A 136,343-nucleotide genomic window follows, 5' to 3' on the forward strand; every position below is an offset into this window, starting at 1 on the left:
AACAGCTCATGTCCTTGGTCTCTTGCCTCGGCGCCTGGGTGGCTTGCCACCCACAAGTATTATGTTGGCTGTGGGTTTGTCATAGATGGCTTTTATTACATTAAGGTACTTCCCTTGTATGCCTATTTTGCTGAGAGCTTTAATCATAAAGCAATGCTAGATTTTGTCGAATGCTTTTTCTGCATCTGTTGATATAATCATGTGAGTTTTTTTAATTCTGTTTATTTGGTGTATCACATTTATTGACTTGCATATGTTAAACCATTCCTGTATCACTGGTATGAAACCCACTTGATCATGGTGGATTATCTTTTTGATATGTTGTTGGATTCATTTAGATAGTATTTTGTTAAGGATTTTGGCATCTGCGTTCATCAAGGATATTGGTCTGTAGTTTTCTTTTTTGGTTATGTCCTTTCATGGTTTTGGTATTAGGGTGATGCTGGCTTCATAGAATGAATTAGGGAGGATTTCTTCCTTCTCTGTCTTGTGGAATGGTGCGAAAGGATTGGTATCATTTCTTCTTTGTTTGAAAGAAGACATTCTTTGAATGTCTGGTAGAATTCTGCTGTGAATCTGTCTGGTCCTTGGCTTTTTCTGTTGGTAATTTTAAAATTACCATTTCAATCTTGCTGCTTCTTATTGGTCTGCTTGGGGTATCTAATCCTTCCTGATTTAAGCTAGGAGGGTTATATTTTTCCAGGGATTTATCCAACTCTTCTAGGTTTTCTAGTTTATGTGCCAAAAGGTGTTCATAGTACCCTTGGATAATCTTTAATATTTCAGTGGTATCAGTTCTAATACCCCCTGTTTCATTTCTTAGTGAGGTTATTTGGATTTTCTCTCTTCTTTTCTTGGTTAATCTTGCTAATGGTCTATCAATTTTATTTATCTTTTCAAATAACCAACTTTTTGTTTTATTTATATTTTGTATTTTTTTTTGTTGTTGTTGTGTCAATTTCATTTAGTTCTGCTCTGATCTTGGTTATTTCCTTTGTTTGCTGGGATTGGGTTTGGCTTGTTCCTGCTTCTCTAGTTCCCTGAGATGTGAACTTAGATTGTCTGTCTGTGCTCTTTCAGACTTGTTGACGTAGGTGTTTAGGGCTACAAACTTTCTCTTAGCACTGCCTTTGCCGTATCCCAGAGGTCTTGATAGGTTGTGTCATTCAGTTCGAAGAAATTTTTAAAATTTCCATCTTGATTTCGTTTTTCACCCAATACTCATTCAGGAGCAGATTATTTAATTTCCATGTATTTGCATGGTTTTGAAGATTCCTTTTGGAGTTGATTTTCAGTTTTATTCCGCTGATCTGAGAGAGTGGGTGATACAATTTCAATTTTCTTAAATTTATTGAGACTCATTTTATGGCCTATCGTATGGTCTATCTTGGAGAAAATTCCATGTGCTGTTGAATAGAATGTGTATTCTGTGGTTGTTGGATGAAATGTTCTGTATGTATCTATTAAGTCCATTTGTTCCAAAATGTAGTTTAAATCCATTGTTTCTTTGTTGACTTTCTGTCGACTTGTCTAGTGCTGTCAGTGGAGTATTGAAGTCCCCCACTGTTATTGTGTTGCTGTCTATCTCATTTCTTATGTCTACTAGTAATTGTTTTATAAATTTGAGAGCTCCAGTGTTAGGTTCATGTATGTTTAGGATTGTCATATGTTTCTGTTGGATGAGACATTTTACCATTATATACTGTCTCTCTTTGTCTCTTTTAGCTACTGTGCTTTAAAGTTTGTTTTGTCTCATATGAGAATAGCTACCGCTGCTCGCTTTTGGTGTCCACTTGCATGAAATGCCTTTTTCTACCGCTTTCGTTAAGTTTATGTAAGTCGTTATGTGTTAGGTGAGTCTCCTGAAGGCTGCAGACAGTTAGTCGGTGAGTTCTTATCCATTCTGTCCTTCTGTATCTTGTAAGTGGAGCATTTAGGCCGTTTACAACCAACATTAGTGTTAAAAAGTGAGGTACCATTGCTTTCATCATGCTCTTTGTTGCCTCCGTACTTTGTTTTTGTTTTTTTGTTTTTGCTTTTTAATTTGTATTTTTTTTTATTATACTTTAGGTTTTAGGGTACATGTGCACAATGTGCAGGTTTGTTACATTTGTATCCATGTGCCATGTTGATTTCCTGCACCCATTAACTCGTCATTTAGCATTAGGTATATCTCCTAATGCTGTCCCTCCCCCCTGCCCCCACCCCACAACAGTCCCCGGAGTGTGATGTTCCCCTTCCTGTGTCCATGAGTTCTCATTGTTCAATTCCCACCTATGAGTGAGAACATGCGGTGTTTGGTTTTTTGTCCTTGCGATAGTTTACTGAGAATGATGTTTTCCAGTTTCATCCATGTCCCTACAAAGGACATGAACTCATCATTTTTTATGGCTGCATAGTATTCCATGGTGTATATGTGCCACATTTTCTTAATCCAGTCTATCATTGTTGGACATTTGGGTTGGTTCCAAGTGTTTGCTATTGTGAATAGTGCCGCAATAAACATACGTGTGCATGTGTCTTTATAGCAGCATGATTTATAGTCCTTTGGGTATATACCCAGTAATTGGATGGCTGGTTCAAATGGTATTTCTAGTTCTAGATCCCTGAGGAACTGCCACACTGACTTTCACAATGGTTGAACTAGTTTACAGTCCCACCAACAGTGTAAAAGTGTTCCTATTTCTCCACATCCTCTCCAGCACCTGTTGTTTGCTGACTTTTTAATGATGGCCATTCTAACTGGTGTGAGATGGTATCTCATTGTGGTTTTGATTTGTATTTCTCTGATGGCCAGTGATGATGTGCATTTTTTCATGTGTTTTTTGGCTGCATAAATGTCTTCTTTTGAGAAGTGTCTGTTCATGTTTTTCACCCAAATTTTGATGGGGTTGTTTGTTTTTTTCTTGTAAATTTGTTTGTGTTCATTGTAGATTCTGGATATTAGCCCTTTGTCAGATGAGTAGGTTGTGAAAATTTTCTCCCATTCTGTAGGTTGCCTGTTCACTCTGATGGTAGTTTCTTTTGCTGTGCAGAAGCTCTTTAGTTTAATGAGATCCCATTTGTCAATTTTGGCTTTTGTTGCCATTGCTTTTGGTGTTTTAGACATGAAGTCCTTGCCCACGCCTATGTCCTGAATGGTATTGCCTAGGTTTTCTTCTAGGGTTTTTATGGTTTTAGGTCTAACAGGTAAGTCTTTAATCCATCTTGAATTATTTTTTTTTTTTTTTTGAGACGGAGTCTTGCTCTGTCACCCAGGCTGGAGTGCAGTGGTGCAATCTAAGCTCACTGCAAGCTCCGCCTCCCTGGTTCATGCCATTCTCCTGCCTCAGCCTCTCTGAGTAGCTGGGACTACAGGTGCCTGCCACCATGCCTGGCTAATTATTGTGATATGCCTGCCTCGGCCTCCCAAAGTGCTGGGATTACAAGTGTGAGCCACCGCACCTGGCTGAATTAATTTTTGTATAAGTTGTAAGGAAGGGATCCAGTTTCAGCTTTCTACATATGGCTAGCCAGTTTTCCCAGCACCATTTATTAAATAGTGAGATGAAACCGGTACCTCAAGCAGAAATGCAGAAATCACCCGTCTTCTGTGTTGCTCAGGCTGGGAGCTGGAGACCGGAGCTGTTCCTATTCGGCCATCTTGGCTCCACCACTAAAACAGACTTTAAACCAACAAAGATCAAAAGAGACAAAGAAGGCCATTACATAATGGTAAAGGGATCAATTCAACAAGAAGAGCTAACTATCCTAAATATATATGCACCCAATACAGGAACACCCAGATTCATAAAGCAAGTCCTTAGAGACCTAAAAAGAGACTTAGACTCCCACACAATAATAATGGAAGACTTTAACACCCCACTGTCAAGATTAGAAAGATCAAAGAGACAGAAAGTTAATGAGGATATCTAGGAATTGAACTCAGCTCTGCACTAAGAATACCTAATAGACATCTACAGAACTCTCCACCCCAAATCAACAGAATATACATTCTTTTCAGCACCACACCACACCTATTCCAAAATTGACCACATAGTTGGAAGTAAAGCACTCCTCAGCAAATGTAAAAGAACAGAAATTATAACAAACTGTCTCTCAGACCACAGTGCAATCAAATTAGAACTCAGGATTAAGAAACTCACTCAAAACTGCTCAACTACATGGAAACTGAACAACCTGCTCCTGAATGACTACTGGGTGCATAAGGAAATGAAGGCAGAAATAAAGATATTCTTTGAAACCAATGAGAACAAAGACACAATATACCAGAATCTCTGTGACACATTCAAAGCAGTGTGTAGAGGGAAATTTATAGCACTAAATGCCACAAGAGAAAGCAGGAAAGATCTAAAATTGACACCCTGACATCACAATTAAAAGAACTAGAGAAGCAAGAGCAAACAGATTCAAAGGCTAGCAGAAGGCAAGAAATAACTAAGATCAGAGCAGAACTGAAGGAAATAGAGACAAAAAAACCCTTCAAAAAATCAGTGAATCCGGGAGCTGGTTTTTTGAAAAGATCAATAAAATTGATAGACTGCTAGGAAGACTAATAAGAAGAAAAGGGAGAAGAATCAAATAGATGCAATAAAAAATGATAAAGGGGATATCACCACTGATCCCACACAAATACAAACTACCATCAGAGAATACTATAAACACCTCTATACAAATAAACCAGAAAATCTGGAAGAAATTGATAAATTCCTTGACACATACACTATCCCAAGACTAAATCAGGAAGAAGTTGAATCTCTGAATAGACCAATAACAGGCTCTGAAATTGAGGCAATAATTAAGAGCTTAACAACCAAGAAAAGTCCAGGACCAGACAGATTCACAGCCAAATTCTACCAGTGGTACAAGGAGGAGCTGGTACCATTCCTTCTGAAACTATTCCAACCAATACAAAAAGAAGGAATCCTCCCTAACTCATTTTATGAGGCCAGCATCATCCTGATACCAAAGCCTGGCAGAGACACACACACAAAAAAGAGAATTTTCGACCAATATCCCTGATGACCAATATCCCTGATGAACATCAATACGAAAATCCTCAATAAAATACTGGCAAACCGAATCCAGCAGCACATCAAAAAGCTTATCCACCATGATCAAGTTGGCTTCATCCCCAGGATGCAAGGCTGGTTCAATATATGCAAATCAATAAATGTAATCCAGCATATAAACAGAACCAAAGACAAAAACCACCTGATTATCTCAATAGATGCAGAAAAGGCCTTTGACAAAATTCAGCAATGCTTTATGCTAAAAACTCTCAATAAATTAGTATTGATGGGACGTATCTCAAAATAATAAGAGCTATGTATGACAAACTCACAGCCAATATCACACAGAATGGGCAAAAACTGGAAGCATTCCCTTTGAAAACTGGCACAAAGCAGGGATGCCCTCTCTCACCACTCCTATTCAACATAGTGTTGGAAATTCTGGCCAGGGCAATCAGGCAGGAGAAAGAAACAAACGGTATTCAGTTAGGAAAAGGGGAAATCAAATTGTCCCTGCTTGCAGATGACATGGTTGTATATCCAGTAAACCCCGTTGTCTCAGCCCAAAATCTCCTTAAGCTGATATGCAACTTCAACAAAGTCTCAGGATACAAAATCAACATGAAAAAACACAAGCATTCTTACACACCAATAGCAGACAAACAGAGAGCCAAATCATGAGTGAACTCCCATTCACAATTGCTTCAAAGAGAATAAAACATCTAGGAATCCAACTTACAAGGATGTGAGGGACCTCTTCAAAGAGAACTACAAACCAATGCTCGATGAAATAAAAGAGGATACAAACAAATGGAAGAACATTCCATGCTCATGGGTAGAAAGAATCAATATTGTGAAAATAGCCATACTGCCCAAGGTAATTTATAGATTCAATGCCATCCCGATCAAGCTACCAATGACTTTGTCACCACCAGGCCTGCCCTAAAAGAGCTCCTGAAGGAAGCACTAAACATGGAAAGGAACAACCGGTACCAGCCACAGCAAAAACATGCCAAATTGTCAAGACCATCGAGGCTAGGAAGAAACTGCATCAACTAACAAGCAAAATAACCAACTAACATCATAATGACAGGATCAGATTCACACATAACAATATTAACATTAAATGTAAATGGGCTAAATGCTCCAATTAAAAGACACAGACGGGCAAACTGGATAAGGAGTCAGGACCCATCAGTGTGCTGTATTCAGGAAACCCATCTGATGTGCAGAGACACACATAGACTCAAAATAAAGGGATGGAGGAAGATCTATCAAGCAAATGGGAAACTAAAAAAGGCAGGGGTTGCAATCCTAGTCTCTGATAAAATAGACTTTAAGCCAACAAAGATCAAAAGAGACAAAGAAGGCCATTACATAATGGTAAAGGGATCAATTCAACAAGAAGAGCTAACTATCCTAAATATATATGCACCCAACACAGGAGCACCCAGATTCATAAAGCAAGTCCTGAGTGACCTACAAAGGGACTTAGACTCCCACACAATAATAATTGGAGATTTTAACACCCCACTCTCAACATTAGACAGATCAACGAGACAGAAAGTTAAGAAGGATATCCAGGAATTGAACTCAGCTCTACACAAAGTGGACCTAATAGACATCTACAGAACTCTCCACTCCAAATCAACAGAATATACATTTTTTTCAGCACCACACCACACCTATTCCAAAATTGACCACATAGTTGGAAGTAAAGCACTCCTCAGCAAATGTAAAAGAACAGAAACTATAACAAACTGTCTCTCAGACCACAGTGCAATCAAACTAGAACTCAAGATTAAGAAACTCACTCAAAACCGCTCAACTACATGGAAACTGAACAACCTGCTCCTGAATGACTATTGGGTACATAATGAAATGAAGGCAGAAATAAAGATGTTCTTTGAAACCAATGAGAACAAAGACACAACATACCAGAATCTCTGGGACACATTCAAAGCAGTGTGTAGAGAGAAATTTATAGCACTAAATGCCCACAAGAGAAAGCAGGAAAGATCCAAAATTGACACCCTAACATCACAATTAAAAGAACTAGAAAAGCAAGAGCAAACACATTCAAAAGCTAGCAGAAGGCTAGAAATAACTAAAATCAGAGCAGAACTGAAGGAAATAGAGACACAAAAAACCCTTCAAAAAATTAATGAATCCAGAAGCTGGTTTTTTGAAAAGATCAACAAAATTGATAGACTGCTAGCAAGACTAATAAAGAAGAAAAGAGAGAAGAATCGAATAGATGCAATAAAAAATGAAAAAGGGGATATCACCACCGATCCCACAGAAATACAATCTACCATCAGAGAATACTACAAACACCTCTATGCAAATAAACTAGAAAATCTAGAAGAAATGGATAAATTCCTCGACAAATACACCCTCCCAAGACTAAATCAGGAAGAAGTTGAATCTCTGAATAGACCAATAACAGGTTCTGAAATTGTGGCAATAATCAATAGCTTACCAACCAAAAAGAGTCCAGGACCTGATGGATTCACAGCCGAATTCTACCAGAGGTACAAGGAGGAACTGGTACCATTCCTTCTGAAACTATTCCAATTGATAGAAAAAGAGGGAATCCTCCCTAACACATTTTATGAAGCCAGCATTGTCCTGATACCAAAGCCTGGCAGAGACATAACCAAAAAAGGGAATTTCAGACCAGTATCCTTGATGAACATTGATGCAAAAATCCTCAATAAAATACTGGCAAACCGAATCCAGCAGCACATCAAAAAGCTTATCCACCATAATCAAGTGGGCTTCATCCCTGGGATGCAAGGCTGGTTCAACATACGCAAATCAATAAATGTAATCCAGCATATAAACAGAACCAAAGACAAAAACCACATGATTATCTCAATAGATGGCAGAAAAGAAGGCCTTTGACAAAATTCAACAACGCTTCATGCTAAAAACTCTCAATAAATTAGGTATTGATGGGACGTATCTCAAAATAATAAGAGCTATCTATGACAAACCCACAGCCAATATCATACTGAATGGGCAAAAACTGGAAGCATTCCCTCTGAAAACTGGCACAAGACAGGGATGCCCTCTCTCACTGATCCTATTCAACATAGTGCTGGAAGTTCTGGCCAGAGCAATCAGGCAGGAGAAGGAAATAAAGGGTATTCAATTAGGAAAAGAGGAAGTCAAATTGTCCCTGTTTGCAGATGACATGATTGTATATCTAGAAAACCCCATTGTCTCAGCCCAAAATCTCCTTAAGCTGATTAGCAACTTCAGCAAAGTCTCAGGATACAAAATCAATGTACAAAAATCACAAGCATTCTTGTACACCAATCACAGACAAACAGAGAGCCAAATCATGAGTGAACTCCCATTCACAATTGCTTCAAAGAGAATAAAATACCTAGGAATCCAACTTACAAGGGATGTGAAGGACCTCTTCAAGGAGAACTACAAACCACTGCTCAATGAAATAAAAGAGGATACAAACAAATGGAAGAACATTCCATGCTCATGGGTTGGAAGAATCAATATCATGAAAATGGCCATGCTGCCCAAGGTAATTTATAGATTCAATGCCATCCCCATCAAGCTACCAATGACTTTCTTCACAGAATTGGAAAAAACTACTTTAAAGTTCATATGGAACCAAAAAAGAGCCCGCATCACCAAGTCAATCCTAAGCCAAAGAACAAAGCTGGAGGCATCACGCTACCTGACTTCAAACTATACTACAAGGCTACAGTAACCAAAACAGCATGGTACTGGTACCACAACAGAGACATAGATCAATGGAACAGAACAGAGCCCTCAGAAATAATGCTGCATATCTACAACTATCTGATCTTTGACAAACCTGACAAAAACAAGAAATGGGGAAAGGATTCCCTATTTAATAAATGGTGCTGGGAAAACTGGCTAGGCATAGGTAGAAAGCTGAAACTGGATCCCTTCCTTACACCTTATACAAAAATTAATTCAAGATGGATGAAAGACTTACATGTTAGACCTAAAACCATTAAAATCCTATAAGGAAACCTAGGCAATACCATTCAGGAGATAGGCGTGGGCAAGGACTTCATGTCTAAAACACCAAAAGCAATGGCAACAAAAGCCAAAATTGACAAATGGGATCTAATTAAACTAAAGAGCTTCTGCACAATAAAAGAAGCTACCATCAGAGTGAACAGGCAACCTACAGAATGGGAGAAAATTTTTGAAACCTACTCATCTGACAAAGGGCTAATATCCAGAATTTACAGTGAACTCAAACAAATTTACAAGAAAAAAACAAACAACCCCATCAAAAAGTGGGCAAAGGACATGAACAGACACTTCTCAAAAGAAGACATTTATGCAGCCAAAAAACACATGAAGAAATGCTCATCATCACTGGCCATCAGAGAAATACAAATCAAAACCACAGTGAGATACCATCTCACACCAGTTAGAATGGCCATCATTCAAAAATCAGGAAACAACAGGTGCTGGAGAGGATGTGGAGAAATAGGAACACTTTTACACTGTTGGTGGGACTGTATACTAGTTCAACCATTGTGGAAGTCAGTGTGACGATTCCTCAGGGATCTAGAACTAGAAATACCATTTGACCCAGCCATCCCATTACTGGGTATATACCCAAAGGACTGTAAATCATGCTGCTATAAAGACACATGCACACGTATGTTTATTGCGGCACTATTCACAATTGCAAAGAGTTGGAACCAACCCAAATGTCCAACAACGATAGACTGGATTAAGAAAATGTGGCACATATACACCATGGAATACTATGCAGCCATAAAAAATGATGAGTTCATGTCCTTTGTAGGGACATGGATGAAACTGGAAAACATCATTCTCAGTAAACTATCGCAAGGACAAAAAACCAAACACCGCATGTTCTCACTCATAGGTGGGAATTGAACAATGAGAACTCATGGGCACAGGAAGGGGAACATCACACTCCGGGGACTGTTGTGGGGTTGGGGGAGGGGGGAGGGACAGCATTAGGAGATATACCTAATGCTAAATGACGAGTTAATGTGTGCAGGAAATCAACATGGCACATGTATACATATGTAACAAACCTGCACATTGTGCACATGTACCCTGAAACCCAAAGTATAATAAAAAAAAAAACTATGAGAAAAAAAGAATTACCAAATATTAAGTGTCAGAACCTAACTTAGCTGTGATGGTACTAATGATAATGATGGTTCACCAAAAATGCTTTAGTTGTCTTCCCAACCACCACTGACTCCCTAAAACCAAATGACATTCCTACCACTTATGCGTGAAAAAACAGATTAAATGTCATTTTTTTTTCTGGATCAAATTCTTATATTTGTACAGCTCTAATACATCCTAATTCACTCACCAGCATATTAGTGGCAAGGGAGACTCTCATTTGTGGAAGCATGACATGATATGCTTATTTCCCAAGATAAAGAAATTAAATTAATATTTGTGTTGTTTTAAATTTCAGTCTGTTTACAACTGCTGTGAACATTCACATACAAATATTTTTGTAGATTTAAATTCTCTTTATCTTAGTTAAATACATAGAAGTTTCATTAATGAGTCATACATTGAGTAATCTATTAACATGATAAGAAATTGCCACTGTCTTTCATAGAAACCATACCATTTTGAATTCGCATCAAGCAACTTGTGAGTTTTAGCTGCTCCACATCCTTACATTACAATGCACCTAGTACTGCCACACTCTTTTAACATTACCATTTTAATGAGGCAATATCAGTAGAATAATTTCATTTTAAGTTGCACTTATAAAGGAGTATTAGAATTGAGTGCTGTTTTTCTGTGCATATTTGTCATTTATATTAGTATCCTGGCTCCAGGTTAAAATACTATACACAATTTTATAAGCTTAACTATAGGTAATTGCAAAGCTTTGTCTATCAAGCCTTATGGGGAGAAAGCTGCCCTCCCACATCACACTTGGTGCACAGTCAGTATATTGTAGTTTTCTAGGAAAATTTGCAGTGAAGAACTCGGGCCACTCTAGCTGGCCTTGCACATATGCATATCTACATCTCTAGCTCAGATGCCTCCTTTTGTCTGCATGAGACCTCCTAATTAGGTTGGCTCAGGCATTTTTTGCCACTCTGACTCAGCAGTTTTCCACTCCACACCCTTCCAGTTTCCTTCTGCCTAGCCCCCTCAGGTCCATAAAAAGGCAGGACACTGGCCAGGCAGGGTGGCTCATGCCTGTAATCCCAGCACTTTGGGAGACCAAGGTGGGTGGATCACCTGAGGTCAGGAGTTCAAAAACAGCCTGGCCAACTTGGTGAAACCCCGTCTTGACTAAAAATACAGCAATCAGCAGGGCGTGGTGGTGCACACCTGTAATCCCAGCTACTCGGGAGGCTGAGGCAGGAGAATCGCTTGAACCCGGGAGGCGGAGATTGTCGTAAGCCGAGATCGTACCACTGCACACTCCAGCCTGGTGACAAAGTGAGACTCCATCTCAAAAAAAAAAAAGGCAGGACACTTTTGTTAGGACTTCCTTGGCAAAGGGATGATTCTCTCCCATCTGTCCTGTGTGTCCTTTGACCCTTGCCTGATACCATTCTTTGGGAAAAAATAGAACACACAGACCTGGAACTTTTTCTTTACTTCTGGTATTCATAGTCACAGTAAATACAGGCTTGATTATTACTTTCAGTTTGCCTTGTTATCCTAATTGACAACTGCAAATACTAGGTAAGTCAACAAATATGCATGTTCTCACTCATAGGTGGGCCTCCCTATGCATGGGTTTCACATTCCTGAGTTCAACCAGCCACAGATAGAAAATACTCTGGGGGCCGGGCGTGGTGGCTGACCCCTGTAATCCCAGCACTTCGGGAGGCCGAGGTGGGTGGATCACGAGGTCAGGAGAACGAGGCCATCCTGGCTAACACCGTGAAACCCCATCTGTACTAAAAATACAAAAAAATTAGCCGGTCGTGGTGGCGGGTGCCTGTAGTCTCAGTTACTCAGGAGGCTGAGGCAGGAGAATGGCGTGAAACCCAGGAGGCAGAGCTTGCAGTGAACCGAGATTGCGCCACTGCACTCCAGCCTTGGGGACAGAGTGAGACTCCATCTCAAAAAAAAAAAGAAAATACTCTGGGAAATAATATTGCATCTATACCGAACATGTACACACTTTTTTCCTTGTCATTATTCCCTAAACAATATGGTATAATAACTATTTACATAGCATTTACATTGTACTAGATATTATAAGTAATCTAGAGATGATTTATAGTATACTGGAGATGTTCACAGTGTGAAAGTTGCAGCTCTTAGGATGTCACACTAGTCAGATCCAGGCAAAGTGGGGATGGGAGAGCATGAAGGAGAGGAGCTCATGCTTTCAAGTCTGAAGATAAAAACTGTTTCAAGAACATTTAAAAATAACCCCACAAGAAATAATCTCACATCCTTCACGCATAAATATTTTTTCCATGGCTTATGCATTTTACATGCATGCACATATTTCTATGACAAGGTTCATTACTAAACATTCTTTAAGACTGCAGCAATTCAGATAAGACGCTTTCGAAAGAACACTTACTCAGTGATGACATATTCACCGATGAAATGATGCCAACTCTGGCTTTGAGCCTCCAGAACCAATGAACTCTGTTTCCAAGCAGCTTAGATAGACCTCTCCTTTTTCCAAAAAAAGATTCCCTTTATCCTCGCCTCCTTTGGATGCATATGTGGCTTGCTAAAGTTGTACATCCTAGATAATAATTGTTTCTGCTTGCTCCCAAATAAAATCATTGTATTAGAATATATTGCTCTAATTGTTTCTAATAATTTAGATTGACAGTATGGTATACACAAATATGACATTATTTTACATAAGTGACTTGAACATCCCAGATTTTGGTATCCAGGGCAGATCTTAGAACTAATACCCCACAGATACTGAGGGATATGACAATAGTGTTTTGTGAAGTGTCTTCTCAAATTTTTGTTTCTTTTTTGAGATTGTCTTTTTATTAATAGGTTGAAAATGTTCTTTGTATGTTCTAGATACAGCTCCTCAATCAAATAGACAGATGATAGATAGATATCATATATATTTTAAACATCTCAAATATTTTATCCACTGTGGATTTTGAAAGGCAAAAGTTTTTCCATAAAGTCAAAAGTATCAAAGCCTACTTGTTTATAATTCATGTCTAATTCAAGGTTACAAAGTTGTTCTTTTCTAGGTTTCCTCTAGAAATTTTATAGCTTTAGTTCTTATATTTTGGCCTAAAAGCCATTCTGCGTTAGTTTTTTTTTTCCTAATGGTATGAGGTAAGAATGTAAATTCATTTTGTTCTGTATGGATATTTGTCCCAGCACCATTTGTTTAAAAATCTATCCTTTCCCAGTTGATTTGCCTTGTCACGTTGTTGACATTCATTAGAGCATATATTTGTGGGTCTTTTTCTGGATTCTAAATTTTATTTATCTTTGTTCATTGATATATGTATATTATGTATATTTTCATGCCAATACCATTCTGTCTTTATTCCTGTAACTTTATACTAAATCTTGAAATCAGGTAAGTTGGAGTATGTCCTCCAACTGTCTTTATTTTTCAATATTATTTTGGCTTTTGTAGATGCTTTCATTTCAATATAAATTTAGAATTAGCTTGTCAGTTGCTACAAAAAATTATTCTTGATAGTTTATGATTTTGAGTCTATAGATCAATTTGTTCCAAATTGATGTAGTAATAATATTGAGTATTCTATCTATAAATATAGGATATCTTTCCTTTTTTAGTTCATTTTATTTTCTCTTAGCATGTTTTATTTTGTAGTATACTGGTTTATGTACACATTCATAATATTTATTCCTATGTATTTAGTGTTTTAATATTTTATTGTAATTAGTAATTTTTATTTTCAAAAATCCACTTTAAAACTCTGCCGCTTACAAAATATTTGGAAGGGCTAGATGTACAAGCTTCAGACTGGGGCTCCAGGGTTAACACAGAATAATCAACAGAAAATTTAGCTACTAGTTGACACTATCAGGCATTTGGGACTTTGAGAGGCCCTAGCTATTAGTGATGACTGCAGGGATTCCATCACATCTATGAGATATAGCCACCTCCATAAAATCTATTTTGTGACATTCATGATGAATCATGACCCTACTATGAACACTGCTATTATTGCCAGAAGCAACAGTCAAAACAACAGAAATGTGGATTCTGACTTATTTCTGCATTCCATATCAGACAGGAGGGCATCTGATTGGTAGAATCTAATTTACATAAAAACTCTAGCAGTAATGTATTATAGAAAATAGAATGTTTTTAGTCTCTGAAGTTTGGCAATCAATGCCAACTTAATAAGTTTATCATATGTACAGTGATTGAGGCATAGTTATAAAGTGCTTGATATAGTCCTATATTTATTTATAAAAATTATTATTCTAATTCATACTCATACCACATATCAATTATGTTGCTTGCTTCACTGTATTTTAGCAAATATGTGCTACCTTGAAAAAGAAATGTGGCATTATATTCTTTTAATACATATTTTTAACTAGTGTGATCATTTTTATTCTTGTGTTTTTTCAAAATATGTTTCTCATTTGTTGAAAAGACTATTTGGTCTTTGGATTTCTTCACATTTTTTGTTTAGTTTTTGGATTTTTTTCCTTCTCCTGTGAACTAGTAATTATTACTTTTTCAGCTACACATATTTTTGGATTTGTTTTTGCCTTTGAATTTTTTTCATTGTTCACATCAATTTTTATTTGTTTTTATCATTTGTTATCTATTCCTGCACACCCATTATATTCTAGAGATGATAAGACAATACTTTGGAGATAGAAGATTGAACAAAAATAGGCTCAGGTGGGCATAGACATTGCTTTTATAAAGCTGTCAACAAATAAATCTAAAATTGCAGCTTGGGAAGGCACTATGAAGGAAAAAATACATGTTTTATAGAGTGTGTAATAATTATGTGATGCTAAAGTTTCTATGGAGTTTTTCCGAACAAATAATGGCTTGAAATAAGTAAGAAATAACCAAAGTAGGCAGGACACTTAAATGAGGCTGTCCAAAGAAAATTTAAAGACACTAGTGTGAGATGAAGCTGAAGAGGTAGGGAGAAAAATAATCCTGCAAAACCTTGCAGGCTGCAGCATATAATAAAAATCAAATACACTTTTTTTTTCTGGGGGGAAAGGGTCTCACTCTGTCACCCAGGCTGGAGTGCAGTGGTGTGATCACAGTAGACCACTTATTCTCAACAGAGGCGGTATCACCTCCAAGGAAGCCAAAACTAATTCTCGCAGGGAGGGTGGAAATCTTAGACATTACAAGATTTGTGACCCTCCAAAACTCAATCTTACCCGACAATCTTATTCCTTAGTGTTGAATTTCTCTCTGAGTATCCAAGCAGCACTGATGTGGAGTTCATGGAAGATACATGAAATGTATGCAAGATCAGTGCTACAAAACTATGGCGAATAGATGACTTGGGTCAACAAATGACCCAAGTATCTTTTGAGCATGTCCTACCTGTGGCAACACAAAATCTCTCTCTCATGAGCCAGTCTGTCTCAATTCCACAGCATACACCAGGAAAGAACAACAAAAGCATACCCAGAGGATTAAAGTCTATGCCATGGTAGGTTGACATTTAAAACCTTAACGAGCAGGTAGAAAAATAAGCAAGTGCACTGATAAGTTTCTATTAGGTTGGTGCAAAAGTGATTGCGGTTTTTGCCATTTCATAGGATACTACTTAGCGTCCTATAACACGTCACTTATATACTCTCCTACTGCCTGTCTCAAATCTATTTAAAAGAAAATCTGGCCAGGCACAGTGGCTCACGCCTGTAATCCCAGCACTTTGGGAGGCTGAGGTGGGCTGATCACGAGGTCAGGAGATCGAGACCATTCTGGCTAACAAAGTGAAACCCCATCTCTACTAAAAATACAAAAAATTAGCCAGGTGTGGTGGCAGGTACCTGTAGTCCCAGCTACTCAGGAGGCTGAGGCAGGAGAATGGTGTGAACCCGGGAGGCGGAGCTTGCAGTGAGCCAAGATTGCACCACTGCACTCCAGCCTGGGTGACAGAGCAAGACGACTCCATCTCAAAAAAAAAAAACCCTCAAAGGATCACTAGTGGTCAGCAACTATATGCAAAGAAATAGGAAAACCTACTAAAAATGAATAAATTTCCAGACACATCTAGCCTGCCAAGATTGAACCATGATGAAATCCAAAACCTGAACAGACCAATAACAAATAATGGGATCGAAGCGGTAATAAAAAGTCTCCCAACGAAGAAAAGCCTAGGACCCGATGATTCACTGCTGAATTCTAGCAAACATTTAAAGAAGAACTAATACCAACCTTACCCAAACGATTCCAAAAATAGAGACGGAGGGAATACTTGCAAACTCATTCTACAAGGCTAGTATTACCCTGATACCAAAATCAAAGATACAAACCAAAAAAGAAAACTACAGGCCAATATCACTGATGAATATTGATTCAAAAATCCTCAATAAAATATTAGCTAACAGAATTCCACAACACATTAAAGTTGGGGCGCAGTGTCCCAGGTTCACTCAACACTTCCCATTTTCCTCTCTGTGTGTGTCTACTTTGCCGTGTTCCCTGGTGGCAGCGGTGGTGGCAATGTTGGTGCATGGGCCTCCCAGGACAAGGAGAAAGTGAATATGCCCTTTTCTTGCCTCCTGCCAGGCATCTGCAGCCTGGCACGAGCTCTGGCCAGGTCTCCAAGCAAGGGACATGGAGATGTTCTTTTCCAATTTCTGGATTGGTAACTTGAGGCAAATTCTGGGCACTAGAGTCAGAACTAAGAGGAGGAGACTGAATCAGGGGAGTCTGGGGTCCTGAGAGGCAGAGAGCTGAAACCGTCTAGAGCGTGTGGGGAGCTGGGTGCATGTTCAGGCCAGTTGCTTCTCTCTGTGCCTCAATGTTCCAGGTACCCTTGGAGGGGCTGAGATCCTAGGAATTCCTGGAGCCTGGCTGCATGGCCTGGCCACCTGATGCCCTTGTGCTCTCCATGACAGGACAGCAAAGCCGAGGAGAATGGCTCTGACAGCTTCATGCACTCCATGGACCCACAGCTGGAGCAGCAAGTGAAAACCACCCAGAACCTGGTGGACTCCTACATGGCCATTGTCAACAAGACCGCGTGGGACCTCATGGTTGGTGTCGCGCCCAAGACCATCATGCACGTCATGATCAACAATGTGCATGCACCGCCCCATAGGGGCAGGGGGCTACTGTGGCACTGGGGATGCAGGTAGCCATGTTGGCCTGGGGGAGATGCCAACCAGCCCTATGGGACCAGGTCCAGGGAGGGAGGCACAGTCCAGACCAGAGCTGTCTCATAGAAATATAATGTGGGACTGGGCACAGTGGCCCATGCCTGTAATCCCAGCACTTTGGGAGGCCAAGGCAAGAGGATAGCTTGAGCCCAGGAGTTCGAGACCAGCCTGGGCAACATAGTGAGACCTGGCCTCTACACAAAAATTTTAAAAATAGCTGAGCTTGGTGGTGGCACATGCCTACAGTCCTAGCTACTCGACAGGCTGATACTGGAGGATCACTTTGAGCCCAACAGGTTGAGGCTGCCGTGAGCGGTGATCTTGCCCACTGTACTCCAGCCTAGTGACAGACCAAGATCCTATCTCCAAAAAAAATTTTTTTAAACTGAGTACACAGGTGTCCTGGTGGCATGATAGGTCCTGGGTCCCCTCCCAGATCTGTGACCTTGGACAGGTGTCTTTTCCTGTGGACCTCAGTGTCCCTATCTGAGTGAGAAAAGGGCGGTGGGGAGGCAGATCTTTGAGTCTAAGTGGTGTAGAAGCCGCATCTGAAAAGCCATACTCAGGGCTCCAAGTCCAGCACACAGTCCCAGCAGGGCCGGGCAGGAGGCCAGGGCAGCACAAGCATCAGATCCCAACCTCCTTCCCTCTTTGCCCACTCTCAGACCAAGGAGTTCATCTTCTCAGAGCTGCTGTCCAACTTGTACTCACGTGGGGACCAGAACACACTGAGGGAGGAGTCGACAAAGCAGACACAGCGGCGCAACGAGATGCTGCGCATGCACCACGTGCTGAAGGAGGCGCTCGGCATCATCGGTGACATCAACGTGACCACCGTCAGCACGACCCCCAGGGCCTGTGGACGACTCCTGGCTGCAGGTGCAGAGCGTCTTTGCCGGCTGAAGGAACCAGGGCTGGCCCCCACCCTTCATGGCTGAGCCTGGGGGCTCTTGGAACAGGCTCCATGCCCAAGCTGGCAGACCTGGGTGCTCTCTGGAGCTGTCAGAGAGCTCGTGGTTTATGGTGTAAGGGCTGAGAGCCTGGAGGGGGTTTGTGTGGGGCTGTACTCTGAGGTGGCCAGAGGCCTAGGATAATCATCCTGGGCACACCGTACCTGTTGTGCAGTCTGAGTCATGCTGCCATGGCAGGGCATCCAGCTCCCAGCCTGGGAGTGCTGAAAGCCAAATCCAGTGCAGAGCAGGGGTGATAGTCAGGGTCCCACCTCCTCTATCTGTCAGCAATCCAGTGGTGATCTAGGATAAAATCTTGGGAGTCCCATACACACGGTCAACCCACAACACACCTCACAGGCCAGGCAGGAAACACAGGCCCCTTCCCTCCCTCCAAGGTACCATCATAGCTGCTAGCGTGTGACTGAAGGCAGGGTCCCTGGACCCGGTTGAAGCACTACCGCCAGCCAGCAGGCTCACGCACCTTGGCCTGTTGTTCCTAGAGGTCGCCTCTGCTATTCAGCCAAAGGGACCACAGTGCCTGCTGGCCCAGCTCAGCTCCGCCCAGCAAGCCCACCCACCTCCCCTGCCATGGACTCTCCCTCTTCTGCTTTTCCCAGCAGGAAGGGCCCAGCCTCACCTATGCGACCTGCAACCCCCAACAAGCTGAAGCTCCCCTCTTAGACTTATAAGTCTATAGCCAGTGGCATCCAGCTGCCTGCCCTCCCTGCCTCCCCCAGGGACACTTCAGGGGTTCCTGGACTTTCTGACCACCCAGAGGCCATCCATCCCTTTTAGCTTCATCATCCTCGTTCAAGCAGTGTTCCTTCTCTATCAGGCCTGGTGGCTGTTGCTTTGGGCTCCCCAAGACAAGAGGTGGCCCTGGACAAGTGGGTTGGAAGACAGGGTGACCAAAGAGGGAAGCCCAAAGGGGCTGAGCATCAGTCTTAACAGTGGGTGCACTGAATGCCATGGAAGAGGCCAGCCTGTGTGGGGTGGGGAGGGCCGCCACAGCCCCCAGGCACGTGTGAAGCTCCGGCTCCTCCTGTTTTCCTCCCCTTTCCCTTCCAGCCCCTCTTTTCCAGGAGCCTTGCCACACCCGCACCTGCACCCTCCCCTCCCTGGCCCTCCCACAACTGCTGTGGCAAACCTGTGCTCTGCTCTTGCCTCACCAGCTCTCTGCTCACTTTTCCCCTCCTGTTTTCTCTCTGCTTTCCCTCCAACTGCCAGCCGATCGGGTCAGGGAAGTACATCCCATCCTGAGAGCCCCAAGCCCCCCTTTGACCTCTAAACAGATCCCTCCTCTTCTCGGAGACCTCCCTCTCCAAGCCTGCCTGGGCAGCTGTTCTGTGACTTGGCCGTGGCTCCCCCAGCCCCAAAGCCAGCCCCCTTCAACTGTGACTTAGTCTGTTGTAGTGGTGAGCTGACACATCCATGTGTGACCATTGCTGAAAACTTGTGCCCCCCTCTGTGGTGTGCCCCTGCCCTGTTCTAAAAATATCTATAAATACATATATATAAATATATATACACACACACACACACACACACACCCCTACACGTGGCTGACCGCCTCACCTCTAGCGCTGGGAATCAGTCACCGTGCTGTCCTTTTGGAGTCTTGTGGCCAAACAAGAGAAAGGTATCCCCTGACATTGCTCCTCCAAAGTGTGCCACCTCCAGTGAGCCTCCCTGTCACGCCCGGCCTACGGAGAGCCAGCCCCCCGCCATCCCTCCTGCCTCCCCAGCAAGCACGGGAGTGCTGTGCAGGCAGCTGTGTGGCCTGACAGTCTCTACCAGCCCTGCTGTCCCTTGGCTGAGAATTAAACCCATTTCTGGATGGCGGGGAAGTGTGTCCTCTCCTGACTGTGTTCTCTGTGGAGCTCAGGGGAGGGGAAAGGCCAAGCCATTTCTAGGGTGCTGTTGGGAGCAGTAAAAAGGCCATACCCTTTCCAAGGGATACGTTTCCTGGAAAGCCCCTGGAGCTTAGCTGGCTCTTAACCTGTGAAGCCGGCTCTGGCCACCAGGGGGCAGGGCCATGAACTCAGCCTGGAGGGAGCCTGCAGGGCAGCCGTCACTCTGGAGGGAGAGACAGAACAGGCCACCAGCTGCAGACAGGAGGGAGGCAAGGGGACAGAACGGAAGACACCTGGGGTGGGTGGAAGTCAGTACCCTTAGGTGCTGGTACCTGTCTTCCCGGACACGGCTAGATCAGGCTTCTAGGCCTGTTGGCTGTCAGGGCTGGACTGCCCCCCATAGGTGCCATGGCAGTCCCCGTGGAATCCCCAGGCACCACCAGGCAGCATACAGGTAACATGCCTGGAAGGTCCCCAACAGCCTAGCTGGACATGCTTAAGACACTCTGGGGCTCCTTGTTTGGTTCCACAAACTCCAGGACCCAGTGAGGGAAACGGGAACACACCAGGCCCAGCAGTATGGCTAAATCCGTTTATTCCAAAATAAAAAGCAAAATAAACAGGAGTCGCATCACCAGGGAGCCACGACCCCATCCCCGCCTCCTTCCTCTGTCCTATGCTAGCAATAAATAAGTTTCCCAGCCACAAATAATTATTAGAACCTCCACCCCATGTGCCAGTTCCAACCACCGCTAGGTATGATACAGGGGTGGCCCTATCCTCTGGAATATACAAAATGTTACACAGACACAGTATGTACACTGGGAAAGGGGGGCCACCCCAGGAGCCCATGCCCTTGCCTGGTCCACAGTTAGACCCACTGTCCTGCCTCAGCTACCTCTCTGAATAAGATGGGAGCCCCCTGAGGGAAAAGTTGCTATGGTGAGAGTAACGGGGCCATCAGGCCTCCTCCAAACAAACCAACTCCAACAGCCTCTGGCTCTTAAATAACAATCATCATCATCCAGAAATTTAGGGACTCAGCCCTGGTCAAGGTGGCAAAGGGTCTGTTTTTCTTTCCCCATTAGACAGAGGTCTTGTCCTGCTACCCTAATTGTAAAGGGGTGCCTGGGAAGGGGTGGTAGGGACATGGTGGCAGTGGAGACTCCAGCCCCACTTCTCCAGGCTTTGCTGACAGGGGCCTGCTTTTAATTTTTATTTTTATTCCATGACTTTTAAAAAAAATTCCATAACTTCTTTTTCATAACTTTTTTTGTAACTTTTCATAAAACTTTTTCTACTTTTTTCCCAAAAGTTTTTTTGCCACAACTTTTTACAAGTAAGTTGCTTCTTGGCCTTATAGAATTATAAAGTATAATTCATTTTGACTAAAAAACAGTAATTGTAATTTTGTTTTCATAAATAAAAATTTAAATTGAATATCCACAAGCCGGTCATAGCATATGCTTCTCCAAGCAGAAGAGAGTGTGACACTTGTCAGGCACTAGCTCTGTCTCTGGAATGAGGCATGGATCCCTCCTCGCCAGGTAGCAATTCTCTAAAGCAAAGTCTTGCTAATACCTTGCAGTAGGAGCATCTTCAAGAATAACAATCTATTGGCCGGGCGCGGTGGTTCACGCCTGTAATCCCAGCAATTTGGGAGGCCGAGGCAGGTGGATCACGAGGTCAGGAGATCGAGACCACCGTGAAAGCCCGTCTCTACTAAAAATATAAAAAATTAGCTGGGTGTGGTGGTGGGCACCTGCAGTCCCAGCTACCCGGGAAGCTGAGGCAGGAGAATGGCGTGAACCCGGGAGGCGGAGCTTGCAGTGAGCCGAGATCGCGCCACTGCACTCCAGCCTGGGCGACAGCGAGACTCCGTCTCAAAAAAAAAAAAAAGAATAACAATCTTTCCACGCACTTTTCACGCGGACTTCAGAGTGGGAACTCCTCTTTTCTGAGGACCCCGCCGCCAACCCCTGCTGCAGAGCAGGCAGATACACCAGCGGGCAAAAGGGACGGGTCCCACCCTCATGGTTCTTCAAGCCGTAAGACTCTGCTGATTTCATCAACAGCTGCGATTTCAACAGGAGGAAGGCTGTGTCGTGACCCTCAAGTCCCCCAAGTCAGGATGGCACGTCACCCCCAGGCCACCTGCAGCCTTACCTGCCCTGAGTCCATGACCGCCAGGCAGTGCTGGGCCCCGATGGCCACATGCACGATCTTCTTCCCTTTCAGCCCTTCCACCACCTGTGGTTTCCACACGTGCACGTGAGAGCCATGGCCCAATCTGAAGTAATCGCTCTTTCCCCTGAGAGAAGACCAATGGTGGAGTGTTACAAGACGGTTATGGTCTGATAATGCTATACAAGAAAACACTCATTGTCTCACATCTTTCACAGCCAGCTCAATGACATCACACACAGCACCCAAGGTCTTCGAACTTAGATTCAAAATCATACACCATTAATTCAAATTAACTTATTTAATTTGAATTAAGTCAGCTGGGAAAAACCTGAATACCTTAATACATATTTTACAATATTTAAGTTACTGTTGTAGGTTTTCATATACAGAGACTGAAAATAAGACACACTACTGCAAACACCTATCCAAAGTCCTATCTGGTATACATCTTTCTCAAAGTGGCAATGTTGGCCAGTTGCGGTGGTTCATGCCTGTAATCTCGGCACTTTGGGAGGCCGAGGCAGGTGGATCACGAGGTCAGAGACCGAGACCATCCTGGCTAACACGGTGAAACCCCATCTCTACTAAAAATACAAAAAAAATTAGCCGGGTATGGTGGCAGGTGCCTGTAGTCCCAGCTACTCGGGAGGCTGAGGCAGGAGAACGGCGTGAACCCAGGAGGCGGAGCTTGCAGTGAGCTGAGATTGTGCCACCGCATTCCAGCCTGGGCTATAGAGAGAGACTCCGTCTCAAATAAATAAATAAATAAATAAATAAATAGTACCAATGTTATGACCAGAGGCAGCAAGGCCTGACACACCATCCAAGGCCAGTCCGGACACCTGCTCTTTTGTACATTAATATAATAAGCTTTTACAAGAAATACATGTTAACTTTTTCAGGATCGAAGGATTCAGAAGCCTATTTTGCTCTCATTTTATCCTTAGGCTTCAGCAGAAGAAACCCTTCCTATAAATCTCGCCCAAACAGGAAAGGTAAGTGGCCTAAAATTTTTCTAGTATCTTCAAAATGACCCAGTTACAATAGGAAATTTCTTCTTGTACTATTGTCACTCATCCCAACTCAATATCCTTTAAAGGACAAAGATGCATGCATAAGTAAAAATATGACAGGTCACAATCACGCCGGGGTGGTCCTGGGGCAAGGCCCAGGTTCCCTGCATGCGCCTGCACAAGCACACACGCTGTGACAGGGAGGACGTTTATGTACCATGTCCACACCGCTCCAGACTTGGTGAGCGCCAGTAGGAGCTGAGCTCCACACTCAATCTGGCACACCCCCTGTCCATTTAGCCTCTCAATGTTCTGGGGAATGTTACAGCCTTCACTTCCGCCCCGGCCCAATTTTCCAAAGTCACCATCACCCCAGGAAAATGCCAAACCTAGGTTTAAAAATAGGGAAGGGAAGGGAAGGGAGAGAAGAAAGAAAAGAGAAAGAAAGCCCAACCTCCTTCCAAAATGTCATGAGAATCTTGAGCACATATGGTCCTTGGCATGACCACATGACCTGCAGAGCCCCTGTTATAGAACTCATTTTTATATTTTCCTTAATATAACAGTTAATATAATATGTCATTTTTGTTAATAGTGTCTTTTTGTCATTTTACTTTTTAAAAGATTTTATTGAAATATACATACAGGAAAGTGCATCTATCATAAGTGTGCAAATTGATGAATTCTAAAATCTTTATTGTACCTGTTTAGCACCTAGATTGACGCTGAACATAACTAACAACCAGAAATCTCCTTGTACTCCTTTCCTGTAACTACCCCTGCTCCCGACCAAATCACTCTCTTCTAACAGCATAACTTTGTGTGACTAGCTTTTTTAATGTAAAAGAATGAAATCTACAGCATGTATTCATTTGCATCTGGCTTCTGCCACCCAACATTATATTTGTGGGATTCATTTGTACAGTTGCATATTAGTTTGCAGATCCCTCACTCTTGTTTCTATATGGTATTATATTGCATAAATGTACCACACTTTATCCAACCTACTGTTAAATATTTGTGCATTTTCTACTTCGGGGCGATTTCAAATAGTGCTGCTATGAACATTCTTGTAAATGTCTTTTGGTGAACATATGCAACACAGATATGCGTTGTTGTTGGTTCCCAGGAGCGGCATTCTTGGGTCATAAACAATGCATGTGTTCAGGTTTAGTATCGTATAATGCCAAACAGGTTTCCAAAGTGTCTGTGCCACTTTACATACCCGCCATTATTGAGAAAGTTCTATTTGCTCCACATTGTCACCAATATTTGATATTTTCCCTTTTTTTCTTTTAAACCATACTAGTAGGTGTGCAGTGATATTGCAATGTGGTTTTAATTTGCATCTTCTTTGTGACAAATTAACCTTGATTACTGTAAGCCACTTGGAAATGTGATTAGAATTCATATAAAGATATAGTAGCAAAACGCATACTAGGTTACTTTCATACCTGGAAAGTTTAGATAGAATGATTTCTATGTAAGCTTTTACAGTGTAGTCTGAGTGCATAAATATTGATTACAAAAAACACATCTGTAGGTGAGTTACAATACTTCACTTATAATTCCAAGTTCATGTTGTGTTAGCTCAATATTTTTCAAATATATTTTTGCATGCAATTTTCACCTTCTTTCTGAGTAGTTTCAGATATTTTGTATGGCTCCAGCACAGTCAATTAGGTTGCCATTGTTTGGAAGCACACATCCACATATCTGCACCATGATGATATGACACGCCTATACCCCCCATTTCGCATTTTGTCAGAAGTGCATAGTTATCACTGACTAGCTTTGCCAATAGAAATGTACTCCCAATTTCCCATGGACTTATCTTGAATAATCTCTCAACTGAAGCATAACAGGTTTTGAATTCTGTTAGAATAGTTGTTTTTACTATCTTTTAATTTTATTAAAATTTCAAAGTTACTTAATACATTTATTTAAAAAGTGAAACAAAGCTTTTCCTCTCCCTTACCCACATGATAGCCCAACAGAGGGGGAAAGCATTGGCCCCAGGCCAAAACCATAAACGCTTTCAATTAACTAATAATAATTGCTGGCATGTTGTCATTAAATATCCTTGTCTCATTATCTCTGGTTGCTTTATCAAAGCCATAGGTCACTAAAGCCCACTTTTGAGACAAAGACTATTTCTCCCCCAAAAGTCAAGGGAAATATAAAAAATGAAATTAGTGATTAAGGATAGAAGTCAATTAATACAATCATCGTGTCTTAATTATTTAAAGTTCAGTTTTTTTCCTCCAGCAAACCTGAAAATACACTATCCTCCAGCTATCAGAATTATATTGAGATCTACTCACATTTATGATGATGTTCAGAGATTCATCATTGGGAAGGAAAATGCACACGCTGCGGCGGTCTTGCATGACTCTGTTGTGGAAATTCAACTTGTTCATTGTGTTTTGGGCTCTCTGGGTGGTCAGGTCAGGGCTCTGGGTCCTTGGCAATTCCTCAGGTTCCCAGCACTCCAAAGCCAAGCTCACCTCCTCATCACACGCCCTGCAGGAGAAGCATCAGGGTGTTCGACTACGTGGGTTTCATAGCTGTGGAAAAGCCAAAGGGGAGACTCCTGAAGAAAGGCAGTGAAGCCTGTGAAGAGCGGGTCAGGAAGGTGAGCACAGCACTGCTACTCCTGTGGGCACAGGGACAGCATGTCTCCAGCCAGCGCCACCTTGTCTAATACATGGGAACTCACTGAAATTCATTCCGTATTTTGCCCACAAAGTTTTAAAGCTTTCATCCACAGTCAGGAATTAAACTTATACCAATGAGAGCCCCACACATTCAAGGATGTACTAAGCACTACAGGCCTCACAGAAACAGAGATCCTGTCTTGGAGTTTTCAGTCCCACATGGGAGATAAAGGGTTTTTTTTTTTTTTCTTCTTGAGACGGAGTCTCGCTCTGTCGCCCAGGCTGGAGTGCAGTGGCGCGATCTCGGCTCACTGCAAGCTCCGCCTCCCGGGTTCACGCCATTCTCCCGCCTCAGCCTCTCCGAGTAGCTGGGACTACAGGCGCCCGCCACCACGCCCGGCTAATTTTTTGTATTTTTAGTAGAGACAGAGTTTCACTGTGGTCTGGATCTACTGACCTCGTGATCTGCCCGCCTCGGCCTCCCAAAGTGCTGGGATTACAAGCGTGAGCCACCGCGCCCGGCCTGGAAATAAAGGGTTTTATGGCTCAGGGGGCATCACAGAACCTGCCGACATGTGATGTCTCCCCTGGACACCCAGCTTTAAAATTTCTCTTTTGTACTCTTTCCCTTTATTTTTCAGACCGGCCGACACTTAGGGAAAATAGAAAAGAAACTATGTGAAATATCGGGGGTGAATTTTGCCCGATACACCTCAGCCTCCCAAAGTGCTAGGATTACAGGCGTGAGCCATCATGCCCGGCCAATAACTCCTTTTTTTTAAACATTGAAACAACATAAATATGGAAATGAACTACTCACATATGTTATTATATTGCCCATATCCTTCTGCAGCTTGCCTTTTTCACCCAAAGTTTTCTTTATGAGATTTACCCATGTGAATTCTTTTCAATCTAGTATGTTCAAGTTTAATTGTTGTATAATATTCTACCACATGGATATGAGTTTAATTATCCAATTTCTTGTTGGTTAACTTACATTCTGCATCATCTTATGTTACTGCAAACACTACCATGATAAACAGTTTTTCCAAATTTCTTTGTACACATGTATTTTTTTGCTCAGCTATGTGCATCTTCAACTTCATTAGAGATTATAAAATTGCACTCCACTTTACCTAGCTGAGTTTCCACTGGCCCATATCTCTGCCAGCAATTCTGTCAGACTTACATTTTCACCACTCTGAAGATGACAGAATAGTCATTTTAACTTTCAATTTATCCATTAGTTTCTAGTTCAATTATCTTTTCCCATGTTTACTGACCACTCCAATTTCTTCTTCTATAAAGTAACTCTTCATATCCTATGCCCATTTTGTCTTAAGTTTTCCTTTTCATTATTAGGCTATTTTTCATTTCCTGGATACTAATCATTACAAAAAGTTTCCCTACAACAAGATCACAAAGACGGTTAGGTAAATTTTCTTTGAAATTTTTTCTAGTTTTCCTTTTCATATTTTAGTCTTATAATGTCAGAAAAAAAGACCTAACACTCAAATGTCAAAAAAAACTAACTGAATAAAAATGTGGTACCTCCACACCACAAAGTACTAATTTAAAAAAAAGATGAAGAACATTTCTATAAACAGATATGACATGATCTCTGAGAGAAGTTTAAAAAGGTGCAAAATGGACCAGACGCAGTGGCTCACACCTGTAATTCCTAGCACTTTGAAAACACTCTGGGAGGCTGAGGCAGGTGGATTGCCTGAGCCCAAGAGCTCGATACCAGCCTGGGCAGCATGGCAAAACCCAGTCACTACCAAAAATACAAAAAAAAGCCGGGTGTGGTGGCACACACCTGTGGTTCCAGCTACCCTGGAGGCTGAGGTGGGAAGACAGCTTGAGTCTAGGAGGCAGAGGTTTCAGTGAGCCAAGATCACACCACTGTACTCCAGCCTCAGTGACAGAGTGAGACCCCACCCCAGGTCAAAAAACAAATAAAGTGCACAATGGTGTATGCTATCTTTTATCTAAGGGAGGGAGAAAATATTCCTGTCTCAGCTTCCTGAGTGGCTGGGATTGCAGGCGTGAGCCACCATGCCCGGCTAATTTTTTTTTTTTTTTTTTGGTGGAGATGGGGTTTCTCCATATTCATGGGGCTGGTCTCAAACTCCCAACCTCAGGTTATCTGCCTGCCTCGGCCTCCTGGGTTGCTGGGATGGGAACAGGAATTAAAAGAAATTTAAAAATGTGTAAACAAAAACTCAGTTGTATGTAAAAAACCCAATTCCCCCTGAGAAAGAGAAGAGCTGGAGTCCTTCAAAAAAAACTACTACCTGTTTTTCTATGGCTAGTGAGACTTATCTCTCCTCCCTTCCAAGACATTATAAAAACCCTAATCCCCTAACTGTACAACTGCAAGGTCACTAAACAAACTCAAGTTACAAAACGTATTTTTCCTAAAAAAGGAAAAAATAATATAATGCATGATTCAATTAAACAATTATCTTTGTTTCTCACTTCTATAATATGCTTCACCCTGCACAGATCTACCCCCACCCCTTAAAATGCTTAAAAAATGAGTCTTTGTTCAGAACTCAGTGCTTTAAATGTTAATCCGACTGGGCCGATGCACATAAATAATTAATAATCTCCTAAACCCCATCAGTGTCTCTAATTCCTTAAAAATCCCGCTACAGGTTTACAAGCGTGAGCCACTGGGGTGCTGGGATTGCAGGTGTGAGCCACCGCACCCAGCCCAACTTATTAATCAGAAAAGAATAGATCGGCCTGGTGTGGTGGCTCATGCTTGTGATGCCAAGAATTTGGACAGCCGAGTGTGGTGGATCCCTTGAGCCTAGGAGTTCCAGACCAGCCTGGGCAACATGGTGAAACCGGGTCACTTTTTTTTGTTTTTTGTTTTTGTTTTTTTTTTGAGGCGGAGTTCCGCTCTTGTCGCCCAGGCTGGAGTGCAGTGGCATGGACTCAGCTCGCCGGGCCTCCGCCTCCTGGGTTTGGGTGGTTCTCCTGCCACAGCCTCCCTAGTGGCTGGGATTGCAGGCGTGAGCCATCGTGCTGGACTCTTTTTTTTTTTTGGTAGAGATGGGGTTTCTCCATGTTGGTCAGGCTGGTCTCAAACTCCCCACCTCAGGTTATCTGCCCGCCTCGGCCTCCAGGGGTGCTGGGATTTCAGGCGTGAGCCACCGCGCAAGACCCAATTTATTAATCATAAAGGAACTGATCGGCCTGGCGTGGTGACTCACGATTCTGATCCCAGGACTTTGTATGGCTGAGCATGGGGGATCACTTGAGCCTAGGAGTTCCAGACTGGCCTGGGCAACATGGTGAAACCTGGTCTCTCTCTTTTTTTTTTGAGGAAGAATTTCACTCTTGTTGCCTGGCTGGACTGCAGTGGCATGGTCTCGGCTGCCCGTGGCCTCCGCCTCCGGGTTTGGTTTGTTCTCCTGCCTCAGTCTCCCAAGTGGCTGGGATTGCAGGTGTGGGCCACTATGCCTGGCTTTTTTTTTTTTTTTTTTTTGGTAGAGACGGAGTTTCTCCATGTTTGTCAGGCTGATCTCAAACTCCCGATCTCAGGGGATCCGCCCATCTCGGCCTCCCGGGGTGGCGCGATTCCAGGCGTGAGCTACCGTGACAGGCCCAATTTATTAATCAGAAAGGAATGGATTGGCCTGGCGTGGTGGCTCACGCTTGTGATCCCAGCTGGGACTTTGGACGGTGGAGCTCGGAGGATCGCTTGAGCCTAGGAGTTCCAGACTGGCCTGGGCAACGTGGTGAAACCGGTCTCTTTTTTTTTTTTTTTGAAGCAGAGTTTCGCTCTTATTGCCCAGGCTGGAGTGCAGTGGCCCGGTCTCGGCTCCCCACTGCCTCCACCTCCCTGGTTTGGGTGGTTCTCCTGCCTCAGCCTCCTGAGTGTCTGGGATTGCAGGTGTGAGCCACCATGCCCAGTTAGTTTTTTATTCTTTTATTTTTTGGTAGAGACCGGGTTTCCCCATGTTGGTCGGTCTGGTCTCCAGCTCCTCACCTCAGGTGATGTGCCGGACTCCGCCTTCTGGGGTGCTGGGATTGCAGGCGTGAGTCACTGTGCCTGACCCGACACCAGGTATCTTAACGGAAAAACAAAACAAAAACCATAAAAATTAGCCGGGTCTGGTGGGCCCGGTGGGTAGTCCCAGCTACTCTGAAGGCTGATGTAGGAGGATCGCTTTAGCCAGGGAGTGGAGGTGGCAGTGAGCCATGATGGCGCTGCTGTAGTCCAGACTGGGCGACAGAGTGGGACTGTGTCTCAGGAAAAGGGAAAGGAAAAAAAAATAACGAAAAAGTATATAAAATTGCTAAATCAAGGAACAGCTTGACAGTATATTATTGAGAGAAATAGAGGCAAAGGTTAGCAGACATCAATGTTCACTTAGTGGAACTACAGGTGTTCCCAGACAGGAGGCTGCTACTTTTCCAAAAGAAATCTACTATTGACTAAAAAAAAAAAAAAAAAAAAAGTTGCTTTGTTACTATATACAAATAGCTAAACTTTATATAGCCCCCTCCCTCTTCTAACACTGTTCTAAGCCTTTTCCTGCTCTGAAATAGCTGCTATTGTTACCTCCATTGTAGAGAAAACAGATGCCAGAGGTTGTTGTGGAAGGACCACGGAAACTCTGAAATTTACCTGTAAGTTTCAGACTTAAAGGTTCTTCCTACACTGCTCCTTACGCTGCAACATTTTAGTTAACATATCTCTTAAAATACTGGTCCTTTCTATATTTGGAGGGAATCATCTTGCAGTTTGAAGTTTTTTCTTGCACTAAGCATTTGGTCATAAGCTCATTTGCATTTTATGTCAGGTTTAAGTACCTCTTTAGACATTGTTCAGTTAGGAATGTAAATATGAGCAAACAGGTATCTGATTGAAATAGATAACCTAGAAAAAAATCACTTATGAGAAAGTCAAGAAAATGTGAACTCTGGATTTGTGACTATTTTCAGAATGTATTTTTTTTTTTGGTATTTAATGGCATTGTGAGTATATTTATTTTTAAAAATTTCTTGTCTTCTACAGATACATATAAGGTAATTAAAAAATGATATGATGTATAGGTTTTACTTCAAAACAATTCAGAGGAAGTTTATAAATGAAGTGGGAATACAAATGGAACAAAACAGGATGTGGCCAGGTGCGGTGGCTCACGCCTGTAATCCCAGCACTTTGGGAGGCCGAGGTGGGTGGATCACCTGATGTCAGGAGTTCAAGACCAGCCTGGCCAACGTGGTGAAACCCCATCTCTACTAAAAATACAAAAATTAGCCGGATGTGATGACGGGTGCCTGTAATCCCAGCTACTCAGGAGGCTGAGGCAGGAGAATCACTTGAACCAAGGAGGCAGAAGTTTCAGTAAGCCAAGATCATACCACTGCACTCCAGCCTGGGCAACCACAGCAAAAGCCCACCTTTAAAAAAAAAAAATACAAAACAAAAACTGGCCATGCCATGAATGAAAAATTGTTGATGTTGTATGTATGTAGGGCAATTATATTATTTTTCTCAACTTTTTTTTTTTAAGACAGAGTCTCGCTCTGTTGCCCAAGCTGGAGTGCAGTGGCGCAATCTCGGCTCACTGCAAGCTCCGCCTCCCGGGTTCACGCCATTCTCCCGCCTCAGCCTCCCGAGTAGGTGGGACTACAGGTGCCCACCACCACGCCCGGCTAATTTTTTGTATTTTTAGTAGAGACGGGGTTTCACTGTGTTAGCCAGGATGGTCTCGATCTCATGACCTCGTGATCCGCCCGCCTCGGCCTCCCAAAGTGCTGGGATTACAGGCATGAGCCACCGTGCCCGGCCTTCTCAACATTTTTTAGGTTTGAAACTTTTTATTGAACACATGCACATGTCCCTTGATAACTGGGGCTGCTTCCCCATTATTCTCTTAGTAGCCCTTCTGATTTTCACTTCATCTTCATTCTTAGAGATTCTGGATTTTTTTTTTTTTTTTTTTTGGCAAGTTCAAATATGTCTTTGCAAGGACTAGCCAGCATGTCTATTTTATGAGAGAGGCTTTGCAGAGTACCTACTCAGCCATATTATCAGAAACACAAATATTTTCCAGATTCTTGTCTTGTCCTGTTTAGGTTTTTTAAATTCCAAGAACAGTCACCTTCTTCTACCAGACACTCTGATGTTGGAAGACAATGCATATTTTGTAAGTGGCATGATTTCTGGACTCCAGTTTAGAACAGAGCCACAGCTTTCAACAACACAAAAATAACTTACTGTGACTCACCAAATTTAGAAAGATGGAGATTATTAAAAAAAGAAAACCTTAATTTACTATGTGACCTCTAAGTATCTGGGCTGAAAATTGTAAAGATAGAAAGGTAAATCAAAAGATATAGAGACTGTAATCATGCACTTAATGAAGTGCTAAATCAAAATATTTTTAGCATACATGAAAGAGTTTAATTTTATCACATTTTTTACTGGCACTACAGCTATTTGCAAGTACATATAAAACCACAGTGTTACATATAAACTACCAAAAAAGAACTTTTTAAGAAATGACACTCATCTAGCAACTTTATTTAAAAGTTTATCTTCAGGGAATAATTAAGGATGGCCGTACAAAAGGATTTAGCCATGGCATGAGAATGTTCTCCCTGGCAAACCAATGGAAATTATTAAATGTGCAAAAGGGAACTGTTGGAATAAATTGTAATGCCTTCATATGATCGTATATTTAACCTTTTAAAATGATATTGAACAGTTGCATAAACTGACTTAAACACACATTGGTAACACATCACTGAATAGGAAAAATATGGGCCAGCAAAGAACATAGAGTTGGTCCAATTTCTACAAAAAAAAGAAGACTCTAATAGCATGACAGCAGGGAAGGGGGAATATGTCAATGTATGTGTGTATATGTATGTATATGCATAGCAAGTATGAACTTGAAAGGATATATATCAAATTGTTTACACAGATTACCCCAGAGAGGTAAATAACTTTGGCCTTTGGTGTTCTGTATTCCACATAATCTGAATTTTCTTTTTTTATTTAAATAGAGATGGGATCTTAACCAGGAGCAGTGGCTCACACCTGTAATCCCAGCACTTTGGGAGGGTGAGAAGGGCAGATTGTTTGAGGCCAAGAGTTCAAGACCAATCTGGCCAACACAGCAAAACTCTGTCTCCACTAAAAATTGAAAAATTAGCCAGGTGCAGTGGCTCATGCCTGTAACCCCAGGTACTCGACAGACTGAGGCATGAGAATTGCTTGAACCAGGAGGCAGAGGTTGCAGTGAGCCGAGATCGCACCACTGCACTCCAGCCTGGACAACAGACCAAGACTCTGTCAAAAAAAAAAAAACAAAACAAAACAACAACCACAACAACAAAACAGCAATAAAGAGAAAACCTAATGGACAGGAGCGATGTCTCATGTCTGGAATCCCAGTGCTTTGGGAGGCCAACATGGGAGAATCACTTGAGGCCAGGAGTTCAAGACCAGCATGGGCAACATAGTAAGACCTTTTCTCTACAAAACAATTTAAAAATTAGCCAGGCATAGTAGTGCATGCTTATACTCCCAGCTACCTGGGAGGCTGAGGTGGGAGGATCACTTGAGACTGAGAGTTGGAGGTTGCAGTAAGCTGTGATCACACCACCAGAGAGCCACGACCCCATCCCCGCCTCCTTCCTCTGTCCTATGCTAGCAATAAATAAGTTTCCCAGCCACAAATAATTATTAGAACCTCCTCCCATGTGCCAGCTCCAACCACTGCTAGGTATGGTACAGGGGCAGCCCTACCCTCTGGAATATACGAAATGTTACACAGACACAGTATGTACACCGGGGAAAGGGGGCCACCCCAGCATCCCATGCCCTCACTGGTCCACAGTTAGCCCCACTTTCCTGCCTCAGCTATCTCTCTGAATAAGAAGATGGGAGCCCCCTGAGGGAAAAGTGGCTATGGTGAGAGTAAGGGGGCCATCAGGCCTCCTCCAAACAAACCAACTCCAACAGCCTCTGGCTCTTAAATAACAATCATCATCATCCAGAAATTTAGGGACTCAGCCCCGGTCAAGGTGGCAAAGGGTCTGTTTGTCTTTCCCCATTAGACAGAGGTCTTGTCCTGCTACCCTAATTGTAAAGGAGTGCCTGGGAAGGGGTGGTAGGGACATGGTGGCGGTGGAGACTCCAGCCCCACTTCTCCAGGCTTTGCTGACAGGGGCCTGTTTTTAATTTTTATTTTTATTCCGTGACTTTTTTTGAAAATCCCGTAACTTCTTTTTCATAACTTTTTTTTGTAACTTTTCATAAAACTTTTTTCTACTTTTTTCCCACAAGTTGTTTTGCCACAACTTTTTTACATTGTTTATCCCATAACTTTTTCACCACACAACTTTTTTAATCCCATAACTTTTTTATTTTGTGTTCTTTTAATAAACACTTGCATAGTTATATTACAATTTTGTAAAAATGAAACACATTATCTCATGGCAAGCATGCCCAGCATTTGCACAGTATCAATACCTTTAATACTATAGTTTTCAGGAAACGCAAAATAAAATTTTAAGGCAAAAACAACACTTTGAAACAATTTAATAATTTATTACATTACAGTAGCATCACACCAGCAGTCAATAATGCCACTCTAGGGGAAAAAATCTTTCAGTATTTCCATTACACATTCTGTTTACAAGAATTCACAAATTAGTAAAATTCATTCTAAGAAAACTTGGCAAATAAAGCTTTGGACTGGAATTGGCATTTCTTTCTCTGCTTTTCCTTCCCACTGTTTCTTTCTCTTATACTACAGTATTCATATTTTAAAATGTTTTAACTTATTTCAGAACATTAAGGTAGCAGTTACAATTTTTAATAGTTATATTATTTTAAAACGACTCTTCAAGATAAAGTTTTAGAGAAACTATATTATGGATAGGATTGGTTTACATTTTCAAATTTTCTAAAATTCAGCTTTGGGCTTAGAGCTGATATTTTTTCATTTCTGGAAAATCTATCAAGTTTAATCAAATACTTTTAAAATAATCATTACATACTGCAGTCTTTAAATAGGTGTTTTGATTTTCCTACAGAAATTAAAATGTATTCAGTGCAACTCACATTTTAAAATTCTATGTTTCTGATGAACTCTAACCTTCCAATGTTGCCTTCGAAGCAAACTGAAAGCTGCCTTACACTGAATGAGGAAGAGCACAAATACTCGGCTGAATGAGGTATCGCAAAAGACGGCATGCACTTTGAAGAAAGACTTAAGTTATTGTCATACAATTTCCATTCTTTTTAGCTTTTTCTTAAATATATGACAAATACCTACACAAAGAGTGGTATTTCAGTCAATATAGTAAATTTATTTTCCAGACTGACCTTCAGCTTAAATATGCCAGTGTGTGATTTAATCCATAGGCACCTGATGAACACATTATTGTCAGATTGGTTACAGATGCTAAAAGCTATCTGAAGGTCATTCCTAGTCACTGATATTTATCACAGTAAAAGTGAAGTGATTTCAAAGATAAAAGTACCTTTGAAATAATTTATCAATGTATTAGATAAACCCAGTTTCAGAATGATAAAAGAAAAAACATTAGACCAAATAATGTGGCTAATTAACAGTGGTCTGATTTCTAGCCCGAGGGTTTAAAGTGCTCTTAAAGTAACTGTCTTTAAACTGAACTCAAAGAATGCAAAAGCGGCAAGTTCAGAAAATAAAAGGCAAGAACAGGACTTTAAGTGCATTTTAAACCCACGGGCTAGAAATTGTACCACTCTTAATTAGCCGCATTATTTGGTCTACCATTTTTTCTTTATCATTCTGAAACTGGGTTTATCTAATACATTGATACATTCATACAATTTGGAAGAGTCAGTTGAAGTCACAAGGACCGAATATTTGCCCTCGTTCAGTGAATGCCGGCAAATCTGTTATTCCATTGGTTAAATCATATTGTTGCTCTCCTGTTAATGTCATAGAAGTATCAGGAGGATGCCAGATGCTAAATCTGGAGATGGTCTAGTAATTAGAAATCCCCACCCCAGGAAGCACACATCCATATCTCCCTACCTCCTAATAATGTGATGTGTTCTGGAACACAGACATTAGAACTTCATGAAGTTTGAACTGTTGAGTCTTTCCCAAGCATCATCAAGTTATGATTTAGGCAATATATGACTGAAATGCATTCGTTCATCACGCATAGGCACAGTCACATAAATATTGCACAAAACATGTCCCTAACTGAAACCGAGAGGTACAAAAACATATTTCACTCTTTGTAAAGAAGTTTGTAAGAAAATATAACTGTGTGATTTTATAGACATGTTTCCTGATAATACATTGACATTCACAAACAGTAGATTGCACTGCAGTTTATAAACATTTTAAGTTGCATAAACTTCTCCTTGATTTTCAAAGATAGTAGAATACTGTTTACTAAAACTCCTTTTTGTTTCAACTAAGTACTCTCACATGTATTAGTTTATAATAATGTTTCTTATTATTTTTTAAAGTGCTTTCCATTCAAAGAAAAGAAGTAAATTCCTATGTCAGAGTAACCAAGGTGGTTGAAGAATAGGTATTAGCCAGAGAGGTCTAGATGGTAAAATCAATCTTCAAGCCTCAAAGAAGCTCCGTGAACAGAGAGGAATGCCAGGCATCACACAGCTTTCCTTCACTCTAATTCATTCTTGGCTAGAGCCCGTATGCCTGTTCCAGGGACATTTGAACTCTTAAAGGATTTCTTATGATCTTCACTAAATACATTAAGAAGAATGCCAACCAGTGCCCTTTTGTGTACTGAGGCATGTAGTCATGTGATTAAAACAGGTAACATGTACTCTGACTTTAAAATGTATTATAGATACAAATGCTCTAAGCTAGGAAAGGTTTTCCACATGCACAGTCAATGATGGGAACCTTTCATTCCTCAGAAATCATCCCTTTTTAGGTCATCGAAAAAGAGTACAACTGCTGCAGCTCATGATGCAGTATCTTCATGAGCCCAGAGCACATACAAATCCTAAGGGAACCACCATAATACAGCGCTAATTCTTGGCACCGGAACAGATGAAACACCCTCTATCCTGCACATACCTGCCAGAGCAGGCCACTTTCCTCTTCTGTGAGATTTAAAAAGCTCCCCCAAAAGGTTATGACTCCCATCACCAATACACAGAAAATGGAGGAAAGGCTCTTTCCAGTTCTCAGCCTTTAAACAACTCTAAATGTCAGTATTCATAGTGGCATATTACAAAGTAATAAACAGTGCACACTTGGGGGCAAACCACATATTGAGCTAATGAAGAGCTCACTGTGATTTAGATCAAACACTAGCAGAACATAGGCAAATTTTATCTGAATTCTGTAATGAATATACATGCTGCAATAACATTAAAAAAGCATGGCAGCCTATTCCAAACCAACGAGAACAGTTTTGTGCAAAGAGTGGGTCTTTGCGTGTTTGAATTCCCACCACATAAGGGCAAACTCGATATGCATGCTAATGACCTACAATTATGAAATTAAAAAAGAAAAATACTAAAGGATGCCAGAGTGAACATCAGTGAAAGCCACAGAGACCCACTCTCTTTTAACTTTTTACAAATAAACTTAAACTATAAATTAGAAACACAAATAATCATGAGTGGCTGTAACATTCAAATGAACTAAATGAATTGTGTCGGAGATTAACCCCATAACTTGGTTTCTTATTTAAAAATATCTTGGCCAGCTCTTTGATGATGATGATGTTTATCTCCTTCTTCCCGGCAGCCAAGCCCAGCCAAAGAATGGAACACAGCCATTGCTGCCCAAGCCTGGGTGCTCCTGGTGGTCCTGCATGATCGGCTGTGCAGTAGGGTTGTCACAGGGAGGACCCTCCCTGGCCTCTCCTTGCGCAGAGGAGCTGAGGTTCACCTCACAAAGATCTTTGGAGAGAGGGAGGCAGGGATCTGAGCACAGTGGGAGCCCCCCTCTTCCTGCCTGCCCACCCCGCCTGAGGGCTCTACTCACCACCATGCTTGTCCGCAGCCCCAAGCTCCTGGGGGGCTGGGGCTCCTGGACCGGGCTCATCAGCAGGGTTCTGGGCAGCAGCCAGGAATTTTCTGTGCCCATTGTTGTCGTCGCCACAGGCCCCGATACCATCTGCTGCAGCTCCAGCAGCTTCACCTGGAGGGAGGGGTGCTCAGCTGTCATGCCACTGCCTGCGCCCACCCTCACACCCACCCCCAACCACACCCCCAGAGTTGTTGCACACCCTACCTTCATCTCCTCCCTGTCCTGGGCCAGCCTGATGCGGTCCTCCCAGTGCCGCATCTTTGGCATGGCCCCCTGGCTCTGTTAAAAGGTGATGGGTTTTCCTGCGGGAGGACAGGGCTCAGACACTGGGGCCTCTCTGACGGCCCTGCAGCTCCCCCTGCCGTGCCCTGGCCTCCCACTCACTGATGGCATCTCTCTCGCCAGTACTGGATGAATCGTATTTCTTGTTTTTTCACCAGCTCACTCAGGTCTGCCTTCTCATCCAGGTGGTCCATAAAGCTGCTCTGGAGCCAAAATATTGTGGTCACATCTCGGCAGTGACCTGCCCTCAGGTGGCACTTTCAAGTCATGGAGAAGGCGGAGGGGAGTCCTGGCGTGGGCCAGCTTCTCCATGACTTCCTGCAGGACCCGGTGGGACTCCCCACTCACAGACTCGCCCCCAGTCCCTGGGGCTGGGACCACTGCCTCTGGCTCCTTCTGGGCCGAGGCCACCGGGTGAGCCAGGTACTGGCAGCACACCCTCAGCTCTTTCACCTGCTCTCATAACCGTGCCTGCTCCACCTGGGCACTGGCTCCAGTGGACTTGAAAAATGCCACCTGAGGGCAAGATGTGAGCATTCTTGTAGGGGCATACACAGAAGAAATGGGGCAGAGAGTTGGAGCACAGCCCCTTCCCTTGGGGCCTCAGAGAGTGCACCTGTTGGTCACAGGTGAAATGGTGTCTGACCACTGGCTCTCGGAAGGCGTGAGGGTCCAGAGAAATCAGAAGGCAGGGAATCTAAGAGCATAAAGGGGTCTTGGAGGGACCACAGAGGAAGGTGGCAAAGTGGGTGCAGGGGGAGTCAGGCTCACCGTGGCCTCCCCGCTCTCCAGGTTCTCTGGGACGCTCGGCATGGGCCGAGGTTCTTCTCCATCTCCTGTGGGGGGTGGCCAGAGGGGTCCTCAGACAACCCAAAAAGGGAGGTACCGTGGGCCCACCTCTACCTCCACGCTCACTGTGTAACCCTGAGCCAGCTCCTCCCCAGAGAGGAATGAGCTGCTGTTCTTTATTTTTACTTTTAAGAATCAAGATCTTGCTATTCCACCCAGGCACACTCCCAGTACTGGTCGATGTGGGAGTTCTGACCTGCTCCCTTTCTGACCTGGGCGAGTTCAGCCATCCTGAGGCAACTTGGTGGCCCCTGCTCACAGGAGGTCACCACACTGATGCCAGACTTAGTGCAGGCACCCGGTCGGCATAGTGACCAGCTGTTCTAAAGGTCTCTTCCAACTCCTCAATCCTATGCTGCTAACAGTCCCCCCTTCCTCCTGGGGCTCTCTCCTCTTCCTCTGAGCTGTCTCCCGTACCTTCCCCAGGGAGAGCCATGAGGCCCAACTGGGCTGTTAGCTGCTGGTTCTGCTGGCTGGTAGCTTCCAGGCGCTCCTAAGGGGCCAGGAAAGAGTGAGAAGGGATGGAGTTTGCAAGGTCGTCCCCCTCACAGCCCCATCCTTGCAGCTCCCTCCCCTGGGTCTCCTGCAACTTTTGGCGGGTCATCTCGGCCACCGCTTTGCCCCAAGCTTCCTGCTGCTGCAGCTGGTTCACTAGCTGGGTCTGCTGCAGTCACTGTCTGTGCAGCGCCTCCTTCTCAGAGGTCAGCTGCTGATAGGTGGCCACTTGCTGCTGATAGGTGGCCACGTACTGCTGCAGGTGGCGCAGGTAAAGGTCTGGCTGCTGCTGCAGACTCTGAGCCTCTTGGCTCTTCAGCTCCACCTGCAGGAAGACCCTGGGTGTGCGGGAACGTGGTGGCTGGTTTCCAGATTCTGGGCCTATTAATAGGGTGGCGAGGGCACTGTGGGGGCTCTGTTGGCTGCCCAGACCCCTGGCCCCTTACTCCAGGCCTAAGTGACTGCCTCGCTTTCCTAGAACCCCATGCCTCCTTCCCCAGCCTCAAATCTCACACCCTCTTCTCATTTAATCCTCAGCACCTCTGTAAGGAAAATGCTAACTTCCTTGTGAAGTTAAAGAAACAGAGACTTAGAGACGCAAAGTACTTGAATGGTGACCAGTGGAACGGAGGCTGGAATCCAGTTTTAATCTAAGGAGTCTTTTTTTTTGTTTTGAGACAAGAGTGTCACTCTGTGGGCCAGGCTGGAGTGCAGCTGTGCAATCTCAGCTCACTGCAACCTCCACCTCCTGGGTTGAAGCAATTCTCGTGCCGTAGGTGGAATTACAGGCACGTGCACCATGCCCCGCTAATTTTTTTTTTTTTTTTTGTAATTTTAGTAGAGATGAGGTTTTACCACATTGGCCAGGCTGATCTCAAACTCCCGACCTCAAGTGATTCTCCTGCCTCAGCCTCCCAAAGTGCTGGGATTATAGGCATGAGCCGCTGCACCTGGCATAAGGAGCCTGTTATACCACTGTCTCTTCCCCTGTGACTGGGGGGCTCCATGCCTCTAGCTGGGATGATGATGTCCAGACCTGGGAGGGGCCCAGGGCTACCCACCTCTAAAAGTCAGAGGGCAGGAAGCAAGAAACAGCCACAGGACTGCCCTGGGGGGTGCTGTGGTCACCAGCCCCCAGGCTGGAGCTGCCTCTGGCCTGGCACCTCCCCTCCCCAGAGGCTAGTGCCCGTCTCCCAGCCCTTCTTGGATGGGGTGGAAGTTTCCATCTCCTTCACCTCATCCAGCTTCTCCTGTAGCTCCTTTACTTGCTGCTCCAAATGCAGGGTGCTCTTGTTCTCATTGTTCAGGACAGAGAAAAGCAATCAGCAACCACCCACGGCAGCTGGAGACCCCAGAACTTGGTGTCTGCCTCCCATGGCACCAGGAAGGGTGGAGGCAGGTTAGAAAAATCATCCCCTCTCTCCCACAGCCACCTGGTTCACAGGTGCCTTTAGAAGTAACATTTCACGTGAGGGCTACACTGCCCCATTTTAGAGGTGGGGAAACAAAGGCCCGGAGGGCTAGGGAGGAGGGCAGGCTCCCCAGCTGGGGCAACGCACCAGCTCCTCGAAGATGCTCTGTAGCTTGGCCAGCTGCTGAAGCTTCTCCTGCTGTTCCTGAAGCCTCTCCTCCTGCTTCCGAAGCCTCTCTTCTTGGACCCGGTTCAGGAGACTTATGCGCTGATTCTTTTCGACCTGGGCCTGGAGCTCTCCTGCCACTCTCTCGAGTTGCTTCCTCAGGTGCTGCAGCTCCACCTCAGAGGGCAATGCTGGGGGCTCCGGGGGCAAGGGTTCAGCTGAGAAAGAAGCAGACAATAAGGGCCTCTGGATTCTCAAACAAAACAAAACAAAACAAAACCCTCCTCTTGGTGAACAGCTCCTCTCAGGCTCCCCAAACTTGGCCTCGCTGCTAATGATTCCTTGCACCTGGATGGTAGCCTGTCTTCAAAGCCACTTTCAGATAGAGAGAACTGTGGGTGGCTGACAATGGGCCCCCTTTGCTGATAGGGACACTGAGGCTCATAGAGATGATGACTTGCTGTCTCCTGGCACAGAACTCTTTCCCTCTGCCTCCCTCTCCCTACCATCCACCCACCTCCCTAGGGCATTCTAAGCCACCCCCACAGCCCTCTGATGCCAGTCCTGCTCCCAGGTCATGCCAGCCCCATCTTACCCATCTGATTTTTGAGTTTGGACTGCAGCTCCTCTACCCCATGCGTATAGTGATGTTTTGACTTTTTCAATGTGTCAATCTGCCCAAAGCACAGAGGGAAAGGGCCCTGGAGAGAGGGGCTGGTGGCTGGGCAGGCTCCCATCTCCCTCTCTGCCCCCACCCCCACAAAGCCCAGACCCATGACCACCTCTGGCTGTACTATTCTCATTTTACAGATGCCCAGAAAGATCTAGTGACCTATCTAAGGTGGGGTGGCTGAAGGGTCAGATCTCACCTCCTGCGACATTTTTCTCATCCTCTGCTGCCACTGGTCCCTCTCTCCTTCTATTTGGCAAGCATATTGATCTCGTTCTAATTGGACTTGGGTCAGCAACTCCTTCAACTGCAAGAATGGGCACAGAAGTTAGGAAGGGCTGTCACTGGTCCTCACCTGCTCCTGACCACCTGGGGTCATCTTCCTTCCACATCCCTCCCTCTGCAAAACCTCATCCGTGTTAGCTGTGTTTTCAGCCGTGCCTTCTCCTCTGTGGATTTCTTTAACTGCCACCAGCTAAGTTCTCTACTGCAGCTCGAGAACTGGATGGTGAAGAGTAAGAAGTTTCGATCTGGGGAGCCCGGGACATTCCACAGAGTGCCCCTTAAAAGGGCCAGGGCTAGGCTCAATAAACAACTCGGTCAGTAAAGATCAAGGCATTTCCAAGCCCATAGTCTGGTTTTTAAAAGAACTCAGAAAAGTTGGAAGGGACAGGGAAAGAGATTGAATTTACAGCTGCCTAACAGAGGCCCAGAGAGATCAGATAATATTGCTATTGTTATTACTATTATTATTGCCACTGTTTGAACCTTTATGGAGTGCTTCAACAGGTACCATGCTAGCAATCCCATTTAATCCTCGCAACCACCATAGGAGACAGTTACTATGATTACCACTATTGTGTATTTGAAAAAACATGGAGTATTTGAGGTTAGGTGCTTGCCTAAGATCAATTAGGCAGAGTTGGGATTTGAACACCCAGGTCTATATGATTCTCTAAGCCCATTTTTCTTGCTGGGGGTGGGGGCACAGATAAGAAGGGGAAAATTAATCTTTATGTGCACTGTTTGAAACGATGATACATTCGCATAGTCCAAAACTCAGAAAGTACAGAAAGGAAGTATCTCCCAGCCACCCTGTTGCTCTCTCCTGAATTTTTTATGAACTCTCTCAGACATGTTTTATGTCTATTATCATAGTATGTCCACAAACACGCACACACACACACATTTCCCCTCTCTACAGAAATGGTAACATATTAAAGGTACTCTTCTGTACCTTCACAGTACGAGTACCCAATACCCCACCTAGGACCTGGCCAAGACCACAGCCAGGTAAGGGCAGGGCAGGCACTTGGCCTCCAAGCTCTGTGTCCAGTGCTCACTCCCCACAGTGCCCCCCAACTCACCCACAGCAGCTGACTCAGCCCCATGCTGCCTCTAACAACCATAAACAAAAGCAGCGAGAAATGGCCATGCTGCCTTCTGGGCAGGACACTCCATCCTGCAGAAGGGACCTTTAGGCTCACTCCTCCATCTGTGAAGCCAGGCACCCAGGGGACAGGGCAAGTGGTTGAACTCACACTGATATCCTTCTGTGTGGTGGCGACAGCAGAGAGAGCCCACTCCAACTCTCTTATACACTGCAATGAACATTGCAGGTGGCCTGCCAGATCCTTGGACTCTTCTGCAATGAGAGAGTTGAGATGGGGCCCAAAGGACTCCCCCTGAAGACCTGTCAAGGTGCCAGGTTGAAGGATGACAGGGTGCCCAGATTCCTACCTTCAAAGTGTCTGAGAACACCTTTTGTGCGACACAGGTCCGTATGGAGCTCATTTTTCTCTGTATTCAATATCTCCATTTGAACCTTTGGGAGAAAAACCAAGCAAGTGCTGAAAGAGAAGGAAAGAAACATTCTCGGGAGGACAGGAGGAAACTTCACACCCTCCACTCACTTTTAGCCGCCATTCGGCCTAGTGTCTCTTGTTGTTTTCTTTCTTTTCCTATAGGAAGAGGAAGACAGAGCTCTTACCATGGGGAGGCAGAGACGGCACAGCAAGAGACATGCCCCCAGAATGCCACCAATGCCCCAGGACAGGCCCACCCATGGGACCAGGTTATGAGAGGCCCTGTGGGGATGGGGTGGAATGTGAGGAGTGAGCCTTCTTCCCCAGGCTGGGAGTGGGTGAGATGAGACTGAGGCCTCTATGTCTGAGTGCCCCCCAAACCCAGCAGTCATGTCGCGAGGAAAGGAAATCACGTTACTTCTTCCAGGTGATGTTCCAGTTCTTTATTCTGTTGTTTCTGTGGGGAGAGTCAAATGAAGGTGATGGAGGGTGGCCCCCTCAACTCTATTCCCCAGACCAGGAAGTGGTAGGCAGGGGCCAGGAATGGATTTTAAAGGCAATGTTCTCAGACATAATGGGAACATGAACGGGTAAACTCTCCTCAAGATCCCAAGGACAAAGGATTTGGGTCTTTGTTGGTTTTTGCCCACAGCCACAGAACTCAAAGTCTGAATCAGGACTCTCTTGAGAGGACAGTAACATAAACCCCTAGAGATGGAGTTTGAGAAAGGCCCCTCCTTCTGGCAGCTTGTGATTTAGAAAAGTGCGTTCATTCAATAAACATTTACTGAGCACGTACGGGCCAGGTACGGTTCTTCACAGCAGATATAGGATGGAAAAGGACAGAGCCCTTGGCCCTGAGGTTTCCATTCTAGGGGGCCTTTAAATCTCAGACTCTCAGAGCTAACAGAGACCTTTGATACTCACTACCTCCTCTGGAAACATGAGCCCAAAAAGGAGAGGTGGCTTGTCCAGAATCGAAGATCAAATTAGGGACTGAGTCATGGCAGAAATACATAGTCCCTGACAACCAGTCAGGGTAGCAATTCCCCGAGAGGCAACAACCCCAGGGCGTGTGTAGCAAGGACTCGAGCAGGGATGTCTGGAGAGGAGAGAGTCGGCAAAGAGGGCAGCAAAAGAAGAGCCACGCTGCATGCTCTGGGGTCCCTCCAGGTGAGGCCTGGGCACCCCAGCTCCCTATTTACCCTTGGCACCAGGGGCCACCAGCTCTTTCTTCAGGGCCCTAAGGGGAAACCAGCCCAGGATTGGCAGCATGGAATCAGGGGACCCCACTGAACTCTTACCAAATATTCGATGGTGTTCTTCAGTTGATTGATTTTTACGGACCTTGAATCCCAGACTACTGCCGGTTCTTGGCACGGGCTCTGAGGCGCATGCAGAGAGCAGGAGGTGGAGCAGGAGTTTGGGGAGAGGTAGAGAGAACAATCATTAGGGCTGGGGTGTGTGGGCTGTCTCAGCTGGCAGAGGAGTACCCAGTCCCCTCTGTGTGAGGAGGTTGGAGGGCTGGCCTGCAGGGTCACTGCACCTCCACCCAGAGCCTCTTACCTCCAGATCCTTCAGGGTAGCCGATGATGTAGGGCCCTCCCCGTGGAAACCTGTTGCTGACTACAAGAGATGAGAGTGCACATGGAGATGTTCTGTCCCCCTCAGTGTCTGAGCCCTCTGACTTCCTTTCTTCCCCATCAACTGGCAACATTTTCTTTTCTGCCTATCTTGGACCTTTGTCCCATAACTCTGTGCCAACTTCTCTCTTGGTTCTTATCTCCTCACCATCCCACCCTGGGGCCATTTCAATGACTCCTGATGGTAAGTGACTGTTCTCATTGTCCTGGCTTCCCCTTGATACTGGGGATGAGGAAAATCAAACAGCAATGCTGGGTGTCCTGGGTGTTTACAGCAGGCCATGTACTATGTACTAGGGATTAACATAAAAACAACAATAACAAATCTCATTTAAACTTCACAAATGGAAGTCAAACAATACCACCTCTGTTATACAGATGTGAAAAGAGAGGCCCAAAGAGCTCAAGCAAATTGCCGTAAATCATATCCCTCCCAGATGGAGAGGCGGAGAGGCAGGATTCAAACCCAGAATTCCTTTTTTTTTTTTTTTTTTTTTTTGAGACAGAGTCTCGCTCTGTCTCCCGGGCTGGAGTGCAGTGGCACAATCTCGGCTCACTGCAAGCTCTGCCTCCCAGGTTCACGCTATTCTCCTGCCTCAGCCTCCTGAGTAGCTGGAACTACAGGCGCCCGCCACCATGCCTGGCAAATTTCTTTGTATTTTTTAGTAGAGACGGGGTTTCACCATGTTAGCCAGGATGGTCTCAATCTCCTGACCTCGTGATCTGCCTGCCTCGGTCTCCCAAAGTGCTGGGATTACAGGCATGAGCCACCACATCCAGCCAAACCCAGAATTCTTAACCAGTACCCAACAGTCCATCCACAATTTTAACAATCACCCTCTACTGCCCCTTGGGCCCCGTCCCCAGGAGCCTGGCCAGCCAAGACTCACATCCCCAGGTGACTGGCAACCACCAAAAGGGGCTGTCTCAGGGATACTGCCATTTGTTTTCCTGTTCCTCTTCGCTCCTGCTGTAATTCTACTGTTCTTTCTCTGCCCATATTCTTTAAACTGTGGGAAAGAAGAGCAGTAATACTCATGAGAACTGTCAGCCCCTACAGCCACATCCTCCTTTACATTTTTTTTTTTATTAATTTTTTTTTATACAAAAACAATAAACATTTTCTAAAAATACATACAAACAAAGAGATGCGTATCAAACATATTAGGAAGGTTGCACATGGGAAGTCGGGGAATAGAAATGGGGGTGGGAGTTAAAATAAATGAGAGAGGGACTTTATATGGATCAGTGATAATAACTCAATCCTCTATTTGACAAAGAAGAGGGAGAAGGAAGAGGAAGAAAAAGAAAGTGGGATAAAGGATCAGAAAGGGAGGAAAATAGAAGAAATTAGAGTATGACTCCAGGGTAGACCTGTTTTGTTGTCATTGAGTTGGTTGGTTGGTTTGTCTGTTGTATTCTTCATGTTTCGCCAAGTTGGCCAGACTGGTCTCGAACTCCTAGCCCGAAGTGATCAACCCGCCTCGCCCCCCAGAGTGCCGGGACCACAGGCGTGAGCCACCACGTCCAGCCCCCACATTGCTTCTGGCCTCCGTGGTAGACCTCCCAGACGGAGCGGCCAGGCAGAGGAGCTCCTCACTTCTACCCAGACACGGGGCGGCCGGGCAGAGGGGCTCCTCACTTCCCAGACGGGGCGGCCAGGCAGAGACGCTCCTCACTTCTTCCCAGACGATAGGTGGCCGGGCAGAGGCGCTCCTCACTTCCCAGACGATGGGTGGTCGGGCAGAGGCGCTCCCCACTTCCCAGACGATAGGTGGCCGGGCAGAGGCGCTCCTCACTTCCCAGACGATGGGTGGCCGGGCAGAGGCGCTCACTTCCCAGACGGGGCGGCCGGGCAGAGGCGCTCCTCACTTCCCAGACGATGGGTGGCCGGGCAGAGGCGCTCACTTCCCAGACGGGGCGGCCAGGCAGAGGCGCTCCTCACTTCCCAGACGGTGGCCGGGCAGAGGCGCTTCTCACTTCCCAGACGGTGGCCGGGCAGAGGCGCTCCTCACTTCCCAGACGGTGGGTGGCCGGGCAGAGGCGCTCCTCACTTCCCAGACGGTGGGTGGCCGGGCAGAGGCGCTCCTCACTTCCCAGACGGTGGGTGGCCGGGCAGAGGCGCTCCTCACTTCCCAGACGGTGGGTGGCCGGGCAGAGGCGCTCCTCACTTCCCAGACGGGGCGGCCGGGCAGAGGCGCTCCTCACTTCCCAGACGGTGGGTGGCCGGGCAGAGGCGCTCCTCACTTCCCAGACGATGGGTGGCCGGGCAGAGGCGCTCCTCACTTCTTCCCGGATGGGGCGGCCGGGCAGAGGCGCTCCTCACTTCTTCCCGGATGGGGCGCCCGGGCAGAGGCGCACCTCATTTCTTCCCGGATGGGGCGGCCGGGCAGAGGCGCTCCTCACTTCCCAGACGGGGCGGCCGGGCAGAGGCGCTCCTCACTTCTTCCTGGACGGGGCGCCCGGGCAGAGGCACTCCTCACTTATTCCCGGACGGGGCACCCGGGCAGAGGCGCTCCTCACTTCCCAGACGGGGCGGCTGGGCAGAGGCGCTCCTCACTTATTCCCGGACGGGGCGGCCGGGCAGAGGCGCTCCTCACTTCTTCCCGGACGGGGCGGCCGGGCAGAGGCGCTCCTCACTTCTTCCCGGACGGGGCGGCCGGGCAGAGGCGCTCCTCACTTATTCCCGGACGGGGCGCCCGGGCAGAGGCGCTCCTCATTTCTTCCCGGACGGGGCGGCCGGGCAGAGGCGCTCCTCACTTCCCAGACGGGGCGGCCGGGCAGAGGCGCTCCTCACTTCTTCCCGGACGGGGGCGGCCGGGCAGAGGCGCTCCTCACTTCTTCCCGGATGGGGTGGCCGGGCAGAGGCGCTCCTCACTTCCCAGACGGGGCAGCCGGGCAGAGGCGCGCCTCACTTCTTCCCGGACGGGGCGGCCGGGCAGAGGCGCTCCTCACTTCTTCCCGGACGGGGCGGCCGGGCAGAGGCGCTCCTCACTTCTTCCCGGACGGGGCGGCCGGGCAGAGGCGCTCCTCACTTCTTCCCGGACGGGGCGCCCGGGCAGAGGCGCTCCTCACTTCTTCCCGGATGGGGTGGCCGGGCAGGGGCGCTGCTCACTTCCCAGACGAGGCGGCCGGGCAGAGGCACTCCTCACTTCCCAGACGGGGCGGCCAGGCAGAGGAGCTCCTCACTTCCCAGACGGGGCGGCCGGGCAGAGGCGCTCTTCACTTCCCAGACGGTGGGTGGCCGGGCAGAGGCGCTCCTCACTTCCCAGACGATGGGTGGCCGGGCAGAGGCGCTCCTCACTTCTTCCCGGATGGGGCGGCCGGGCAGAGGCGCTCCTCACTTCTTCCCGGACGGGGCGCCCGGGCAGAGGCGCTCCTCATTTCTTCCCGGACGGGGCGGCCGGGCAGAGGCGCTCCTCACTTCTTCCCGGACGGGGGTGGCCGGGCAGAGGCACTCCTCACTTCTTCCCGGACGGGGCGGCCGGGCAGAGACGCTCCTCACTTCCCGGACGGGGCGGCCGGGCAGAGGCGCTCCTCACTTCTTCCCGGACGGGGCGGCCAGGCAGAGGCGCTCCTCACTTCCTCCCGGACGGGGCGGCCGGGCAGAGGCGCTCCTCACCTCCCAGACGATGGGAGGCCGGGCAGAGGCGCTCCTCACTTCCCAGACGGGGTGGCCGGGCAGAGGCGCTCCTCACTTCCCAGACGATGGGTGGCCGGGCAGAGGCGCTCCTCACTTCCCAGACGATGGGCGGCCGGGCAGAGGTGCTCCTCACTTCCCAGACGGGGCGGCCGGGCAGAGGCGCTCCTCACTTCCCAGACGGTGGGTGGCCGGGCAGAGGCGCTCCTCACTTCCCAGACGGTGGGTGGCCGGGCAGAGGCGCTCCTCACTTCCCAGACGGTGGGTGGCCGGGCAGAGGCGCTCCTCACTTCCCAGACGGTGGGTGGCCGGGCAGAGGCGCTCCTCATTTCTTCCCGGACGGGGCGGCCGGGCAGAGGCGCTCCTCACTTCTTCCCGGACGGGGGTGGCCGGGCAGAGGCACTCCTCACTTCTTCCCGGACGGGGCGGCCGGGCAGAGACGCTCCTCACTTCCCGGACGGGGCGGCCGGGCAGAGGCGCTCCTCACTTCTTCCCGGACAGGGCGGCCAGGCAGAGGCGCTCCTCACTTCCTCCCGGACGGGGCAGCCGGGCAGAGGCGCTCCTCACCTCCCAGACGATGGGAGGCCGGGCAGAGGCGCTCCTCACTTCCCAGACGGGGTGGCCGGGCAGAGGCGCTCCTCACTTCCCAGACGATGGGTGGCCGGGCAGAGGCGCTCCTCACTTCCCAGACGATGGGCGGCCGGGCAGAGGCGCTCCTCACTTCCCAGACGGGGCGGCCGGGCAGAGGCGCTCCTCACTTCCCAGACGGTGGGTGGCCGGGCAGAGGCGCTCCTCACTTCCCAGACGGTGGGTGGCCGGGCAGAGGCGCTCCTCACTTCCCAGACGGTGGGTGGCCGGGCAGAGGCGCTCCTCACTTCCCAGACGGTGGGTGGCCGGGCAGAGGCGCTCCTCACTTCCCAGACGGTGGGTGGCCGGGCAGAGGCGCTCCTCACTTCCCAGACGGTGGGTGGCCGGGCAGAGGCGCTCCTCACTTCCCAGACGGTGGGTGGCCGGGCAGAGGCGCTCCTCACTTCGCAGACGGGGCGGCCAGGCAGAGGTGCTCCTCACCTCCCAGACGGGGCGGCCGGGCAGAGGCGCTCCCCACCTTCCAGATGGGGCAGCGGCCGGGCAGGGGCTGCAATCCCAGCACCCTGGCAGGCCAAGGCAGGTGGCCGGGGGGTAGAGGCTGCCGCGAGGCCAGACCACGCCACCGCACTCCAGCCAGGGCAACACCGAGCACTGGGTGAGCGAGACTCTGTCTGTAGTCCCAGTACCTCGGGAGGCTGAGGCGGGCAGAGCACTCGGCGTCAGGAGCTGGCGACCAGCGTGGCCAAGATGGCGAACGCGTGCCTGCATCCAAAGGAGAAAAGGCAGGCAGCGGTCATGCGCGCCGGCAGTCCCAGGCAGTCCGGGGAGCGGGCAGCAGGAAGCCGAGTAGATTGTAGCCTGGGCCAGAGAGGGAAAGAAAGAAAGAAAGAAAAGAAAGAAAAGAAAGAAAGAAAAGAAAGAAAGAAAGAAAGAAAGAAAGAAAGGAAGGAAGGAAGGAAGGAAGGAAGGAAGGAAGGAAGGAAGGAAGGAAGGAAGGAAGGAAGGAAGGAAGGAAGGAAGGAAAGAAGGAAAGAAGGAAAGAAGGAAAGAAAGAAAGAAAGAAAGAAAGAAAGAAAGAAAGAAAGAAAGAAAGAAAGAAAGGAGGGAGGGAGGGAGGGAGGGAGGGAGGAAGCTCCTTTACAGTTTTTACAAAATACTCTTATACACCATCTGATGTAATGACACCAACAACAGTACAAGGTGTTGTCACAATCATTTAGTGACTGAGAGGGATTGATATCATGGCTATAAAAAAGAAAAAGGCGATACTGGGACTTTGAAACTCAGTCTTCTGACTCCAAGCTCTGAGGTTTTGCCAAGAATCAGCAGCTGCCAGGGGCCAAAACCAGAGGCAGAGGTAGAAAAGTAAACATTAAGTAGGCAGGAACTGTATGCCGTGTGGTTTAGAGTCAGACATTCTCACACGTCTGTTAGTGTGAAGAAGTGCACCAGTACCTCTCAAACTTTTATATCAATGTGTTCTCATGGCAGAAGGCAGCCTTTTTGTTAAATCTGGGAATTTATCAGAAAGAGGACAAACCAAGTCTCATTTCAGAGAGAAGTCTGGTATACTCTTAGAAACCTATGTGACTGTCATCCCTAAGTACATTCATGTTTTTTCTCTTGATCTCAAGAGAATCAAGGGAAACTGATGCTTCAGAAAGATGCCCCACATTTATCCTGTGGCACTCAAAGTACTCAAGGTTGAGATAATATGAGCAAGATTCAAGCTGTCAAGTTCAGTTTCCTAAGATCTATTCCACAGAAGATGAGCAAATCTCACTTCAGAGACCACTGACTGAAGGGCAGTCTGGTCCCAGAACCATGGAGAATTAGAATATGAGATAGATAACTGAGAAAAGAATGTTGAAATCTCTCTGGAAAGTAGAAGCCTGGGAGAAAACCAAACTAAACCAATTCTCCCATTGCCACCCAGAGACACTGTGAAGCTTTTGAGCTCATGGGGGAAGTGTAGGCTTTTCCTACTGTCAATGTCTATGTTAAGGGAGTAAGGCAGCCTGAAACCTCTTGCTCCTAGGTCCCATAATCTCCATTCCCTTTGCAGCTGAAAATTTGTGCTGTGACCAGAGGAATCAGAAATGGGGTGACAACGCTTAAGGGACTGAGTCATAAGTTCAAAGGCTGGTCTTGCAGTAATGACAGTTCCTAGGTGGATTGTGACATCACTACATTCCACTCCTCCTGGTCAGGGGGAGGGACCACATCAGCACAATGTCCGAGTTGCTGCTCTACAATGGGGGAGGGAAACACAGGGTTGGGACCCAGCTCCTTGGAGATGCCAGTGCAAAGAGCCCAGGGAGGTCCACCTTGAGGCAGCAGGAGGGAGGGGCAGAGTCTGCAGCAGGGAGCTCCAGGAGTCACCAGCCCAAAGTCACCCAGGGATGACTGGCAAGGGCAGGGCCTGGGGCTGGGGGACCGAGGCCCTTGGAGACGCTAGCCCAAAGAGACCAGGGAGGTCGAGTTTGGGGCGGCAGGAGGTGAGGGCCCAGTAATGGAGCGGGAATCCCCAGGAGTCACCCACCCAAAGTCACCCTGGGGTAACTGGCGAGGGCAGGGACTGGGCTGCTTGCTTAAGGAGCAGGGCTGAGAAGACTTTGGTGGGTGGAGCCCAGAGGCGCCAGGGTTGGGGGGCCCAGTCCGGTGTGCCTCAGGAGTGGTATGGACTCTGGCAGTGGTCTTGTCATCGGAGGGGATCTGTGGCTGGGTTGGGGGGTGATGACCTGGTGCGTTTTTACCTTTGTCTTGGCTACAGCCAATTTGCTCTGTCGAGTTTCTTCTGCCATCGTGGGGTGGGTAGGGAGGCAGGGTTGGGGCCACGTCAGCGAAATCCCAGCGAGCACTAATCAACACCTCCAGTCACCTACCAGGCAGCTGTGTGACTGAGCCAGAGGAGGCGTAACCAGGGCCCCAGTAGAATGCAGAATAGGGGTGTGGCCTTAATGCTCCAAGCCCATTGGTCAATGACAAAGATGAAAGGGAAAGGGGGGTGTGGCTGGGCCCCAGTGTGTCCAGGGGGACCTGTGGCTCACAAGGAAAGCTGCCCATGCAACCACTGCCCTGCCCACTCTGTGAGAGGGGAGGGGCCAGCTTTTGCTTTAAAATTTTTAAAAATGTTATGTGTGTATACTTTATATATATATGTGTTTCTGTGTATGTGTATCTATGTGTTCCTCCAGAGCTGTCTTCATTACCCAGTTTCTATGCAAGGTCTATGATTTTGGCTTATATTTTTCATCTTCAAATACAGTAAAAAAATTACCAGTACTACCTTAACTGAGATACAGATCCTATAAAAATGGAAAATCCATAGCATGCTTGATGATTAATGAAGCAGACTATATTATCCAACATTCCAATAAGATAAAATAATCACAATGATTCTCTTTTGTGGAAAAACGTTTATCTTATTCTCCTATGTTATTGTTAAGACTTTTTTTCTTAAACAAGAAACATGTCTAATATCTGTAAAAACACAAATCTTTGGGGGCGGGTGCAGTGGCTCACGCCTGTAATCCCAGCACTTTGGGAGCCCAAGGCGGGTGGATGACCTGAGGTCAGGAGTTCGAGACCAGCCTGGCCAACAGGGTGAAACCCCATCTCTACTAAAAATACAAAAACTAGCCAGGCGTGGTGGTGGGTGCCTGTAATCCCAGCTATTCGGGAGGCTGAGGCAGGAGAATCACTTGAACCCAGGAGATGGAGGTTGCAGTGAGCCAAGCTCACACCACTGCACTCCAGCCTGGGTGACAGAATGAGACTCCATCTCAAAAGAAATAAAATACAAAGTAAATTTTAAAAGTTTTCAATTTAATAAGCACTCAAAGCTCTTTACCAATTTAAAACAAATAAAAGGTCCATTTTTCTAGAATCAGTTGGCTTCTCTAAGCCTTGCAAATGAAACTGAATTTCTCACTTGATACTTGGCTATGACTTGCAATCATGAAAACCAAGAATTGTGTTATGTCACTGTGTACTGTTTGTTACCTGTATTTCACACAAGGCTGGGATCAAGGGTTCAATCTTTCATGATTTGCTCCATAACTTATGTGTGCTTCTTATCCCAGACCAAACTAAGCTTTTGTTTAGAGTTCTACAATTTACAGTTAGTAGACAAGAGTGGTTCTCAGTAATGTAGTCTCTGGACTAGCAGCATCAGCAGCACCTGAGAACTTTCTGTAAGTGCAAATTCTCAGGCCCTACCCTGGACCTGGTGAATCAGAATCTCTGGAGCAGGGCTCAGCAATCTGTGCTGCAGTAATCCCTCCAGGTGCTCAGGAACCTCTGGCATCCAGCAGGTAGAAAAATGTGTTTCCTTCTGTAGGTCCAACGCCAGGGATACTATATGTTCTATCTCAATATGAAACAATGACATGCAATTAAAACACTTAACTCACCTTCCTACTCCCACCCTCCATCCAATGTGTTTTATTTTTATGAGTTCAATAAGAAAACAAGTGGCAGTCAGAAGTTTAGTCTAAAAAGTATATTTACAAGTATTAGTTCTCATCCAGCCTGACCTCATACAAAACTATTTACATCCTCTTACAGCTAAAATCTTAAAAAAGTATCTTCACATTGTAAGTCTCAGGCACACTAGGAGTTCTATAATAAAACACCAAGTAGATTGGAATGTCCAAACTTACTAGAGAAGTGGAATCATTGGCTATATTTTCAAATTGCATTCCAAGGAAATTTAAGTTCTGAATTTTTTTCACCTTCATACTTCCAAGTTAATAGAATTCAACCAGAACACTCCATTCCTTCAAAGCCTCTAGCCAGGCAAAGTTTTATTGTATTGCTTCTTGCTTTCAATGGATATAAAGCAGCGTCCTGGTAGGCACATTCTGTATGCCTGCAAAGACGCAGAACTAAACAGTTCTATCTGTTCCATATTAAAACAAAAGTCCTGTAAACCTTGGATGGTGAGTGTAATACTTCAGCACTAGCACCAAAGCCTCAAATATGAAAAGATACCAAGAACAGCACTAGCAAAGAAAACTAAACTCTCAGCCAGGAGCAGTAGTTCACACATGTAATCCTAGGGCTTTGACAAGCCAAGGTGGGAGGATTACCTGAAGTCAGGAGTTCAAGACAAGCCTGGGAAGCACAGCGAATTCACATCTCCACAAAAAATTTTAAAAAACAGCTGGGCATAGTGGCACACACCTGTACTCTTAGCTACTCGGCAGGCTGAGGTGGGAAAACTGCTTCTGCCCAGGAGTTCGAGGCTGCAGTAGCTATGATTGTGGCACTGCACTCCAGCCTGGGTGACAGAGCGAGACCTAGATAATTACATTCTCTCCTGCTCCTGTTTACACAAAAATCACTAAGTTAAAACGCTTTCCAATTTGGCAGGATAAAAATTAAGAGAAATGTGACTTTGGAGTTTGGAGGGAGAAAGAAGGAAGGAAGGAAGGAAGGAAGGAAGGAAGGAAGGAAGGAAGGAAGGAAGGAAGGAAGGAGGGAGGGAGGGAAAGAGGGAGGGAGGGAAGGGGAAAAGGAAAAGAAAGGAAAGAAAGATGGAAGGAAGGAAGGAAAGAAAAAGAAAAGAAGAAAGAAAGAGAAAGAAAGAAAGAGAAAGAAAAGAAAAAAGGAAGGAAAGAGAAAAAAGGAAGGAAAGAAAGGAAAGAAAAAAAAGGAAAGGAAAGGGAAGGGTAGGAAGAAAGAAAAGAAAAAATAAAATGAAATGACAAATTACTGGGAGAAAGTTTTTGTAACCTCAGTGACAAATATAAAGTTTGTATCCTTAGCCTATAAAGAAATCTTTAAAATTACTCAGAAAAAAAAATGATTTTCAACAAAAAATGGGCAATGGAGAAACAGGCACTACTCACAAAAATAAAAATGGCCAGTAGGTATATAAAAAAGATTCAAAAGCACTAGAAATCAATGAAATGTCATGAAAACAATGACATTTTCTGTACAAAGGCAGAACGATGACAAATGGAAGGGGGAACCTGGAGCTCTGTCCCTGTTGGTGGGAGTATAAACTGAGCCACTTTTCCTGGAGGATAATTTGAAAATTTCTATTAAAGACCCTAAAAATTATTACCCTCCAGAAATTCTACCTCTATGAATTCAGTCCAAAAATGCTTGCTCGAGTCCATTAAAATGTATATATAAGAAAATTCACCTCTGGGGTGCCAATGATTAACTTAATATACATCCAGCTATTAAAAATGATGATGCCAGGATATATTTACTGCCACAGAAATATGCCCAAAATATAGTAAGTGACAAAAGACTATCTATTATGATTCTACTTTTCAAAATGTTTACATGCATAAAAAAGTATAAAAAGCAACAAACCGGCTGGGCGCGGTGGCTCACGCCTGTAATCCCAGCATTTTGGGAGGCCGAGGGGGGCGGATCATGACGTCAGGTGATCCAGACCATCCTGGCTAACACGGTGAAACCCCGTCTCTACAAAAAATACAAAAAAATTAGCTGGGCCTGGTGGCAGACGCCTGTAGTCCCAGCTACTCAGTAGGCTGAGGCAGGTGAATGGCATCAACCCAGGAGGCAGAGCTTCCAGTGAACTGAGATTGTGCCACTGCACTCCAGCCTGGGCAACAGAGTGAGACTTCATCTCAAAAAAAAAAAAAAAAAAAAAAGCAACAAACCAGAATGTTTTGAGTGGCAAATTAAAGATTTTTCTTAATATTTGTCATCCAACTCATTATAAAAAGAATGTGATTTCCTTTATAATCAGGGAGAAGTGTTATTTTCATTTATTTATATTTAAATCTCTTTTCTTTTTCTTATTTTTTCTCCTGTATGTATCCCATTTAGGCTAGAATCCCTTCCTCTTCAGGGAAACCAGCCCATTTTTGGGAAGTGCACTACCTAAAGATGCCCCATCTTCATTTATTTTAAGAGATCTGGAGACATTTTTACATTGTTTTATTGTTCTCAGAATACTTTTTTTAATATATGAAATTGAGGAAAAGACAAAGGAAAGGCTGACTCCCTACCCTACTGGGGCTACTCTTCCAATTTTTGCTGCTATTGTTATGTATTAATATTCACTGGGTATAAAAAGATGGGCAGCCCCTTAGATCCTTTGTTCTTATCTCTTTCTCATAATCCGACTTCATTCCTTCATTCACTTATTTTTAAAAGGGTCATGTGTACAAATACATAATTCAGAAAAATTTTAAATATAACCATCAAAGTGTGCAGTAAAATCCCATTCACAGTCTTATACTCCTTCCACAGCCAAACACTTTTAATTGGTTTCTTATATATCTTTTCAGAATTTATCTTTGCAAATATACATGTATATTCTTATTCTACTCTTCTCTACAACACAAAAAGTGGCATACCACACATATGATACCATTCCTTTTTCCTCTGAAAAAAAACACACACAATATATTCGAGTTCTTCTAGATGAGTGCCGAGTCTTTCTCATTCTTCTTTTCAACTGCACAGTATGCATCACTTGGATGTACCACAGTTTACTTAACCAGTTACCTGTTGGCGGACACTGAAATCATCCCTATCATACTATTACAGGCAATAATGCCAAGCATAACCACCTACACACACCAAGTTCATTTATGAATCTGCCTTTGATGAAGCCTCTGTTTGAGTCACCATAAGGCCACAAGGCTGAAAACTTAGTCCCTGTTTTAGTTTTCATTATGTACAGCAGTATATAGCAAAAGACTCCCTTGGGCAAAGCAAACATACTCTTTGGGGATTTACTTCCTAACAGTAAATGGATAAACAGAACACCAAAGAGAACCATAAAAATTAAAAATATTAGCTGGGTGTGCAGCTATAGTCTTACCTACTTAGAATCATTTGAGCCTAGGAGTTTGAGGCTGTAGTGAGCTATGACTGTGCTACTGCATTCTAGCCTGGGTAACAGGGCGAGACTCCATCTCTAAAAATAAACTTTAAAAATAAATAAAGGCCAGGTGTGGTGGTTTATACCTATAACCCCAGCACTATGGGAGGGCCACGTGGGAGGGTCACTTGGGGCCAAGAGTTCGAGACCAGTCCGGGCAACATAACGAGACTCCATCGCTACAAAAAAAATTTAAAATTAGCCCAGTGTAGTGGTGCACGCCTGCAGTCCCAGCTACTCTGGAGGTTGAGGCAGAAGGACTGGTTGAGCCCAGGAGTGCGAGGCAACAGTGAGCTATGATCACACTATTGCCCTCCAGCCTGGGCAACAGAGCAAGACCCTGTCTCAAATGAATGAATGAATGAATGAATGATGAATGAATGAAATAATGGCCCATGCTCAGCAAGACACATTACTGACTTTTGAATGTGAGGGGGGAAAAAAGGAAATAAGCCAACTAACATTTCCATAGCTGTAAAAATGAGAACTAGCCCAACAGTGTGAATGGACTGATGCCACAGAACTATACACTATTAAGTTAAAATGGTCAATTTTATGTTTTATTTATCTTACATATAACCACAAGTTTATTTTATTTTTGTCTTAAATATTTTTAAAAAAGAGATAGGGTCTCATTAAGTTGCCCAGGCTGGTCTTGAAGTCTTAAGCTCAAGCTATCCTCCTGCTTTGGCCACCCAAAGTGCTGGGATTACCAGTGTGAGCCACCACTCCTGGCCATTGCCACAACATTAAAGAAAGAGACAGAGAAATAAAACAGACCACATTCTTGACTATTAGGTAATGCAACTTTATTTCAACAAAGGAAAGTAAAGGCAATAAAATCCCACAAACCTGGAAAGTTTTAAACCGGCTCATAAACAACCCTAGAGGAAGGAAAACTTTAAAAGGAGACTTGAAACTGCCTTTATAGTAACAATAATGGAAACATTACATGTCAAAACTAATGGGCTATTGCTAACACTACATTGAAAGGAAAGTTCATAGCCTTAAATGACTCAATAATGACACAAGAAAGAAATAAAGCAAATGAAGTTACAAAACAATAAAAAGCTGGAGTATAGAACTAGGGATAAAAAGCCATTTCTTTTTCCCAATAAATGAAGACAGGGCAGTGTCTTTCCTATACCCAGCCAGTATATGATATATAAATATAATTTCATAAATGTTAATTAAGAATTGGACCTACAGTGGACAGCTAACTTAAGTAATAAACACATTAACTAAATGTGATGAAGAATTCAAAGGAACTCAAGTCAGCTGTCATCTTATTGCAGTGTTTTTAAAATTAAATGTGTCTATCTCTTACTGTTAATGCTTTCATTATGTTTTCTATTTTATACTAATATCAATTAATCTTCCTCAAATTTATAGATGTATCCTCAGTCAACATCCCAATAGGTAAACTAAAGTTGATTTTAGAAATTACATGCAAATGAAAAAGGGCAAACATAAATTCTTGAAGAAAGATATTATTGGTAGGCCAAAACATTGCATATATTGAAAATATATATTAAAAGTAAAGACTACTAATTGAGATAGTGTGGCACAGAGATAAGTAGGCCAACACAACCAAATAGAGCCTAGAAAGAAACATGTCCATTGATGTGACAGAGGTGACACTGCACAGCAGGGGAGGGAAGACACACTTTGACTCCGTGATATGGGGAAACTGATTATCTGTATTTATTTTTAAAATAAAAAATAGAACTAAACATAGCACCACACACAAATATTTTAGTGTACATGCCTATTTTTCCAACAAAGAGCACCAAAATTAACATCTGAAATACTGACATTAGTTGTTTCACATTTGTGGATTGATCTTTCCTCTAAGGGCTTCAAGGTACCTGGAATTTTTTTTAACATATTTTGTTGTTTTAATAATTCATTGAACCAAGAATGTAGGATTTTCATTTCTTGCAGTATAGTGGGCAAGATACCTGGACAACCCTATCCCTCTGAAAGCAACGAAAAATACTGGATATAAAATACGAAAAAAAAAAAACCTTAAAAACATCTATAAAGTATCACCAAATTCTTTTTTTCTTTTTTTTTTTTTTGAGATGGATTCTTGCTCTGTCGCCCAGGCTGGAGTGCAGTGGCGTGATCTCGGCTCACTGCAACCTCTGTCTCCTGGGTTCAAGCGATTTTCCTGCCTCAGCCTCCTGAGTAGCTGTGATTATAGGCGTGTGCCATCACGCCTGGCTAATTTTTGTATTTTTAGTAGAGATGGGGTTTCACCATGTTGGACAGGCTGGTCTTGAACTCCTGACCTTGTGATCTGCCCGCCTCGGCCTCCCAAAGTGCTGGGATTACAGGTGTGAGCCACTGCACCTGGCCTATACATCTTTTTTAAACAGTGTATAACTCGAATTTATTACAGTTGACCTTCAAGTAATGATATACAAATTCATATATAAGAACCTCATGTATATTAGAACTTTGTATCATAACCTTATTTATATAATGTATATAATGATATGCAAATTCCTGAGAACTTCACACCAGAATAATCTAGCATTCTCCTTCTAGCCTTCCTACTACTGTCATACATTTTATGTCTACATGTTATAAAGCTCACAATTCATTGTTGTTATTTCTGCTTTAAACAGCTATGTTTGGCTGGGCATAGTAGCTCATGCTTGTAATCTCAGCACTCTGGGAGGCCAAGGCAGGAGGATTACTTGAGACCAGAAGTTCAAGATCAATCTGGGCAACATAATGAGACCTCATCTCTATTAAAAATTAAAAAAAAATTAGCTGGGCATGGTGGCACACGCCTGTCGTACGCAGCTGCTTGGGAGGCTGAGGTGGAAAGATTGCTTGAGCCTGGGAGATTGAGACTGCAGTGAGCTGTGATCCTGCCACTGTACATCAGTGTGGGTGACAGAGTGAGACCGTGTCTCAAAAAGAAAAACAACAGCAGCTTATGTTTAAAATAGGTTCAAAAATTAAGGAAAACAATCTATTTATTCACATATTTACTTTTTTATTTTTTTGTATAGATTTAATTTTCTTCTCATCATTTTTTTCTGCCTGAATAATTTCCTTTAATATTTTTGTAGTGCAATTCTGCTGGTGATGAATTTTCTCAACTTTTGTATGTCAGAATGCGCCCGCCATGCTCGAATCCCCCCTCCCCACTGCGGTGGGCTCCCGCGCAGCCAGAGCCTCCCCAACAGGCGCCGTCCCCTGCTCCGCAGCATCCGGTCCCATCGACTGTCCAAGGGCCAAGGAGTGCAGGCGACCGGTGCGGGACTGGCGGGCATCTCCGCCCGCAGCCCTGGCACAGGATCCACTAGGTGAAGCCAGCTGGGCTCCTGAGTGGGGTGCGGACTTGGAGAACTTTTATGTCTAGTGGGAGGATTGTATATGCACCAATCAGCACTCTGTGTCTAGCTTGGGGTTCATGGATGCACCAATCAGCATTCTGTATCTAGCTAATCTGGTGGGGACTTAGAGAACTTTTATCTGGCTAAAGGATTGTAAATGCACCAATTTGTTTAGTGATCTTGCAGTTGCAGTTAGGGAATTAGGGTTTTATAATGCCTAGGAAGGGAGGAGAGATAAGGCTCACTAGCCATAGAAAAACAGGTAGTTTCTTTCAAAGGACTCCAGCTCTTTCTCATTCTCAGGGGGAAATGGGGTTTTTGTTTTGTTTTGTTTTGTTTTTTTACATACAACTGAGTTTTTGCTTACACATTTTTGAATGTCTTTTCATTCCTGTTCCAATCCCAGCACCCAGGGAGGCTGAGGCAGGCGGATAACTTGAGGTCAGGAGTTTGAGACCAGCCTGACTAACATGGAGAAACCCCATCTCCACAAAAAAAAAAAGAAAAAAAAAAAGCTAAATTAGCCGAGCATGCCTGCAGTCCCAGCCACTCAGGAGGCTGAGGCAGGAGAACCACCAAAACCCGGGAGGCAGACGACCTGGTGAGCCAAGACCTCGCCACTGCACTGCAGCCTGGGCAACAAGAGTGAAACTCTGTCAAAAAAAATAATAATAAATAAAAAAATAAAAACGTAAATAAAATAGAGTAATCTTAGTTCTCAGGAGATCTGGCTGTTAAAAAGAATCTGGCACCTCCCTCCTCTCTTTCCTTCTCTCTCACCATGTGATGTCTACTCCCCTTCACCTTCTGCCATGAATGGAAGCAGCCTGAAGCCCTCACCAGAAGCAGATGTCGGCACCACACTTCTTCTACAGCCTGCAGAACCGTGAGCCAAATAAACCTCTTTTCTTTATAAATTATCCTGCCTCAGGTATTCCTTTATAACAAAGCAAAACAGGCTAACACAGGCATTACTGGTGGGATAGGCACATATTGATAGCCAGGGGTGGTGGCTCATCCCTATAATCCCAGCACTTCAGGAGGCCAAGGTGGGTGGATCACTTGAGATCAGGAGATCAAGACCAGCCTGGCCAACATGAGGAAACCTTGTCTCTATGAAAAATACAAAAATTAGCCGGGTGTGGTAGCACATGCCTGTAAGCCCCAGCTACTTGGGAGGCTGAGGCAGGAGAATCACTTGAACCCGAGAGGCAGAGGTTGCAGTGAACCAATCGCGCCACTGCACTCCAGCCTGGGTGACGGAGCAAGACTCTGTCTCAAAAAAAAAAAAAAAAAAGGCTTATCTAGATGTAGATTCACCTCTTGCTCACCTCTAGTTTTCTATAAAATCACCCCAATCTGGCTCCTATCTCAATTTGTTCTTTATGAGTCACTAATAACCGCATCTTACCAAATCCAAAGAAATGTCTATTTTCAACTTATGTAATGCAACAGTAAAAAAGATGACCATTTCTCCTTCAAAGAACACGCACCTCTCTTTCCCTCCATTAGCAACTCTCTGGAGTTTATACTTAACCATTGCTCCTTCTCAGTCTCCTTTATTATTTCAACTTCCTCTGTTTAATATCCTTCGCCCATTAGAAAGTTCCACGAGGACGGGGACAATATCTGTTTTGCTTATTTGCCTGCAGGGCCTACCCAATTACTTGGCTCAAAGAAGGTGCTTATTAAATATTTGTTGACTGGATACCAAAAAAAAAAAACCTCTCGATTCATATCTAACTCCCTACACAAAATTAACTAAAACTTTATTGTAGGTTAAAATACAAAACTCAAAACTACAAAAATTTTAGAAACACACAAGAGAAAAGCTCTTTGTGACCTTGCATTAGAAAGACTTAAGACACCAAAAGGACCATTCGTAAAAGAAAAAATTGGAGGCCAGGCGCGGTGGCTCATGCTTGTAATCCCAGCACTTTGGGAGGCCGAGGCGGGCGGATCACGAGGTCAGGAGATCGAGACCACAGTGAAACCCCGTCTCTACTAAAAATAGAAAAAATTAGCCGGGTGTGGTGGCGGGCACCTGTAGTCCCAGCTACTCAGAGAGGCTGAGGCAGGAGAATGGCGTGAACCCAGGAGGAGGCAGAGCTTGCAGTGAGCCGAGATCACTCCACTGCACTCCAGCCTGGGTGACAGAGCGAGATGCCGCCTCAAAAAAAAAAAAAAAAGAAAAGAAAAAATTGGTAAGTTGGACGTTTTAAAGATACTATAAAGAAAAAAAGACAAGCCACAGAGAAAATATTGCCAACCACATATTGGATAAAGGACTTGTATTCAGAATATTTTAAAATCTCTCAGGTATAGATATTTAGACAGACAAGGACAGACATGATAGGAAGTCAGGTAACAGTCAAAACTCAGTAACATAACAACTTCAAACACTTTTAGACATGATTTCCCTAAACTGAGTTGGTCCACACCCATTCAGCCTCATCTACCACCACATGCAAGCTGTATCTACATCATAAGACCTCCGCTATGCTGTTATCATTCATGCTGTGTTGCTTGTCTTGTACCTTCTCATAAAGATAAGTAGACCTGATGGTGAGTGAATATAATTAAGTATCAATAAATATTAATGCAGCAGTCCCCAACCTTTTTGGAACCAGAGATCAGTTTTGTAGAAGACAATTTTTCCATGGACCAGGGGTTGGGGGGATGGTCTTGGGATGAAACTGTTCTGCCTCAGATCATCAGGCATTAGTTAGGTTTTCATAAAGTGTGTACAACCTACATCACTCGCACGCACAGTTCACAATAGGGTTCACGTTCCTGTTGAGAATTTAATGCCGCTGCTGATCTGACACGAGGCAGAGCTCAGGCAGTAATGCTCACTGGCCCACCGCTCACCTCCTGCTGTGCAGCCCGGGTCCTAACGGGCCATAAACTAGTCCTGGTTCACGGGCCAGTTTGGGGACCCCTGTTTTAACATATCTACGATAATATGCGCACGTGCGTGTGTGTGTGTGTGTGTGTGTGTGTGCATTCATGGTATATGTGTGTTGAATTCATCAATGAAGTCATCTAAGCCTGGAACTGTCATGGTGGGAAGGTTTTTAATGATGTACTAACAGATATAGGGGTCCCCAGATTTTTCTCTCAGTTCCAGAAAGTTCTGTTATTCAAACACTTTTTCCACTTAAGTTGTCAAGTATGAAGTTATTCAGATTATCCCCTTAGTATCTTTTAGTATACATTAAATTCATATGGCTATCTCCCAGTCTTGATATTGGTAATTTGTATTTTCTCCTTATTTTCTTTTGATCAATCTAGCTAGAGATTTAAAAATTTTATGCAATTTATCAATATGAACTATTGGTTTGGTTTCTTTTTTTATTCTTTTCTTCCTCTGGGAACACCGAACATCATAATTTTTTATCTATTGTTACTTACCCAGTTCACTGAGTTTAGCTCTTAATTTTATTATTTCCTTTATTTGAATTGCATTGGGTTTAACTTGCTCTCCTTTCTCTAGCTTCTTAAACTGGAACTTAAAATATTCTCAATTTCTAATATAGTAGCTCACAAAGTATAGTCCCTAAACCAGCAGCATCAAAAGCCACCAGGGCTCTTACTGGAAATGCAAACTATTGTGCCCCACTCAAAACCTACAGAATGAGAAACTTTGGAGGTGGGGTCTGACAATCTGTGTGTTTTGTTTTTTGGGGGCAAGGTATCACCCAGGCTGGAGTGCAGTGACAAGATCCTGGCTCGCTGCTAACTCCACCTCACAGGTTCAAGTGATTCCTATGCCTCAGCCTCACAAGTAGCTTGGATTACAGGTGTGTACCACCATGCCCAGATAATTTTTGTATTTTTAGAAGACAGAGTTTCTTCTAAAACCCCCTTGACCAGGCTGGTGTCAAGCTCCTGGCTTCAAGTGACCTGCCCGCCTCAACCTCCCAAAGTTCTGGGATTACAAGCATGAGTCGCCACGCTCAGCCTGACAATCTTTGTTTTAGTAAAAACCATCTGGGCAATTGTGATCCGCAGAGTTCTCAGAACGACTGCTCTAATCTGAGCATTTCGGCTATGAATTATTTCACTCTTACCCCCACTTTAGCAGCATCACAAACATGGTGAGGTGTTGGGTTCCCCTTATTATTCAGTTTTACATATTTTCTAAAAATTTGTGGGATTTTATTGACCCATGAGTTACAAGTATTTTTCTTAACTTCCCAAAATTTGAGGGATTTTCTAGATTTCTTCTTGTTAAGACATTTCTAATTTAATTCAATCACAGTCAGAGAACATATTCTAAACAATTTCAATACTTTGTTATAAAGGTATGTTTTGTGGCCAAGAGTATGGTCTGTTTTAGTGACTATTCAGTGTGGTTTCAAAATAAAGGTATTGTACAACTGTGGAAATTAGCATTCTATAAATGTTAATTATTTCAATTTTATTAATATCATTCAAATCTTCCGTGTTCTCACAGAATTTTTATTTTAAAAATATCCAACAATAATAAAGAATTTGTCATTATCAAGTTCTCCTTTTAGTTCTGTCAATTTTTCCTTCATATATTTTAAAGTAGTCTCATTTTACACAGACAAATTAAGGATTGTTAATGCTTCCTAATGAACTGAAACTTTCATTATTATGAACTGTTTTTATCTCTGGTAATACTCCTTTAATTTCTACTTTGTTATTAATATTAATAAGACGGCTACTCAAGCTTTCTTGTTACTAGTGTTTCCATGGTATATCTTCTTCTATTTTTTAGGTCTAACCTCCTATTTAAAGTATGTCTCATAGAAACTGTATACAGCTAGCTCTTTTTTTTTTTTTTCCTTTTTGAGACAGTCTCACTCTGCCGCCCAGGATGGAGTGCAGTAGTGGGATCTCGGCTCACCTGCCTCCAGGGTTCAAGCCATTCTCCTGCCTCAGCCTCCCAAGTAGCTGGGATTACAGAGGCGTGCACCACCACGCACACCTAATTTTTTCTTGTTTGTTTTTTTGGTTTTTTTTGAGACAGAGTCTCACTCTGTCGCCCAGGCTGGAGTGCAGTGGCACGATCTAGGCTCACTGCAAGCTCCACCTCCCGGATTCACGCCATTCTCCTGCCTCAGCCTCCTGAGTAGCCAAGACTACAGGCGCCCACCACCACGCCCGTCTGATTTTTTGTATTTTTAGTAGACACGGGGTTTCAACATGTTAGCCAGAATGGTCTTGATCTCCTGACCTTGTGATCCACCCGCCTCGGACTCCCAACGTGCTGGGATTACAGGCATGAGCCACCACTCCTGGCTGTATTTTTTTTTTTTTTTGGTAGAGACAGGTTTTGCCATGTTGGTCAGGGTGGTCTTGAAGTCCTGACCTCACGTGATCCACCCGTCTTTGCCTCTCAGAGTGCTGGGATTACAGGTGTGAGCCACTGCACCAGCCTGGGTCTTTTTTTTTTTTCCCCAATCTAGTATGACAATCTCTGCCTTTTGATGGGAATATTTAGGCTACTCATATTTAACAGTTATTAATATGGTGAGGTTTAAGTCTATATTCTTGTCATTTGCTATTTGCCCCATTTTATCTTTCTTCCTTTATTCCTCCTTTCCTGACTTATTCCTGATTAAATGTTAATTTAGTTTTTTTTTTTTTTTTTTTTTAAGGCTAGTCAAGTGAAGCAGTGGGAGTGGAGAAGAAACAAATCTGTAACTAGTTACAATCAGTTGTAAACACCACCGCACTATGATTAGCCAAGTATTCCTTTTTATCTCTTCTACTCACTATTCAGTAATTACTCTCGTTTTTCATTTTTTTTTTCTGGATAGTCTTCCAATTATAATAGTATGCATAAATTATCAGAAGTAACCTTTAATCAACATACTATTTCACATACGTGTAAGTACATATACAATATTAGCTCATAATATTGTATTATGGGCTATACAGGGCGTGGTGGCTGGTGCCTATAATCCCGGCACTTTGGGAGGCTAAGGCGGATGAATCACCTGAGGCCAGGAGTTCAGGACTAGCCTGGCCAACATGATGAAACCCCATCTCTACTAAAAAATAAAATTAAAAATTAGCCGGGCATGGTAGCACACACCTGTAATCCCAGTTATTCGGGAGGTTGAGGCATGAGAATCACTTGAACCCAGGAGACAGAGGTGCAGTGAGCCAAGATCATGCCACTGCACTCCAGCCTGGGTAACCGAGTGAGACTCTCTCAAAAAAAAGAAAAAAAAACTCACACATACAATATATACATAAAACAATATACACATAAAATATAGGAATACAATAAAATTCACGTTAAACACTTCCGCATATGTTCCTCCAACCCTTTATACAATTGCTGTCATATATTTTACTTCTACTTATGTTATAAAACACACAATACATTTTTCTTGCCTTAATAGATTTAACAAGTTACAAAAAATTGTTTATTTTCCAACATATTTACCACTATAGTACTCTTCAATTATTCTTGTAAACCCAGGTTTATATTTGCTCATTTAACTTTAACATGAAAAACTCATTTTAACATTTCCAATCAAATTCTCTCAGTTTGGAGACTAATTTACCCATTTTTTTATTTCCTTTTTATTTTTGAGAGTATTTTGGCAAAATATAGAATTCTGGGAGAGCAATTGTTTTCTTGAACACTTTAAAAATATTGTTCCACTGTCTGATGGCATCTATGGTTTCAAATGAGAAGTCAGCACACATTCATGTAAATGTTTCCCACCATGGACTATATAGGATTTCTCTAATTGCTTTTAGGATTTTACTCTTTAGTTTTGATTTTAAGCAGTTTGACCAAGATGAGCCTAGATGTAGTCCTCTTTGGTTTATCTTGGTCAGGGTTCAGTGTGATTCTTGGGAATGTGAGCTGACATTATCATCAATTTGGAAACATTTTCAACAATTATTCCTTCAAATATTCCTTATATCTCATTCTTTCATCTCCTTCTGAGAGTCAAATCATGTGACTGTTAGATAATTTTATATAATATTATTCCACAAAGTCTCAGACACTGTGTTCTGTTTTCTTCATTCTTTTTGCTTTGTGTGTCAGTTTGAGTCATTTCTATTAAACAGACCTATAATTCACTGATTCTTTCTTCTATTATGCTCTGTGATGTCCATCTAATAAGTGTTTTTGAACTTTTACTGTGAAATAATTATAAACTCACAGGGAATAAAAAAAGCAGTACAAAGAAGTCCCATATGCCCTTCCTCCAGTTTCCCATAATGGTAACATCTTACATAATTATAGAACAATATCAAAGCCAAAAGTCTGCCATTGGTACAATGTGTATATATAATTCTACATCACTTTACCACATGTGTAGATTCACACAACCACCTCTGCAATCAAAGAACAGAACCAATCAATCATGATGAAGATCTCCCTCATGTAATCCTTATGCACTCAAACTCTCCCTCTTCCCCCAATATCCCTAACCCCTGGCAACCACTGTGATATAGTTTGGCTCTGTGTCCCCACCCAAAGCTCACCCTGAATCTTAATAATCCCCACATGTCAAGGGTGGGACCAGGTGGAGATAACTGAATCATGGGGGCGGTTTCCCTCATGCTGTTTTCACAATAGTAAGTTCTTACAAGATCTGATAGTTTTTTATAAGGGGCTTCCCCCTCCACTCGGAACTCATTTTCTCCTCCTGCCATGTGAAGAAGTGCCATCTGCCATGATTGTAAGTTTCCTGAGGCCTCCCCAGCCATGTGGAACTGTGAGTCAATTAAATCTCTTTTCCCTATAAATTACCTAGTCTTGGGTATTTCTTCATAGCAGCATAAGAATGGACTAATACACACTGATCTGTTTTCTCACACTGTCATTTCAAGAATGGTATATTAATAGGACATTTCACTCATCTAATGCCCTTGAAAGCCATCCAAGTTGTTGGGTATCAATAGTTCATTTCACTTTACTAAGCAGTATTCCATTCTAAGGATGTAACACCGTTTGTTTAATCATTCACAAACTGAGTGACATTCTAGTGTTTCCAGTTTCAGTTTATTACAAATAAAGCAAGTATGAATAGTCATATATAGATATTTGCATGAACATAAGATTTCATACCTCTGAAAAAAAGCTCAAAGTGAATATGTAATATGTATATTCATATGGATATGTAATACGGAGTTAAAATATGGTAAGTGAATGTTTAGTTTACCAAATGGCCAAAATGTTTCCAGAGTAGTTGTATGATTTTACACTCCCATCAGCAACGTACAGAGCTAGTTTTTCAGCATCCTTACAGCACTTGGTACTGCCACTATTATATTGTTTTAATAGGTGTATAGTTCCAGAATTAGTTTGCTTTTCTTTAACAGATAACAATGACAAATACATTCTCATGTACGCATCTGCTATTCATATAGCCTCTTTGGTAAAATGTTTCTCATGTCTTCTGCCCATTTTCTAATTGAATGTTTTTTTTGCGTTGAGGTTTGAGACATACTCCAGATATGAGTCCTTTGTCAGATATGTAGCTTGTAAATATTTTATCCATGTGTCTAGCTTGTCTTTTCATCATTTTAACAGGGTCTTTGGTGGAGCAAATGTTTTTAATTTTGATGAAGTCCAATTTATTAACTTTTTTTCTTTTATAGATGACGCTCTTGGTGTTAAGTCTAAAATCTCTTTAAGTCACGGTCACCAAGAGTTTCTCCTCCGAACCTTCAGGATAATATATACTAAAGACTCGATAACCTTATTCTCCTCCACAGAGCACTGAGTTATGTTCTGGCAAGTAGCGTCTGGCCAGTCACCTCAATCCTGTGAAGGCCTCTTTTTGCTTTTGTTAGTACCAGTCTTTTCTTGTTTTTCCTTTAGCCCTAGTATGTAGCCCTTAGTCCCGGCACATGATTCTTAGTCCTAAGGTGTGGCATGGCCCTTCTCACACTTCAATGGAAAGTTCAAGGTGTTTACCAAGCCCCTCTTAACTTGGTGAGACTTCACCTCCAAACTCTATCTCCCTAGCTCAAGCAACTGCTGGAATTTCTGCTCAACTCTTTAACCTCCCAGCGGCCGCTTTCTGCTGGCTTCCACAGGGTGTCATTCAGCACATGCACAACTTCAAAGTTAGCCAATGACTGTAGAGGAACTTGTACACATATTTTGTGACTCTGCTCTCACTATGATTTTTCCCTACTCATTCTCCACCACTCTTTCCCAGCAGGGCCAAATTCCAACCTCAGTTCCTTGCCCCAGGAAGAAGTCACTTCCTGCCTAAACTCTATTTCCTTTGTGTGAACTTAGCGTATCTGCAGGATAAACCAGTTAAACGTACAGCTCAGCCAGGTCACTTCCCTTTTTCAAGTAGTGTGTTGCCTCCAGTTTCTACCTACTTTTGTTTTTATATTCCATCCAGATCTTTTATTATTATTATTATTATTATTATTATTATTATTATTATTGGCAAGAGGGTAAGCCCAATACAGCTCCTCGACCATTACTAGAACCAGGAGCCTGGGTGTGGTTGTTATGTTAATTTCCAGTTTGGGAGAAGTACAAATTCACACCCCAAAACATGACTAAAATTGAAAACAAAAAACAGCAGTTGAAAATTTATATGGAAGACTTTTTTTCCCTCTTTCTAGAGCTGAAGATAAAAATCAACAAACTTTGGCTGGGCACCGTGGCTCATGCCTGTAATCCCAGCACTTTGGAAGGCCAAGGCGGGTGGATCACAAGGTCAGGAGTTTAAGACCAGCCTGGCCAAGACGGTGAAACCCCGTCTCTACTAAAAATACAAAAATTAGATGGGTGTGGTGGTAGGTGCCTGTAATCTCAGCTACTCGGGAGGCTGAAGCAGAGAATTGCTTGAACCCAGGAGGCAGAGGTTGCAGTGAGATAAGATTGCACCACAGCACTCCAGACTGAGTGACAGGGTGAGACTCAGTCTTAAATAAATAAATAAATAAACAAACTTCTTTGTTATCTCTCTGTGTAGGTGAGTTGTCTTTTTTTTTTTTTTTTCAAATTCCCCATTTTACTAAAAGGATAGCTCTTCAAGGCTCTTAGCTCCACCTAACTGCTTTAGGCAAACCTCAGACCTCATCTTCTATTATTAAATTATATCAAACCTCAAAACTATTATACAGCAGCAATAACTACCATCTCATCTTGTCCCAGGCAGCCTTAAAGTGTTACCATTTCAGGATTTTACTTGCCCCCATTTCTGACTTTTGAAAATTTCCCTCACTTTCTTGCTCATTCACATGTGTATTCCAAAGTCTTTTTGTTACATTTTACCTTGCATTTTTAGGTTTGTTTGTTTTGTGTTTTTTGTTTTTGAGATGCAGTTTCGCTCTGTCACCAAGGCTGGAGTGAAGTGTTGTGATCTTGGCTCACCGCAACCTCTGCCTCCCAGGTTCAAGCAATTCTCCTGTCTCAGCCTCCTGTGTAGCTGGGACTACAGGCACATGCCACCACGCCCAGCTAATTTTTGTATTTTTAATAGAGACAAGATTTCACCATATTGGTCAGGCTGGTCTCAAACTCCTGACCTCAGTTGATCTACTCGTCTCAGCCTCCCAAAGTGCTGGGATTACAGGTGTGAGCCACTGAGCCCACCCTCTATGTTTGTTTTTGTGTTTTTTTTTCTTTTGATGTGGAAGGATCACACACAATTTGCAAGATTATTTCAATAGCTAAATTGCCATAATTAGAAGACCACATGTTATGTTTATAATTAGAATATTTACAAAATCATAATAAATGCTACATGGAAAAACTATAGGGAAAAATAAGTCCATATATATGTATATATAATTCATACATCTCAGAAAGTGCAACAAGTGCTGTTTGTTCTTAAAAAAGATTATAAATTGAAAATGATGACTATAGAAAATAAGAACAATGACAGAACTGACACTGTGTAGTTGTTCTAGAAATGAAAAGCAATACTACTCAAGCCAGGAGACAGAGAAGAGGAAGTGGTGCAATTGTGCATCTTAATATGGAGTAAGAGCCCAAAGTGGAGCACACAGTCGCACGGCCTTCGGAATGGAGTCATCAGACGCTATGTTTAGAGTTTCCAAAAGCACACAATTTTCAGAAAGAACTAAGTAAAATAATGCTTCAAATCACCATATATCCACTTTTAACATAAAATTCAATTCTATAACCAATTCAGTAGAAAGCTAAAGAACACAGTGCCAATATTCTTAAGCCAATAATTCTTATGATATTTCACTCTTTTAAAGAACTAAATCATAAAATGTGATTATCCCACAAAAAAACATGAGGACATAGAATGTAAAATAAATTTCTCAAATTAAATTAGAGGCCAGCATTATTCTAAGGAAGTAACTCAGGAATAGAAATCCAAATATCTTATGTTCCCAATTATAAGTGGGAGCTAAGCTATGGGTATGCAAAGGCATACAGAGTGGTATAATGGACACTAGAGACTCACAAGTGAGGGAGGGGAGATGGAATAAAAAAACTACATATTGAGCACAATCTACACTACTCGGGTGACCAGTGCACTAAAATCTCAGACTTCACTGTTATACAGCTCATCCGTGTAATCAAAAACCACTTGTACTCCAAAAGCTATTGAAATAAAAAATATACATTAAAATATATTAATTAATTAATTAATTAGAGGTCAGGTGCAGTGGCTCATGCCTGTAATCCCAGCACTTTGGAAGGCTGAGGCAGGTGGATTGCTTGTCACCAGAAGTTAGAGACCAGCCTGGGAAATAATACAAGACACCATCTCTACTAAAAGTAAAAATTAAAAGATTAGCTACTCATGGTGGCATGTACCTGGAGTCCCAGCTACTAGGGAGGCTGAGGTGGGAGGGTCAGTTGAGCCCAGGAGTGTGAAGTTGCAGTGAGCCATGATCATGCTACTGCACTCTGGGCAACAGAGCAAGACCCTACCTCAAAAAACAAAAATTAAATTAGATTAATTTCAAAAACAATCATGGTGATAGTGAATTAATCATCTGTTGAGGCCAGGTATGATGGCTCATGCCTGTAATCCCAACACTTTGGGAGTCTGAGATGGATGGATCACTTGAACCTGGGAGTTTTAAGACCAGCCTGGCACCTGGTACACAGTAAGCATTCAATAAAGCTTGGCTAAAATGATTTTTTTAAAACTAAAAAGACCAGCCTGGGCCACATAGGAAGACTACATCTCTACAAAAAAAACAAACAAAAACAGCTGGGCATGGTGGCACACACCTGTAGTACTAGCTACTTAGGAGGCTGAGGTGGGAAGATGGCTTAAGCCCAAGTAGCGAGCTATGATTGTGCCATTGTAGTCCAGCCTGAACAACACAATGAGACTCCATCTCAAAAATAAAAATATTAATAATCTGTTGAAAATAAAGAGAAAATAAAGAGAAAATGCAATGGCGATTAATGACAATATAATGATTAACATTTCCTGAACTAAAATTGTATGTTTTATTTTAGAAAAATGTTAAAACAGCAGTTATAATCTACATGATTTTTAATATTATGTTCTTACTGCATACATCACATGAAAGGTAAAGTGGCACTGCAAAGGAAAAGATGTACCTTTACAATGGAGCTCTCTGGCAGCACCACTTTAATCAAATGGTCAAAGTAGGCACAACTAATAAAACCTGACACTGCATGCCTCCTGATGAATTGAAATATGAAGTACCCAATATCACCTATGATACGTTCTTACCAAAAAAAAAAAAAAAAGGTTTAACCTGAATCTAATGAAGCTTCCAGACCTAACTTACAGTTTATAGGGAATGTGTGGACTAGAGGAATAAGTTAGCAATACCAAGAAAAAGCAAGCAGACAAATCTGCAATGTGGAACATTCTACAGGACAAACAGCGAGTCAATGTAATGTGGCAAGAGAAAACAGAGGAATAATTCTAGAAAAAAAATTAGGAAAGAGACTCCAAAAGTGAATTATAGAGAGCACCAAGTTGTTTCTTCTGAAGATGCAAAGGTGATTTATTTTTAGGAATTCCATTAATATAATCCACCTATTAATAGAGATAGGAAGAAAAATTCTATACTCATATCTTCAGATGCCATACCAAACTCAATAACCATTAATGTTAAAAACAAAGAGGAAACTGGTAAATACTTATTTAACATGATTTTATGCCAACGCCAAGTATTAATGAGAATACAGAGCACTGAGCATTCTTTCATTAGTCAAAGCATTTTAACTTCTACAACCTTTTTGGAAAACAGTTTAGATTACCCCCTAAAGTTGAATACACACACACCCTATAATCTACCAATTTTATTCCCACACATACCCAACAGAGAGCTTGCGCAAGTGCATCAAAATGTGTTTGCAAGGTTTATAACGGCCAAATACAGAAAACAATCCAAATGCCCATCGCCAGTGATGTAGTATACTCATGTACTAAAAATGAACCACAGGTACCTGCAACAAGGATGATTCCATAAACATAATATGAAATAAAAGAAGCCAGATACCAAAGTATACGTATCATAGGACTCAATTTAAATAAAATTCAAAAGCAGGCAAAATCATCATAGAGTTGGAAGTTATGGTAACTTCCTTTGGCGCAAATGGAGAGAACAGTGATCGGGAAGGGCATAAGAGGGTCCCTAGGTATGCTGGCAACATCCTACTCAATGTTCTGTTTCTTGACCCAGTGGCAGTTTCTTGGGTTTTCACACTTGGCAATAATTGATTAAGCAGTACATTTACCTTTTGTACATATTTCTGTATATTTCTAACACTTCAATAAAAAAGGATTATAATTTTCAAACCAGAAAGAAAGTACAAAGTCATCTCTAAATATCTAAAAAAAAATGGAAACATATATAACTATATATCATACTGGTGACAAAAGTACGAAGTGAATAATTATTTAAATTGATTTTAAAACTCAGTGTTTTGACTGTATATATCATCCAGTGGGTTATATCACCAGGGAAAAAAAGTACTTACAATGTACTTTGTAGTTTTGTTGTTAGTAACAATACGTGTACTACTATTTTTAAGCTATTCTAAACTTTAAGCTAAAAAAAAAAAGATCATTATGTTAATGTTATTAATGGTCAAGATTTTTCTTTCTTTTTTTTTTTTTTTTGAGACACAGTCTCACTCTGTTGCCAAGGCTGGAATGCAGTGGTGTGATCCCAGTAGCCTCTGCCTCCTGGGTTCAAGCAATTCCCGTGCCCCAGCCTCCGGAGTAGCCAGGATTACAGGTGTGCACCACCATGCTCAGCTAATTTTTATATTTTTAGTAAAGATGGGATTTTGCCATGTTGGCCAGGCTGGTCTCAAACTCCTGAACTCAAGTGATCCACCTGCCTCGGCTCCCAAAGTGCTGGAATTACAGGCATGAGCCACTGCGCCCAGTCAGGATTTTTAGCTTATAAGAAGAAAAATAAAAATTGTAAATCAAGAGGTAAAAACGAATTTTAAATCTGAATTGGGGCAAGGTGCAGTGGCTCATACCTGTAATCCCAGAACTTTGGGAGCCCAAGGTGGGCGGATCACATGAGGTCAGGAGTTTGAGATCAGTTGGGCCAACGTGGTGAAACCCTGTCTCTACTAAAAATACAAAATTAGTCAGGCATGATGGTGCATGCCTACAATCCCAGCTACTCGAGAGGCTGAGGCAGAAGAATCACTTCAACCGGGGAGGCAGAGGTTGCGGTGAGCCGAGATCACGCCATTGCACTCCAGCCTGGGCAACAAGAGCGAAACTCCATCTCAATAAAAAAATCTGAATCGGAAAGGTATCAATAAACTCAGAATTTTTCTCTTTTTAAGAAACAGTAGTACCCAGATCTGACCTCTGAAAAGCTCTACAAGAAAAAAAAAAAATCCTTGAGAAGCCAGACTGCGTTCTCTAACTATATCTTCTAACAAAAAGTAAATGAGATTCCTTATAGAAGTGGTTTCAAAACTAGGGGCTGACTATTCCCAAAACAAGCCTGTGAAAGCTCACTGCCGAGAAGCCAGCAAGCTATCAGAGACAGGAGTAGGCTCATGTCAAAGGGAGAAAGGCGCAAACTTGAATGGCTCCCACTGGATGGAGATGAAACAATTTAAGCATCAAAAAGACTAACGACTGCAAAGGACTAGATGATATACATATACATATATACATCTATAAGTTCTTAAGAATATAAAATCAATTTCACTGGATATTTATGGAGATTTCTAAGGTACCAACTCACTGGACATTTATGGAGATTTCTATGGTACCAACTCTTTATTCTGAAAACTGACCTATGAAGAGAAACAATCAAGCATTTATCCTGCCTTGAGAAACAAATTCTGTTTTAGGATAACCAAATAGTTGATCAGGGAAAGCTCTTCTGTAAGAAAACTTCCAACTACAAATAGGAAATTACAGAATAAGAAAATTATCATTTTGCATCTCTAAATCTAAAGGATTATTACATGTAGACAATAATCGATCGATGTTAAAACCATTAAATAAAAGAGGGATGAGTTCCTGGCTCACAGATGAGGGTATGAAGAAAACAAAGAGTGAGATGAGAATATTTATAAGAAGGCTAACAACATCTGACTCCAGTGATCAACTTTAACCCCTCTAATAGAGGCATATAATGCTTAGTTGTCTCACTTTCTATGAAGCAATAGGAAAAATACAGCACCAACTATGAAAAATTCCTATTTCCCTAAGCCATCCCCCCAAAAAAACACTGAACCAAGGATCCACATATAAGCAGCCACATGCAAGAAAGGAAAGGCAGGTGATAAAGGACTCTATTAAATAACACCAAAAGGGTGCAATAAAGCTTCTGATGTTCCCATTTGGGCCAAGGGACAATTTGTAACAAATAAATGACACTAAAAAAAGAGATCAGGAATTAAGAGACTTAAGGGTCACATTATCTAAACACAATCCTGGCTCAAAGAAAAATTACAAAATGACATGTATGAAACCATCAGGAAAATCTGAACACTAACTGGGTATTAGATGATATTCAGGGACTACTGTTGAATGTATTGGGAGTGATAATGAAATTGTGGTTATATATTTTTCTAATCTTTTTCTGTTAGCAAAATATATTTGCTAATAAAATGATATTATTTTATTTAAAATACTCCAGTGAGAGAGAGAGGGGGAGAAAAAGGGAGAGGGAGAATGAAAGCAGGAGACATAGATGAAACAAGATTAGCCAGTGTTGATGATTGCTGGAAGCGAATGATGCTACCTCATTATTCTAGTCTCTCTACTTCTATATATGTTGAAATTTTCCATAATAATAAAAAAAGATTTTGAGACAGGCTCTTGCTCTGTTACCCAGCTGGAGTGCAGTAGCATGATAATAGCCCACTGCAGCCTCAACCTCCCAGGGTCATGTCTCAGCCTCCTGAGTAGCTGGGACCACAGATACGCACGACCACGCCAGACTGTTTCTATTTTTTCTAGAGACAGGATCTCTTTATGTTGCCCAGGCTGGTCTCAAACTCCTAGGTTCAAGTTATCCTCCCACCTCAGCCTCCCAAAGTACTGGGATTACACCCGTGAGTCACCATGCCCAACCGATAATAAAGAAATTTAATGAATGCGTTAACTTAAATGTCTGTTAATATTCCTTTTGGCCGGACGTGGTGGCTCATGCCTGTAATCCCAGCACTCTGGGAGGCTGAAATGGGTGGATTATTTGAGGTCAAGAGTTCGAGACCAGCTTGGCCAACATGGTGAAACACTGTCTCTACTAAAAATACAAAAAAAATTAGCTGGGTATGGCAGTGCATGCCTGTAATCCCGGCTACTCAGGAGGCTGAGGCAGGAGAATTTCTTGAACCCGGGTGACGGAGGTTGCAGTGAGCCAAGATCGCGCCACTGCACTCCAGTCTGGCTGACAGAGTGAGACTTAGTCACCAAAAAAAAAAAAAAAAAAAAATTCCTTTCAGTTATTGCATTTGATGAGTCTGTATTAAATTTCCTAAAATATATCCACCGCATGCTTCACACTAAATATATTGGCTTAATAACAGAAATATTTATTTAAATTATTACATATAGAAACCACAATGAATACACAGTGGTAAATGTGTTATCTAGGAAAATAAGCTTCAGATAGTTATATTTTTCTGTGAAAAAGATACAGATGCCAATAAAGGCTTCTAAATGCATAAAGGAGATCATGACCAGTTATTTTCTGTAGCTGTGATGAGAGAATAAGATGAAAGAGACTTAAATTATATTACAAGGACAGTAAAATAGATTTTTGCTCCAGTTTTTCTTTCTCTTTGTAACAAATTACACCATCATACTCTTCTAACATTCTTTTAATCATTTATTAAACCCTTCAGCATTGACTGAGTGCCTGAAATACACATTACTTTGCTGGCTCAGCACTGTGGGGTACAAAGGTGAGTAATAAAATGAGGTTCTATGCCTTTAAAATGCTTATAGGGGCCAGGTGCAGTGGCTCACACCTGTAATCCCAGCACTTTGGGAGGCCGAGGCAAGTGGATCACTCGAGGCCAGGGGTTCAAGACCAGCCTGGCCAACATGGTGAAAACCTATCTCTAGTAAAAATACAAAAATCAGTGGGACATGGTGGCATGAGCCTGCAGTCCCAGCTACTCATGAAGCTAAGGCTGAGAATCTCTTGAACCCGGGAAGCAGAGGTTGCAGCGAGCCAAGATCACACCACTGCACTACAGCCTGGGCAACAGAGCGAGACTCTGTCTCAAAAACTAAATGAATAAATAAGTAAAATAAAAACTAAAATAAAGTGCTTATAGGATCTTCAACCACAATTTTTCTTGTTCACTGATAGTAAACCTAATAGAGAATTCAGGATTTATCTTACACTTGAAATTTTGTTACTGATTACTGAAAAATTATCTACAAGCACCCAACTTTGAGTTTTACAGAAACCTGGTCTCAGGAGTTATGAACCAAAGATTTACCAGTGGACTCCACAGGGTTCTCAGATACCCTGAAATCACGTGCTTGGTGCTAACTGCATTTTTCTGGAGAGGCTATAGTGGTTTTCATCCATCTGATTCCTTTCAAATAGTAAAAATCACCAATGGAATGGAGCCACACATCCTGTAGCAGAAACGTCTAAAAAACCAGGAAAAAGATGAAACATGGGACCATGTACCAGCTCAGCCTCCACAGATCCTGCTTCTGGAAGTTGCAACAAATTCTTAAAACTTGCACAACTTTTTTTCTAGTGCCTGAATGACCTCTAGTGGCTATTTAAATTATCACAGCCAATTGCTCCAGCAAGAATTAGGTTGGTGCAAAAGTAATTACAGTTTTTGCCATTAAAAGTAGTGAACTAAAGAACTAAAAGGTGTTGAGAAATAACAAAATTAAGATGGCATCACAAAGGAGCACCTGGCTCAATTTCAAGTTATTATATAAGCTCCCTACTATCCAACCAAATGTAGTTCGCAATACAATGTGTGTAATACAAAAGAGTCCACCAGATAGTTCGGTATGCACCATTTTTTTAAATGAAATAAGTATGATTTTCCCTAAGTTCTTGCATTTCAAATTAATAAAGCATCAGCAAACATCCATGAAGAGAATAGTACCGGAATAAAAGATACAAGACCCTCCGGAATTAACACCCACACTTTCCTCTCAGTTGAGGCAGGACCAGGAATAATACAACGTCGACAAAGTACAACAACTGGAGTAGGAGAAATACTTTGAAAATACAAACTGGCCACAGAACTTAACCTGAGTGAGTACAGGTAACAAATATGGTTCAGGAATTGCAGGGCCAAACTCTCCAAGTGGGAGTGCAGCAGCCCCAACAGCAAGTACCAGTAGAATGAGGGCAGCACATCACCTAGGGTGACCAGCAGGTCCCAGGTTACTTCACATGCCCTCTGCCCAGTCCCTTGAGAATTCCTGCAGCAGCAAAACATACCATCTTCCAGGCCCTGCTACAGGGAGTCCCAAGCATACTGATACACTTTTATTCGCTTATTTTGAAATATTTGTCAGTATCTAGATATACACAAGACACTGTCTAGGCACTGGGGTGGAGTGTTGAAAAAGACAGTTCACAATCCCTGTTCCAATGGAGCTTGTAGTCTAGTGTGGAAAGAGAAAAAAATACATAAAATGCCAGGTGGTGATATATGCTGTGAAAAAGATCAAGTAGAACAATGGGGTTTGGAAATTACAGGGTACCCATAGTATTCTTTTCTTAAGTTGGTCATCACAATTCAGACTAGCTGTTCTTGAAGCGCTCAATAGCTACAGTGGCTGGTGGCTACTATACTGGATAGTGCAACAAATCTGAAACTATCATTCATGCCTCTTTAGTTCATAATCTTTATCCTCTTTGTTTCTGAATCCTAAGAGAATTCATCCAACTGATCTTCAAATTCACTAACAGCTTCCTAAATTATCCACCCTACTTACTACTGCAACTACTGAATCATTTAATTCAACAGTCATATTTTACATATTCAGAGGCTCTTTCTTCACAGCTCCTGAGCAACAAATGCCAGCTCTGACGATGCAGGAATATCCCCTAAAATCTTGGGACTTTGTCTTGGACTTTATGTTCTCTCCCATCTCCTACAGCTACTCCATCTCACTGGAGACCTTTTGCTCTGAGCCATCAGAAGGAACCATTTTTGAGATTCTAAGCCTTCTTACCTTCCTGGTAATACTGCCCTATATGCTCTTATCTTTTAGATAAAAATCTACTCGACACATTTCTGAGAACAAAGTTGGGTACCATCGGTAATCATATAGGTCACAATTCATTTATTTTAGGCCCCCACCAAAAAGGAAAAAATTAGACTTAGTGGCATTTTACTAGTAGCTCAGATATCCTACAGTTTGCAGGAAATAGAGATGGAATTGTAAACAAGGGAAACACAGTGAAATTAAATTAATCTCCACTCAGACACTGTAAGGACAGCTGGGATACTATCCCAGCAATTGGCTACTGCAGTGAACAGCACAGAGAGAAAAGTTTCCAATTCCTCTTCAGGCTCCAAATACCAGTTGGCTACTATAGTGGACAACACAGACATAGAAAGTTTTCCAATTCCTCTTAAAGCCCCAAATACCACACAACCAGCTTCAGCTCTATAAAATACCCTCTCCTTACCCCTTTTTAACCTCCTTCAGGATCTCTTGCTATTTCCCCTAAAAAGTCGTGGTTCTTTTCACCTACACTGACTCTTGAGCCTCTCCCAGTTCAAGGGATAAAACTCTATTACCAATTAAGTGTAATATACATTAACAGAATAGGTAGAAAGTAATCTTTTATACTAAAACACTAAATTCAAGGTGAAAAGCCAGAAGAATTTGAATTTTGAATTATAAGCTATGATTTAACTAGCAAATACATTAGCTGTAACAAAATGTTGGACAGACTACAAGAAAACTGGAAATGAAAAAAGCCTTATTGAAAAACAAATGAAATAATCATGAGTGGAGTTCACAAGCCTTGTTAACTCTGCTGTGCCATTTTAATGATGGACTACATTGTAAATGAGCTGCTGTGTTTATGCCTAAAGGTCTGTTGAGGTGACAGTTTTAGAACAATTTCCACAATCCCACAAAGAAAAATCAAGTGAAGGTCAAGGAAAGCTGCATGTTCTAAATTACAGAATCAACAACAGTATTTCTTGTCATTCATCACATTTCAGTCATAAAAGACATTACCTCAACAACAGGTGTATTTTCCTGGAGCTCAGTTGTGTGTGAAGCCAGTAAACCAATCACCCAAGCAACGTTGGCCTGTCTGTAAACAGAGAGAAAACAGGCTCTGAAGAGTAGGTACTGAGGAAACTAACCCCAGCTAGTTACATTATGCAACAATGAGCATAAGACTGTGAAACAAAAATTGAATGTGACAGGTCAGGCCCACACTCCCCATTCTCTGGCCATCTACACAGCCCAGAGAAACTCTCCCTCATATACACAGGGAGACACGAACTGTAACCTCTGCTGCAATTCTGCAATAGCAACAAAATTTAAACAAGTTGTGGTGTAATAGTAAAAGGAAAAATAAAATTTTTTAAAAGCCTTAACCAGACAAAAGAGCAAAACAGTAATTAATCATTTTATTGCGGAATACAGAGGCATTTGGCTAAAGGTCTCTTTTCTACTTGTTAGTAGATCAGTGAGTTTCTATGTAAGTGCTAAATATCTGAACAATAACATATCTGTATGCATTAAAAGAAATTTTTACAATCAAAAGTTTTTAAAATATTGTACTATTTGCATAAACACTAGTCTTAATGAAGTGTTCCTTTAGTATCCAGCAGAAAACTGAATTTGATAAATTACTATTAATAAATCACATTCAGTGTGATTTGAAAAGGTATTTCATGCAGAAAAATTAGTTGTGATGAGATTTTTTCTAATTGAAACAAATGGTGAGTTGATGAGAACTGCATTCATTTAGTGATGTCTGCATGTTGTCTGGGATAATCAGTATGTACCTGAGTCAGCTTTTATCTTTTACCTTCTTAAAGTAAACCTATGTGTGGCCAGGCGTGGCGGCTCATGCCTGTAATCCCAGAACTTTGGGAAGCCGAGGCGGGCGGATCATGAGGTCAGGAGATCGAGACCATCCTGGCTAACACAGTGAAATGCCGTCTCTACTAAAAATACAAAAAACACAGCTGGGCGTGGTGGCAAGCACCTGTAGTCCCAGCTACTCAGGAGGCTGAGGGCAGGAGAATGGCGTGAACCCGGGAGGCGGAGCTTGCAGTGAGCCGAGATCGTGTCACTGCACTCCAGCCTGGGCGACAAAGCAAGACTCTGTCTCTAAATAAATAAATAAATAAATAAATAAATAAATAAATAAATACCTATGTGGCACCCATGGAGGAAAACAAATCAGACTCAGGGAAGTACTACAGGGAAAAGGTCTGCATTATCACAACTCTAACATACAGAAATAATTCTTAGAAATTTCAACACTTATTAAATTGCCCATTAAAATTTCTTAACATATACAAATTAAAGAAGTCCTAGGCAATTGTAGAGTTAGCATCCCACCTCCGAATAAGATTATAGTTTAAAAGTAATCATTTTGAAAAATATCTGTAGGATAATTGGAAAAGCCATCCTCCCACCTCAACCCCCCAAGTAGCTGGGACTACAGGCGTGCACCACCACGCTCAGCTAATTTTTTTACTTTTTGTAGAGATGGGGTCTTGTTATGATGCCCAGGCTGGCCTTGAACTCCTGACAAACAATCCTCCCATCTCAGCCTCCCAAACTGCTGGGATTACAGGCCTGAGCCACTGCACCTGCCTATCTCTTTTCAAAGACAAGCTCAAAATACTTTTGAAACACTGAACCATTTTTCAATCTATGAAAGTAAATAAGGGCAACCAGATTTAATCAACTAAAATAAAAATGTATCAACATGCCAGTTATATTCCCTAATATGACCAAAACAATTCCTATTAGAACAAGAGAAAACACACTACCTAAAAACCCTATACTTTTAAAATAGAAACTTTAAATAGCTTATGAATAGTCATTTTTTTACCAAAATCCTAAATACAAGTAACACATGCCCTATAGACAACACCCTCACAGTACAAGTACCTTCTCAAAATTCAGGTTTTCTCAGGTCACCACTCCACGTGCCCCCAGTGACTTGACACTGCACCTCAGAACCAACCCATCTTCATGACAGCATCTAAGGCACCACTGTCTACCAAACCTTCATGCACTGACAAATGTCCCACAGCTGCACTGTTCAATCCAGTATCCACTAGACACATGACTATCAAGCACATAAAATATGACAGATGCAAGTGAGGAACAAAATATTTATTTAAATTAAAATTTTTCTTTTTTTGGAGACAGGATCATCCAAGCTAGAGAGCAGTGGCGCAGTCTCCGCTAACTGCAATGCCTCCCGGGCTCAAGTAATCCTCCCAACTCAGCCTCCCAAGTAGCTGGGACTATAGGTGTGTGTCACACACCTGGCTAATTTTTGTATTTTTAGTAAAAACAGCATTTCACCATGTTGTGCAGGCTGGTTTTGAGCTCCTGAGCTCAACTAATCTGCCCACCTCAGCCTCCCAAAGTGCTGGGATTACAGGCGTTAGCCACTGCATCTGGCCTTAACTTTTATTTTAAAAATTACGCCCACAGTTGAGGGTGAGGGAGACAGTACCCTGGGGTAATTACTCATCTTTCATGGGCCTGGTAGGCACAACAAGTAGGACCGATAACAATACATACCTCATGTTGTTAAAAGAATCAAAGGATATAATACATGTGCAGAAAGTACCATTGTGTCTGACAATACGTGCTGAATGAGTAAGCTACTGTTAATTTTTAATTTAAATAACCCCTATGAAGTGAATGGCTACCACATTAAAGCAGAACTAAAATTTTGTAGTTACTTATTAATTCATTGACTTGTTTATTATCTGTCTCCCTGACCAGCCCAGAAGATCTATGAAGGCAGGGCTGTGTCCCCATCACCACTGTGAAACCTAGACAGTGCTTGGAGCACACTTGGGCATCTAAAAATGTTTGTTGAACAAATATATCAACATCAAAAGCAAAATAAACACATTAGTAGGAAAGGAGTGCATAAAAGTATGGCTGTACAAGGCAAACAAAATGCAAACAGGATTGCCAATGTAAATCTCAGTAGAATTCAAGGCTAAACTCTTCAGAAAAAGATTCCCTTTAAACTAAAAACCGTATGACCTACAAAAGAGCTAAGGTGTGAATCTTTATACACCAAATAACAAAGCATGCAAAGTAAACCCATAGCAGTGGTAAACTTCAATTTTCTTCTCTTCCAAGCACAGAGAGAAGGCAATAATGAATATATTAATCAATATATTCACACATTCAAGCATCCTAAATAAAACTAATGAAGTCAAACTAACGGATGTATCTATCAAGCTCTACACCCTACAAACAGTGACCATCCTTATTACTCAGTGGGAGTCTGCATAGGATGGTGTCTAACACTCTAGAATTCACAGTCTTGGACCTAGCTCTGGCCCACCATTGGAGGTGAGGGAGACAGTACCCTGGGATAATTACTCATCTTTCATGGGCCTGGTAGGCACAACAAGTAGGACCAATAATAATATGTACCTCATGTTGTTTTAAGAATCAGGAGATAATCCACATGCAGAAATTACCATTGTGTCATGACAATTTGTGCTGAATGAGCAAGCTACTATTACTACATTATTATCAATAGTTGACTACATTCATGGCATACATTAAAAATGATTTTATATTAGACTACAAAGATAAATTTTTAGAATTCCCTAGGTCAGAAATTATAAAGGACTCATTTTGATGTAGTAAAAGGAGAAAAGTAAAAATAGCAAATATAACCCAAGAAGCCTAAACTCTTGTGGAGTTAAAAGCACTTCTGCCGGGCATAGTGGCTCATGCCTGTAATCCCAGCACTTTGGGAGACTGAGGCAGGTGGATCACTTGATGTCAGAAGTTCAAAACCAGCCTGGCCAACATGGTAAAACACCATCTCTACTAAAAAATACAAAAATTAGCCAGGTGTGGTGGTGGGCGCCTGTAATCCCAGCTACTTGGGAGGCTGAGGCAGGAGAATTGTTGAACGCAGGAGGCGGAGGTTGCAGTGAGCCAAGATCATGCCACTGCACTCCAGCCTGGGCAACAGAGCAAGACTTCCTGTAATAAATAAATAAATAAACAAATAAATAAATAAATAAAGCACTTCTATATACCTTATACATCATATTAAAAAGTGAAAACTTTGGCCGGGTACAGTGGCTCACACCTGTATTCCCCAGCACTTTAGGAGGACAAGATGGAATGATCACTAAGGCCAGGAGTTCAAGACCAGCCTGGCCAACAAAGTGAGACTCTGTCTCTACAAAAAAAAAAAAAAAAATTGTAATTTAGCCAGGCATGGTGGCATGTACCTGTAGTCCCATTCCAGCCTGGGGCACAAACTGAGACCCTATTTTTTTTAAAGTAAGTCTCTAAAAATAATAATAATAATAATAATTAAATAAATGAAACAAAAGAAAAAATAAAAGGAAAAGGGAAAGGGAAAGAAAGAAAGCGTCCGTAAATCACAATCATGTAAGTAACACAGATCCAAACTTATGAGACATTCTCTGTCTTTAATGATTGCAGACTAAACACTCGACACTCACTTTTCTGAACCCTCTAGAGTCTCTAAAATATAAGCTCTTTTTATTACATGATAATTGGAAACAAAAAGGAGGGCTAAAAAAGTGGACTAGAAAGTTTGAGAAAATCTCAGATGCCAGACATGCACAAATAGAATTCAGACTGACACAGAATTAACAAAGGAATTCCCTGTCTAAGAGCCACAGGTAGACAGAGGTTCCCAAGGAAGCCTCAGGGACTTGGAATAAACTAAGACAGAAAGAATGAGCCACAAGGCAATCATCAAACAACTGCACAAGGAAAAATTGTGTCCTTGTACAAGGAACAGTTGAGCCAATCAGATCCTGTCTCTTTTCCATCTCCCTTCCCTGGTACACAGAATAAACCCTGCAGCCCTGGCCTCCTGGGTAAACGTGGAAAATTGTTCCTACAGTGAGCAATCCACCTTGCTCACTGGATGGATGGATGTGGGAAGCAGCAACTGTGGTCCTCCAGATACTGAAGCAGGGAAGGGGTTATATGAGGAAAGCCAGCTCCACTACAAAGAAAAACCCACCCTGGCAATTGCAGAGGCCTCCAGCCTGCCTATCTGATCTTCAGCCAGCTGGAATCCCAAATTAAAGTCAACCAGTCAACAGGCCTCACCTACCCACATACCAGCCCTTTCTTTAAAGGAGAGGCTATTGGAGAAAGAGACTTAGGCAAGAATAAAGGAAATTCATATTGCCAACTTCTATACCAATCAATTTAATCATTTGTTCATAATATAAACTAAGAACCAGAGATCACCAGGCATTTGAGAAATAAACAGCATTAAAAAGCAGGACCATGATGAAAAAGAAGTGACCTACAAGTTCAAGAGATAGAATGTTTATAATCCGAATTTTGTTCCCTTTTTTTCAAAGTCCAGGTTCCAGGCTTATATTATATAATCCTAATGTTTAGCCTTAAATATTAATAACAATATTTAATTCTAAATTCTGCTCCAAGAAGAGAATTTTTATAATCCTAATATTTATCCTCATATTCAAAAGTACACACCAAATATAGGCAGCTAGGAAAAAGGACCAATCAGAGAAAAAGAAAATGAACAAAAACTTTCAAATATGATTGTTGAAATTAAAAAATTAACTGGAAATCCTAAATAATAAAATGAGTGGGGATAAATACCAAGTTTGGGAGCTCAAAGACAAAGTCAAGGAAGAGCAATAAAAGAAGAAAGTTTGCATGGACACAAAGAGGGAACAATCGACACTGGGGCCTATTTAGGGTGGAGGGTGGGAGGAGGGAGAGGATCAGAAAAAATAACGATTGGTCCTTACTAAGCTTAGTGCCTGGTTGACCAAATAATCCATACAACAAACCCCCATAACATGAGTTTACCTATACAACAAACCTGCATATGTACCCCTGAACCTAAAATAAAAGTTTAACAAAGAGAGTTTGGTAGTTCTTCAAAAGGTTGAACACAGACTTACCATTTTATCCAACAATCTCACTACTGTAGGAGAAATAAAAACATATATGTTCACAAAAAACCTTGTGGACAAATGTTCAGAGCACCATTATTCATAATAGCCAAATGTGGAAACAACCCCAAATGTCCATCAAGACCACATAAGCAAAATGTGGACTAGCTATACAAAGATAACTCAGCTATAAAAAGAATGAAGTACTCACACATTCCACAATATGGAGGAATCTTGGAAACATTATGCTAAATGACAGAAGCTAGACACAAAAGGCCACATACTGTATGATTCCATTTATATGAAATGTCAAGAATAGGCAAATCAGCCGACAGGAAGCAGATTAGTTGTTGCCAGGGGTTGGAGAAGAATGGGTACTGGGTTTCACTGGGTGAGAAAACTGTTCTGAATTTAGATAGTGGCGATGGTTGAACAACTTTCAATATACTGACACCTACTGAATTGTACACATTAAAATGGTGAATTTAATAATATGTGAATTATATCTCAATAAACAAGAGAAAGTGAGAAAGCAAAAGAAAATTTGAAAAAAGAGTCAAGAGACACAAACTCCCACACCCATTCTGTAGGGGTTTCAGGAACAGAAAAAGGATGAAATAGGAAGAAATCTAAGAAGTAATATAAAAGCTAAAGGAGGGGTGAAGAGGATAGGCATTGTGGCTTACACCTGTAATCCCAGCACTTTGGGAGGCCAAGGCAAGTGGATCACTTGAGGTCAGGGGTTCGAGACCAGCCTGGCCAACATGGTGAAAACGAATCTCTACTGAAAACACAAAAATTAGCTGGGCACGATGGCACACACCTGTAATCCCAGCTACTCAGGAGGCTGAGGCAGGAGAATCACTTGAACCCGGGAGGTGGAGGTTGCAGTGAGCCAAGATTACCCCACTGCACTCCAGCCTGGGTGACAGAGCAATACTCTATCTCAAAATAAATGGAAAGAAAAGAAGGGAAGGGAGGGATGGGAGAGGGGAAGGAAGGGGAAGAAGGGGAGGGAGGAAGGGAGAGAGGGAGGGAGGGAGAGAGGGAGGGAGGGAGGGAGGGAGGGAGGAAGGCAGGAAGGCAGGCAGGCAGAAGCAAATTAGTAAAAAGAGATGGCAGGAAGGCAGGCTGAAGCAAATTAGTAAAAGAGATTCCTAGAGACAATCTAGTAAAATTTACAGGCCTGGAATAAAAAGAAATGCTAACTCAAACAAGACACACAAAAGAGGGGGGAAAAACAGGTAAGGTTGATCCCCAAGTCCTACAGAGCTACAGTTAGTACAGGGAAGAGAGCTCAAACACCAAAGCATGGCACAGAGGTAAGCCACTGAGAGGCCTTCTTCAAAAGAAAGCAAAACAAAAAATCTACCAGCCGGGCATGGTGGCTCACACCTATAATCCCAGCACTTTGGGAGGCCAAAGCAGGTGGATCACCTGAGGTCAGAAGTTCAAGACCATCTGGCCAACACAGTGAAACCCCATCTCTACAAAAATACAAAAATTGCCAGGCAGGATGGCAGGTGCCTGTAATCCCAGCTACTCGGGAGGCTGACACAGAAGAATCGCTCGAACCCAGGAAGCAGAGGTTGCAGTGAGCTGAGATCGCGCCACTGCACTCCAGCCTGGGTGACAGAGTGAGACTCCGTCTCAAACAACAAAAAAACCTATCCAATGACAAAATATAATCAACCAAGAGGAGAACTACAGCAAAGAAACAGGAAAACTGTGTTTTTAATTAAAAAATTAATGATGGATGAGCATTTACTTTACCTTATTCAAGTATAAAACTCTTATTTAAAAAATAGAAAAATTCTTCCTAAATTCATATCTCAAAAAGGCACTTGCCACAGTAAAAAGCAACCAGTGTAACAAGAGAAGATATTTGCAATCATTTATCTGACACGGGGTTAATATCTAGAATATATAAAAAATACCTACAACTCAACAACATAAAACTCAATACAAAACTTGGCAAATGACTTGATTAGACCTTTCTCCAAATAGCCAACAAACAAACAAAAAGATGTTCAACATCACTAGTCACAAAATACAAATCAAAACTATGAGATACTACTTCACACCCATTGGGATAGCTGTTAGCAAAAAACAAAAACAGAAAACACTAATGTTCATAGCAGCATTGTTCACAATAGCCAAAAGATATAAACAAGCCAGTGCCCAACAACAGATGAAAAAATAAACAAACTGTGGTATATACATACAAAGGGATATGATTCAGCCTTAAAAAGGAATGAAATGCTGACACGTTAGTTACAACATGGATGAACCTTGCAAATGAAACCAGCCCAATTGTCCTATAGAACTGATGCTTACAGTCTTTTAAAATAAACATAGAAATTGACCCTCCCAGTCTTAAAACTTGAGAAAGTTACATTTGTCTTATCTGAATTCCTTTCTTGAGACACAAACCATCAGGCCTCCCAGATAGTTATCAAGGAACCGAAACTTACCAGATCACCACATCTGGACCATAAGACACCAGACCACCTCACCTGTCACAATTGCCTAACCAACTACCTGCTTCCTGTCGACCAACTCCTCTTCCTCACCCTTCCCTAACTCCTGTTTTCCAATACATGGTTACATTTCTTCCCTGCTAAATAAACCCCTGGTTTTAGTCAGTTGAGGTGACAAATTTGAGATTGATCTCCCATCTCCTTAGCTGCAGCACCCAGTTGAAGCCTTCTTCCCTAGCAACACTCATCGTCTCCATGATTGGCTTTCTGTGCTGTGAGCAACAGGACCTAGATCAAACCCCTTGATGTTTTGGAAGCAATATGAGGTACTCACCATAAGCAAATTCACCAAGATAGAATAAGTAGAGTATAGGTCACCAGGACTGGGGAAGGGAAAGGGGAAGTTGCTGTTTAATGGGTAAAGAACCTCTGTTTAAGATGGTGAAAAAGTTCTGGAAATGAATAGTGGTGATGGTTATACAACAATGGGAATGAACTAAATGCCACTGTATGCATAAAAATGGCTAAAATGGAACATTTTAAATTATGCATAATTTACAATTAACACATTTTAAAAATTACAGTATTACACTATTACTGTATATGAATTATACCTCATAAAGTTTTTTTTTTTTTTTTGAGACGGAGTCTTGCTCTGTCCCCCAGGCTGGAGTGCAGTGGCGCAATCTCGGCTCACTGCAAGCTCTGCCTCCCGGGTTCACGCCATTCTCCTGCCTCAGCCTCCTGAGTAGCTGGGACTACAGGCGCCTGCCACCACGCCCGGCTAATTTTTTGTATTTTTAGTAGAGACGGGGTTTCACCATGTTAGCCAGGATGGTCTCGATCTCCTGACCTCGTGATCCGCCCGCCTCGGCCTCCCAAAGTGCTGGGATTACAGGCTTGAGCCACCGCGCCCGGCCTACCTCATAAAGTTTATTGGCAAGGATAGAAAGATATAAAATTTGATAAATACTCAATGTTGGAAGTTCTAACAAAAGGCATTTTAAACACATTGACTGGGATTATATATTGATACAATTTATTTAAGAGTATTTCAGCAATTTTTCAGAAGTCACAAAGATATTTACTGCCTTCTACCCATTTGTTCTAATTTATTCTAATTCTATGAATCTTCCCTAAAGGGAAAAAGAAAAAGCGGGCACAAAGACTTAATCTCAAAAATGTTCATCAAAATGTTGTTTCCAACATTATAATACTATCCAAAATTAGTAAACATAACGATCAGATATTTACACCATATAAAAAGTTTACCTTAATTATTATTTTATTTTTGAATGTTAATAACATTTAAAATACATAATATATATGTTACTGGGGAAAACAAACATAAAATTATATCACGTGATTCTAATTTTTTATATGCAAAACAAAACTAAGGAATAAATATACATACTTCAATAATAATTATCTACCAGACTAAGTTAAGGACCCTTTATCATATGCTATCAATGTAATATAATCTGAGATCAGTGAAAACCTCACTAGAAGTGGCTTTGAATGAAGAAAGAGAATAAAAGAAGATTCCTACCAGAGAACTTGTCTACCTCAGTATCATTTTATTCAAATTAAAACAGTTTTACAATCAAACTTCAATTTTTAAAAGCGGAGGAAAAATAGCATGTGCGAATTTTGGTATCCAAGGGTATACTAGAACCAATCTCTAGGCTGATACAGAGGGATGACTGTACTTGGAAATGATTTGGAATGTCTGTTTGAAAATGTCAGCAGGGGGCACCCCATTCAAGGATATAACACGTTTTAAATAAAAGTGTTTGAATAAATATTTCATTGATTCATTTTTGATGAGCATACCATAAGCCTTCTCAAAGTACTAAATGCTCAAAGTATTAAATCCTACTTTCTATTACCAGATTTTACTTTGGGAGAGTAACATTAAAAGATGTATAATAAGAACTACCCTTATTATTAAGCATTTTCTAAACTCCTATTGTTTCACCCATATTTTACCAGCATAGAAGAATAATTATTATACCACTGCCACAATTCACAAAATCCTTTCACCTCCATTTTTTCATGTGCTTGTCCTAACAATCATGAGATAAGCAAGCTTCATGATAATAACTGCAACTTCTATAACCCCAATCCCATTGTAAATGAAACACCCACTAAGAATCAGGCACTATACAAGGTATCTCATATATTTACCTCATTCAAAGTGGAATAATTACCAAATATCTATGAAGTAGTTGTCTCATCCCCATCCCAATTTTACAGATGAGGAAACTGCGGCTCAGCAATTAAAGTAATTGGCCCAGAAAGCAGATCTTTGATCCACACCCAGGTCTGTCTGAATCCTAAACCTATGCCATTTCCTTGTTCCACCCACCCTCTCCAGGAAACAGAGAATGAGAAAAAGATAATCATTTGGTCAAGTCTTACAGGCAACCGGAACCCAGAGCCTTCTAACACTTGATCTATGGTGTTTTCTACCTGGTATGTTGCTTCTATAAAAAGCAAGGACACTTCCTTCCATCGGGAGTTTATAAATCATAATCTCATTAGATTATAAATAACATCATAGGGAAGCTACGTGCTACATGAGGGACAGATAAGGGTGGCCAAGGGAAACTTTGAGGAAGTAACTAAATTAATACACAGGGATCAGGGTTGAAGTATTTTAGAACCAATACTCAAAACAGTAACGGTTAGCCTGGCGCAGTGGCTCACTCCTGTAATCCTAACACTTGGGGAGTCAGAGATGGGAGAATCACTTGAGCCCAGGAGTTGGAAACCAGCCTGGGCAACATAGTGAGAGACCTTGTCTCTACGAAAATAAAAAAACAAGAACAGTTAATAAAGTTTCCAGGAGTAGCTTAGATAATCCCAGAATTGTATATTAGGAGAAGGGTTATTTTTAAATATTCTAAAATTTATAATTGGAATGCCCATAAAAATTGCCTATGAGTAGAGTCATCATTATGTCAGAAAAATTTATGATAATTATTTAGGACTCTGCTTTGGATAAGTATGTATGCTGTAACTACTTAATAAAGTCATGAAAAATAATTTTTAAAATATAAATGTTACTTACATATCCCAGTTTGGAGCTATCCGCAAATGCTGGATTAGCAATTAGAACGAGAATAAAAAATTTAAATGTAAAAAAAGAAAAAATTAAAATATTTAAGTCATGAAACACAGAATGTGACAGCAAAGTTAACAGCTCAGATCTTTATAAAAAGGAAATTTATGCTGTATAACACAAATGATATTTACTAAATTACAAAGGCACTTGTATATGAATAAGATGAAAATAAAAACTAAGAACAGTACTTTCAGTTTCTCCTATCACTTTATATTCTCTAAATGACTGCCCTTACCTAATAGACACACACCAACTATCGAAAAAGGTAACCTTAATACTATCCTGGAAGCAAATGAACTTAAATTTTTTCAGGCCAATTCCCAAATGAGGGCCCACTATAGAAAACACCTCCGAACCACCGTAATTCCTTTCTGAGGATGACTCCAAACACTCTGCCAATCGATGCTAAACATGAGCCAAAAGAAACAAAAAACAGAAAAACACTGACAAATTCCCATGAGCTTACCAATGGACCAAGACTGTCCAAAACGTAATATTCCCAGAGGATAGGAAAAAAATGTCTTAGAGGGTTGATGTCTGCCTTCAATGTCACAGCAGAAACCTTGCAGGTTACCAGATGACCCAGTAAAGGAACCAGCACCGACAACCCATTCCACATGGGCAGTTCACTCCAGTCACTGATGAGAAGGGAAAAGGTCTTATGATATCACATTTTTTTTTTTTTTTTTTTGAGATGGAGTTTCGCTCTTTTTGCCCAGGCTGGAGTGCAATGGCGCGTTCTCGGCTCACTGCAACCTCTGGCTCCCAGGTTCAAGTGATTCTCCTGCCTCAGCCTCCCCAGTAGCTGGGATTACAGGAGTGCACCACCACGCCCGGCTAATTTTGTATTTTTAGTAGAGACGGTGTTTCACCATGTTGGCCAGGCTGGTTTCGAACTGCTGACCTCAGGTAATCCACCCACCTCAGCCTCCCAAAGTGCTGGGATTACAGGCATGAGGCACTGCGCCTGGCCCAATTTCACATTTTTTTTTTTTTTTTTTGAGACGGAGTCTCGCTGTCGCCCAGGCTGGAGTGCAGTGGCACAATCTCGGCTCACTGCAGGCTCCGCCCCCCCCGGGGTTCACGCCATTTTCCTGCCTCAGCCTACATATTTTTTTAAAATCTTACAAGTTAACATAAAATGGAAATCTGAGTATTACAAACAACAACAACAACAACAAAAAGTTCAAAATCACCATCTACTCTCATCTATTTTAAGACCTAAGGATTAAGCAGAGGATAATTTCATAAACCTAAAATCGTGATAAATCAGTTTTTTCACGGTAGTTAAATCAAATTGCTATTTTAGCACTTGTTTGAGCCTCTATAAAAACATGAATTTAAATGCATAAGTCATGTCACAGAGGCCTACCAGCAGGGAATGGAGGAGCCTGGTGGCCACCTCCAGCCACCACGCACAAATAACAAAGGAGATTAAGCTTGGCTCAGGAGGTCCCCAAGCTCTTCTCAGTGGAGTTGATCTGCGAGCACACTTGTTGCAAAAAAGTCATTCCAATCTTGGTCGTTCAGAAATTATAACTCATCCACTGCCAAGGAAAGAAAATAACAGAAGTATGAATGATGAGAAAGACAACTGCTGGAAACATTACATGAGAAATAAACACAGAATTATGACAGCTAAGATGAGGACAAAGAAAACATTACACTGTCAAAACCAAAAATACTCCAAAGATGACACTACTTCTATTTGTCCTTCTATATTTCCCATCTCTTTATCTATCCATGGAAACTTTTTAACCACTTCAATGGAAAACTATGCTTTCAAACCAAGCGGATGTCTAAAGCAGAATTGTCCCACAGCCTAGACTAGAGCAAAATGCAAAGTTCAATACAACTGGAGTAAAAGACAAAAGAGCCTTTGTATAAATAAATCAACTCTCAAATATTGAGAAAAGCACAAATCCCACAGTTACGAAAAAGTTCCAATAAAATTACTGTAAAAAAATAACGAGGATAACATGATAGCTAAAATCACTTGAAATTCCTACCTCCAAATCCCTATACAAAAAAAGGGCAAAATCTAGGAAATGTGATACCCCCTAAAATTAACATATTTTTGGCTGATCGCAATCTTTAGACAAAAGAAATTGTAAATATAATTTCCTAAATAACTCAAAGAAGAAAAAGGAAATAGTATTTCCCAGTAATACTTCTCTAGTTTGCATAAATAGACCTACTTGGCACTGAAGGCACTATTAATATTTTGCCTCACTTTGGTCTTTCAAAAATGTCCTTCTCCACAGGTTTTTTCGGTTGTTTTTACCGGTAATTAAGTTGACTTATATAAACCCTTAGCTGGTTTATTGAAACCTAAATATATTTTAAATTTACTTCAAATCATAGATTCTACTCTAGCCACAATGAATAATTTTCCCCAAATTGAGTTTAACAGCTTAAAATATAATTTGTTAAACAAAAAAAAAAACAGTTTAAGGTATGTAAAAATTTCTGACTTTCACCCTAAATAAGATTTTCATTAGCTCAACAGAAATGTAATAATTATCCCTTAAGTATCTCCACTCCCACACCATCTCCACAGCCATGAACCACCTAGTCCCGTTCTCAAATGTCCTGGTCCCACCAATAGAATCCCAATCCTTCATTGTTGTCCCCAACCCTGTGCACCTACACCTGCCATAAATGGTGGAAATTCAATCAGCTCTATGAAGGGAAGGGAGGAGACCCCCCACCCACTCTACAGGAAAACTTGCCCAGATCTATAGGAACCTCCCCACCCACAAGAGGACAGGGCAGCCCAGACTCAGCTGAGAAATGTCAACAGCTGGCACAAATGAATTACAGATTATTTACAATTCACATAACACTGCCCCAAGAATATAACCAATTGTCAAGACAAAATAAATTTAGTTATTCACATACAAATATTCTATCTGTGAATAAATTTCATATTCGTATCTGTATACAAAGAGTCTACATGTTCGATGAGTCCATTATGATCCTACCTGAAAATGCTGGTAGATGCAATATTTTTGCATCAAATTTAACCGATGTGGTTGTTTCATTACCTGTGGTTAAAAAAAAAAAAAAACTTTTGAGACAATTTTTAAGATGGATTATCTGTCTCCTTATATGTCCCTTATATCAGATAATAAATCAATGAGGACAAAAAAAGAATGTGTAAAATTTGTTACCAAAAAGAATAAGAACAATGCCTTTTCAGATTAAAACACACAAATATAGATAATTTATTTTTAAAAATCATTTCAATTGATATCTGTAACAAAATAAAGCTTCAAAGAAAAAATTCACCCTATCTTGGCTTACTCTTTAGATAATTTACCTCTAATTAGAAATTCAGTCATTCAACAAATATCTACTGGGTACCTGCCAAGGTAAGGCTCTATGTCAAGTGCGAATGGGGACACAAAAATATAAAAGACACAATCCTATTTTCAGAGAGCTGACATTCTGGTTGGGAAGATGAGACAAATATTTGATAAACAACAAAATATTTCACAATTCAAAAGAGGCAGGACATAACTACAGATAAAACCCTGGACAGAAAGAATTTTTTTTGTAAATAGTAGTTTAGAGAATACAGCAAGCACTTTACTTGATAAGAGTTGAGACCGGGTTTACAGAAGAGGTAGAAGGTGGGTTGAGGTCTTGAAGCATGGTTAGAACTTTATGGTTATATCAGAGAAGACACCATTCAAGGAAGCCATAATAGCATAAATTGGAAAGTGCACAATTTATTTGAGAAATGTGAAGAAACCGTGTAGTTGGATCTATGAGCTTAGGACAGCCAGATACTGCATCTTGAGACTTTTAATTAAAAATGCAACCATCATTTCTATATTTAACTTCTGCAAAACTTCTATATGTAATATTTTTAAAACCTTTACTAATTAAGTAACCAGCATTACTGTATTTACTGTAGTATTGTTACTAAAATGCATATTATCATTCTAATCTCATAATCCAAATTCATAATCACATTCTAATCATGAGAAACCCTTACACAAACCTAAATTAAGGGACATTCTTCAAAACACCGAACCAGTTACTCCTCAAAGTGTCAAGGACTTGAGCCATACGTTTTATAACATGTATTACAAAAATATACAAAGGCCAGGCGTGGTGGCTCACGCCTGTAATCCCAGCACTTTGGGAGGCCTAGGTAGGTGGATCATGAGGTCAGGAGTTCAAGACCAGCCTGGCCAACATGGTAAAATCCCGTCTCTACTAAAACTACAAAACTTAGCCAGGTGCAGTGGCAGGTGCCTGTAATCCTAGCTACTCAGGAGGCTGAGGCAGGAGAATAGCTTGAACCCGGTCGGCAGAGGTTGCAGTGAGCTGAGATCGCACCACTACACTCCAGCCTGGGTGACAGAGTGAGACTCCATCTCAAAAAAAAAAAAAAAAAAAGACAAACTGTCAAGGTCATGAAAGACAAGAAAATTCTGACAAAACCATGAAAGACTATGACAGACTGTACGAGACTAAGGAGGCATAACAACTAACTGTAATGTGGGATCCTGGAACAACAACAACAAAAAAGGACATTAGAGGCAACTGGTAAAATTCAAATAAATGTGGTAGTTTAGTTAACAGCACTATACTCATGTTTTATTTTTCTTTTTTCAGAAAGAATTAGAAAGGAGCAATCAGGGTATTGCACGTCCTCATTACACAGAGATATGAATCAAGTATCATGCAACTCCAACTACCACATTCTACTGCCCTCCAAAAGGAGGAACAGGTAAGGATTATCCCGCCTGACTAACACTATACCAATGCTAATTCCCAGGTGTTGTTAACTGTACTATAGGCCTATAAGATGTGAACATTAAGAGCAGCTGGGCAAAAGGTATACAGGAATTCTCAACTATTTTTTAACCTTTTCTCTAAGACTAAAAGCAGTTTAAAATTAAAGTTAAACACAAAAATTTCCACTGACTAAGGCTTCCCATAAACTATCAAATATGGTTATAAGAGGAAAAAAAGAAACACAGAATATTGTCTAAAGCAAGCTTGTCCAACCTGCAGCCCATGGGCTTCATGCGGCCCAAGATGGCTTTGAATGTGGCCCAATACAAATTCATAAACTTTCTTAAAACATTGTAAGATGTTTTCTGCAATTTTTTTGTTTGTTTGTTTTTTAGTTCATCACCTATCATTAGTGTATTTTATGTGTGGCGCAAGACAATTCTTCCAGTGTGGCCCAGGAAAGCCAAAAGACTGGACACCCCTGGGAAAGATATCACAAATTGTTCTAGAAAGCCCACTTTGAAAATGCGCCAATGCACATCCAACAGCATAATAAAGTTACTCTGCCAGACATATGAACTCACAAAAAGAATTAGCTCCATTATGAAAAATAGCTAAATAATCTATATAAAATGTTGTCTATCTAGAAAATAAACATGAATCCAAGAACCCTTATGGTCTAAACCACAGTAATGTTCCCAATGAGATAAGAAAAGACAGTCATGAATTAATACAGAAAAAGAGATTTAAAAAAGAAAAAGAAGGCCGGGCGCGGTGGCTTACACCTGTGATCCCAGCACTTTGGGAGGCAGAGGTGGACGGATCACAAGGTCAGGAGATCAAGACCATCCTGGTTAACATGGTGAAACCCTGTCTCTACTAAAAATACAAAAAATTAGCTGGGTGTGGAGGCAGGTGCCTGTAGTCCCAGCTACTCAGGAGGCTGAGGCAGGAGAATGGTGTGAACCCAGGAGGCGGAGCTTGCAGTGAGCCAAAATCATGCCACTGCATTCCAGCCTGGGTGACAGAGCGAGACTCCGTCTCAAAAAACAAAAAAAAACAAAACGTAAAAGCAGCAGGAAAATTAAAATAGAGAGTAAGTAGTGGAATGTATGTTGTGGAGTTGGAAGTCAAGACAAAACACAGGGACTTAGAAATGCATCTGTTTTTTAAAGTAAGTACTCATTATGCCCTAGCAATAAAGTATTATATTCCAAAAGACAAGAAGCAAAAAAACTCACAGTGGTTTAGAAGTACATTGTGAACCATGACTCCTCAAGCTCCCATAGTGTCTCCCCACCAGACTCCCCTGCAGTCTTAACAACCTGTGAGAGGGCAGGGCTTCCGTGTGATCTGCCTGCCCAGCCCAGCCGGGTAAGCTGTGCCCTCTGACTGCTTCTGCCTTCAAAATACATCAGAGACTAGAATATTTAGAGTGATTCACATTAGTGCAGATGGAGAAACAATGGGACTGAGAGCTAAGGTCTGAGGTCAAGAGGCTGGCAACCCCTCCGTGGCATGTGGAAGAAAGCAGTAGTGAGAGGCGGAGCTGACTCATTCAAAACAGAGGGGAGAAAACTTAGAACTCCAGTGAAGTGGAAGTGAAGGCAGAGGAAAGGGTTGCAGGCAGAGGAAAGGGTTGCAGACAGAGCAGGAGCTGGAAATGCAGACATGCAGCACAAATGAAACGGAAGCAGGCAAGAGAAGCAGGAAAGATTAGACAGTAAATAATATTCTGAATGAAAATCTCATGCAGATTTCAGATCTCAGTAAAGTCTACAACTCAGCTGTTAGAGAGCTTTCCGCACCTTTGGAGTGCTAATAATGGGGGTGGCAACAAGATCTGAGTCCGTGTAGATAAGCTCTCTCATCTGGGATTCCAGGTCCTGCTGACTCAGGTGTCCACTTGTAATCTGAAATGAGAACAAAAATTAGACTTTGTTTCTGTGACTAATATAGAGCTTTAAAACACTGAACTAATAAGATGCTGAGGAAGACACCACTGTAAAATACCACCTATATCAATGCACTTCAGCTGCTATTCAAGACACTTGCAGTCTCATTTGATTTTCACAAAAATCCTAAACTGTACGTACCATCATTTCCATTTTCCAGATAAAAATATAAAACTCTGAGAAAGTAACTGAATTGCCCATGTTACCATTAAGCCTGGCTAGGACTAGAAAAAAGAGATTTACAGTTCAATCTTCTAAACTGTGATGAGGCAAACTGGTTTTTCGATTACCAGCATGGGTTTTTTTGGTTGTTTTTTTTTGTTTTTGTTTTTTTTTAGGGATAGAGTCTCACTCTGTCACATAGGCTGGACAGCAGTGGTGCAACCCTGGCTCACTGCAACCTCTGCCTCCCGGGTTCAAGTGATTCTCCCGCCTCAGCCTCCCAAGTAGTGGAATTATGGGTGCACACCACCATGCCCAGCTAATTTTTTTTTTCTTTTTGAGACAGAATCTTGCTCTGTCACCAGGCTAGAGTGCAGTGGTGCGATCTCGGCTCACCACAACCTCCATCTCCTGGGTTAAAGTCATTCTCCTGCCTCAGCCTCTCGAGTAGCTGGGACGAAGTTTCACCATGTTGGCCAGGCTGGTCTCGCACTCCTGGCCTCAGGTGATCCACCTGCCTCGGCCTCCCAAAGTGCTGGGATTATAGGTGTGAGCCACTGCACCCGACCCATGGCTTTATTTTTCATTCATAGAATGCTAATCCATTTATTTCTGCTATTCACAATAGCCAACAGGTGGATGCAACCCAAGTATTCATCAACAGATGAAAAGATAACAAAGCGTATTAAATACATACAAGGGAATATTATTCAGCCTTAAAAACAAATGACATTCTGGCATATGCTACAACATGGATGAACGTTAAAGACATTATGCTAAGTGAAATAAGCCAGGCACGAAAGGACAAATACTATATGAGACCATTTATGCCAGCAGTCCCCAAACTTTTTGGCATCAGGAACCAGTTTTGCAGAAGACAATTTTTCCACAGACAAGGTTGGGGGAGATGATTTTGGGATGATTCAAGGACATTACATTTATTGTGCATTTTATTTCTATTATTATTACATTGTAACATATAATGAAATAATTGTACAACTCACTATAATATAGAATAAGGGCTGGGCGCGATGGCTCACGCCTGTAATCCCAGCACTTTGGGAGGCCAAGGTGGGCAGATCATGAGGTCAGGAGATCGAGACCATCCTGGCTAACACGGTGAAACCCCGTCTCTACTAAAAAATACAAAAAATTGGCGGGGCGTGGTGGCTGGCGCCTGTAGTCCCAGCTACTCAGGAGGCTGAGGCAGGAGAATGGCATGAACCCGGGAGGCGGAGCTTGCAGTGAGCCGAGATTGCACCACCGCACTCCAGCCTGGGTGACAGAGCAAGACTCCCTCTCAAAAAAAAAAAAAACTACAAATGATAAGCAACATAGAATAGATATTTAAGGAAAGGCTTTAAAAAGAAAAATAAGATCAAAATAAACTAAGAAAAAAATTATTACAGAACAAAGAGATTCTAGGGAGAAGACAAAAGAGTATCAAAATCACTTCGTAAAGATACTTGTGAATATATTACATGTATAAAACAAAACAGAGGCCGGGCGCGGTGGCTCACGCCTGTAATCCCAGCACTTTGGGAGGCTGAGGTGGGCGGATCATGAGGTCAGGAGGTCAAGCCCATTCTGGCTAACATGGTGAAACCACGTCTCTACTAAAAAATCTGTCTCTACTAAAAACACAAAAGTTGGCCAGGTGTGGTGGCGGGCGCCTGTAATCTCAGCTACGCGGGAGGCTGAGGCAGGAGAATCGCTTTAACCAGTGGACTGTCAAGATAGGTAGGCTGCAGTAAGCCGAGATCGCGCCACTGCACTCCAGCCTGGGCAACACAGTGAGTGAGACTGTCTCAACAAAAAGAAAAAAAGAAAGGAAACTTTTTTTTTTTTTTTTTGAGAGAAGTCTCGCTCTTCTTCCCCAGGTTTGAGTGCAATGGCTCGATCTCAGCTCACTGCAACCTCCGCCTCCCGGGTTCAAACGATTCTCCTGCCTCTGCCTCCCAAACAGCTGGGATTAAGTCGCCTGACAACACGACCGGCTAATTTTTCTATTTTTTAGCAGAGGCGGGTTTCACCATGTTGGCCAGGCTGGTCTCCAACTCCTGACCTCAAGTGATCAGCCCGGTTGGCCTCCCAAAGTGATGGGATTACAGGCATGAGCCACTAGGCCCCGCCGAAAAACCGAAAATCTTAAAAGGCCTTTCCCCTTCCCCGCCTGGGCTCAAACAACGCGGGAGCCGCCCTGCCCCGCCCTGTCGCGGTCCCGAGAGCAGGTCGGCTGACTGAGGGCGACCATGGGTCCCAAGAAGGCTCCGGCAGCTGCGGGCTCCCACCTCGAGGCGCAGCGACAGGGGCCGAGAGGGACCAGTAGCCCCCAAGCCAGCCCCGCGCTAGGAGTTGGAGAGACGCGCCCTCCGCCTTCTCCCACCCAAGCCTCGTGAAGTGCCTGGCGGGCCAGTTTCGGGAGAGAGGGGCGGGGAACCGGGGCCTCTCTGGAGCAGGTTCCCCTTTGTCCTGGGACTCTGGGCATCCCCTTTCCGCCCTCGCCCTGCCCCGCGAGGCCGCCACCCGGCGACTCACCTTGATGTTGCGGTGGAGCGTGAGCCGCGGCTGTGACTCCTGATTCTAGTGGAAGATAGAGGCCAGCAACTTCAGTTTGGCCTTGACCCTGACACTGACATCTTCCCCTCATCTCCGCCGGAAGGGCGCGGAAAAGGGGCCTGTCCCAAGCCGCTGTCATGGCGGCGACCACCCGGCGGGGCCCCCGGCAGAGCTCTCGCTCGCGGCTCCACCTCTCCCTGCCGCCGTGACCCTCGTGGGAGCGCGACTGGAAAATGGCAGGGGACACCGAGGACTTGGCGGGAGCTGTGTGGCGGCCTGGGAGGCTGCTCCCTTTGTAACCGACTCCACCGACAGGAGGCGCGGCTACCGTCAAGCCGCAGCTTAAAAGGGCAGCAGCACCACCGCCCCTGCTACCGCCTGGGAAATGGCTGCCCCTACCCCGCCCCGGTCCTCGTCGCCCTTCACCTCTTACCCCTCACCCCTCACCCCTCAACCCGGCGCGCCCCGCGCGCACCCGGCGTGCGCGTGCTCCCGGCTGCCCCCTCCTCTCTTGACCCAGCACCTTTCTGCCCGACCCATCCGCTCCCTTCCTCACACTCGCAACTGGGCGGCACAACCACCAACTGTGTGTGTGTATGTGTGCGTGCGTGTGTGTGTCCCTGTCCCAATGGGGCGTGGCTCATGCCTGTAATCCCACCACTTTGGGAGGCTAAAGCGGGCAGATCAGGAGGTCAGGAGATAAGACCATCCTGGCTAACACGGTAAAACCCCGTTTCTACGAAAAAAATACAAAAAATTAGCCGGGAGTGGTGGCGGACGCCTGTAGTCCCAGCTACTTGGGAGGCTGAGGCAGGAAAATGGCGTGAACCCGGGAGGCGGAGCTTGCAGTGAGCTAAGATTGCGCCACTGCACTCCAGCCTGGGCGACAGAGCAAGACTCCATATCAAAAACAAACAAACAAACAAAAAACCTCAAAGGATCACCAGTGGTCAGCAACTATATGCAAATAGATAGGAAAACCTACCAAAAAAGGATAAATTTCCAGACACATCTAACCTACCAAGATTGAACCATGATGAAACCCAAAACCTGAACAAACCAATAACAAATAATGGGATCAAAGTGGTAATAAAAAGTCTCCCAACAAAGAAAAGCCTGGGACCTGATGATTTACTGCTGAATTCTAGCAAACATTTAAAGAAGAACTAATACCAACCTTACCCAAACGATTCCAAAAATAGAGATGGAGGGAATACTTGCAAACTCATTCTATAAGGCTAGCATTACCCTGATACCAAAATCAAAGATAGAAACCAAAAAAGAAAACTACAAGCCAATATCACTGATGAATATTGATGCAAAACTCCTCATTAAAATGTTAGCTAACAGAATTCCACAACACATTAAAGTTGGGGTGCAGTGTCCCAGGTTCCTCACTCTGTCACCCAAGCTGGAGTGCAGTGGCACTGTCTTGGCTCACTGCAACCTCTGCCTCCCAGGCTCAAGCAATTCTCCTGCCTCAGCCTCCTGGGTAGCTGGGATTACAGGCGTCCACCGCCACACCCGGCTAGTTTTTTTGTATTTTTATTAGAGACGGTGTTTCATCACATTGGCCAGGCTGGTCTCCAACTCCTGACATCAGGTGATCCACCCACCTCAGCCTCCCAAAGTGCTGGGATTACAGGTGTGATCGGCCTGGCGTGGTGGCTCCACTTTGATCCCAGGACTTTGGACAGCCGAGCATGGAGGGTGGCTTGAGCCTAGGAGTTCCAGACCAAACCTGGGCAACATGGTGAAACCTGGTCTTTTTTTTTTTTTTTTTTTTTTTTTTTTTTTTTTTTTCAGACTTAGTTTCGCTCTTGTTGCTTAGGCTGGAGTGCAGTGGCATGGTCTCGGCTCGCCACAGCCTCCGCCTCCTGGGTTTGGTTGGTTCTCCTGCCTCAGCTTCCCGAGTGGCTGGGATTGCAGGCATGAGCCACCATGCCAGGCTCATTTTGTAATTTTTTTTTCTTTTCTTTTTTTTTTTTTTGTGCAGACGGTGTTTCTCCATGTTTGTCAGGGTGGTCTCAAACTCCTGACCTCAGGTAATCTGCCCGCCTCGGCCTCCCCAGGTGCTGGGATTGCAGGCGTGAGCCACCATGCCAGGCCTAATTTATTTATCAGAAAGGAATAGGTTGGCCTGGCGTGGTGGCTCACACTTGTGATCACAGGACTTTGGAATGCCTACCGCAGCAGATTGCTTGAGCCTAGGAGTTCCAGACCGGCCTCAGCCAAATGGTAATACCAGTCTCTCTTTTTTTTTTTTTTTTTTTTGAGGCAGAGTTTCACTCTTCCTGCCTCAAACATGGAGGACAGTGACATGGTCTCGGCTCCCCATGGCCTCTGCCTCCAGGTTTGGGTGATTCTCCTGTCTCAGCCTCCCTAATGGCTGGGATTGTAGGCATGAGCCACCATGACTAATTAATTTTGTTTTTTTTTTTTTTTTTTTTTTTTTGGTACTGACAGGTTTTCTCCCTGTTAGTTAGGCTGGTCTCAAAGTCTGGACTTCAGGTGATCCACCCGCCTCGGCCTCCCGGCGTACTGGGATTGCAGGGGTGAGCCACAGCGGCCAGCCCACTTTATTAATCAGAAAGGAATAGATCGGCCTGGCATGGTGGCTCACGCTTGTGATCCCAGAACTTTGGATGGCTGAGCCCAGGGGTTGTCATGAGCCTAGGAGTTCCAGACTGGCCTGGGCAACACGGTGAAACCCAGTCACTTTTTTTTTTTTTTTTTTGAGGCAGAGTTCCGCTCTTGTTACCCAGGCTGGTGTGCAGTGGCGCGGTCTCAACTCCCCATGGCCTCTGCCTCCCCAGTTGGGTTCTCAGTGTTATTCCTTGTTCAAAGTCTTGAGCTCAGAGGAATAATAAACGGTATTCCTGTCCTGCATAGAAAATGCTTTGCCCCTATATGTTAATTGATTCCACCCAGAACTCAGTAATCCTGTTAAACACATGTTGACAGGGCCAAGGGAAGCTCAAAAATGGATGCAAGAGGCAGAATGGTATCATCTTGAGGACACGATCCATGGTGATGAGTCCCCATTTGGTCCACATATGTGCCAGAAAAAGCTTAAAAAAGTAAAAACAATCTTCTGAAAGCCATTCCTAAATTGCTTCCCCACTCACACTGACTGGACAATCAACCAGACCTACAGACAGAAGAAAGAAGAATGTGTTACTGATTTCAAAAACCACTTAGAGCTTTTGTTTTTCTTATGGCATTCTAGGCAACCCAGCCTACCCTTGCTGCCCTTTTTGTAAAACGATTCTCCTCAGGTATTATTTGGAGACGCAGAAAAAAAAGTTAAAAAATTTTAAAAAGGTAAGGAAATAAGCTATAGGTTTAGCTAGGTTAGCTGAACATTTGTAAAGAACCTTAGAACAAGGTAAGAAACAAAGGGCTTCCAAATTAACAGCCTTGCAATTATAGCAACTCCAGGGCAACCAACAATTCAGACTGACCTTCAGACTTCTCCTAATAAGTGACTTTTAAATCAACAATTTATCTGCTTCTGTCTGTATGTACATGCATGTCTTTGTATGAACATATGTATGTTATGTGTATGTGATATTTTTGGATGATATTACTAAACAAATTTATAAAATTTAAAAAAAAATGAGCTGGCAATGTCCTGCACCTGTAGTCCCAGCTACTCAGGAGTCTGAGGCAGAAGAATCCCTTGAACCCAGGGGTTGGAGGCAGCATTGAGCTATGATCGCACCACTGTCTTCCAGCCTTGGCAACAGGGCAAGACCCTGTCTCTTTAAAAAAAAAAGAAATGTTAGATTTTCCTGGGTTGCTGGTCAGATGGGTTTGTATTATCTCTGCTAGATGTTTAAGTCAATAAATCCAACCAAAGAGTAAAATATGTAGTAAACATGAATTGCTTGGTGCATGTTAGTTACAGAAGTTAGAAAAAGACAGAGAGGGAAGAATAATGTTTAGCTTTTCAGTTTCTTTGCTTCTGTGATAATTTTGATATTTGCCTGACCTGTAAACATAAATGAAATAAGATGATGGGGTAGGGTAGTGACTGATGACAGTTGAGCTGCTGTGGTGGATCTGGATTTGGCAAATAGGAGGTGGTCTAGAGAAAGCCTCTCTGCATTTGCTATTTTTCAAGTCCCTTTAGCTCAAAGTGATCAATATACCAAAGTGGAATAGCTTTCGTGAGGTGACATTTCTTGAACTCCTTCAATGGCTAGCTGTGCTTAGTGTCTCATGAAATTTTTCATGAGCAATCCAAGCACAAGTGTTAAGAACAAGTGAATTAGGTAAATATCAATGAAATAAACGTAGCTCTGTTCATTGTTCTCGAGTTTTTTTTCCACCTGTAGAATGGACTAGATGCGGAATTCTTCTAGGTTTCTCCAATTCAATTTTCTCCCATTTTTCCAACTTGGGATTACTACGAACAAGAACTTCTCTGTTCCTGAAATGCCATGAGCTGGAATGGGTAGCCTGGTATAATTTCAGAGGACAACCCTCATTCCTGATGTGTGCATGACTCCAGGAGTTCACCAAAACACCCAATGCTATAACCCAAGATACTCAAACTGCAAACCAGGAAAACGTTATTTGAACTCAAATCTAGAAGTCTTGACTAATTACCCTCTGGACTCAGAGATTGAATTTATAGTTTGCTCTAGTCATTGGTCTTTATTTTTCTTTTATTTCCATAGAAATACTAGTTGGTTTGATTTGTGATGACCTTGGCTGAGGAGCATACTTCAGTCTCTTGGTATTATTCTCCTGATAGTCACCATTGTAATCCCCCTGGTGTAGTATATACCCTGAAGGGTCTCAAATGTATGTGTGCAGCCATCAAAGGTATGCCAGATGGTCTTACTGTGATTAAAGCAACAAAAATGAGATGAGCAAAAATAAGAACCTTTCTTCAATGAGCCTATGTCATGACTTACGAGTTTTACCCTGAGATAAAGACAACCCAGCCAAGACAGTGACAGTGAGTGATGCTTATGCCCAAACTTTGGTCAATCTCTCATAAATGAGAGGCCGATCAAAAGGAGACAATTTTAAAAAAATTGTAATTGGGAAACTATTAAACTGGGGTGTCTCTGGCAATTTAAATTCCCACATCAATAAATCAAAGCCCAGTATCAATAGTAAATTGAAACTAGAAACTACCAATCAGAAACCACCAACTAACCTTTAAATAGGGTCTCTCCACTGTAACCAAAATTGTTTTCTTTGTCTTGCTTATGTAAATACTTTATAAAAGATTCCCCTCTTGCCCTTGTCAGTGAAATTTTACCCCTTATAGGCTAGTGCTACTCCAAATCATGAATCCTCAAATGTTCAAATACACTGCTTGAAATTTAAGTGTACTTATATTTTTCTTTTATCATTACCTACATAATCTGTGTCATCCAGCCCAGCCTTCTTCCACCTTTCATTGCTTGCAGCTTTACCAGCCACTTGATTTTCTTCCAGACTTTCAAAGGTGACTCCAATCCCTGTCCCCTTCGGGACCTTTCTTCTACCTAGAATTCTTTTTTCAGATCTCACTCTTCACATAGCTGTCTCCAGTCCTCAACATAATTGTTACTTCCCCAGGGAGTTCTCCAGGCACAAAAATCTAAATTTCATAGATTTACACTCTGCTATGACACCCTGTATTTTTCTTTCATAATACTTAAAAATTCAATCACAGGTATAAACATATTCAGCATGATTATTTGTCTATCTTTCTCACCAAAATAAACTCACCACACTTTTACAAGTCTTCAGCACATTGCAGATGCTCAGTAAATACATTCTAATGAATTAAGATATACATGTGATTGGGTGCTACCATCTAACTAATGAACAGTAACAGTCAAAAACTTGGAAATAGTAAAACAACATGCATTTAAAAAGCAACTAAGGCCAGGTGTGGTGGCTCGCCTCTGTAATCCCAGTACTTTGGGAGGTCGAGGTGGGTGGATTGCTTGAGCCCAGGAGTTCAAGACCAGCCTGGGCAACATGGTGAAACCCCATCTCTTTTTTTTTTTTTTTTGAGACGGAGTCTTTCTCTGTCCCCCAGGCTGGAGTGCAGTGGCGCAATCTCGGCTCACTGCAAGCTCCGCCTCCCGGGTTCACGCCATTCTCCTGCCTCAGCCTCCCGAGTAGCTGGGACTACAGGCGCCCGCCAACACGCCCGGCTAATTTTTTGTATTTTTAGTAGAGACGGGGTTTCACCGTGTTAGCCAGGATGGTCTCGATCTCCTGACCTCGTGATCCGCCCGCCTCGGCCTCCCAAAGTGCTGGGATTACAGGCTTGAGCCACCGCGCCCGGCCGTGAAACCCCATCTCTACAAAAAATATAAAAAAAAAAAAATTAGCCAAGTGTGGTGGTGCAGGCCTGTAATCCCAGCTACTCAAGCTGAAGTGGGAGGACCACCTGAGCCCAGGAAGCCAAGGCTGCAGTGAGCCAAGACTGCACCACTCTACTCCAGCCTGGGCGAGAGGAGTGAGACCCTATCTCAAAAACAAATAAATAAATAAAAATAAAAGCAACTATATGTTAGTGATATATTTCATAGGTGCATTTTTTCAATTATTTTTTGAAGCATACTGAAGATATCACTTGAGATCTTTATTAACCCTCAAAAGAGCTGGAAAGTTACAGAAGAGGTGCACAAGTTTTTCCAGATGGCACACAATAATCTTTTATTTAAAATTACAATAGCAGGCTATTATGAATATTACTGATATTTAGCTGGAACTTTCCAGGTAACTAAACATTAGCATATTATACTTTTCAATTTCCATGTTTTATCTCAAGGCAACTGAATAAAACTAGGTGGCGATCAAGCAAAAAATATCTAAGCTCAAAGTTTTCTATTCACCTATTTTATTCAGGTGATACTTGGAAGCTTAGTGGAAGACTTTGAAGACCTGTTATATCCCAATAATCTAAGAATTTTCTTAATAACAAGTAGGAAAATATGTGAGTATTCTCCTTTTTAATGAGAAAAACAACACATACACCCCAAATAACATTAACGTTCAATCAAAATCCAGCCACATATTTTTCTTTTTTTTTTTTTATTTTACTTTAAGTTCTGGATACATGTGCAGAACGTGCAGGTTTGTTTCATAGGTATACATGTGCCATCGTGGTTTGATGCACTTATCAACCCGTCAGCGACATATTTTTAAAAATATCTTGCCAGAATGCGGTGGCTCACGCCTGTAATCCCAGCACTTTGAGAGCTCGAGGTGGGCGGATCACCAGGTCAGGAGATCGAGACCATCCTGGTCAACAGAGTGAAACCCCGTCTCTACTAAAAATACAAAAATTAGCTGGTTGTGGTGGCACGTGCCTGTAATCCCAGCTACTCTGGAGGCTGAGGCATGAGAATCACTTAAACCAAGGAGGCGGGGGTTGCAGTGAGCCAAGATCTTGCCACTGCACTCCAGCCTGGCAACAGTGCGAGACTCCATCTCAAAAAAAAAAAAAAAAAAAAATCCTCAGGAATCTAAAAAGTATAGCTTCCATGTTAGTAATTAACTCACAAAAATGCAATGACTAAAAGACAGATGTGCCAAAGCCTTTGAACTTGGTGTTTTTTTTATATATATACTTTACGTTTTAGGGTACCTGTGCACAACCTGCAGGTTTGTTACATATGTATACGTGTGTCATGTTGGTGTGCTGCACCCATTAACTCATCATTTACATTAGGTATATCTCCTAATGCTATCTCTCCCCGCTCCCCTCACCCCACGATAGGCCCCAGTGTGTGATGTTCCCCACCCTGTGTCCAAGTGTTGTCATTGTTCAATTCCCACCTATGAGTAAGAACATGTGGTGTTTGGTTTTCTGTCCTTGCAATAGTTTGCTCAGAACGATGGTTTCCAGCTTCATCCATTTCCCTACAAAGGACATGAACTCATCCTTTTTTATGGCTGCATAGTATTCCACGGTGTATATTGCCACATTTTCTTAATCCAGTCTATCCTTGGTGGACATTTGGGTTGGTTCCAAGTCTTTGGTATTGTGAATAGTGCTGCAATAAACATATGTGTGCATGTGTCTTTATAGCAGCATGATTTATAATCCTTTGGGTATATACCCAGTAATGGGATCGCTGGGTCAAATGGCATTTCTATGAACTTGGTCGTTTTTTTACAAAATTAGATGCATGTACGCATGCATGGACATATGTATGTATATGTGTGACATGTATATATTCATCTGTGTATATGTATATATTACATGTCAATTCCTTGATTTATAAAACATCTTCCCTGGATTATGACATGACCTCAATTCCAGCACCTTAGGTTTCATGTTAGAAATATTAAGCAATAATACATTTGAAAAAAAGTTACAGCCTTAACACAAATTGCCAAAATATTGTATGTCTTGTGTCTGAGTTTTGAGTTATCTGTGGATTTAAAACTATGAAATTTACACCAAATATACAATTTTTTTCCTAAATGTTCAGTTCTCTATATTACCCTGTCTTTAATTTTTTTGAATTGCCCACGCAATTTCAAAGAAATAAGAGGTTGCCAACATAACAATCTCAAATGGAATGTTATACAGTACAGTTGTCTTCTTATAAGTAAAAAAAAAAAAAAAAACTGCATGAATTAAGATAGTAATAATAAACAAGATCTTTCATTTACTAATATATGTCATTTTTGTCTTTAATTTGTTGTCTAATCCTAGTGAATCTCATCCAACAAAATTAGGTCTTTATAAACTCTACCAAGTTTGCTAAATACTGCCTCCCTTAACAAAAGGTGGTTGGGGGACAAGTTTTTACACAAATGGATCAAGAAAGGATGACTTCATCAAAGAAAGTCTTAGCTACGTTAGAGAAAAAAGCTGGGAAACACAGTGGTGGATCTTTGTAGTCATCATCCCTTCCTCGTATTCTGAGGACTTTATCTTGTTGTAACTTGTTTAGACTGAGTGTGGTTTCACAAAGCTGCAACTCAGATATTTCAGGCCTTCCTATGATCTAATGTTTTCCCACGGAAGGAAATTTTTCTCTTTGTGTGAGATAAATACCTACACACTATGTCCTAAATCCTCTCTCAAAAGACATTGCCGGTATTGTGCAGTCATTTGTAAGGACAGTTCAACTTCTCTATCTTTTCAGTTTAATGCATTTCACAACTACTTAAAAAGTTACATTTTATGACAATCACCATTTGGCCAGAGTTCACCATATAAACATTCTTTTGGTTAATTTTACTTTTAAAACTTAAAATTAGAAGCGAAAAAGTAAGAAATCATCTAGTAGTTATATAAATTTACAGAAATAAACCAATCAGGAATGGGTGTAATAAAGTTAGCCTCTGGCTTTGATTAGTTCCTCAGGGTCCAAAAATGTGGTTTTGTTACATTTATATCACACAAGTTATAATCCAATCCAATTCATGGAAGTTTATATGTGGATATATTGTACTTAAATGAGTCTTCCAAAGGTACATTTTTCTCTAACTCTTTATAACCCTCACATGGAATCATACTGAAGGTACGCAGAAATCCTGTGACAGGATGACGTGTTGGAAAATCAAGGGAAAAAGGAGAATGAGTCTACCATATTTTCTTCTGCAACGCCTACATTTCTATGATAAATTCCTCATGAGATTTTGTATAGTTCTCATCATTTATACATGACTCCCCAGAAAAGGAGTCCCCAATGAGTTCACAGACTGTTATGAGAATGAAAGCCCTTTCATCAATACAGTATGCAATTTACTGGCCCAGTCACTAGACCAGTAGAATGGATTGTATATAGACACCCCTAATACCAAGACCGTTCCTTATAATATTTACATGCTCTTTGTTACAAAATGATGAATACTGGATGCAGAAGGGTTTGATGTTAGTGGGAAGATGCAGTGGAAGTTGAATAAAAGAAAATCTTTAAAAAATTAACTGTAAAAGTAGTGAATAAAAATCATAGAATGGTGAGTTCCAGATGAATAGATTTTGTATCCGGTATTTTTTTTTTTAAAGAATGAGTGTTTCTCTACTTATTGTTGCACCATAATTCCACAATTAACACATAGCGACCTTGTTATGAGGGCTCTAATCTCATTACTGATGAATTACACGTTAACCAAGTTTTACACACATACTCACACACACAAGAGATTTTGTGGAGTGCAGGCACCTCTCAGTCACTGGTTGCAGTGACATTATGGCAGGATGTCCATCTGCTTTCAAATATTGGCTATGAAGTGGCCCCACGGCATCGATGGGAATGTAAAACTGACAAAATAAAACCAATTAGCAGCCCTAGGAATTGGCCTCCATTACCTCTCACTGCCCATCTTATCTTGCTTTTACTTCTGTTTTACTGAGATGCTGGCTCCATTCTATTTCTATCACTGTCTTTCATCAGCAGAAAAAAAAACGGCGATTTCTATCTGAGGACTAGGGAAAAGGAACCAACATATAATTGTGCAGCAAGCAGAGAATCTCACTTGTACAACCTTCTCTAGTCTTTATCATCAGACCTAGTATCTTTATTAACCAGGAACGTGGTAAATATGACATACTTCATCTGAAGAGTCATTGTCTACACTTCCCTACTCCATCCAATACTTTCTTCTATTGGAGGGAAGACCCTTGACTTCCACAGAAAATATTACTCTTGAATTTATCTGGGGTCAGATGGCATACGTTGTATAGGTTTCTGCATACAAGTTGTCTATTAAGGATCAATTTAATTCACCCAACTTAATTAAGCCCTAATATGTGTAATACAGTACATCTAAAATGAACTAAAACACAAACATCGGCTTTGCTATATACTGACAGATGGTAGAAATTTCTCTTGGAAGGCTTTGTGAATTTGGTCTTAGTTTTGAAGATGTTATATTCACTCTAAAAAGGAACTATTTGAACTTTCCAATGGAAAACGCTTCTCTAGTGTTAAGTAGACAAGCATCTTCCTAAAGAATCTCTCTTTGTACTAACCCTTGTTTCTATTCTGCCAAAATCTCTCTCATGTTCTGGCAATGAAGTACAAAATGAAAGAAGTATTTCAATTGCACTTAAGCCACATTCATTGAAAGAGAATCTCCCTAGTCAGTGATGCAATACTCCCTAAATGGGCACTGTAATCGCATGACCTTTAAACTGGGATATAACACTCCTATCTAAATCACATTCTCTCCTTGCTCCAACTCCTGTACTTATCCCCAGGGCCCTTTCAGTGTTACTGCTTTGCTGGCTTCTCCCTCTAGTTAGATTTCTAGATTTCTGATTATTTCCCTGAAGAATTAGTTTACATTTATATACCAAATAAAGCATTAGTTTTTACTCCACTAATTTTTCGTGCTGCCTAAATTTTTGTATATCATTATATGTGATTTCAGGGACAGGGAGGGGAGGTTCTGATGGTATTCCAATGTTGAGATTTATAACTTCTTCATCATTTCCATTTTAAATGACTAATAAAGATGTTAAATCAGACCTCACTTAAAGCTGATCTTGAGACATCACCCACCAAATCGTTACATTTTTATCTCTGATTGCCTTTGGGTATTACCCCCTCTTAACAAGATATTTCACTTCCACAGAGTGAAAACAGATTACAGGAAGCATCACACAGAGTCTTTAAAATGTTGTTTGTTCTCATATTCAGATGAAAGTAAAAGCCTTTTGAATGAGCATGAGTATATATAGGAGGGCCAGACTAAGCTGCTATATAAAAAATAAGTTTAATATGTAAAATGAAGAATAGAATGAGAATGACTTTTTAAAAACAAAGACATGGCTTAATTTACTGTCTAAATATTAACGGCCTGCTTAATGTTGGAATCATGCTGAAAAACAGTATGGCAAAGCATCACCTTGGATTTTCTAGCTGCCACACTCAGGCCACAAAAACCAGAAGTTTTTCTATCTGTGCAACTCAGATGGTTGACAAGTTTAATAAACCTTGAGCAATTTTATCTGAACTGTGCCATGTACATAATATAATCAAAAGATAAAAGGAGAGGTCATGAGGATTCTAATAATACCATTTTTTTAATCCCATATGCTGAACCAGCCTACAGATATAAACATACAGGTATACATATGTAAGTAGCAACTTCTTTGTAATTCACAGACTGTCCCTTATATCCAAGGGCTCATGGGAAACTAACACCTGCCACCCTTAACACTTTCTCATTAGCTGCTTCTGTAAACTCTCAAGAGTATTGCAATTAGTTCTTTTATCAAACAAACAAAAATGCTATTTGGCTGTTGTCAAATAGATCTGCCTAGATAACATTCTGAATATGATCACTAACATCACGTTCTTAGTTTGATGTCATCATAAAGACTGCCAAAATCTAAGAATGGCTAACTGATTTTTTTCAGTGTTCATTTGGGATATTATTACCGTTTCAATTTTATTTGACAGTAGCCACAATTAACAGTTTCATGGAAAAACTAGCTTTTAAAAAAGACTATTGCAGGTATTGACATTTTAGCAATTTCTTTGTCAAAAGCTTTGACAATATGTAAGATCTAATTTGCAAAATAGCCAAAGTAGTATGAAGACCTTTCTTGTCTGCCTTTTCCCCGCTTCGAAACAGAAGGTATTAATCACTCTATCTCAAAGGCAGCTGACTGATGCTATTCACTGAGTAGGTCATTCTCACTAATGTGGCCCCATGAATAACTCTCAAGGCTTTTATTATTGCTCTGAATGGACTCTCAGCAGCACAGCCTCTCTTTAGCAACCCTCATCCCCTCAGGCTCCAAAAGGATTATAGATAATGGCTGAAAGAAAGCATCATTGGTAAAAACAAAAGTTTTTAAAGGGAAAAAAAACGGGAGCAAAGTGGACATATTGGAGACAAGTCATGATTCATGGCCTGTACTGTGTTCTGCCTCTTTCTCTTACTCAATATGCTCTTTAGGTTTACTGCTGGATAAGAAAGGACTAAACCAGTGCACTTCTAGCAACCAACATCGGTCAGCAAAGAAGGCATGTCATCTGCTCAAAGAGAAAACGGAAGAATCTGGGGTCATACAAAGCAGACACATGTTCTTTTGCATTTGATCCCAAATTGATTATCAAAAAGGATTCAGTAAATGCTAAATAATTCTGTTTTATGTGAATGTTAACAATCCATAGAGCTAAATATCGGCGTGTCCGCTTGCTATATAGTTCAGTGTCAAATGCTAACCCAACCCACTTCATTCAGATGTTCAGTTTTTCACTTTTCCAACACACTCTTTCGTCCCCTCCCCTTATAGTTCAGGGAGATTGCCCCTCCCAGGTATATCCTTGCACCTCCTAGACCATTTCAAATGCAAAGATTAGGCATAACCTCCTATAGAGATCCATGTTTGGAAAGCTTAGAATTGAATCCTGAGACAGATAGACAATACAAGCAATTGCCTCATCATTTTATTTGCATGTCATGTGTAGCCGCTGCTTCAAAAGATAAAAACTGCTTTCTGAAAAGAAACGTTGAATCAACTTGGAATTTAAATTTACCATGATGAGACACATTTACTGACAGCCTCAAAAATCTGGAAAGTTTCATAAGATCCAAGTGATGAACATCACAGGTGCTACAGTTTAACAGGAAAGTGCAATAAGAATTCACAGCCTGGAGGCCGGGCGCGGTGGCTCACGCTTGTAATCCCAGCACTTTGGGAGGCCGAGGCGGGCGGATCACGAGGTCAGGAGATCGAGACCACGGTGAAACCCCCGTCTCTACCAAAAATACAAAAAATTAGCCGGGCGTGGTGGCGGGCGCCTGTAGTCCCAGCTACTCGGAGAGGCTGAGGCAGGAGAATGGCGTGAACCCGGGAGGCGGAGCTTGCAGTGAGCCGAGATCGCGCCACTGCACTCCAGCCTGGGCGACAGAGCGAGACTCCGTCTCAAAAAAAAAAAAAAAAGAATTCACAGCCTGGAAAGGGTTCTTCAAATATAAGTTGTCTGTTGGATTGTGAGGAGAGGGTAGGCATCAAACCACTCAGTTTATTCATATCTTATTGCCATGTGTATAGGGAGGTGGGAGGCAAGGGGGTAAGAGCTATATTTGCCCAAAATCTGTACCCACTTGTTGTACATATTTTTCGGATTCTTTTTTCTTTCGTTTTTGTATTAAAAGTTGACATTATTCAGGCTTTCAAATCACAAAGGTGGGACTGAAACACTTAAAAACATACTTAGCTACGAAACTATTTACATGTTTCACGATAGCCAGTAAGGAATAACCCAGTTAAACCTGGTTTTGGGCAGAAAAGGAGGCCTCAAACCTCAACTGAATGACAACTTGATTTGTGAGTGCCGGGCTCATGTGCCCATTTGATGATTTTTTTTTTTTTTTGAGACAGGGTCTCCCTCTGTCACCCTGGCTGGAATGCAGTGGTGTACTCACAGCTCACTGCAGCCTTGACCTCCCAGACACAAGCAATCCTTCTACCTCAGCCTCCCAAGTAGCTGGGAGTACAGGTGAGTACCACTGTGCCCGACTAATTTTTTTTTTTTTTTGCAAAGATAGGGTTTCACCATGTTGCCCAGGCTGATCTCAAACTCATGGGCTCAAGAGATCCTCCCAGTCTCCCAAACTACTGAGATTACAGGCATGAGCCACGCTGTGTGGCCTGAAACGTTTTTTCATTATTATTGTTTAACTCTTGAAATTATGCGAAAACAATTACAATGCAAAAAAAAAGTATTTTGAGATCACCACATTAAATGTTCTAACTCTTCATAGTCAATTTTGCATGGGGGAAAAAAAAACAACACAAAAGCAAACACTGAGAATGTTGTACCTAGCATTTTCTTTTCTTTTTCTTTTTTAAATGCAAGCAAGTTTATTAAAGTAGTAAAGAAACAGAAATGGCATTTTCTTTTTAAAAGGTTACATTTCACCTGCTCAGTTTCTACTCTAACCCATAATAGAGACAGGGTAGGAAGCACTAAAACAATTAACGTTTGAGTAATAGCTTGTTGTTGCTGGCATTCAAAGGCACTTAGAATACACAAGCGGTTATATACTTAAGATGAGGAAGGTGAAATGCTGTCTCTAATTTAATGGAACAATAATAAGCTTGGTTTTCAATAACTGTTATTTGGCAACACATTAAAATTTACTTTATAATAGAGATGTAAAATACAAGAGTGCCTGTTGCTAGATTCATTCTAAATTTCCCTTAATTTACTCTAACCCTGAAATCTATATTCTATAATAATCAGATATATCTAAATAAGTGTAATCATATTCTAGCATTTGCTAGTATTTGGAAATATATGTATTATAAAACTTCAAAGTGTGACTCTAACCTTGATTTATAAAAACTTATAAATTTTCCTTTATAATGAATAACTCTTAACTCAAGTTTTTTGGAAAGTCAAAAGTTCTCCCTTTTTGAATCACACTTATGAACATTTTAATTGGTTATAAGTGCTGCAGAGGTTTGGGCCAAATCCCTTAAATTCCAGTCTGGTTTCAACTGGGTGTTCCTTGCTTAAACTTGAAAAGCCTTTCAATGGAATAGTTGAGTTATATTCCATGTTCTCCAGCTCATTTCCAAAAAGCTTGGAACCAAAGTCTAGGGAAAGAGATCCCACATGAATCCTTACAACAGAAATTAAAAAGTGGCTGTTAACCCCCTCTCCTGAGCTAAAACTTCCATGTTGCATATGGTTCTAGTTATAGTGGCCATAAACTAAGCACATTGACCTAAGACTATTGTCTCCTTAGTATTAAATTTCTAAAATTCCATTTATTGATAAGGAAAGCGTAAGTACCACTGGTCATTAATGAATGAGAGCGGATGTGAATCATAAGACTAGTTAATTTTGGCTGTCATGCATATCCATAGCCATATCATTGAACCCACACCAAAACACAGATATGCTACATGCATATTAGCAATAGACTGTTATTGTTTTTAAAGAGGGATGTTTATGGTTTTGGATAATTCTTTTCAAGCCTAAATTTGTGTGAGTGTGTGTGTGGAGACGGGGCCTCTGTCACCCAGGCTAAAGTGCAGTGGTGTGATCATGGCTCACTGCAGCCTCAACCTCCTGGGCTTAAGGAATCCTCTCATCTCAGCCTCCCAAGTATCTGAGCCCACAAGTGGACACCACCGTGCCCAGCTAACTTTTTTTCTTTTTTGTAGAGACAGGGTTTCACTACATTGCCCAGGCTGGTCTCAAACACCTAGCTAGGCTCAAGCGATCCTTCAGCCTCAGCCTCCCAAAGTGTTGGGATTGCAGGTGTGAGCCACTGTGCCGAGCCCAGGCTAAGTTTTCTTCTTTTAAAGTTCTCAAATATAAGAATAAATGTTGCAACATTAAACAGAAGTACTTAGAATGATAGAACCTAAGGTTGATAGAGACCTTGGAAATTACACAGTCAAATGAAATCATTTTTGGTAAGGTTCTAAGGCTATACAATTAACAATCTACTAGGGAAGCTACACAGTGCAGTCCAGAGATCGTGGTCACCAAAGTTATGTCACTTCCACAGTAGTAATGATACCGTTTTATTCAGGCTATCCTTTCTGATATACATAACTACTCGTTGTGCAAATGTAACCTAATGGATAATTATAAAAAGTTATTAGATTCAATGTCTTATACTAAATGAAGGAAAGCTAAGGGGGCTATCTAGAAAAAGAATTAGTGAGTGGATACCAAATGTTAATTTTTACTTAGGTCTTCGGTTCTCAAAGTGTTTATTTAGTTTATCTTACACAAGATTTATCTCCACAGTACATCATATCAAAGCACCAGGTAAAAATTTTCCAGGATGAAATGTAAATCAGCCAACATGAACCAAAATGCAGGCTTATACAAGCATGGTCTACTTGCTAACAAATTGCCATTTGTGTGATTCCTCTCTTGTTTACTCTCTTCATTCGTAGCACCTTTCACTTGGGAATCACATGTGTTTCGTAATCAGCTTATGATGCAAATGGAAACACACATGTCATAGCACAATTGTCACAGTTGCGTAGGTGAGGCCACCAATAAGTTCCCTTAAGAGGCAACAAAAATTCTTACTCAGTCACCTGAAGACTCACAGCTGAAAAATCTTATTAAAATTGTCCTAACATGCACCCCAATTGTAGTCCATAATTAGTCTGATAGCAAAGTCCTCTTGTAGTTATTTTCCTTGTTCATACTAGGCAGGGAATAATAATCTAATAAAAATACTACTAATTATAACAATAAGTTATGCTTGAGTGGCATTTATAAAGTACACTGTTCATGGCATCATATATATCTTTTTTTTTTTTTTTTTTTTTGAGACGGAGTCTCACTCTGTCCCCCAGGCTGCAGTGCAGTGGCACGATCTCGGCTCACTGCAAGCTCTGCCTCCCAGGTTCACGCCATTCTCCTGCCTCAGCCTCCCATGTAGCTGGGACTACAGGCACCTGTCACCACACCCGGTTAATTTTTTTTTGTATTTTTAGTAGAGAGGGGGTTTCACCGTGTTAGCCAGGATAGTCTCGACCTCCTGACCTCGTGATCCACCCGCCTCAGCCTCCCAAAGGGTTGGGATTACAGGCATGAGCCACCACGCCCAGCCCATATATATATCTTTATATACATCTTTATTATATATATTTATTTATTTATTTATTTATTTATATCATTACATATATTTTTTTGAGACGGAGTTTTGCCCATTGCCTAGGCTGGAGTGTAATGGCGCAATTTTGGCTCACTGCAACCTCCACCTCCTGGGTTCAAATGATTCTCCTGCCTCAGCATCCTGAGTAGCTGGGATTAAAGGAATCTGCCACCATTCTCAGCCAATTTTTGTATTTTTTTTTAGTAAAGAGGGAGTTTCACCATGTTGGCCTGGCTGGTCTTGAACTCCTGACCTCAGGTGATTCCACACACCTCGGCCTCCCAAAGTGCTGGGATTACAGGGTGAGCCACCGTGCCCAGCCTATATATCATTATATTTTTAAAACTATTTTATTTCTCATTATAACTGTAAGAGATATACATTATTACCATGCCCATTTTACAGGTAAGGACACTGAGGCACAAAAAGATCAAATTACTTGTTCATACTCATTCAGTAGTGTTTGCTCAGTAGTCTTTCAATAACCATCTTATCCTTCTTCCCTACAGGCAAACTATGTTGCAATCAATCTAGACTTCTTGCCATTTCCTTAGCACCCCTTTGTCATCTTCATGCCATTTTTCTGGTTACTTCTTTTCCTGGAATTCAATTTGCAATCTTTTTGCCCACAAAAATCCCACTGTTCCTCTAAGGTCCAGGTTAAGAGACCCATTTGGTGTTGACCCTTCCCAGATTGTACCAGCTGGAAATCACCTATTCCTTCTCTGAGTTCCCAAGACTATACTGTGTACACCTTCAAACTTCTTATTTATCAGACACTACTTTTTTTGTTCTAGCGACTTGGACATTTGGTACCTTCCCTACTAAGTCATGATTTCCTTCAATGTGGGAACATTTTCACAGGTCAGTATGTTCTTCACAGAGCGAAGCAAGTTATGTTGTCAATATGCACGTGTTGAATCAAACGAATAACCTAAGCATATTCAAGCTAATTTTCTCATGGACTCTTCAGAAAATAGCTGGTCATTTTCAGTAACAAGAGCCTGGAATTCTTGTTAAGGAGTTCCAGGGCTAAGAATCCAGAAACAGTCTCTCATAGGCAGAAGCATGGTACAGAGATGAAGCATCCCTGGAGTCTAGTTTCTGCTCTACAACTAAGTAGCAATGGGATCTGTGACAAGGCACATAAAATCTCTAAGCTTCAGTTCTCCATGTGCCCAACCAATAAGAGAGTTGTGCAATATAGCTGCAAATATTTATAATGGCTCCGAGATGCTATCATTCTATGATTTATATTTACTATTGCTGAGATCTCTGCTAAAAGTGACAAGTTCAACTGAGGTACTATCTTTGTAAAGTTTTACAAGGCAACTGAGGAAGACTTAGAAGACAACAATCACTGAAGGGATTAGAAATCAGGACTATTGGGGATTTGAGGCAGATTAGTATAATATAAAATTGTTTCACTTTAAAACATCATATCCAACTCATAAGGCCCTTCAACTCTTTCTTTCCATGATCAATTAAAAGAAAATATTTACCTCATATATTGCCAATGGGAATGTAAAGTAACACAGCTGTTTAGGAAAATAGTCTTTCAGTTCCTCAAAATGTGAAACACAGACTAAACATACGACCCAGCATTTCCACCCTGGGTTAAATGAAGACATATGTTCACACAAAAGTTAGTATGTGGATGCTTAAAGCAGCAATATCTATAATAGCCAAAAATGGAAATAACTGAAATGTTCATCAACTAGTAAACCAAAGGATAAATGATATGGAATATTATTTGGCAATAAAAAGGAATGATGTACTGTTACATGCTATGACATGGATGACCCTTGAAAACGTTACGCTAAAGAAAAGAAGCTAGTGACAAAATGACATCATATATTCTATGATTGCATTTATATAAAATGTCCAGAAAGGACAAATCCATAGAGGCAGAAGTAGAGTGGTGATTTCTTGTGGTTGGTGGAGGGATGGTGGAACAAGGTACATAGTTTCTTTCTTGGGTAATTGAGAACATTTTAAAGTTAGAGTGTAGTGATGGTTGCGCAATTCTGAGAATGAGTTGAATACAAGTTGTGAGAACAAGTGAAAAATCCTTCCTCATTGGGGATCATGAAAAAGCCTATGAATGGTGGAAGCCATTTACTGTAATGGGAATGGCAAGAAAGAGGAGAAGATTCTGTCTTAGGCTTGAGTATTGTATATTCTCATTGGACATGAAGCAAAGACGTCAAGTAGTCAGTTGAGTATGTCAAGCACTGATGCAAGCACTGGAGATCAACAGCGTATACAACAACCAAGCTATGTGCTTATGGCTCTTATATCCCTCCATGTAATGATTAGGGCAATTTTAGAATTATCAATCCAAACATGTATTTAAACCTCATGTAATTAGATGAAAGATCCTAAGGATTGGCTGCAAATGGAGGAGAAAACACCAAGGATTGAGGCCTCCGTTACTCCAACACTGTGTCGAGTCAAGTATTTTGGGTAAGCATGCTACCCTAGATGCTCTATGCTTCTATCATTGTATAACACACAGCTAAAATAGTAGAGTTGATAGGTATTTATTTTTTAAAAGAGTTTATAATCATTCCTTCATCCTTTATGTAATAATTTTTTAAAAAGAAGAAGAAAGGCCTACAGCTGGCTCAGGAAGTTCTTCTGGATACTTTTCCTCCTGCCCACCTCCCGCCCCCAACATTGGGTATTCCAAGCCCCTCACAAAGACCTTGAACCCTCAAGTAGTGGCTCAGCTAATAAAGGCACACATGGAAAAAAAAAAAAAAAGAAGAAGGAGAAAAGCAATATCTATGCCAATGTATTGATTTAGGTTGATAGATCTATAACTGGAGACCCTGTAAGAAAGACAGCAATACTTTTCTTTAGAAACAAATCTGTAAAATGGCACTCTATAAATCTCCACTGTTTGCTTGAGCTCAGATCTGACGACTTTTACTTGTCTAAACTGGAAAATGATAGGATCCATGCAAAACATTTTTCATAAAGCTATATATAGTATTGTGGGGGAAAAGTGAGAAGTCAAAACCCCAATTGGATCTACCTAAAGGTAAAATATTATTCACATTTTCCTTTAAATGCAGATTTTCTAAATTATCATTCAAGAAACACCCTCACCTGTCTTCTTCACTCTTCAAGTGTTTCTCTAATTCCTTTCATTAGATCCAAAAAAGAAAAAAAGAGGAGGAGAATAAGAAGAAAAGGAAAGAGACGATGAATGAGAAGAAGAAAGAGAAGGGGAGGAGAAGGAGGAAAAAAAGAGGAAAAGGAGAAATAGTAAATAAGATGACAATCTTTTTTTCTAATACTCTTCGAAAATCAAATTGCACATGGGAAGTAAATGTACCTCCTGTAGACTGCCAGAACTATTTCAGCAGATATTCCTAGGCACACACACATCCCACATACATCAGCTCCCTTCATGGCTATATATGTATGTATCCCAACTTATACAACGTGCTTACATATCTATACTTTTATTGTCAAACATGCTATTTTATACAAGCTGCTCAGGGATGAGATGGCCAGAACTGCTCTTTTTATATAATCATTACTTTTTTTTAACAATATTTTTGTTTAATGTTCTAAGAAATCCTTTTTTTTTATGGTCCACATGTTACATAGCATCAAAGGTTATTCAAACAAAGCCAATTCAAACATGGTATTACTGCAGAGCTTCAAAAACACATTTCAGGTTACTTACATATAATTTAACTTCTGGGCCGGGCGCGGTGGCTCACGCTTGTAATCCCAGCACTTTGGGAGGCCGAGGCGGGCGGATCACGAGGTCAGGAGATCGAGACCACGGTGAAACCCCGTCTCTACTAAAAATACAAAAAAATTAGCCGGGCGTAGTGGCGGGCGCCTGTAGTCCCAGCTACTCGGAGAGGCTGAGGCAGGAGAATGGCGTGAACCCGGGAGGCGGAGCTTGCAGTGAGCCGAGAGGGCGCTACTGCACTCCAGCCTGGGCGACAGAGCGAGACTCCGTCTCAAAAAAAAAAAAAAAAAAAAAAAATTTAACTTCTGAAATAGACTACATATGGCTATGATAATAAGCCCATTACCGAAAAAGAGCACTTTAGCCACATGTATAAACGTCTATGAGATTCTACATCTGCACTATGCACATACATTATCTTTATTATATTTATCTCCCCTAATATCAGCTGTGCCACTTTCATTTAAGAATAGTTAAAGGGTAAAGATGAGAAAAACATTCTCATTTTAAAACACCTTTTCACAAGTATTATAAAATTATCAGATTGATGTAATATATGGCATATAGATGTAATTTAAAAGTGTTGCCATAGTTCATATTAATTCCCCATAAATGACTGCAAAACCCTATTCTTATTCAAAAACGAAAAAAAAAAAGCTGGAAAACACAGGCTAACCTTAACATACATTCTCCTGTATGATCATACAGAAAAGCCTAGATGTGATTAATCTGCATCAATAAGAAAACCATTATTTACATCCCAAATAGAAAAGTTTATCTGCCGTTCTCAACTAACTTAATATTTGCTCTCTATGGATTGCTACAGGGACACAATACTGAAAAATTATAAATAATATTAGCACATAGCTTCTATGAGGTGGCAAAACTCTAACATTTTTCATATACTATAAGAATGCACATATAAATAACCCACCAAGCAAATATCAATGCAAATCTATGTATCATTTGTCAGTGAATAAAATTAGTGTCTGTGTCTAGCACAAGGGTGGTCAGTATATCTTCGAAATGGTACAAGCTTCTGTACATTTGAAATTCATATGGAGTATAAGCACACACCTCTAAGAAGAATCAGTAAATAGAAATCATAGAATCCTGGAAGAGTAACAAAGCTTAGAGATCCTACAAACCAACCTCTTCACTATTTATGTAAACAGTGAGTCTCAAAGTGTTGAGACAGCCTAGGGGACAGTGTTGTCCACATCCCAAATTTTCAACCATCCCCGTGGAGAAACTGTCATTCTGAAGTATGCAAAGGCAATCCAATGTCAAACGTATGATTTACATATTAATTTAGTACGAATGTCCAGGGTTTCCTTTGCTTTTGACACAGCAGATGCTAAATACAAAACTAGTTTCACACACAAAAAAATTTAACATTGCCTTTTCAGTCTCGACTCCTCAATTTTGGCATTTTTCACTACATTACTATGAATTCTGCTGCATAATTGTGGCCCAGACACAAACTGCCCCCTTATCCTATAATGTTAAATCAGAACAAAGGTTCTAGGTTGTCTTTGGAGGCAAGAGAAGGGTGGTGTGGGAGAGAAGGAAAGAAAGAAGGGAGAGAGGAATAAAAGGGAGAGAAAGAAGGGGGAGAGGAATGAAAGGAGGGAGGGAGGGAAGGCAGACAGAAATGGTGTCTCGCTACTGCTGTTCCAGCAAGCTGGTTAATTGCGTTTGTTTCATATATCTCCAAACACCCTGGTATATTATTACATTCTGTAACACCAAGCTCTTCTGATTTCCTCTGTCACTTCCACTGAGCAATTTAATTGTATTCCTCCTAGCAACACACTGATTTAAAAATACATATATAAAAAAAACCCTTGGTGATAATTTTGTAGTCTAATGTATACTTTATACATGCATTTCTGTTGAGATATGTAAATTCATGATTTATGAGGACATATTCTTTAAAAAGTTATACCAAAGTCTTCTTATCATGAAACTCAACACACCTGGGACAAATAGGTAAACCTATTTTGTTATGGTAATGTACATGTATTTTAATGTACTGAAAAATAAATGCATGAAAAATAATTACAGATGTTGCCATAGTATAATTCACAATATTTAAATCTTAAACATCTACTGCTTAGACTGGGAAAAGAGAGAAGCAGTGCACACACACGCATCCCTCCCTTACTATCGCTGGGGGGCAAAAGTACTCATGTAGTCCATGATTGAAAACAGCCACTTGACAGTAGGTAAACTCTTCTGTATTGCCTCATGTTTATAGAAAGCCTTCCTTTGTGAGTCCAATACATTGGGCTCTATGCAGCAGTAGCTGCCAGGAACAAAGTGAGCTACCACAGATGGGCAAAAATAGGCAGTGTCCCAAATAATGAATTCACCCACAATGCAAATGCTGGAGGAAAGTTTATGTGGCAACGAGCTATTGTGATGGCTCGAACAGTTGGACTAATACACTTTAGGTTCTTTACAAGTACAATAAGTAATTAAAAACCTAAAGTGCTGCAATCCAGTTAGGAAAAAAAAAAATCTAGTATTCCCCTTATACCAATTCTTTCCATCGATATAAAAATTAAAGCCTCTAGAAGGTTAACAGCAAATATTCTGTTAACTTTTTTCTTTTGAATACAAACCAAAAAGCAAGTTAATGATTATTTCCACTCTTCATTCAAAAGAGCCACAAAAGAGGATTTTGCAATAGTCACACAAGAAATTGACATGATGTGAAAATATCCCAGTAAACCAAATCGGAACAAAAGACAAGAGAACCAGAGGCAGAATGCTGTGGGCTTGACAGAGTGACTCAACCTAGAGGGAGACACCTACAGCACCTGTTTAAGGTCTCCATTGTGTTTGCCCACTGGGGACTGAGCTAAGTGTTCCACTCCTGTGGCCAGCCCACAGCTGATGCTTCCCCCTTCGTGGAGCCTCGCCCAGTCTCACTTTTGACAGTTTTCTCCCTAGGATCTAAATTCTTCATTCTGATTTAACGCTAGGAGAGCATTCACTGGCACACAGGTGATACACATTGATCCCAGTCTCAAATTCCTAACCCATTGAACCTTCCTTAGAGTGTCTATTACTGTATTTCTTCACTTGGATGTCTCAGCCAAAGTTCAGACACGAGCAAACATCAAATAGAGAGCAGGCACAATAGTATTAGGCTCTTTCAGGAGATTGACTGTAATATTTCTTTTTCTAACAAAACTGGGAGCCCAATGATTTATTATCCAACTCCTTAATTAGTTAAGTAAATTACAACAACAATAACAACAATAGGTGACTACCAACATGTTCCACTTGCAGCAGTTTAGAAACAAAAGACTTAAACAAAACCTCTGCCCCCAACGAGCCCGTGCCTGGCCAAAACGGACTAACAGACATAATGTCATTTCATTTATAACCCACATCAAATTCAAAAAGAAATGGTTTTGGGGGATTGGGGGGTGGAGGGCGCAAAAAAAGATGAAAGCATTTTTAACTTACCATCAACCCGAACATATAAAAATCCACAGAGCAGTAGTTGTGTAAACATCAGCAGACTCATTTTGACATATTAAAAAGGATCCAGATTGTTTAAGAAACTAGTCCCAGAGAGCAAAAGTACAAAAATGAGTATCAAAAAAAGAGGTAGGTCCAAAGTTTAGACTTTCCCAGATACTAATTAAAGTCAAGAAGAGCAAATCGCAAGATCAGAAGGGGTTGATGGAGAGGTCTTGAACAGGGCACATTGAGATCCATCCAAATTAACAGAGGGCACTTCAAAGGCTGCTGTATTTCCAACACTCCGGCTTCCTAAATTCCCACAAATTCAGCCCAGCCAGAGGGCTTATTCGAGTGTGTCTAACCCTCTCTCCTCAGGCTCCACTGCAATCCAAAGCCAAGTTCTTTCTTCAGAAGTCAAGATGATGAAGGGGGAGGAAGAGACCTAATTCCTAGAAAGTGTTCCACAAACTTGCCAGCGCGCTGCCGAAAAACCATTGGCCTGCCTACCGGTTTTCTTTCCCCCGGTTTCCTTCTCCGTAGCAGCTCCACGTCCGGAGTTATTTTTTTAATATGTATATATTTTTACTTAACTTCCATAATAAGGATGTGTCAAAGCAACACTTTGCAGGCGGGCAGACTTGGCGGGCCTCTGCTTTGCAGCCTTGTTGCCTCCCTCCACCTCTCCGGTTTCCAAAAGAGAGGAGAAGGGAAATCAGGACGATTCGGGTGGAGAATGCGAACTCCTACGTGGTGGGGCTGCGGGGAGGGAGGCAGGGAAGGAGCGAGGGAGGGAGGGAGGCGCCGGGCGGAGGCCGAGGCTGCAGCGACCCCCGCGGTGCCGCGTCTGAGCGATTGTGCACCCGGCGGCCGCGGGCGCGAGCAGAGCCCGGCGTGAGAGCCCAGCCGGGAGCGGCGGAGAAAGGGAGCGCTCGATCCAGCGCCAGGCGCGGTCCGGCCCCCGCAGCCCCGCAGCGGAGCGTCCGCCTCCTCCAGCAGCTGCCGCGGGTGGAAGGACTTCGAGGAGGGAAGGCGAGGAGGCGGGAGGGGAGGGGAGGAATGAAAGCTGCTCGGAGTCGGCCGGGGAGGGGCGGGGGCGATGAGGGACGCGCTGAGCCCTGCACCTCCGGACTCCGCCGCCCGCCCGCTGGGGAGTGGGGAGGGGTCCTGGAGAGCCGAGAGTCCCCGGGGACGGCGAGGAACAAATTCGGAGACCCCGCCGGCTGCCAAGGGCCGAGGCCCCCGGTTGACTCCGTCCCTTTCTCCGCGCCTCCGGTGCCCCCTCCTTCCCGCGCCGGGAGCGGATAGATGGGCTCCAGCCTCCTGCTCCTCGCCGCGTCCCGTTTAATGGGCAGGTAATTTTCTCGGTGAGTGATTTCATGGAAGCCCTGCCTAATTATTCATCCCTCCGTCTGCCAGAGCTGCATGCGCTTTCTTGAAAAAGATCACCCTCCAGGACCCAGGGCGCAGCCTCATTACCGTAAAAATCACACAAACACTCTTCACCTTTTAGCCAAATGAGAAGCCGAGTAGGAGGAAGGAAGGGAAAGGAAAGGAGATAGAAGCACCTTTCGGACTGGAAATGTTGTGTATAGATGCTTCCTATATGATGCAAAAGCGCAAGGGGGAAAAAAGGAGGGGGCAGAATTCTCTAACGTCCAGCGGCTCATTTTAGCCAAAATCTGTGGCCCCCTGCGGCGTCCCCAGGGGAAGGAGGGAGAGGAAGGGGAGGCATCCCCGCTTATGTGACTCAGTTGCCTTTTGACCCCTCAGCGATGAGTTTGATGAGCGATCGCGCAAGGCGAGGGGGTTCCGCAGAAGATGCTAAGGATGGGGGTGCGGGATCACAGAGCTTGGGGGCGGGGGATCCCCGAAGTCTTTACCCTCCAGAGACCAGCACCTCCAGAAGGAAATTCGGGAAACATAGGCTCTGGGTGTGGAAAGCCGAAAGCCCAGCTGAGCTCGTGGAAGCTCAAAAAGAAGCCGAATTTCAGCCCAAAGACGACAAAACCCTGAAAATTAAGGCAAAGACTACCAAGGGATGCCATTCAGGACCGGGGATGATGAAGGAAGGTCACGTTAGATCAAAGGGATGCCGGGGTCAGCGGTGCCCCGGTGCGGCCGGTGTGGCCGGGCCCACGTGTGATCACAGGCTCGCTGGGAGCTGTTTGACGCTTGTTCGGATGATTAGAAGGCGGCTTATAGGAACTCACGCAGGTCCCTGAGCCGAGCTAAATGCTGGAGGGTGAGGCTTTAGTTCCCCCTACTGGAAATATTAGGAAAGGTTCTCTCTGTAAGGGGTCGTTTGAGGAAGAGCCTTTGGTGGATAAACTTTGGTGCTGCTACTTAACTTAGGTCTCCCTTGCATATTACGGGCGCTGTGTGTTTTTTTTAAAAAAAGGTCAGCGACATTCAAGCAATTAGAAGAGACATTATGACACCTCAGCATGCTTGAAAATTACGGTAATGAAATAGTCTTGCGAAAGAATAAAACAACCACTCTTCTTGTAAAGCATTAAGAGTAATTTCAGCACACTTTTAATCTACAGTATTTACTTGTGAAGAAAAAAGGTGCATTCGGTTGTTAAAGTTGAATCGCTTGAATTCTCACTGTAATAATTCTGAATGTGCTATTGTTTTCGCACCCCGTGAAAAAAGGCTTAACCGTTAAGGAGAAACTAGTTCACTCTCCACCACTCCAAAGGTCCAATACGTCTAAATTGGATAATACTGTGGTTTAGAAAAATCCAAAAGTGCACTATTAACATCTCTTTTATCTCTGGAACAGGAAAGTAATTAAAATTCTTGAAAACTTTCATTTTAAACCCTTGGGCTTGGTTTACCCAGTTTAGGATTACAATGTCTAACTCACGTCTCCAAGTAATATACACCACCAGCTTATCTCGGGCAAATTTCCTTACGCGGGTGAAATTTTTGAGATACTCGGAAAACAGTCTTCCTAATACAATAATGCAGGAATTAACACATCATATAGACTTACAAGACCCTTAATTTTAAGATGGTTCACAGAAAGGAAGACATTGGAGGATTTCAACTAGAAGTGTTTTCTCATGACTATTTATTTATCAGGCAAAATATAGATTCTATTTTATACTTGATAGACTCACCATCTGTAAATGCCTTTCCTTAAGTAACCTATAAAATCACTCAGAGACAGAAAGAGTGTGTGTGAAACAGAAGGGATACATTGGGTGAGATCAACCTACCACCAACTGCCATTGTCCTCTAGAGCAGAAAATGTTGCCCTATTCATAGAAAGTTATCCTTGTGTAGGGTATGACAAATTACATCATACAGAGAAGAGCTTTGTATAAGGGAAATCGCTTTGGTTATATTGGCATTTTTTACCAAGCATCAACATTTTGCATTCATAACTACTTTACCTCCTAAAAGTGACAAAGCAAGCCAGTGATTTTAGACTGGTGCCATTTTTTAAATGGCTTTTGTTGTTGTGGTTGTTGTTTGCCATACACTAGCTACCTTATGGAATAATGTCTTCGCCAAAACATTTTGGAATCCATGTTTTCTGCTTTTCTTGTAGTCAAGTTTATAACTGATTTTTTAAAAGAATGCTTTGTCAGTGTCTCATTTGATATGAAATGTGACTAAAAAAACCATTATTTTATAACAATCTCATCCCAAATGATAGTTTAGGATTATGACCAAACATCTCACACTAAATTAGCAACAGTAATGAGTCACCAGTCAGAAATTTGTTATGGACAACATTAATTTCAAAAGAACAAAGACATTACCTTCTGAGATATATGATAAGATCTATACTAGAAAAATGTGCATATTTCAATTATACTTAAGACACTTTTAGTGAGCACTGCCTATATAAAAAATGGATTTCTCACTCCAAATGTTTAATTAAAGGAAAGTCTTTAAAATCTGAAGCTTCTAGTAGAAGTTGGAAATTAAATTTTAGCAGTGCTTTAGTAAAAAAATAAAAATAAAAATAAAAAAATAAGGTTTTCCTTAAGCCAAAAAGAAACAGCAATGGCTTAGAACAATGAAGCCCCATGCCCACCAAATCACAGAGCTTAAGATACAGAAAAATCACATGGGGATCTGGCTTCAATGTCTTTCTAAATATAAATTGTTTTTTTCTTTTCCAAACAAGCAGCTGAATATATAAATGTAGATGGAAATCTAGGCTTCTTTTATGTAAAACCTGGAATGGTATTATGTATTCAAACTATGCCTATATATTTTACTACATCTAAAGATTGTAAGAAACTGTCATTATCCCTAATTTGGGTAAGGTTATCCAATGGCCTTCTTTGTGATTGAACTTCTGAGTTGGTATTCCAGGAGAAGTATAAAATAACCATATGAAGGAAATCTGCACAGTGTAATATATCAAATATTTCTTTTCTCATACCAGATTCCCCAAGGATGTGATAAAAACTGCAAAACCCTAATCCACTTTTTTACTCTTTTCAACATGCTCTTGTTATAATGTACGGCAGCATATATAGAAAAATCAAAGGTTTGATCCATGATAGTAATTTTAACATATACTACCATGTGGTGAGCACTAACCACGTGTCAGGGAATTCTTCTAGTTTTTAAAAATTCATCATATTGTTAAGTTCCTATAAGAGGCTTATGTGGTTAATACTATTCCCATTGTACAGATGAGAAAAATGAAGATTAGATAATCGACCCAAGTGAATAAAAGGCACAACATTCCTTTGAATCCAGACCTGAATACAAAAATCTATGTTCTCAAGAATTTCTTGAGATTGATTTAAGACATCTACCACATTGCAGAAATAGTATAACACTATATTACTCTGATCAATTTAAGAAAACCCCAGTGTACCAAAATATACAGAAATATGTAATCAATTTTTCTTCAAAATTTAAGACCTCTTTAAAGCCATTGCTCAGCTCCGATTTTTCTATATAAGATTGTCTTATTATAAGGCCGGGCGCGGTGGCTCACGCTTGTAATCCCAGCACTTTGGGAGGCCGAGGCGGGCGGATCATGAGGTCAGGAGATCGAGACCACGGTGAAACCCTGTCTCTACTAAAAATACAAAAAATTAGCCGGGCGTGGTGGCGGGCGCCTGTAGTCCCAGCTACTCGGAGAGGCTGAGGCAGGAGAATGGCGTGAACCCGGGAGGCGGAGCTTGCAGTGAGCCGAGATCGCGCCACTGCACTCCAGCCTGGGTGAGAGAGCGAGACTCCGTCTCAAAAAAAAAAAAAAAAAAAAAAGATTGTCTTATTATACTATACAGAAACATCACATTAAATGACACGTATGGGTTATTATCTACAAAAGGACACAGGACAACTAAAGTAAGTGAAGCATTAAAAATCCTGATCATAGAGAGACGGCTCATTTGTCCCTACATGATTTTTTCTTTATTACACTTGACCTTGTTCCAGAAAGGATTTGAAGGAGCCAAGATAAAATGAATATTATTCTTTTGAAATATGTTCTAAGTATCTGATTTGATTTGATTCCTTTTGAAGTGGTCACCAATACTTGTCTCTATGTAAGTCTGTCTGTGTAGCTATTTATGAATAGCATTTTTGGTATATTACATGGAGTTTTTAATCTGGAATTTAAGTTGACTAAAATATAGTAATAGTTCATTTAAAAGAGTTTTCTCTGCAGAATAAAATCATGTATTTTCAAGAAAGAAAATCTTTCTTCCCTTAGAGTCCAAAATCTATTTGGAAAATCATTATCTATCTTGATTGAAGAGTTCGGTGATACTTCGAAATTAACATAACTATTAAATAATGAAATATTACAGTAAGTGGTATGTAACATTGAGGCCAAATTTCTTTAAGTGTGTATACCTTAAAATTTTGAATTTTAAAAGTCACTTAGAGGTTCCTTAGAGGTCATGGGTGAGATTTTATTTATCTTCATAGTGTTAGTTCAAGATGGTCCATTACCCCTTCAGCCCCATCTTAGTAAATTGCAAAACCTAAACTAAAGTTAGAAAGTAGTTCTTTGGTAGCAAAGATGATAACCTCTCATCTATACTAGGCTAATGGTTTTACAAAATGAGCAGAATTGTCAGCCTCGCAAAACCACTTATTATTTGAAAGTGCAACTTCAGTCATTAACCATAACAGGCTAGAGTTAATGTGTGTGCAAGGATTTTTTTTTCTGCCCATTATTTTATCATTTCTTTTTACTGATATCAAGTTACTTTAGTGTATAGCTTAACTTCAATGACATAAAATAATACACTTCTTGCTAATTTTACACCACACTTTCATGAACCCAAGAAAATCCCTTTGATTCTTTGCCAAATAATTCCAAGTCCAAGTCCATCTGCTCCAGTCTGGAATTTGTATAATTAAATTTTGGCAACACATAGCTGTAATCCTTTTTTTTTTTTTTTTTTTTTTTTTGAGACGGAGTCTCACTCTATCACCCAGGCTGGAGTGCAGTGGCGCGATCTCGGCTCACTGCAAGCTCCGCCTCCCAGGTTCACGCCATTCTCCTGCCTCAGCCTCTCGGAGTAGCTGGGACTACAGGCACCCGCCACCACCCTCGGCTAAATTTTGTATTTTTTTAGTAGAGACGGGGTTTCACCGTGTTAGCCAGGATGGTCTCGATCTCCTGACCTCGCGATCCGCCCACCTCGGCCTCCCAAAGTGCTGGGATTACAAGCGTGAGCCACCACGCCCGGCCTAGCTGTAATCCTAATAGGAAAATTTATTTTAAATCCAAAACAGAATTTTTTGTTGTTCATAAAAAGAAGAGATTGTTAAGGATTTAGGAAAAGGCCAATGATACCCATGGGTCCTATAGATACCCGTGGATTTTTACAGTTGTATGCTCACTGAATCTCTTTGAGGCATGTTTCACAATGGATACTTCAAATTAGAAAAAAATTGCCTATTCTCCCTTGCAATAATGTCACGGAATTAATCCAAGGGTACATGTAATCTAATTGAACTGTCTATGGTTTTATCATGTAGAAGAACTAATCTGTTTGGGAGCAGATTCTGATTTTCTTCCAATATCCAATTTATTTTATTTCTGCCTGACAAAACAAATTCTGACTACTTGTGGAGTACCTGAAGTGGTCTTTTTGTTGTTGTTGTTGTTGTTGTTGTTTTACAAAGAATACTAAATTCTTAAGTTGTTAGATACAATACCAGCCAGGAATATAAGTAATATAATTTTGCTCAAATTAGAGATGTAAATACACATTGTAATCCATAAGTGATAAAGTGAAATAAATGAAAAAAATCTCCACGGCCCAAGTTTATAGACAAACTTGCAAATAAAGCAATAATGTGACATATACTTCATATCATAATATTTTAATTTGAGTAAGACGTCTCCTCTCTCTCTCAAACAGTTTCTACTGTTTAGTCTTTCACTTAGCAAAAAAGAATGATAGCAATAAGTGATTTCTTTTTTCTCTGAGCAATTTTGGCTTTTTCATTATATACTAATACAAATTTGAAGGATCCAAAGGACCAGATACTTAATATTGAAAAATGCTAGTCAATTTTTGACAACTAGATACAAATTTTATAGAAACCCTCACGTCACTGGATTGCTTTCAGTTTTAACGTAATTTAAAATAAAGTTTCAATGGCTGGTTTCTTATATTTATCAGAAATATAAAGTGTACGGATCATGAGGTCAGGAGATCGAGACCACGGTGAAACCCCGTCTCTACTAAAAATACAAAAAATTAGCCGGGCGTGGTGGCGGGCGCCTGTAGTCCCAGCTACTCAGAGAGGCTGAGGCAGGAGAATGGCGTGAACCCGGGAGGCGGAGCTTGCAGTGAGCCGAGATTGCGTCACTGCACTCCAGCCTGGGCGACAGAGCGAGACTCCGTCTCAAAAAAAAAAAAAAAAAAGAAATATAAAGTGTAAATAAATTTACACTTTAATATATATTTGCCATCCAAATTAATTTTTGGTTTTTATCAATGTGAAATTAATTTTTGGTTTTTAGCAATGTGAAAAATTTTCATCAATTTTTATCTTAATTTTTCATTTTTCTAAGATTAGTCATCTGTAATCTTTTTCTTCAGCCTTTGAGCAAATATTAGACTTTCAGGTATGACTAGTATGACAATGTCAATGGAAATTATGTGGCATGATAAGCATGAGGTTGTTTTGTTTCCTTGTTGTTGTTGTTGTTTTAGCTTGCCTCTATAACTGGCTTAGGTCCAGGTTGTAACTTAACCTATTTTATTTCTCCCTTGTCTACCAAACACATTAAAAACACATTTCATCACAAAGCTAGAGGCACATTTATAGGAGTTCTGGTAGTCTGAATACCAGCCCTCATTCTGAGTCTTGTTTAAACTATCAAAAAAGGATGAAAACCTGTTTTATTTTAAAGATTTTCATAGGAGATTTCACAGTATTCTTAAGTAAACCATTCACTTGTCATCAGGAAAATATTAGTCTTCTCTAATCTAACACTAAAGGAGCATTTCCACTCAATTATCTCTGCAAAGAGAAGCGGTAATGAATGGCTTCCTAAATAAGGACACAATAGAGAATACTGAGATAGAGCTCTGAAATTGGATGTTGAGTAACTATCTGCATTCTAATTTTGGTAGTTGCAGTGCGATCTTGACAATGACCTCAACTATAAAGCAAAGATAACAATAGTGCCTTCTCACAAGGTAGTCGGATGTTGCATTTAAAGAACTTGGTCCGGTGAACATTTTAATTGTTTACAATACTTAGGGTCATTGGAGTGTACTAATAATCCTCCATCATGACAGAGACAATGCTGATTGTTACCCAAGAACCCTCTCCTTCCTTTCTTCCACACAGAATTCCCCAGCCTTCCTTCCAGTTGTGTTGGATCACGTGATTGAGTTCTGGCCAATGGAATGCAGGCACTTCTAGATTTGCCCTCTAAGGTCCCACCTATACCATACCCCTTGGTGCTCTGGCTGTTCCCTCACTTTTTGGATGGCCAAATAGAAAACACTGAGCCATCGGATAAAATGCATGAATTTCAGGATGAGTGTGTAAGCAGACTCAGACCATCTAACTCTCTGTTGTATGTTTTGCACTGTAAGTTGAGCAATAGATGTCTTGTAATGTGTCTCAAATTATCGAAGTTTGGTATTCTTTGTTTTAGGACTTCACCTCTGCTGACAAATATAATC

At 42.1% G+C, this 136,343-nt stretch overlaps 1 protein-coding gene, 1 long non-coding RNA gene, 1 other non-coding gene and 1 pseudogene across 3 annotated transcripts; 1 reads left to right on the forward strand and 3 right to left on the reverse strand.

Annotated features, from left to right (window-relative positions):
- The first annotated feature begins 16,679 nt into the window (after positions 1-16,679).
- Positions 16,680-18,358, forward strand: LOC134735590 (dynamin-1-like). The gene is made up of 3 exons (XM_063631251.1): positions 16,680-16,721; positions 17,085-17,222; positions 18,011-18,358. Exons 2-3 carry the CDS (start codon positions 17,121-17,123, stop codon positions 18,281-18,283), a joined length of 375 nt encoding a protein of 124 aa, XP_063487321.1. The 5' UTR covers positions 16,680-16,721; positions 17,085-17,120; the 3' UTR covers positions 18,284-18,358.
- A 16,213-nt stretch (positions 18,359-34,571) lies between these two features.
- LOC129472651 (golgin subfamily A member 8N-like) lies at positions 34,572-52,547 on the reverse strand (annotated as a pseudogene).
- Positions 52,548-73,762: 21,215 nt separating this feature from the next.
- LOC134735591 (uncharacterized) lies at positions 73,763-99,615 on the reverse strand. The gene is made up of 5 exons (XR_010118819.1): positions 99,558-99,615; positions 95,982-96,044; positions 94,370-94,544; positions 81,467-81,545; positions 73,763-79,873 (listed from the first exon to the last, which is right to left on the reverse strand). It is a non-coding gene; the product is annotated as an uncharacterized lncRNA (long non-coding RNA).
- Positions 97,632-97,764, reverse strand: LOC129472758 (U8 small nucleolar RNA). Its single transcript, XR_008654041.1, has one exon. It is a non-coding gene; the product is annotated as a U8 small nucleolar RNA (small nucleolar RNA).
- Positions 99,616-136,343: the final 36,728 nt, after the last annotated feature.

Source organism: Symphalangus syndactylus, chromosome 22 (genome assembly GCF_028878055.3).
Source record: "Symphalangus syndactylus isolate Jambi chromosome 22, NHGRI_mSymSyn1-v2.1_pri, whole genome shotgun sequence".
Lineage (NCBI taxonomy): Eukaryota > Metazoa > Chordata > Mammalia > Primates > Hylobatidae > Symphalangus > Symphalangus syndactylus.

What these genes read in the sequence shown, in the direction of transcription:
- LOC134735590 (XM_063631251.1), top strand. Translation starts at nt 17,121, where the DNA reads ATGCACTCCATGGACCCACAGCTGGAGCAGCAAGTGAAAACCACCCAG. An exon ending in AGACCGCGTGGGACCTCATG is followed by an intron (nt 17,223 to 18,010) that starts GTTGGTGTCGCG and finishes GCCCACTCTCAG; the next exon opens with ACCAAGGAGTTCATCTTCTC.